The sequence below is a fragment of the Cyprinodon tularosa genome, unplaced genomic scaffold (genome assembly GCF_016077235.1).
Source record: "Cyprinodon tularosa strain WSP-4 unplaced genomic scaffold, ASM1607723v1 ctg730, whole genome shotgun sequence".
Lineage (NCBI taxonomy): Eukaryota > Metazoa > Chordata > Actinopteri > Cyprinodontiformes > Cyprinodontidae > Cyprinodon > Cyprinodon tularosa.
The window spans coordinates 182,354-326,532 of record NW_024039486.1 but is presented as its reverse complement, the minus strand read 5'-3'; the positions used below and the strand labels follow the sequence as shown (position 1 = coordinate 326,532).

Genomic DNA, 144,179 nt, shown 5'->3' with positions numbered 1-144,179 from the left:
TTCTGAGCCAAAAGCGTCTTCAGCCTCTGACTGGACATCCCACCAAGCAAACAGACATTGAAAAGGCATAGAAAAGATTACATGGTAAACATCCGAACAACGGCTACATTTGGTTGAAAAGTGAAAATGGGAAAAGTCATAATTTTCAGATTGTTAAAAGGTTCAAGGTTTTTTCATTGTCTATTATTGGACTAAAGTGGGACAAAAGCAGACGGAACAACCGCAGCCCAATTTTCAACAACTAGCCTAAAAACCGTCTAAATGATGTCTGATGTCCTGCAGTAGAATTATTGCTTGTATATTTCTTATTGCCTTCAATAATTTCAGATTCCAAAGAAACATATTATACAATGTGTGATTGTAAGAATCAATCGGTCAAACAAAGTATTGTTTAAATTGAACTTGGACTTCTCACTTGTTGCTTCATCTAATGAGTGCTGAATAAAATGATGTTGGGTTTTTTTTTCTCAGTTTGAGATCCTGATTCAGTTTTCACCACTTATCACTAAAACTGAAACCCAAAATAGTGGTAGAATAATCTAAATTGGAAGTGGCCATTGAAAACCCCTTTAAGCTTTATGCTTTTATGTGTACTACAGCAGAATTGTCACCTTCCATAAAATGATGAACAGCTGATCAATTATTGGGGATATCAGGGATAAATTAAGCTTTGAGAAATATGAGATAACATATTAACTGACATATAATACTCATTACTTTATAAAAACCTGGTCTTTGTGTGTGTTCAGGGTAAATCCAAATACTCCTCCCTCAGTCATCTGTAAACACTGCAAAAAAGATCTATAAAAAATTTAAATAAGGGCAATTCTCTGGATAAATTAGATGAAATGCCAATACAATAATTATTCTTGCTTTAAAACAATGCTGTTTAGATATTCCATCTATCCATCCATTTTCTTACACCGGGCATCCCCAAATTCGGTCCTCAAGGCCCCCTGTCCTGCAGGTTTTAGAGGTTTCTCTGCTTCAGCACAGCTGGTTATAATGATTGCAGTGGACCAAAAGCCTGTTAATCAGCTTTCAATTAAAATCAGCTGTGATGGAGCAAGGAAACCTCTAAAACCTGCAGGACAGGGGGCCTTGAGGACCGAGTTTGGGGATGCCTGTACACGCTTAATCCCAAGCGGGGAAGCGAGGGGTGCTGGTGCCTATCTCCAGATGTCTACGGGCAAGAGGCAGGGTCCACCCTGGACAGTTCGCCAGTCCATCGCAGGGCAACACAGAGACACACAGGACAAACCATTCACACACACACTCACACCTAAGGAGAATCTAGAGAAGCCAATTAACCTAACAGTCATGTTTTTGGACTGTGGGAGGAAGCCGGTATACCCGGAGAGAAAAACATGCTAACTCTGTGCAGACCCTGGGCCAGGAATCGAACCCAGAACCTTGATGGACAGCATCAACAGCAGTTGCTACCCACTGATGGACTGCATCAACAGCAGTGCTACCCACTGGTCCACTGAGCAACCTTGTTCAGATATTATTTACTTGAAATAAGTTAAAGTCGTAGGGAAAACGGCTGTTCCAACCGTTCCATTTCCGAATTCTCCCGAGTGGTGCACGACTTTACCTGAGTGAAGAAAGTGAATGTGATTGGTCGATTATCAAGAGGGTGGGATTGTTGTGCCGAAAGATTTGCAAGCAAGTTTCGTTGTGACCGGTTTGTCGGAAGCATCTTGCTAACCAGTTAGCAACTTAATGCTAGTAGGTACCCAATGGGAAATAACATTGGGAACAAGTAGCACTAAATATAAATGGATGTTTCTGAGCTTCAGCACACCTGATTCAGAAGATTGCAGTTCAGCAAAGCCTGATAATCTGCTATCAATTGATAACAGGTGTGTGAAAGCTGGGAAACATCTAAAACATGCAGGGCAGTGTGCCTTGATCACCAGGGTTGAAAAACACTGGTGTAGAAGGCTTACAGCCGTACATGTTTGAGCCATTGCCTCGCAACGCTACCAATTCTGTTAGCTCTATGCCTGCTGAAGACACAGATGTCCATCCCCGTGAACACTGGGACGGAACTCAATAGTACAGTAAATTATTCTTATTTCAACCTTTGCGTATATTAGCTGTGACATATGAATCAAGATGCTATGACCGAAAAAATTGGATTGACAGATGACCGTTGATATATGATTGGTCGAATTTAGGTGTTCAGGTTGACGTATAACAAACTGGCCTGCATTAGATAAGAAAAAAAAAAGACAGGATTTTTTTTAAGAATAGAAATTTTCTACATTTTGGGACAATATCGTCTGATAAAGAGTACATTTATATACATGTTTAAGCCAGAATGATTTGACATTTAAATATGATCTCCCTACGACTTTAATGGAGTTTCTATATCATTAGCAGATTGTCTTATACATCAAAGCAAGAAAATATACCCTTATTTCATGAATAATTTACATAAGATTTCTCTTTCTTTTGCAGTGGTCCCTTAGTTGATTTAAAAAAATAACACTAAACTCAGTGTTGAAATAGATAAGGCCAGCTTTCTTGTTCTTGCAGTCACATGGCTACAGATGGACCTGGATCTATCCTCATTTCTACTAATGATGACCACCTATATGAAGTTTGTGTTGCTTTAACACTCAAACACTCCCCACCTCCCAGACAGCAGAAAGGAAAGCTGGTCGATGTACGTCTTCCCCTCCACAGCATACATCTCTCCAGCCTTCAGCTCCACAGCCTTGTTTTCAAAAGCCTTGGCGATGTCCTTGAACACCTGGACAGGCACACCCAGCGGCAGGTAGACGGCCCGGTAGAGGGAGGTCAGCTCCTCGCTGCGGATGCCCTCCTGCTGAAGCCGGTAGAGGAGGTGGCAGATCTGCAGCAGGGAGACCACCAGCAGCAGGAGGTTCCAGGAGAAGACGTCCATGCCGCACACGGTCAACCAGCCCCACAGGGTGAGGCACAGGAAAGCGGGAGACAGGAAGCCGAAGATGAAGAGGGCGCCGAAGGCCCCGCTGCCTCCCATGTAGCCCAGGAACATGAAGGTGTTTCCCAGATGGTAGATGGCCCCCTCTGTGTTGTTGCTCCAGCCATCGCACACAGGTGGAGAAAACAAGCTTTCCCACAGGGTGGAGTTTTCTGCGCTCATGTTTTCGGTTTGTAAAAATCTTACACAGCTCTTGATGCACAGAAAAAATTAAGGAACAGGATTTCAAATATCTAGAGTAACTCCTCTCCTGTCAAAAGCTACAAGCTGCAGTGTTTTGCTTACAGCTGGATAAAAATAAACAGTAAAAATGTTTGTTCCCTCGCAGTCTAGTGGAAAATTCTTCAATGTGAAGAAGTTCTCACGCCTCCGTTTGCTCCAGAAACACAGCTGGAATGGGTCTGCCCTTCTTCTCCTCCTCCTCTCATCCTCAGTCCCTTCCTCTGTCCTCTGGCTCCTCGCCTCGTCTTTGCTCTCCTGCCTGTTCCTCTCAGCCACCAGCCAACACTGAAGAGCCAACAGCTGGAGAAGAAGGGATAAGGGAGGGGACACTGATAGGGCCCTAAAAGGATAACCATGTTTGGAATTAAAACCCAAGGAGGAGAGAGCGACAGACAGAGAGCAGGCCTGCTACTTAACATAACAGAGAGACAGGGACAGGAAACATGGAGTAAAAGATAGGCGGCATGATAAGAAACACACCTAGAGAACAGAAAAAGTGCCACACACCTAAAGTTCAGAGTTTCATCCAAACTCCTTGAGTCCAGTCCTTCCCTACCCCAGGACCGTGTCTTCACGGGTGTGTTTGGAGGCACAGAAATAAACAGAGCAGGAGTGGAGGTCAGGTTTCAGTAAACACATACTAACACCACCAGCGAGCACACAGGGGAAGCTCTCCACTCGCAACTCTAACAGCATCTCAGAAATATGTGGATTCCAGTCATTATAACAAAGATCAGGCTGCATGTATTTAGGGTATTTAAGACGTTACCACAATCACCAACTCATCTGAGGCGGGTTAGTGTGGGTTTTAATAGGACACTTTGAGTGACTTATTTCGTATTCAAAGGAAAATAGAAAAGCGAGTGAATTGGCATGTATTACCAGCTGGCTAAAGCTGGTAATAGAACATCTTCATAACCAAAAATATTCCCCATCCGCTGATCTGATCTTTCTTGTCAGAAAAAATTTAAGGGGGCTTTTTTTCCTGACAGCTGACCAGCAGTGCACAGCCTCAGGTGTGGGAAGTTATAGGGAGGTTTAGATCTGTGCAGCTTCCTCTAGCATCTCATTTAGAGGATTTAAATTTCATGTTAAGATTGATGGAATATTTTCAGTGTTTTTGATACATCTTGTTTCTAGCCTGGATATAAGTTATTGCTTCATAAATATCGACTGAACTGCATAAATAAAAATGAATCTACAAGTGAAATTTGGAGGTTTTCAACAATAAATGCATCTTTTCCTTTTAAAGATAGGCCGATAACTTTTGACCCATGTTAGCATTTCTTCCTTGTATCTGTATCATCTGATACTTGGATGAATTTACTGATTCATTGATGCATTCGGCAGCAATTTCTTGAGATCCTATGCTTTGCTCCTCCATCCATTTGCTAACAATTGTTGATTGTTTAGATTATTGTAACTTTTTTAATTTCTGTGAAGTAAAAGATAAAGCAACATCAGCTCCCAAGAATCAATTCCAAAACATTGAGGATGTTATTCTGATGTCATATTACCCTGTATCAGTCATCTCTACTTCCAGTAACTGAGGTATAAACTACACTAATCACAGTGTTAATTGTAATATTTCTTCTCACATTAAACTAATCAAATTTCCTCATAACTCAGTTTCTTTCAAAGGTTTTCTGACTCTTTACTTCACTAAACACTTGCTTAGAAAAAAAAAACTAACCACTTGAAGCAATTTTTAAACTTAATACCATTTAGATCAATTCCATTTCTTTCTTAATGAGCTGATTTATTAAAATAAAGGGTTAATATATAAAAAAAAAATAAACTGGTTATCACTGCAACCAGTTTTCTAGCAGCGTTAGGATGCATGTCTACAATCAGAACACTTCAGTGACACCATGGAGAATGCAGATATGCCAAGTATTGACTCTACAGGGTCAGGAGTTATTTTTAAGCACAAGTGCATACCAGGAGCACCAACTGTGGGCCAGGCAAACCTTATTACAGAGAGGGACATCGGCAACCTTTCTAAATGAATGTACAAACACTTTTATTGCATAGGACTTTTATTCATGATCACACAGCCTTAAAGATATTCAAACTGCACATTTTACAGAGTTAGAAAAAAAAAATAAAGCCATCCTTTCAAGTGCTTAATATCACATTTCTCTTCCAGTGGAGTTATAAATAAGAGTGTGAAAAAAAGAAAAGGATCTCCTGGGTCATCTTCCACTCACGCCATCACACTGCAGAGGAGACAAGAAATCATTCAGCTTTGTGTTGAAGTTATTTCACAAACTGCAGATTAAATTATAGAGCACAGATGGATGTAAAAGTTACAGCATGTCAAATATATTTAGCAAAAGATTAAATTTAAATGCCAGTGATGTTGAATCGTAAGAAAATGTTAAAACATGAACTAAACTCTGCATAGAGCTTCAGGGTGGCTTCATTTAGCCACAGCAGAGTGCAGGAAGCCTTGCATGGCGGACAGTTTGTTACCGTGCAGAAAATCAGTGAAAACTAACAACTTTAAGTGACAGTTTCCTAACTGTATCAGCATATAGCATCTGAATGGTTCAGAGAAAGGGCAGCCGGCCATTTGCACAAAGCACCAACTCAGTTCAGTTGGGATTTAGTCTGTCAGAACACATCTGGCTGCAAGTTAAAACAGGAGGCTTCAAGCTCTGACAGATAAAATACTACATGTCAAATGATGAGAACAATAATGCATAATAAGGGGTTTTTAAGTCGTAGGGAAGCAGCTGTTCCAACCGTTGCATTTCCAAATTCTCCTGACTTTACCCGAGTGAATAAAGTGAATGTGATTGGTCGTTTATCAAGGGGGTCGGATTGTTGTGGCGGAAGGTTCGCAAGCAAGATAGGTTGTGGCCGGTGTCTAGGAAGCATCTTTCTAACCAGTTAGCAACTTAGTGCTAGTAGGTTCCCAATGGGAAATTCCATTGGGACCAAGTAGCACTAAAAAGACTAAACTACACTGTCAAGGAACGCTATGGACAGAGGAAACATGCAAGAGGAGGAGAGTTTTGTGTCAGAGGTCGTGGATGAGCCTCCTCCGTCATAAATTTTTTATTTAGAGGAGGAAGGCGGGACGAAGATGCTGTGGAAGAGGACGCCAGGGTGGCAGAAGCTTGGTTTGGTGTAGAACGTTTACAGCCGTACATGTTTGAGCCCTTGCCTCGCAACGCTGCCAGTTCTGTTAGCTCTACGCCTGCTGAAGACACAGACGTCCATCCCCATGAACACTGGGACGGAACTCAATGGTAAAGTAAATGATTCTTATTTCTTATTTCAGTCGTTGCGTATATTAGCTGCGACATATGAATCAAGATGCTATGACCGAAAAAAAAAATGTGATTGACAGATGACCGTTGATATATGATTGGCCGAATTTAGGTGTTCAGGCTGACGTATAACTAACTGGCCTGCATGACAGGGTTTTTTTTTTATATATATATAGAAATATTCTCAATTTTGGGACAATTTTGTCTGATAAAGAGGACAGTTATACACGTTATGCCAGAATGATTTGACAATTAAATATGACTTCCCTACGACTTTAAGTGAGATTCTATGGCATTATATCTAAACATCCCTTACTGTTTGAAGAAGAAATGCAATACCAAAAGTCTGCAGAAAAGTGAAGAAATCCACTGAACAGGAAAATCTGTTTTAGCCGATTCTACCCATTTGTTAGGATGTTCCATTATTAGTCACCTATGTGTTTGTTATATTACCTCCCTGTTAAGCAGAGTAGATAGAGTACATAGTCTTCCTTCACATAGTGTAACACTGTGTGTTTACAGAGGCTATTTTAAGAGGACAGGCCTTCTGTCTGAATAATTAGCACAAATAACGGTACATCCCGGAGGCCAGATTGATAAAGAAGAACACATCTGTAATCCTGAGGCTTAGATGCAGAAGGGAACAAGGTCAGGGTTTTGATGGCGTGTCAGGAACTGACACGCACAGCTAAGCATCCACCTGATGCAACACATAGGCCGATGAGGTATAAGAAGCAGGGGATGACCTTGTTTGTTTTTGGATGCAATCACGTGCTAAGGACTTCAGTCCACAGCTGTGCTGAAACGCTGCACTCTCTCTTTTCTGACCTGAACTGATCTGGAATAAATTCTGTTTTACTCCTAGTTATAGTCCTTTTTATAGATTTTCCAAACCTTAAGTGAAAAGTGGTTAAACTTAGTAGATTGCTTCCAGAAAAAGAACTGGAAGGGTAAACACGTTGAGGGACCTTTAGAGGTACCCTGATGATGCGTTCTTACCAAACATATTCAGAGCGCCTGGTTTACATCCAAACAATAAGCAAGACGGCAATGAGGGGCGCCCAGAGGTGCAATATGGCATTAATACATTGTTTCATTGAACCATCAATGCAAATTCAACAGGTCTAAAAGCTTTTGAAAGCCAACTACAAACTTCCTGTTGGAAAGCTGTTTAAAAATATGTGTGGCTGGAAACAAAACACTTACCACAGTCACACAAGAACAAAACACGGAGTTAAACCTTGAATCCAAGTGACCTCATGCATTCTTTATGCGCCTCAATAAGGTCCCTGCAGTTCTCCTCTCCCTTCTCAATGATGCTAGAAGAGACAAATGACAAAAATGTTTTCCACGAGCAAAAGAGGGAAAATACCCCAGTCTAACCGGCTCTCTACTTACCAAGCATCTCTGACTTTTTTCGTTTCTGGACAAGCACAGCATGGTTTCAGAGGCTTCTTCTGCTCTGCACCAGCAGTCACAGCAGGGGTCTCTACACTGGCAGCAGACAGGGACGACATCTTGGGAGCTGAAATACAGCAGATCCTTCAGACATGTTTCCATCAACACCAAACTTTTCCAGAAACTTTCTTACATTTCTCATGTTGATGTTATGACACCAAAGCATTTAATGACTAAATATTTACCAGGCTGGTGTTTAATACAGCTATGAAAGAAAAAACACCACCATGGATTTAGACAAGCTGTAACGGTTCATTAAAGATTGTAATAATATGCATTTATCTCAGGTCAACAGTTTAAGAAATACTTTATTTGTAAATATCAAAGAAGAATGAAAACATTTTAGCTTAAAAACAATGATTGAACTTGGAGACCAAGACTCCATTAACCATTTCGCCTTTTCTCTGCAGGCAGGTTACATTCATAAAGATGTGAACATGTGATAAAACAACTGATCCCACACGCTGTCAATACTGAAAACTTTACAACATGATCAGGACTCCGTTAACACACAAAAAAAAACAAAAAAAAATTTGGTGAGAGTATCCACATTAAATCATCCACTGGTGAAGAAAAGACATTTTACTTCAACTCAAACCAAGACAGGTCACATAAAGCAGGTAAACACTTTGGTTCAAGTCTTTTAAAATATTTCAATTTTTAATACCTTTTCAAGTTTCAACCTTAGTCAGTGAAATAACATGCTGCGGTCATTTTGCACATCTCTGATGTTGCTGCTATTTTTCAAATATCCATTACAGTAGCTATATACTGGTTAATTATTCTCCGGATGTAGAGTTTTATATTGTTAAAGCACTTTACAGTACAGTATTTTATTGTTTATCTTTTAACTCTTCAATATTATTTTATTCTTATAAATTTTTTCTAATGTCTACATTTGTGTGACAATTTTTTTCTATAATCTTTTTGCTGCTGTAAACACCAGAATTCCCCCACTGAGGGACATTAAAGGGATTTTCTATTCCATTCTTAAACATACAGACTCAAATGACAGCACTTTCTAGGGAAGAAAAAATGTAGAATGTAGCAAAATACACAAAAAAGTTAAGTTTGCTTTATAATTACCTCCTCTTTACATTTACATTACTCAATACATTAACTGTTTTATCAACGTCCATTTATCCAATATTACTCTGTTTATTATAGGGCTATATTCAGACTTTTATAAGCAATCTCTGAGCACCTGCTTATTCTTTATCAGAAATGGATGTAATAAAAAAAAAAAATTAAAGATAAACCTGAAATTAATTGATTAACTTCAGAGGTTTCAAATAACGAAGTACAAATACTTTGTTACTGTACTTAAGTACACTTTTTAGGTATCTATACTTTACACCATTACTTATTTTTCTTCCTACTTCTGACTTCTACTCATTACATTTTCACACAAGTATCTGTACTTTCTATTTCTTACATTTTTAAAACAAACGTTACTCGTTGCTCTTGGCTTCAGTTTAATGTTTGTAAATATTTATTTCACATCATCTGTGCCATCCAATGCAGATCATTGGCGCCATCCACATCTAGTGAAAACTAGTGTAATTAGATAAGTCATATAACACAAACACTCATTGGTTAGCTAAAGGAAATCATCAGAAGCAAGCAGGTGTTCTTCAAACTCCAAACGTGAATTGTCTATGCCATGCTACAATGTAAGATTCAGAAAAAGATGTTGAAATGTCTGAAAGGTCGGACACAGGCGAGAGCGTATCAGGGGATGGAGACCAACAGGACCTCCCTCATCCTTGGCCCTATCTCCAAGAATTTTTCAAAATAGTCGAAAAATTTAGCTTTCAGTTCACATAGTGGCATCTGGCTGGGTTTTTTTTTAAAGGTTACTTTATACTTTCATACTTTAAGTAGTTTTTTGAGCACATACTTTTTCACTTTTAATTCATTAAAGAGGTCAAGCTGATAATTCAACTTTTACTAAAGTGTTTTTAAACTGCATTATTTATACTTCTACTTAAGTAACAAATGTGTGTAGTTTTGACACCGATGATTAATTATCATAATTTACTTTTTATATTGAAGAAAAAAAAATGAAAGCAGAACAGAGTTGTGGCAAGCCAGAATTCTTTTTTATTTTATATATTTAATTAATTAATCTAATTTCTTTTCAATAATAAGAGCAACTGTTTGGAATAAGAATATGACTATAATAAGTCATAATTTAACAGTAACAACATTCAAATATATTGAATATGTTTTGAAACGCTGTGCTTAACCTTATCTACAGGATTTTAAAGTTGTTTATTTGAGCTCTTTAAGACATCTTTATTGTTTAACCTACCAAAAGAGATTCATTTATTAAATTTCTAAACCTTTGCTGGATACAAATCCAAGCGGATTATTGATTATTTCAAACATTTCTGTTTCTTTCACACATGCTAACAGATATGACGGTGAGACTGGGAAATGTGAACAAAAACAGTTATTATACAATTTTAAGTTGTTGGTTTTTATTATTATTATTATTATTACAAAACTATGCATAAAATCAACAGAGTTTTGTTTAAATAATTAGAAAACGAGGCTATTTTCAATACTTCCCCTGCTTGCCAGCTTTTCTATCGTTTGATAACCGTTTGGTAACGTTACAAAACGCTTACATAAAGTTAGCTAACACCAGCTAGCATAACACAACTGACAAACTGTAGGACTCGTGCCAAGAAACGCGACATTTTAAAGAAAAACTGATTAAACTGGGATTTTTTTTTACAGGCTTCCTATCAGAAACGAGCCTGAGTTGTATTAAATAAAGCAGACTTACTTGATACAAAGCCCGGCTCTCACACCAGCCGACACTTCACCTTCAAACTGAAGCTACCATGCGGGGAGATAGGTCACGTGTTCCATGTCAGTATCCCGCATGATCACAACCGACAACCAAGCATTCTGGGAAATGTAGTAAATTAAAACGAGGAGCTGGAAAGTCACAAACAAAAATGAAACCTATTTTTAGTTAGCATTACATATTTACTTATCAGACCCCTACACCTTAAACTAAACTAGCTTTATTAACTAGTGCTTGATGCACCACATAATGTGGTTTATAAATATTTAATGCTCTGAACTTTCATATTAAAGCAGGTTTTTGCACCATGTTTTTTTTTTCGACCACACTGTTTACATTTAATCACTGCTGCACTTTAAAGGAATAGTACACCCAAAACATGAAGCGCGTTCACGAGTCTACGGAAACCGCGGCAGACCAAACCAGATGAAAGTGAGTAGAAAATGAAGGCTAATTATGTTTTGGGTGTACTATTCCTTTAAGGAATGGTAATGTTAGGAAAGCTGTACAAAATGAAATGTCGTTTTGTATACAAAATGACAATACGTTGGTGAAGGTTCTCAGTCTTCAGGGTCACTCCAAAAAAAACAAAAAAAAAAACAATTAAAAACAATCCACTGGACTTTGTTTCCAACTTTGAAGACGTCCCATCCAGGAAGCTTTTCCTATTAAAAATGTCTGGAATAGCGTTGAGTTTGAGGTTTTATACAGTAGCCCAACAAAGCCTTTTTTTTGTTTTGAAAACTTGCAAATTGGAACAGAGGAAGGGGTCCACCCCTTTAGAATGGGGCTCATTTGGCTTCTTTTGTTAGACTGCAATACCCCAGACAAAAAGACAATTAGGCTACGCTCACACTGCAGGCCTTGATGTTCAATTCTGATTTTATTGTGAAATCCGTTTTTTTTTTTTTTTTTTTTTTTGCGTTGTCTTTGACATTTCCAAATATATGCCACTTGTATGTGAATGCCTGTGTGAACTGCAGTCATACAACGCAAGTGTCCCACATGCGCAGTAGAGGACGCAATGACATCACAGGCCAGCTGCTCTGTGTTTAGGGAAGTAAACATGGATGGTAGTGCCGGAGCACATCTAGCGATCTTTCCCAACCATAAAAACACAAGATGGTTAAACATAAATACTGCTCTCCGCATTATCGTCAGCCATGGTTGTTGTTTTCCTTGCCGTTTCTTTATAGCAAGACCCAGAATGGTGACCTTTGTCGGGTATTAATGGCATTCAGGTCGGATGAATGCGACCTGGCCGTTCAGACACAGGTTGCATTTGAAAAGATCATATTCGTATCGGATTCAGGACCACATTGCCAAGTGGCCTAGGTCGCATTGGAAAAAAATGGATCTGTGTTGTTCAGACTGTCATGAGAAGAACAGATCCAGGTCGCATATGGGCTAAAAAAACATATTTGGGTCACTTCAGGCTGCAGTGTGAACGTAGCTTTAGATGGGTATGGGGTATTGCAGTCTAAAAAAAGAACCCAAATGACCCCCCATTCCAACTGGGGGGACCCCTTCGTCTGTTATAAAATGCATGCTTTCAAAACAAAAACAAAGCTTTGTTGGGCTCTTGTGTAAAACCTCAAACTTAACGCTATTCCTGTCCTTTTAAATACAAAAAAAGGCTTCCCGGACAGGAAGCGAAACGTCTTCAAACTTCAAAAAGTCCAGTGGATTGTTTTTAATTTTCTTTTTTTTTTTTTACAAAATGACAATAGGAGTTGTCAAAGTCTAATATGCATGTGATTTGAAATTTAATTAAAATTTAAAATTAACCTCACTGTAAATTTTTCTTTAGATGACCTCTCTGGCTTGTTGGCTGTTATGTTAGATATATAATGCTGCTGCTAGGTGCAAAGTAGAGAATATAATGAAAAAATGTTTTGTCCTACAGACAGGTTTATGTAGGTTGTCACGTTTGCCCTGTGTACCGTGCATAAGCAAATCATTGCGTAAGCAGAATAACTGAATCACCTACTCTAGCCCGATGGCCAGCTGTGTGCTAGATAAACAAGCAAGTAAGCATTTTGTTCGTAGCAGTTTGCTCATTTCTCTATGATAGATATACACCTTTAGTTAAAACAAGCATCCCTGCACACTTTGCTCTTTTCATTTGCAGCATGTCTTTGAATTGTACATTAATCTCATAGCATTTAATACCCATTAATTCAGGTTTAATTTTATTTAAAATGTGTTTTTATTCTGGTTGTGTTAACAAAATTTGCCTCCAGGAAGGAACATGTGTTTTAAGCCACATTACAAGTCCCGACCATCTGCCACCTTTTTATACCATCTGCAAAAAGCTTCCAGCATCTTTTGGAAAGACAGACGTGTAAGCACTTTTTGTCCAAGGTCAGTATTTGGAATAAGGCAAAAAATACTGGATTATACTGAAGTATACATTGTATTTAGCTGAATACGTGAGCCATGATTACACCAAGAACTAATAGAAAGAAGATAACATCAACATCAGCCAATATCAGCAGGAAATATAACTCCATTTGAGAAACTTTTGCCCTTTAAAGATGAACTCTAAATTCTTTTTTTTTATTTCTTTCTGTGTTGAAAGGTTGTTGTAGGTTTTTCTTTACTTTTTTTTTTCTTTGAATATTTGTTTTCTTTTTGCATAACCTTTCCAAAACGTTTGAATTAAGTCAGAATGGATTGAAAACATCTCGAAACAGGATTTTTCTACTGTTACAAACGTTTTTTTTTAACTGTGCACAGGTGAGAAGCTGCACTGCACTGACAATAAAAAAAGCTCTTCTTCCAAATCCCAGCAGTTATGATGCTGCAAAAATGTCCATGTTAAAAATGTAATCTTTATTTATTACTCACAGACTGTGCTTCCTACCAAACACATTCTGATTTAAAATAGAATTTTCTCTTTCAGTGTCTAGTCAGGAGAAATTAAGGGTTTACGAAGGGTCATTATATATAGCAGTCAATGTATTTTTTAGACTAGGTAGGAATCTTGTGTGCATGTAGAGCGGTATTTTCTCAATGCAAAGAAAATGTTTCAAGTGTCACAGTGAGTATAAATAATAGAAAGATAGAGCAAAGTGGCATGGCAGGTTTGCTTTGCAACAACCAAGCAGGTACTGGGTGTGATTGTCACGTGTGGTTCAGCAAGCCAAAGGTTTATTCCTGTCAAAAAACTTAACAGAGCCAATAATCCGCCCCCCCGCGCTGGCAGAGATTCATTGTCCTCAACAGACGGAAACTGTTAGCCAATCTGGTGGACCCAGAGATGCTGGGTCGTTTGGCTTTCCGTATCAGATACAGCTCCTTGACTCGCTCTCAGCCAAGGTGAGTTGAACAGATAACAGGAACCAGTATTTCTTGTCCCATCAGATATTGTGACTCATGAAATCTTGTTGCTCAGATTCAGAAAAGAAGAAAAAAAGGGGTTAGGTTGACACCTCTGCCGTATAACTTCCCCTGCATGGATAAATCAGATATTGAAATTTATACATCGTATAATTATATCATCAATCAATTATTTTATCGTGTTCCATAAATATACTTTGATTTAAATAATTTAATGTAATATTTGGATATATGTTTAGGGTCTATGTTTTAGTTTGTGGATTAAATTCTGCAAAGTGAGAAAATGTTCTAGAAGTATGGATATTGCATTGATTTGCATACGCTTCACGCATGTGCAAACAACACTGGTGACCTAGTCTTTTCCTTACATATATGGGATTTAATGATAAAAGACTCCAAAAACCTATTGAAACTACATAAGATCCCTTGTAAAAAAACAAAAAAACAGTCTGAGACAAGTGTGTCTTGGCTACAATCCTAGTAAGAGGGATTTTCTCTTGAGCCTAGTGAGTCTCATTTGAATCCAGCCTTAAAGCTTCTTGAGCAGATAAAAAAAACCAAGATAGATGTTCAAGTGCAACGTTGAAAATTACTCTTCAGCCGTCTGGGAGACGAGGTCTATCACACCATTTCTTAGTTGTTGTTTTAAATTGTCATTTTATACTAAGCTTTATTGGCTGCAATTAAATGTTTTGCCTTTTTATACTCAATAAGACGAGAAAATACTTGGATTTAAGTCAGAAATAGGGATGTCCTGGTCTGTTTTCATATGCTTTGGAATGTTTACATTTTATTTATCATGTTTTGTCATTGTAAATAAAGCTACCTTGCATAAACATCTGTCCATCAGTTACATTTGCAAGCAAAAGCAAGATCATGGTTTGCTTCCATTTGTTGGTTTATTTTGTGAGAACAAATTATATAATTTTAAACAAGCTTTATATGCTATGTGAATAAAATATTTCATTCAGTTATAAGTCACAAGAGGCTACCATAGATTTAGAACAAACACTCAGATGGAGACAAAAAGCAGATAGAAATATTGGTGGTGATATAGATATGAGATATTTGCTCTTTTTGAGAGATTTTTCACTTATACCAATGAGAATATGAGATTTTTTATTAGAGTATCTAATTTGACAAATTTTTAAGAGAAAATGTGGGATTTAAAGGTCCCATATTATTCTACATTTAAAAATTAAAAATATTAACAATTAGGCCCCCAGAGCCTGTTTTTGCTGCTTGAGCAGGAACATTCCTCTCAGATTAGGCAGCATGTACCAGAAACCTACTTATTCAGCCCTCTTCTAAAAAAGCTATTTTGGCTTTCCACGCCCTCACCTTCCGCGCCCCATGACAACCTTCAACCATGACAACAAGTCCGACTTAATAAAGATGGGGGCTAGGGGAGCAGAATAATACAGAAGGCAAAGGCTGGAGTTGGCCGATGGGCTGCTGCAGACCACTCTGAGCAGTTATATGTTGTCAAGATAACCACTCCTTGCCAATAATTTATGTTGTTACAACAATAATACACATTCTCTTATTCCACCAAAAATGCAAAAATATATAACTTTAATAAATTTAACAGAACATTTCTTCTAAATATGAAACCATCCAGTTTTTCTGTGAAAACTTTAAACAAATTTGAATTAACAAACAAATAGCCCAGTAGCCAGTTAGCCTGAGCTCCTGCTGACTCCACCTGCTGGGATGAACTAACTGAGCGGCTACTAAGAAAAGTTACACAAACAGACAATCAGAATTACTGCAGATGTAATGTTAGAAAAAGACTGTTTGTGAAGCACAGGGAAGATTATCCATCTAAAAACCACCTGCTTATCAAACCAGCTGAGGACACAATGTTTAGCTGCAGTGCTGATGAGTTTACATGCTTAAAGTCGTAGGAAAGTCATATTTCAAATCATTCTGGCCTAAACATTTACTGTATATAAATGTAGTCTTTATCAGACTATACTGTCCCAAAATTTAGAAAATTTCTATAAAAAAAGAAAATCTGTGGGTTGTTTTTTTTTATCCAGTTAGTTATACGTCAGCCTGAACACCTAAATTCGGCCAATCATATATCAACGGTCATCTGTCAATCAAATTTTTTTCGGTCATAGCATCTTGATTCATATGTCACAGCTAATATACGCAACGGTTGAAATAAGAATCATTTCCTTTCCCATTGAGTTCTGTCCCAGTGTTCACGGGGATGGACGTCTGTGTTTTCGGCAGGCGTAGAGCTAACAGAACTGGCAGCGTTGCGAGGCAAGGGCTCAAACATGTACGGCTGTAAGCCTTCTACACCAAACCAAACTTCTGCTGCCCTGGCGTCCTCTTCCACAACATCATCGTCCCCACTTTCCTCCTCTGAATGAAAAATGTATGATGGAGGAGACTCATCCACGACCTCTGAGACAAAACTCGTTTCTAAGTCATCACTCGGGAGAATTCGGAAATGCAACGGTTGGAACGCCCACTTCTCTTCAACTTTAAGCAGTTTAAGCAGTCCGACACAGTAAAGCTATTTACAGCTCTTACTTTATAAGGTTTGTAACAGATAGTTGGTATCAATCCAAGCTTCAAATTAAGATGTAAGTGAATCAAAATTATAGGAGATGAGAAAGTATCATGAACTTACCACTGTTTTAGCTTTTTTATTTAAAATGGAAGATAGAGAAACTAATCTTGACAAAGGATGAAGTGGGAATGCTCCAAGAGGTTTGTAGGTGGCTTTTACAAAAGTTGTTTTAACTTAGCCGTAGAAGGACTTTTTCATGGTCCTAACAGCACAGAAACCAGACAGCAGTCACCTTGACCAGTGCAAGTCTACTGCTTTGTTAGCACCAGTTGTGAAAACAATGTTCTTTTAAAAGCTCAGCACAAAGAAACAACTTCTGGAAGTTTTGCAAGTAGATTTCCGACTAAAATATAATCCATTCACCCAGTCTTCAAAGGCTGAGATGAGGGCAGTAAAAAGATTTTTGTGTCATTCATGCAGACATTAACTTAGCAGCTTCTATGCTCATTCCTCAGCTTAGCTTTTAGTTCAGTCTGGTTTGTTTAGATGCTCAGTGTCAGTAACAGAAAGATGGCACCTGCTAGAGGGCAGGTTCAGATGGGGAGAAGCATTTTTTCCCCCAATGACATTAAGAAGGGCATGATTTTGAAACAGGGCATTTTGAGCACACATTAGCTTAAAGATGGAGCGAGGCAGTGAGGGAGGTGAAAGGTTTTTTTTTTTCATTTGGGAACCTCATGCAAAGGCTTCAGGACACATATGACTCTTACAACATGTTTATAAAGTTAATTATGCATAATATGGTACCTTGAAATAATAAATAATCAATTATCTTTAATACCTTCTTAAAATTGTTATTTTGAATTAAATTCAATTGCGTTTATTTATATGGCGCCAATTCACAACACAAGTAATCTAAAGGCACTTTACAGAGACAAGACTGTCAGATCGGCAGTGATGTCAAAAGTACACACATTTGTTACTTAAGTAGAAGTATGGATACTGCAGTGTAAAAACACTCTGGACCTCTTTACTCAAGTAAATGTGAAAAAGTATCTGCTCTAAAAACTACTTAAAGTATAAAAGTATAAAGTAACCTTTAAAAAAAACAGCCAGATGCCACTATATGAATTGAAAGCTCAACTTTTCAACTATTTTGAAAAATTATTTGAGATAGGGCCAAGGATTAGGGAGGTCTTGTTGGTCTCCATCTCCCGATATGCTCTTGCCTGTGTTCGACCTTTCAGACAGTTCAACATCTTTTTCTGAATCCAACATTGTAGCATGGCATAGACAATTCAGGTTTGCAGTTTGAAGAACACCTGCTTGCTTCTAATGATTTCCTTTAGCTAACCAATGAGTGTTTGCGTTATATGACTCATCCAATCACACTAGTTTTCACTAGATGTGGATGGCAGCAATGATCTGCATTGAAATAAATATTTATTAGAATTAAACCAAAACCAAGAGTAACGAGTAACGTTTTCTAAAAAGTTTAAGGAATAGAAAGTACAGATACTTGTGTGAAAATGTAATGATTAGAAGTCAGAAGTAGGAAGAAAAATAAGTAATGGAATAAAGTATAGATACCTAAAAAGTGTACTTAAGTACAGTAACAAAGTGTTTGTACTTCGTTACTTGACACCTCTGCAGACTGGTTAGGAAAACCAGTTGATTGCATCCAGTCATTGATTTGCAAGACATGCTCCTCCTGAAGGAGATTGCGGCAATGATTTTCCCTTGCACATTGTCGTTAACTCTTCGGCAATCCCTCACACTGAGCATGGATGTTGCAACATTGGAGAGAAAAACTTTTCTTTTAATAGGAAGAAACCTCCAGCAGAACCAGGCTCAGTTTACCCTCTGCTGAGGGTTCAAGGAGATAAAAGCAGACATACATAAAGAAGCAGAGATGCAAAAGGTACCTGTTAACTATCCCCAGAGGAAGCTCTGTCCAGAAAATACACAGCCAGGCAGATGAGCTCAAAGCAAATTATTCTAGTCACAGTAAGAGAAACAGGACTACACTGGAAAAAGGCCAATCTCCAACATCTATAAACAACGGCCTATGGTAGCAGCACCGCTGATATTTCAGTAACAGACTGAACAAGAACAGACCAGATGAAGCTGCTATGATGAGGAAAAAGCAGAGAGAGCATTAGATTAGATTAGATTAGATTAGATGAGCTTTATTGATCTCACAGCGGAGAAGTTCACTGGTCACATATTGGCATAGTAATTAAAGAAGGTGCAAACAAGCATGAAAAAGGTGCATTAAGAATAAACAATATATATATACAGTATATCAAGGTATATACAGTATATCAAGATACTGTTATGGGTGGAAGCATAATGTTATGGGTGGAACTTGATTGATACTTCAAAATGGGAGAATATAGACGGAATGAAGCCAAATAAGGCAAAATAGTTCCTATGTGGTCCTGCATGTAAAGAGAGATTTGTGATCAAATTCTACTGCCATCCTCTAGGACAGGGGTGTCAAACTGGTTCCAGAAAGGCCATGTGGCTGCGGGTTTTCTTTCCAACCAAGCAATAGCACACCAGACTCCAGTCATTTTATCAAGTGAGTCCAATCTGAGCATGATGACTTGATGAGATGCCTGGAGTCTGGTGTGCTATTGTTTGGTTGGAAAGAAAACCCGCAGCCACACGGCCCTTTCTTGAACCGGTTTGACACCCCTGCTCTAGGATAATGAAGATAAAATGTGGGTGGACATTTCAGCAAGACAACAAACCCAAACACACAGCCAAGGAAATTCTCAATTGCTTTCAGAGAAAGAAAATAAAGCTGATAGAATTGCCCAGCCAATCACTTGACTTGAATCCAATAGAAAATCTCTGAGAGAGAACTAAATATCTAAAGTTCATAGAAGGCCCCCAAGAAACCTTCAAGATTTTTAAGCGCGTTTGTGTGGAAGAATGGGCCAAAATCACACCTGAGCAATGCATGCAACTAATTTCTCCATACAGGAGACGTCTTGAAGCTATCATAGGCAACAAAGGCTTTTGTAGTATTATTATTAAATAATACAATAGTACTTTGTACTACGTAGTACTTTGTAGTACAAAGAATTAAATACATTTCAGTCAGTGTGTTGAAGAATTTTTCCCTTTATTACACATGACAGTTTAATTTATTTGTATATGTCGATTAAATTAATCTATCTGCTGAAAATGTCATGTCAATAGCACCTCTAGAAATATATTTACTCTTACTGTGGCGTGTTCATTACTTAGTTCACCCAGTGTAATTGTGAAAATTATCTCTTTTCCCCAGAGATAAGGGGATTTTGGTGCAAAATATGCTTATAAGGGCAATATTTTTTATAAAGACAGTGGCTGAAGACAGTCAGAGAGTCATATCCACAACTGATTTTACCACTAACCTAAAGTTAACTGAAAAGAGAGACTGCATTTCACAAATAAAACCATGGACAGATAACCACCTTCTATGGTCTAATGAACCAATACTTTTCAATATAAAAAAAAAAAAAAAATATATATATATATATATATATATATATATATATATATATATATATATATATATATATATATATATATATATATATATATATATATATATATATATATATATATATATATATATATATATATGATTTCAGGATTACTGCTCAGTAAAGCAATTTATGCCTGGATCTGTTTTGAGGAAACAATGCAAACATACGTCTAGCATATCCCTTCAGAGCCCTATACCATTTTCCTGGGATAAAGTGTACATAAGACTGACATAGGTAACGTGGTCCAAACTGATTGAGTTCTGCCTTCTACTGCAGCCAGTGAGGGTAACAGGGAGGAAGTTGAGCTCCTACAATCTTCTAAGAACAGATGTACTGTATGTATGGATGCCCTGTATTCCACTTCTGTTGAACTTTTTTAAACAGATCTAAGGATAGGACAGCATGTTTCACTTTCATTAGAAAGAACAGTCTGGTGGGATTAGAAAGGTGAGAGTGTTAATAGTCCCACTGAAGTCCTTTGTTATGTAGGTTCTTCTGAATATAATATATATGCTTTCTTCCCCTCTACCCATTAATGAAGTGTTGGACCGTGCACCGTGCAACCAAAGCCATCCTTGTTTCTGAGCTGTTTAAGAGCAGACATTTTTATAGGGCACAATTGCAATAAATAGGCTACTCATGACAGCAGTTTTGTTTATTACACACACATGTAAATTACTCTCCACAGACCTCTGGTGTGTTTTATATGTGCAGATTCAATATCAGGAGATCCCAATATGTGACACACATAAGGAAATGCTTCTTATTATCTACAGTTGTGGCTTGTTTTCCATTTCCCTGCTACTCATCAAGGATCTGTTAATGGGCATGCCATCTTTGTCACTTTGAGAGTGGTAACCAATGCAGAAAGCAATCTACCCTTTATTGTTTGTTTTTTTTGTTTTGTTTTTTAGAAGATCTGGCCTCTTCACACTTTACTGTTTTCTTCTTGGGTGTGTCCAGTAATGTTAGCAAAGCATCTTCAGACTTATTGTCATGATCTGGCCTGATAGCTCACCTTAATTGTTCATCTCACTCACTTGCCTAACTAACTCTGCCTGGTTTTCTAATTATTACTCTCATTCACCTGCATCTGCTGCTTTTTATCGGGTTCAGCCTGAGCGATCGGAGCCAGATCATTATTTGTTTTCTGTTTGTCTGTTTGGTTATTAGTCTATCCCTGGTTCATGTCCTGGTTCCGGGCGGCCATTTGGTAGAGAGGTTTCGTGTCTGTCTCGTCTTCTTATCCACTTTTATTCTTGTAAGCCTGGCTCCTAGATGGAGACCAGTTTAAAGTCCTGCATAAATTCTGGAACAACATCTCATCTCTGCTTCCTTCTACCACTTAGCCTGCCAGTCTGCATCTGAGCCTGCCTGTCTGCTTCTCTGCCTGCCTGTGAGGGCACACTTCTGCACCTGACTCTGAACCTGCCTGAAGGCTCTGTGGATTCCTGGAAGTCTGATCCTGCTGTTCCTGTTTGGGTGGAAACCTCTAATGGAGTGGAGGTTCTCTGGATTTCTGAACTGTTCCTGCCTGCTCTGCCTTCCCCTGACCTGGATCAGCCTCCTGCTACTTCCCTAGGGCTGCAGCATCTGAGACACTCTGGGCGACGCATGATGTGTCTGGTTGTCAGCCCGTCAGCTGGATCGCACCCCTCTCTAGGGAGATGGACTGAACTTTGAAACCTGTGTTTCTTTCCACCAGAGTGTCAGTGATTGGGCGGTGCCCCGTCCACCTCCTACAGCCGCGGATCCACAGCACCGCACTTCGTTTCTGTCTTGTTTTGTGTTAATAAACATTTTGAACTTTCCTACTGGCTGTCTCATCTTGAATAGTGGGTCCATCTTAGGGTGGCCATTTCTATAGCACCAAAAAGGAGGACATTGTGCGGCATATCAATAAATTACTAAGGTGTACATAAGAATCGGGTAAAGTCACATTTATAGCACAATTCTTAGTAGTTTAAAGAGGATGCTTGTGTAGCTGAATAGAACAAAATATTAAAGAAATGTAAAAAAGAATTGGTTCCCAGCATTTGTATTTATTTAATACATTGTGGTGTTTAAAAAGTGACAATTTTTTTAACACAATTAATTTGCGCAGAACTGCTGCAATTGATCATAAAGCAGTTGTTTGGAAAAGAAGCTCGAGAAAGAGCTAGAGAATAGGACGATGCAAACTGCAAAAAGTGGCTGGAAAAGAGGAATTCATGACATGGCTGCAGCCTGTCGAGAGTAAAGATGATTTCACCATGTTCTCTATCTATCCATATCTATCTATATATCTATCTATCCATATCTATCTATCTATCTATCTATCTATCTATATATATATATATATATATATATATATATATATATATATATATATATATATATATATAAACTTGAGTCATGGAACTGTGCTTACAGCTCCTTATTTCATGTAAACTAATAACTTGTGTACATGATACTTGTTGATGGCATTAAAATTATTTCTAATAGCATTAAAAGAGCATTAAATTAGAGCTCCTCATTCCTGTATAAAACCTGTGAACGCTTAATTGAATCTGACATATTAAAAAAATCCCCATCATCATCCAGCAGATGTTCAGTTTCTGCCCAAATATTTTCTTTCTGTTGCCGATTTTTGTAACAGGGATAACTAGGATCATACATAGTTTGTATGAACTCTGTTTATTCTCTGCTTCCAAACTCATCATCTCTTCATCCATTCCTGCAATAAGAATTTTCTTTTAAAGTTGTGAGATTCACTCTAGAATCTCACAACTTCTTCCTGGTCTGTTGAAGCACCAATAGTCTGCATCCAATTATTTAATTAATTGCTCTTAGTTTTTGGGAATATATACAAACTATGCTCTAATTTCTAGATACCGATCTGTTTTTACTATAATTTAATTTGACAAACCGGGTCTTCTCTACATTCTTTTTTCTGTTTGGTGCGATTGCAATAGCGGGTCTTGATCTGGACGGACCGGAGGGGAGCAAAAAATAGCTCAGCTCCGTATTTTGACGGTGAAGGACGGAGAAGACGTACGTGGGCGGTGACGAGCGGAGGATGTGGAACAGCTCTCATTGATTTACATGACAGACAAGTACTCCGTACGTGAGCGGGGCGGAGCGCTGACGGAGTATGTGGAATCTGGGGGTAAAGGAGGACAAATACACGTCCGGCTGGGTGCAGCGCCGGACGCCGGACAGTGCAATGAAAATCCGGACTGTCCGCCCTAAAGCCGGACATCTGGCCACCCTAGTCCATCTGTCTTGTTTTATGACACTAATTGCTCTTGTCTTAGAGTTAAAAATCATTAAATAACTTATTTTAACATAGTTGTATTTTTTCACAGCAGGACTATATGATTAATCTTAATTTTGTATCTTTATATGAGCTAAGCTAACGTTAGCTCACTGTTTATTTGAGGAAAGTGAGACTTGTTTATAGCTAAACATTACATTTGCAATCAGTCTGCAGCTGCTGTTAAGCATTTTTCCTTTTGTGTCTAGTATTGTGTTTATAATAGTGTCAGCTGATGAGAGGGATAGCTGTTGCAAATGAGGCCATATTTAGCCAGCATATGCCTGACGTCTCAGAATCTCTTAAAACACTGCCATACGCTGAACTTTCTATATATTTTTTTAATGTTGGGTGTATACATAGAGTATTCATAACAAGTCCAGAGAGTATGTCCAACAACAACCTAACTTATGCATAACGCACAACAGCGTAATGACCATGAAATGTCACAATCCTGTGTCCTGAGGGGGGCAGCAATGCGCCTGAAGGCATCCAGTCTGCATAAAAAGATTTATTTGATTGCGGTATTAACCTAGCAGCTGTTTACCACCTGCCAAAAATAAGAATAAAGAACAAAAGAAAAGGAGAAAAAAAAGAAAGAAAGAGGTTTGCAGTCACAGCAAATTCAGCGCCATGTCTCCTAGGAAGTTCGTCGTGGTTCGTGTCTTGGCCGAGGGCGGGAATGCTGAGAGGATCCATCACACTCACCTTCTCGTTCATCCTATGATGGGGATGAAGTCTGGAGGAGTACTAATGGTTTCCCCTTCTATATCAAAACACTGCCAATATGGCATTATACAGTAGCTGTAAGTTAGGAACACGTTCCTCGGTCGTCTGTAACACGTCAAATACACTGATATGCGTTTGAGATAAGTTGTTGATAAGTTACGCATTAGTTATGCACAAGTTACTCAGAGGTTTTCTGGATGAGTTAGACACAACGACTTATGAGTAACTTACACTGTCAACGATCAGATAACTTACCTGTGACTTATGTCCCACGTTTCGCATATCACGTTCTCGCCATATGTCGACATATGCCAGCGTGCTTCAGCGTATTTCACCATGCTCATAACTTATACAAAGCTTACTAATAACTTATCCAAAGTATCCCAGCATTTTTGCCAGATTTTTCATACATCAGGCATGCGCTGGCTAAATTGTCAAGGTGTGACAAGGGCTTAAGGAAGGGTTTTCTCCAGTGGTTATCACCCTCATGGTAACAAAACCTGACCCGGTCTCATAAAAACGGATCCACAGACATATAGGAGGGAGGCTACGGGCATTTTTAAAGCAAGCCATGAGCATGCTGTAAAAGGAGCATGCACTCATGCATGTGATGTTAGGGATCTAGTGGTACTGAATCTGAAAAATGTAGAATGCATTTGTATTAAATCCAACTGCTAGAATAAGTATTTATTGTGTTTGTGCCTTTTAGGCATAATTTTGACTTCATACATCTGTCCAAATCTTATTCAGTCTCCTGCCTTCAGTAGATTTCATTGTTATTAGTGTTGCACTGATGCAATTTGTTTGGCCCCGATACCTGGCTGTGCAGTATCAGCCGATACCTTACCGATACATCTGTTTGAAATTTATGTGTGTGTGTATATGAAGAACTGCATACTACTTGGATGTAAAATAATTGCCATCCTGGCTTTGTCAAGCTCCTGCCTTCCTTTGTGAAGCAGGAAAGAGACTAATACAAAGTGAATCCAGTAGAACTTTTTATTGGCTTCCTGGAATGGGTGACCATAGTTGAATAAACTTTTCGCTCTCAAAATGGTATCGGTACTCTATATGATACCACCATTTCAGTGCCGGATTGGGGCCCTGCCCAATACTGGTATCGGTATCAGGGCAACACTAATTGTTATGATTGACATCTGCCACTTCAAGGGTGTCATCGGGAACTTTAAGTATTGCAGAAGTATAGGTGGTTCTATGTGCAGTTTTGTGTAAAGTGGAGAAATCTGAAAAGGAATCAACTTTCACTTTCAGGTTTCCATTTAGCTATGTGAGGTTTTATTATCCTAATATGCTGCAGAAAGTTGGTTTTGTTAATTCCTGATCCTTAAACAAGGGATCAAGGGAGAGGGGAAAGTTAAACATTAAAAACTTTTCTGCGGTGTTGTAGAAGATTTGCAAAAATATCAGTAAAGATAAACCCTTTAAAAAGCATCCTAATACGCGTGATAACGTGTATTTAACGTGTTTGTTGGATTTAACCAAGAAAGGGCCACACTAAGGAATAATATATGCTTTCTTTCCAACTTTTTTGGGTGTGTTTTTATTATAATAATAATTTTTTTTTTTTTATTTCACAGTGGAGAAATGTACCTCTCCATTTAACCCATCACCTTGGGGAGCAGTGGCGGTTAAGGGTCTGTGCTCATGAACCCCGAGTGCAGCTGTGGGGATCGAACCGAGTACTTGCAACCTTCTCAGAGCACAAGCTCACTGCTCTAACCACTAGGCAAATACTCCCCTCAATTATGCAAGAAAAGAAGTAGCAGGAATGGTGAAAACTGATGCACTAGCCAAGATGCTGGGTGTTCATCATGCCCAGTGTAAGATCTCTGGATTAATTCTGCTGTCAAGTTATGTAATATATTTTTTCTCTTTTATCTAAGTTGCCTGGCTCATATAACTTTTCTCACTTTATCTAGAAGTATAGAAAAAGATGCATTTTTATGCAGGAATTTCAGTTTATTATATATATCCGTTGTTTCTGCTTTTCTAACTGATGATCTGTATGCAAACAATCCCCAAGAAGTTGGCCAAAAGATCCATGTGTGCTGTATGTACAGCATCAGGTATCCCGGCATAGTGTTTAATTACATGCTCTGTGGCCCAGGCCGAAATCGTCCCTGCACAAGCTGCCAGATGTCTAGTTCCCATGACAGTATATGCAGCGTTCTCATCCAACATTGTCCTTAGTATTAATGTGAGCTGGACATGTCCCCATGACATGGCTTGATTCATTTGAGGATGAGACACGGATACTGAATAGTTGATGAGCTGGGAGGAATAGAAATACAGGGGTGGAGTGAGGTTAAAAATGAAGAGAGGCAGGAATAGAGAGAGAGGAGGGACTGAGCAGAGAGGCGGGGATCCACTCGCCTCACTCCATGCAGCCTCAGTATGTACTTAGGTTGGGAGGCTGGATGTAAAAATACCTTGTGACTGAGGAGGGAGGTTGGAACTGCTGCTGGAGTCAGACTTACTTACCCTGAGAAGAAGAGGAAGGAGCAGCTGTGGTGGTGGGATGGCCTGTGCTTTCAGCTGATCGGAGGGAACTGAGGTTTGTCCATGGAGAAATCCAAGGGTCCCACCACTGGATTTACAAAAGCCACCTGTGGATGGAGAGCCCTGCTTCTCCCGCAGCTGAACAGACAGTCCCTGTACGTGTACGGCAGCGAGGTGGCCGTGGAGAAGGAGTGCAAGCGTCAGCTGGAGAGCGGAGTCTTTGTCATTCACCCCTTCAGCCCCATGAGGTATTTCATACATCAGTCCTCCACTTTGCATCACCTTCTTTCTTCAGTTTTTTCATGTATGCATTTGAAGCTTTTTTCCAGGACTTCAATTACAACAATAGGAAGAAGAGGAGAATGTTAAACTGACACATTTTGATGCAATAGTATTTTTGCATTTTAGTCAATGAGGTAAAAAATATTAATGTGCAAATTAGGAAAAAACTTGAAATAGGCATGAGGATATGACGCAGTTCGCAAGCTGAATTTAAAATTTAAAGTTCTTTTAATACCATACTGGAGAAATGGCTGGAACCACAACTGAATGTGATTCAGAGATGCCCCTCCCCTACCTGTTGCTGAGCACAGCTGGCTGAAAGAGAGCCTGAAAGAGAACACTTTCCTCACTTAAAAGAGAGAAACACATCTGTGTAGGAAGGTTTTCTGATATCAAAAACAAGAACATGGCTTGATGCATTTTGCAAGTGATGACGTTATTTAAAAAAAAAAAAAAAGAAACTTAGTTAATCTCATGCAAAAATGTCAAAATCCAAACATAATGGGTTCAGTTGCTTCAGCTTCTCAAAAAAAAAAAGGATTTAAATTTTTTCTCCACAGAAATCCATGGTTACTTTCAAGAAAAAACTAACAGAACTTAATTTTGTTAAAGCATATTTATCATTTAATAAATGGTTGAAGCATATGATCGTTATATCAAATAACAATTAAAAGATTTTCCCAAGTACTTCTACTGTATGTAAATTTCTAGATAATTTGCTGCTGTAACAATAACCATTACCACACGACCTACATTTATATATGTAGAAAATATAAAATACTTTACAACTGCCAAACACAAAAACCATACACAAAAGACTCCAACAACCCAAGAGAATGACGGATGGATATTTGATTAGCATCTGGCTTTAAATACATTTAGAAGGAAGAACCTCCATGCTAAACATTGGCGCTTCAAGTACAGATGCAACAGAACTGACAGGGCCTCCTGAATTGCCTCTGGTTTAATCCTGCCTTGTGGTTACTTTACAACAAACAAGCAGAGAAATAAAAACACACAATGGTACTTTTATTTTTGGAACATTTATATTCAATGTCATGAAGGTGTTTTTCTCATCTCCAAATCTTTGCTGATAAACCTTTCTGCAAGAAGTAAAACAAAACCTTTAATTAAAGTTAATTTGGTCACTAATAGATATATATATTTTTTTATCATTGCTGCAACATTAGTTTCAAATGTTACAATCCCTGTTCTTTTTTTTTATTATGTTGGAGCAAACATGACCAAATCCAAACACTATGGGTTCAGCTGCTTCAGTTTCTCAAAACCAGATAGTATTTCTATCCTTCTGCACAGAAACCATGGTAACCTAAAAATATTAACTTAATTTTGCTACAGCACTTTAGATCATGTTAAATAAATTTAAAGTAAATGTATGCCTGGACAAACAATCAATTAGTAAACCATGCCCCTGCCTCAATTGTATCCGACTATGATCCTTAATTTCTCACAGCTCGTTTTAAAATGGAAAGACAACAGAACATGGTATTCAATTGGTTTATACATGTACGCTTCTTATATTTTAATACAAGTTAGGAAATTTCCACAGGAAAACGATACTCAAATCAACTAGAGCATATCTTTAATGATATGTAAAGCAGGTGCTAAAAAAATTGGTATAAGAGAAAAAAAACAATCGCCAATGTTGACTGTAAGTGAAATGCAGCTAATTTTCAAGTGTAATGGCCAATGGATCTCTACATTTCTGCATTGCATTTATGATATAAGAGTAATATAAGGGTATCATTTTTTGTAGGTTGGTGTGGGAAAATGAAAAAAACAGAAAAAGTATCTTGTTATTTTCTTAGATATGAAGGTTTTTATTTGTCTGGAAAAAGAGCAAAAACACAGAAAGACCAACAAAACTTTAGAGATCAGAGAGCAGAGTAATTGGAGCCAGGCAATTTAAGCCTAGCTGAAGGGATGTGCAGTTACAGTATCAGGGTGTTTAGTGTGCATAATGCGGCTTGTCTTACCAACTGCAGTAGGAATGTCCAAACTGAGTTTACCCATAGTTTTAAGGCTAAAAACTATTTATGAACAAGATCTGAAACTCAAATATCAAAAATGTTTTTGTTATATTTATTATTATCTGTTCCCCCTATAGGAGTTACTACATCATGGTGATGATGGCCATCACCTTTCTGAACCTGATTGGGATTCCCATGGAGATAGCGTTCCTGGATGGTGACAGTGGCCTGGCCTGGGAGAGTTTCAACGTGTTCTCAGACACGTTGTTCCTGCTGGACGTGGTTCTGAACTTTCGGATGGGCATCATAACGGAGGACGCTGAGGTGAGAGTGGCCAGGCTGCTTTTTCAGACACAATCTGGCAGAAGATAATCCCCTCACCGACGAGCTCATGCAATCCATTCCCGTCCTATCCGTAATCCACACAATACACGAAAGGGTAGATTAACCTCCCGCTGAGCTCCATCCACGATACGGGCAACATTTGCACCTGCTGTGTGGTTTTATAACGAGAATTATGATGTCGCTGTAAATGAAAATATGATGTTTCCAATTAGGTATCATTCAATCGATATCCTGTTTGCTTTTCTATTGAATTAAAGAGTTCCTGCTAATTAAAGATTATCCAGCTGTGATGTTTTCAATACAAACATCTGGCTTTGCCAGATTATACTTTAAGCCCATTTCTGTGAAATTCAGATATTTGTGTCCTGTAATGTAATGTATATGAGTTAAATCCAGCATTACACATATTTTTAAAGTCCTTACTAAATATTAGAGCAGATGGTGTGTCTGTCAGCATGTAGTCTGGATACTCAATCTGTTCTGTCTTTCAGGAAGCTATTCTGGATATCAAAAGAATCCGGGTTAGTTACCTGAGGACATGGTTCATACCTGATGTCATAGCGGCCTTCCCGATCGGATACATTCTGCTGTTTGCGGTAAAAAGAGGCACTTTTTTTCTTATCTGAGCAGGGATGTATATAAGAGCAGTAGTCACTCATTACAGATGCTTTTTTAGGACTTACATTACCACAATGACGACAACCCATCCAAGGCCAACAAGATGATGAGGATACTGATGTTTGTGCGAATCCTGAGCTTGATCCGGCTGGCTCGAGTGTCCAGATTGGTCAGGTTCTTCAACGAAGTTGAGAAAGTGAGTTCCAAGATGTTTCTTCTTTTTCCCATTCAGATTATCTGAATTTCATCACCAGTAGTGGGTTAGCCTCTACGCAACCATCGGTTATTAACGCTTATGTTTTCATGAGACAAGAACTGCTTGTAATTATAGTTTAAGAAATGTTTTAATGTTTAAATTTAAATGTCAGGAAAATAATACAATATATATATACACACACACACATATATATGTATATATATTGAAGAACTGTGTTGATTATAGAGAGATTCAGTCCAGGGTTTGCTGGTCTACCTATTACCGTACTACCTATTTTAAACTAAAAAAAAATCAAAGGCCCAATATTTTTAAATAATTGTTAAAAAGCTTTTTAAGTCATTTCCAATTTCAAGATCTGAGAATTTTTGCATCATTAGCGAGGGTTTCCAATCATGTGTTGCTGTTTTTTTTTACGGTCTACATTGTGTTTACACAGCATGAGTGATTGTAACCTCCTTCAGGAACAACATTTCCGATGGATTTGCTTTCTATGACAATGCACATGCCGCCCCTTGTGACATGGCACCCTGGGTGGTGTGCTTTGTTGGGAATATGAGCAGAAGCTGCTGTTTTGCCTGAAAGAGGACACATTCAAGTCTGACTAGACTTCTGCTCTTTGTTTTTGGAGCAAAGTTATCTACACACTGAGCTCATTTCTTTTGTTTGTCAGTTTCTCCTGTCATTATTGCAGTGTTTTCTCAGGACACCTACATTCCCCGCATCCTGGAGCATTTCTCCTGCCTTTTGCTTTAGTCTTTTCATTTTGCTGAGCATCTTATTTGTGAGGCGGCTTTTTGCGGATCACACATAAATTTAGAGAAATAACAGACGGATACAAGCCGGAGTACCCAGAGTTAACACACAGATGTACAAGGAGAATATGACAATTCCACACAGAGATTGGTAGTAACTAGCTAGCTTTACTCAGTTACAGTTACCTAAATTACTTTTGACAAAAATATACTTTTAGGGTTATATTTAAATACATATAGTTACATACTTTTTTTTTGCATAATACCTTTAAAAATACCACATTACCACATGCCATCATTAGTAACTTCCCTAAATCCCAAACAAGCTTGTTGTTTGTTTTGTTTGTGCTGCAGTTAAAGATACTCTAAAATATTTATTTCAGAATGTGTGTATTTTTTATAGACAAGCGTACTTTGATATCTGACAAACCCACCATGACATTTGGAGGCCAAGCTCATAGAAAGTAAATAATGTCATTGGAGGAGCTTGTGTGGAAAAGGAAATTGGTTTGAAAAAGTCTAAATGAGAGGGTAAAGCACAAAGAAAAAGCTATTTCAAAAAGGATTTGAAAATACAAATGGTAATGGAATAAGTTAAACCTTTTTTATGTGTGATTAGCAAAGGTATGATCTTAAGTCTTTACCTCTCCATTTAAAGAAACAATTTGAAAGTACACTTTCAATTTGCAGTTTCTAACAGTGGATTATTTAAAAAATGTACAGTTCATCTGTAATAATTCTTTTCTAAATATACAATTAGCAAGTGCTTTTCAAATAGGATTTCAAATTGCATGATTTAATCTTAAATTTGAAATGGCTGTTTTTCTTTTTCAGTGACTCTCTGGGTCCTCCATAGTCAATAAACTAAATATTGAACAGGTTTTATATTTTAGAGTAAACTACTGTAAAGGTAGATTATGGACATGGAAACCTTTTAGTGCAGATATCTGCCTCAGTTATCAGGGTGATGTCTAGGGGCCACTTTTTTTTATGTGTGTTTGTGTTACAAGTTTTTCAACATGATGAGGGATCATCATTTATTTATGTGTAAATCAAGTTTTTTGGATAATCCGACTAAAGTATTGGTCTGTTTGCAGCGTAGGTGATCATTTGACTGCTCCTGTTTCTAAGGCTGTCTGTTTTTTTTTTATGTTACTGTTATTTGATCTAACTGGTGGTCACAGAAATGGAGCCAAAAGTCAGAAAAACCCAAAATAATGTAAAATTCTGTAAAATGGAGTTCAAGTTTAAGCCTTTTTCTTTCTTTCTTTGAAATTCTTTTTAATGTTAAATAGGTTTGAATTTATGTTTCACATTTTATTTGTACATTTATTTCAGATGTTTTATGTTTTTTTTTTTTCAAATTTCTCTTTTTCAGATTAAGTCTTAAAACTTTCATTTAAACTTACCTTTGACCTTGAAGTATAGAGAATGTAATCTATGAAAGGGAATTTGAAAAGTATATAAATGCAATAAAGAGAAATATGAAATCTGTTTTAAAAAATTGCGAAATTAAAAAAAGAAATCAAATACAATCGGATAAAACATCCACTCTCAAAACATTTTCAAAGTTTCTTTTCTGGATACAAATATTTCCTTTCCTTAGAGCAGGGGAAACCAATTAAAAATCAGCGGGGTCCGAATAAAGAAAATCATCAATCAGTAAAGGTCCGGAGACATTTTTAATTATAATCTGTTACTTTAACACTGAAATAAAAAGCAGGTTTAATTTTTAAATAAAAAAATAGAACATTTTTCCATTTTAAAATCTAAATTGTTTTTGAAGGACCGTGGTCTGCTAATATATGACCTCTGCCTTAGAGCAATAATGGAACAAAATTCACTCACTGTATGCTTGTTGTTGCCATGTTGATTCTTGGCTAAAAATGCACAAAAAAACAAAATTTACATAGCCAATAAGATCCTTTTAGCCTGACGCTTTAACGAAAAAGGCTAACCTTAACATACATGATGTTATAATTCCAGAATCTGTCTGTTTCATTTATGCCTTTGCTCTGTGTCATGTCACTCTTTCAGGTGTCAAATGCAAACCTGGAGGTGGTTCGCCTTTTCTTCCGCATCCTGTCCCTCTTCATGATGATTTTTTTGCTGTGTCATTGGAACGGCTGCATCCAGTACTTCGTCCCCATGTTGGAGGAGTTTCCCACCGACTGCTGGGTTCGCAAGGAAAACCTGATGGTAAAGGTTGCATAGCAGTGGAGAGTATAATGATAATAATACATTTTATTTAACAGCGCCTTTCTAGAAATACAGAAACATAAAAACAATTATGGGGAGGGACAAGAGCAATGTATTAACAAACAAATGAGCTGGAACAGATGGGTTTTGAGTCTGGTTTTGAATAAGGAGAGAGAGTCAATACTGCAGAGGTCAAGAGGGAGAGAGTTTCAGAGCTGGGGGGCAGAGCGGCTGAAGGCTCTGCTCCCCATGGTGACAAGTCGAGCTGGGGGTACAGTGAGGTGGATGGAGGATCTAAGGGAGCAGGAGGAGGTGGTGATGTGAAGGAGGTCTCACAGATATGGGGGAGCAAGGTTATGGATGGCTTTGAAAGTATAAAGAAGGATTTTAAATTGTATTCTAAATTGAACTGGGAACCAACTATATTAAAAAAAAAATAGAAGCACAGTCAAACTTGTATGTCTCAGATGTGAAACACAATGCAAATACTTATTGTGGATTAACAGATCTATCTTCAAGCATCACACGACAACCATCAGACTTCTATAATGCGGTTTTTGGCTTTGGTTATTAACACGGACGCGACAGTGACTGCTGCTACGTAACGTCCAGCAGGGTTGCCAGGTGTCACTGACTCATGTTTTCCAGCCCAAAAAATTTTCATAAACGCCTGGATATACGAAATCTCACCCAATCTGAACCGAAGTCTATTGATCTCCTAGGCCATAAATCTAAAGAAAAACATTTTTTACCCATAGACGGCCATCCTAAACTGCCAGATTGGGAAACATCCGAACCTGGCAACAAAGCACGTAAGATTGGAAACGTTAGCCTTTAGATGCAAAACCCTATCATGCACCGCAACATATTTTTGCGAAATATTCGAACATAGATTTGGCAAATATAAGAGGAACATCATAGTTTGGTTTAAAGAAAGCATTTTGGTTTTATTATAATTTAGTTTGCTGCAAGGACCATATGTCAACCGTCACAAGGATGTGCATGACAAGGAAGGGTTATAGATACTGCATGCATCATCTAGGTAGTTAACCTTTTATTACTTCTTGAGCTCCTTGAGTAATTTACTGTTACAGGTAGTAGGAGCTTCGGCCACAGATTAAGTGTTGGGGCCGGTATCACAATGAAATTAGGACTGGCCCACCAGGCAAATGCCCGATATCACAGATTACCAGTCCGAGCCTGATTACAATAATCAAGACGGGAGGTGATGAGGCTGTAGATAAGGACAGAGGCAGTGCGCGTTTTAAGGGAGGAACGGAGGTGGTTAATGTTGGGAAGGTGGAGGTATGCAGACAGGGTGATGTCATTTATGTGTGACTGAAAGGAGAGGGAGGAGTCGAGGATGACACCCAGACTCTTGATCTGAGGGGAGGTGGAGACCAAGGAGTTGTTAATGGGTAGTGAAAACTTACTGATTTTGAATAGGGTGGATTTGGTGGTGACAAGGAGGATTTCGGTTTTATCACTGTTTAGTTTAAGGAAGTTTGAGGTGAACCGTTCTTTAATCTCAAGTAAGCAATTAGTAAGGGACAATGGGGGAGTGAGGAAGTGGGTATACTGTATAAGTAAAGCTGGGTGTCATCCTCGTAATAGTGAAAATTAATGTTGAATTTGTGAAAAATACTGTCAAGGGGAAGGAGGTAGTTGATGAAGAGGAGGGGGCCAGACTGTAGAGGAGGACTGATACGTTCAACTAAAGAGATAAACTTTTGGATTCTATATCCTTAGTGGCTTAAGTTACACTTCACCTCAATTACTTTTTGGTTACAGATTTCTTTTTTTGAGGCTCAAAAAATGCTTAAAGAAGCTAAAAGATAAATAATTGATATAAAAAACCTTGAAAAGTCATTACTGATTAATAATTAAAAAGTTTGTCTTGCGCCACTGTGGAGTAAACAATGTGATCGGATTTCTTCCAGAATGCCACGGTCATCGTTAAATACTCTTGGGGAGTTTTCCGAGCTCTTTCCCAGATGATTGCTCTCTCTTATGGATCCATGGATGCTCCAACAAGTGAGGATTAACCTTCTCCTCTTTTTTACATGTTTTTTCCCTTTGAATGCAGAAGAATACAGAAGATTTTTCCCTTGTTGTTTTACTCTGCAGATTACATAGAGATGTGGATTGTGATGGTCAGCATGGTGTCCGGTTGTATGATGTATACCATCCTTGTAGCCAACGCTACCACCATGATCGCAAACCTCGACCCAGCAGCCAAGGAATACAAAAGCAAGGTGTTGAAAACATGTCCTATATCTTTAGTGCGTTCGTTTGATGTGTACAAGGTTCATTTCTTTTAAAGGTTTAATTTCTATTTGAGGTTACTGATCATTGTATTTCTGTGCACATCCTGGGAGACATGGGGGTTGGTGTGTGCTACTGCTGCAGACAGAGTTTGCCACATCCTTAAAGGTGTAACTATAGGAGAAATAGAGGAGAAAACTTAAACTCAGGGCCACTGTTTTCTCAGTAGCAGTCATGCAGGCCTTAGGTAATTGATTATCTGTAATTTTTGCTTAATATCAATTATTTTGTTTTAAACAAATGGAATAGATTCACTTAATACTTTCAGATGGTTTTCCCTTTTTGTATTATTCTGAGAAAATTCCCTTAAAAAATTAAAGATCCGGGTTCAGAACAGAAATGAAACAGAAGATCCTGGTCAACCTCTTAAAAACAGAAATATTAATAACTAAGGGTGACCCAAATATGCAGAACACCACTAGACGGACACAGGAATAAAAGTTTAACAAGTTTATTTTGTAACAAGCACACTGATTGACTGGTTCTGGCTCGGGCCTGGAGACTGGTTCACCGGAGTCTGCGTGAGAGACAGTTCAGTTAGCGTAGCACTCTGAAGCTTGCTTTCTTGATTGTTACTGATTGTACCTTGAGGGTTCTTGTAGGAAACTTTGAGAGGGTCACTGTAGGATCTGGAGAGGAGTTAATCAGCAGAGTCCGCTAGCTGCTTCAGCGTCTTACTTCTAGTTCTGAGCAGACCTTGGCCTTGGGTTTTCCAGCTCTTAGCTCTGAGCTGCATGGGAGTTCACTGAGGTTCTTCAGGTTTGGCTCTGAGGGTCGGCTCGGCAGGTTAGCTCTTCCTGAGCTCCACAGAGGAGAAACTGGTTTCCTGGAAGACAGAGACAAGGGTTAGAATCCAGGCTGGATTCAAAGTCACAGAGATTTCACTGAGAGTCAAGGCTTAGGCGCTGACCAACTGGATTGACACTGCGGCGTTGAGGCAAGGTCTGAAGACAGCTTATATAGTGGATCCTCTGATGATCTGATGGGCTGCAGCTGTGCAGGAGGCTCACTCAGAAGGATCCACGGCGGACTCTGCTGGAGAAAGGGTGGAACTTCTCCAGCTCCCAACAGTACCCCCCCCTCAACGACCGCCCCTTGGCGGTCCGGAAGAGGTCGAAGGGCAGGAACTCTCGTACTCCTCGATAAGGGCAGGATCGAGGATGTACGAGCCCGGAACCCACTGGCGATCCTCCGGTCCGTAGCCCTCCCAGTCGACGAGGTACTGCCAGCCGCGACCTCGTCGACGGGAGTCCACGATGCGTCGAACGGTGAAGGCGGGATGACCATTGACCTCCAGGGCGGGTGGTGGGGAGTCGGAAGGTGGGTACAGAGAACTCGAGATGACAGGCTTAACTTGAGAAACATGGAAGGTTGGGTGAATCTGGAGAGACTGAGGCAGTTGGAGACGGACGGCAGAAGGACTGATGACTCGAGAGATCTTGTAGGGACCTATAAACCTAGGCAAAAGTTTTCGAGACATCCCCTTGAGGGGAATGTCTCGAGTGGACAGCCATACCTCCTGGCCTTCAGAGTACTCGGGGGCGGGACGTCTCCTGGAGTCTGCGAAGCGTTTGTTGGACTCAGAAGATCGGTTGAGGATTGTGATGGTCTCTCTCCAGATCCTCTGACAGCGTCTGATGTGATGATTAACTGACTGGACCGAGATCTCACTTTCGTCTGCAGGAAAAAGTGGAGGTTATAACCCAGACTGACCTGAAATGGAGATTGTCCTGTAGAAGCTGATTTGAGGGAGTTGTGTGCGTATTCAATCAATTCAATTCAATTCAATTCAGTTTATTTATATAGCGCCAAATTCACAACACATGTCATCTCAAGGCACTTTACAGTTCAACCAGATCATACAGTCAAATTGATACAAAGTTTTCTATCTAAGGAAAACCAGTTGATTGCATCGACTCATTGACTCAAATACAATCCCCCACACTAAGCATGCTTGTAGCGACAGTGGAGAGGAAAAACTCCCTTTTAACAGGAAGAAACCTCCAGCAGAACCAGGCTCAGTGTGAGCGGCCATCTGCCGAGGCCGACTGGGGTTCAAGGAGACAGAAGCAGAGATACAAAAAGCAGCTGTAAAAGGCGGCCCCGTCCAGGAAACACGCAGCCAGGCAGACGAGCTCCAAGGCAGCTCCCATGCCAGAGGACGAAGAGAGCACATCCACTCAGTCACGGTCAGAGAAACAGGACCACACTGGAAAACAGGCCGATCTCCAACATCTATAAACAAGGGTGTTGATAGAAGCAGCACAGCTGATGTTTCTTTCCAGGATGACGTCACAGCCAAACAGGAACAGACGAGGCAAAGCTACTCTGAGGAAAAGCAGAGAGAGCAGAAGGTTAGAGATTGAACTAACAGATTCTGCAGAATAGGAGAACAGAGAGAGAATGAAGCAGAATGATGAAATGGGGGTCCCTATGTCCTCCAAAAGTCTAAGCCTATAGCAGCATAACTATAGAGATAGCTCAGGATAACCTGAGCCACCCTAACTATAAGCTTTATCAAAAAGGAAAGTTTTAAGCCTAGCCTTAAAAGTAGACAGGGTGTCTGCCTCACGGACTAAAACTGGTAGTTGGTTCCACAGGAGAGGAGCCTGATAACTAAAAGATCTGCCTCCCATTCTACTTTTAGAAATTCTAGGAACCATTAGTAAACCTGCAGATTGAGAGCGAAGTGCTCTGTTAGGAACATAAGGAACAATCAGATCTCTGATATAAGATGGAGCTTGGCCATTTAAGGCTTTATATGTGAGAAGGAGGATTTTAAATTCTATTCTTGATTTAACAGGAAGCCAATGAAGAGAAGCCAGGATAGGCGAGATATGATCTCTCTTTTTAATTTTCATTAGAACTCTGGCTGCAGCATTTTGGATCAGCTGAAGGCTTTTAACTACAGTTTGTGGACTTCCTGATAGTAAAGAATTACAATAGTCCAGCCTTGAAGTAACAAATGCATGGACTAGTTTCTCAGCATCACCTCTGGACAGGATATTTCTAATTTTTGTAATGTTCCTCAGATGAAAGAAGGAAATTCTAGAAACCTCTTTGATGTGGGATTTAAATGACAGGTCCTGATCAAAAATAACACCAAGATTTTTTACTTTATTATCTGAAATCAGTTTAATCCCATCCAAATGAAGTGACTGGCTAATCAGTTTCTTTTTCAGAGACTCTGGTCCAAAGACTATAACTTCTGTTTTGTCTGCATTCAGGAGCAGAAAGTTAAGAGTCATCCAGGTTTTTATGTCTTCAAGACATGCCTGTAATCTATGTAATGGGTTAGCTTCATCTGGATTTATAGACAGATATAGCTGGGTATCATCAGCATAACAGTGGAAATTAATCCCATGCTGTCTAATAATTCTACCAATTGGGAGCATGTATAAAGTAAAGAGAATTGGTCCTAGCACTAGCGATCCACGTAAGATACTGGCTCCAGTCGACTGGGTTGTTGGATGTGAGGCAACGAAGGGTTGATTCTAGCTGCTGGTTCATCCTCTCTGTTTGTCCATTGGATTGAGGATGGTAACCAGATGTCAGAGAGGGTTTACAGCCAAGTGCAGAGCAAAATGCCTTCCAAACCTGAGATATGAACTGGGGGATGCCATGTAAGCGGAAGACGTGTTTAACAAGGAGCTGGGCTGTTTGGAAGGCCGAGGGAAGTTTCCTAAGGGGAATGAGATGGCAGGCCTTCGAAAAACGGTCAACAATAGTGAGGATAGTTGACATACCTCGAGAAACGGGGAGGCCGGTGACGAAGTCAATCGCTATATGAGACCATGGGCGCGAGGGAACCGGAAGTGGCTGTAGCAGGCCTGAAGGAGGTTGATGTGAGGCTTTATTTCGGGCACATGTAGAGCAAGCCAACACATACTCTTTGACATCTCTATGGAGGGTTGGCCACCAGAAGCGTCTTGAGATCAGGGCGACGGTTCTACTGACTCCCGGATGGGCAGAAAACTTGGAAGCATGCATCCATTGGATGAGACGGGACCTGACAGAAGATGGCACATAGGTTCGGTTAGCTGGACCGTTACCTGGATCGGGCTCTGTAGCCAGGGCGGAGTTGATTAAATCAGTGATCTCCCAGTTAACCACTCCTACAGTGCAGGAAGCCGGAAGGACTGGTTCAGGTGTCTCAGGATGATCGACGGAGTAAAGACGAGAGAGAGAATCTGGTTTGACATTCTTGGATCCGGGTCTGTAGAATATAATGAGGTTAAACCGTGAGAAAAAGATGGACCACCTGGATTGACGGGGATTGGCTTGCTTGGTTGACTGGATGTAAGCCAGGTTCTTATGATCTGTCCATACAAGAACCGGGTTCTCAGCTCCCTCCAGCCAATGTCTTCATTCCTCCAGCGCCAATTTGATGGCCAACAGCTCACGGTCTCCCTATTCGTAGTTCTACTCTGCGGAAGAAAGTCTGCGGGAGAAAAAAGCGCATGGATGGATCTTTTGATCCGTGTCAAGTCTCTGGGAAAGGACCGCTCCAACTCCAGAATCTGAAGCGTCCACCTCGAGGATAAACTGTTTAGCAGGGTCAGGCTGTATTAACACTGGAGCTCTGGAAAATAAAGATTTCAATTTTTCAAATGCAGATTGTGCCTCGGGAGTCCACTGAAAAGTGCGTTTGACAGAAGTCAGAGAAGTTAAGGGAAGGGCAGTCTGGCTGTAGTTCCTGATGAACCGACGATAAAAGTTTGCAAAACCCAGGAATCTCTGTAGCTGTTTTCGGTTTTCAGGAACTGGCCATTCTAACACCGCCTTTATCTTGTCCTCAGATGGTTTTACCTGGCCGCCCTCGAGCACAAACCCCAAAAAGGTGACTGAAGACTGATGAAATTCGCACTTCTCTGCTTTAACGAACAGCTTGTTCTCCAGTAGTCTCTGTAACACAAGGCGGACATGTCTTTTATGTTCAGAAAGGTTCCTTGAGTAAATGAGTATGTCGTCAATATAAACGAACACAAACACATTTAAAAAGTCTCTGAGGACATCGTTCACGAGGGCTTGGAAACAGGCTGGGGCGTTAGTTAAACCAAAAGGCATAACTAAATATTCAAATTGACCCAAGGGAGTTTTAAAGGCAGTTTTCCATTCATCACCATCTCGAATCCTAAGAAGATGATAAGCATTCCTTAAGTCCAGTTTTGTGAAAACTGTAGCCCCTTGGACAGGTTCGAATGCTGAGGCGAGAAGAGGAAGTGGGTACTTATTCTTTATTGTGATTTGGTTCAAACCTCGGTAATCAATCAAGGTCTCAGGGAACCGTCTTTCTTACCCACAAAGAAGAACCCGGCGCCCAATGGAGAGGAAGATGGGCGGATTATTCCAGCAGCTAAGGATTCATTTATGTACTTCTCCATGGTCTCTCGTTCGGGTTTGGAGATGTTGTACAACCTGCTGCTAGGTAGTGGAGCTCCAGGTAGTAGCTCAATGGCGCAGTCATATGGTCTATGAGGAGGTAGGGACGTAGCACTGACCTTACTGAAGACAGGAGCCAGGTCATGGTACTCGGGAGGAACGGAAGAAAGGTCAGGAGAGTCCATCTCCCCCCCACCACTAGGAGACCCCACCGAGGGGGCAGCCGAATGGAGGCATGTCTCATGGCATGTAGTAGACCATGATTCCAGGTGACGATCAGTCCAATTTATGTGTGGGTTATGCTTCTCCAACCATTCGAAGCCAAGCACCAAGGGAGAGCATGCGGAAGGAAAAACAAAAAATGTTATTGTCTCTCGGTGGTTACCTGAAAGAAGTAGCTCGAGGGGTTGAGTTTGATGGGTAACTTGGTGGAGCCTTTTCCCGTCAATGGCAGAAACACTGAGAGATTGAGTCAAAGGAATTGTTTCAATCTGAAGCTGTTGAACGAGGTTCGAATCAATTAAATTTCGTTCACAGCCTGAATCGATGAATGCAGAAAAGGAGAGACTTTGGTTAGCACAAAACAATGTGGCTGGAAGCAACAGTCGAGGAGATTTCTTAGTGTTAATTTGGCCCGCCAGACTCCTCAGATCCTCTGGCGGGCCCTGGCTTTTGATTTAGCCGGGCAGGAAGCGATGAAGTGTCCACTCTCACCACAGTAGAGGCATAATTTACTCAGAAAACGTCTTTGTCTTTCCTCAGGAGTGAGCCTGGTGTGTCCCACCTGCATGGGTTCGACATCCCTTTCACCAGAATGAGAGGCCTGAATCGGCAGAGGGAGAGACTGGGCCTTAGGTCTTTGTATGGGCAACTGCTCTGTGGGGGAAGAACAAACAGTTACGTTATGAGAGGCAGAGGAAAGTGTCCCCTGATTTCTTGGTTTAGAACTGTTTCTGGCACGGATTCTATTATCCAGTCTGATTGTCAGACGAATTAGTTCCTCGAGGGTGGCAGGTTCGTCGAGAGTTGCGAGCTCATCCTTAATGTGCTCATTTAATGCCATGAAATAGGCTCCTTTCAAAGCGTTTTGGTTCCATCCGGAAGCTGCCGCTTTAACCCGAAAGTTGATTGAAAATTCTGTCACAGAAGAATTACCCTGCTTTAAATTAAAAAGGGCTCGAGAGTCAATAGTTTGATCAGTTTCTTGATTGAAAACTTGGGTAAATTCGGAGATGAAATCAGGGTAATAGCAATTAAGGCTATCGTCGGTGGCAAATCTTGCCTGAGCCCACTCCAAGGCTCTTCCTGTTAACTGAGAAAGGATGAAGGTTATCTTTTTATAATCCGTAGAAAAGCTGCCAGGAGAGTTCTGAAATATCAAACGACACTGAAATAAAAATCCTTTGCAATCTTTCATGTTACCCGAAAATCTCTCTGGAAGACTTGGGCGGAACTCGGATGATGTCACTACCGGTGACCTCGGAGGAGGAACTGGACCCGGAAATGGTTGCGGTGCCGCATTAGCGCCGTTCATGTAGTTAGCACAGCTCTGAAGCATATGATTATGAGTTTCAACCAAGCGATATAACTCACGGAGCGTTTGGGTTTGTCCTTGAATTTGGGCATCCTGCTCCTCCAGGCGTCGAGTGAGGTGATCTGCTGGGCCTTGAAGACAGCTTATATAGTGGATCCTCTGATGATCTGATGGGCTGCAGCTGTGCAGGAGGCTCACTCAGAGGGATCCACGGCGGACTCTGCTGGAGAAAGGGTGGAACTTCTCCAGCTCCCAACAAATTTATTTTATTTATCTAGAGTGGTAAGAATTTACAGGCGCGCTGGAAGCTGTTTCAAGTGAGGGGGGCTGATGGCTGGGTTGGAAAACACGTGACGTCATTATGTTGAGGGCTGTGGCTGACGTTTTTAACATAATATTGTAGGCCTACATTTGTCGCCAAAAACTGCCATTTAAAATGCATCGGAACAAAGCATGAACATTTTAAACTTTATATCTTCTCTTTTAATCATTCAAAATTGATCGTCTGCCTGGCTGTGTGTTTCCTTGACGAGGCCGCCTTTTACAGCTGCTTTTTGTGTCTCTGCTTCCGTCTCCTTGAACCCCAGTCGGTCTCGGCAGATGGCCGCTCACACTGAACCTGGTTCTGCTGGAGGTTTCTTCCTGTTAAAAGGGAGTTTTTCCTCTCCACTGTCGCTACAAGCATGCTTAGTGTGAGGGATTGTATTTGAGTCAATGAGTCAATGCAATCAACTGGTTTTCCTTAGATAGAAAACTTTGTATCAATTTGACTGTATGATCTGGTTGAACTGTAAAGTGCCTTGAGATGACATGTGTTGTGAATTTGGCGCTATATTAATAAACTGAATTGAATTGAATTGAAAACAAACAACAGCTCGCAATCAACAGGAACAGGAATAATTGAATGAAACATGGCCTAAACATAGCCTAAACTGACCATTGAACGTCTTGAAAGTCCATTTGACTATGGATATGGGGAATGATTTCACATCTGAAACAAAAAACACACACACAAAAAAAATAATAATTTCATATTTTATCACTTAATAGCTTAATACAGACATAATATTTACTGATATGCAGCCTTATTCTAGCGTATAGGGGAATTAAAACCATTTCTCACCTCGAAATAGTCAGAAATACGTTTCTGCTGCCTATTGCTAGCCATGCCTAAACGAATGTGAGGTGGCGGAAGCTTCGGGGGGAGTAGCCTATTTTTTTTATAAAATATTAAAATAATGAATCATTAGTTTATATCTTATACACAGCCCATCATTTTAATCCCATATCAAACACAGTCTTTTAAAAAATAAATACATAAATAATTTCATGTTTTTAAGTACAATATTATGTTACTCCACAGCCCCCCGCCATGGGGGGGCTGATGCTATGACGAGGGAGGCTGCAGCCCCCGCAGCACCCCCCTTCCCGTGCCACTGAGAATTTATACAGCTAAATTTCATTGGAACCATGGTCTAAAATGGAGAAACCATTCTGGATTAAATATTTATTCTACTTGCTTTTAATTGATTTTGAAATGAAAATGAGTTTATTTTTCTTAAGACCCAGTGAAAACACTGAAAAAATGTCTTAATTTAAGTTTATTTATTTAAACTGTTTGAATCTCCTCTGAAGATTCAGCGTGGGCAACTCAAAGCAAAGCTTGTTCAACATAGTCATTCAGGGGAAGGATACAAAAAGTTGTCTCAAAGATTTAAGCTGTCAGTTTCCACTGTGAAGAACATCATAAGGAAATGGAAGACCACAGGGACAGTTTTTGTTAAGTCCAGAAGTGGGAGGCCAAGAAAAATATCAGAGAGGCAGAGAAGAAGAATGGTGAGAATGGTCATGGACAACCCACAGACCACACACTACCCGGTATAATGATCCCACTATAAAAAAATAAATAAAAAAGCTGTCATATGTGGACGTACTTTATATACTGTATATATCCCATGCACCTTTATCAACCTTCTTCTTCTCTTTTTGACTATTTGAGCTGATTTAACGAGTACATTTTCCACTGTGAGACCAATAAAGTCAATCAATCAATCAATCAATAATGCTGGGACTTTCCACAGATGAGTCGCTTGGAGCATTACATGGCCTTCATGAAGCTGCCGCCAGAGCTGCATCTTCGTATCACCAACTACTACCAGGCACGCTATGGAGGGAAGTGGTTCGATGAGAAATACATCATGGACACAATATCCTCATCACTTAAAGAGGTGAACCTTATTAATCTGTTCCAATCTCTGAGCTGCAGATACTTTTACTAAGCTGTTATAACTAAAACTCTTTTTCAAACTGGGAAGACATTTGGAGAAGAATAAGAAAATAAATATGCAAAAAAAATGTGAAAAAAAAAAATAATTATGGAAGATAATAGTAAGAGATAATCAGCAATTATAAATCATGGCTTGTAAAAATCCATCCATCTTTTTTCCGTCACGCTTATCCCTGCTGGGGTCGCGAGGGGTGCTGGTGACTATCTCCAGCTGTCTAAGGTCCAGAGGCGGGGTACACCCTAGGTCACCAGTCCATTGCAGGGCAACACAGAGACAAACAGGAAAAACAACCATTCACGCACACACTCACACCTAAACCAACTAACCTAACAGTCATGTGACTGTGGGAGGAAGGCGGAGTACCTGGAGAGAACGCACACATGCACAGGGAGAACATGCAAACTCCATGCAGAAAGACCCCGGGCCGGGAATCCAACCTGGAACCTTCTTGCTGCAAAAATATTTATTTTATCTAAGAACTATTTCGGTGTCTAGACAATTTTTCTCATGTATCCTTAAATTCGTAATTGAAAATAAATCCCAACATGAGGCATATCTTGATTTTCCAGCAAATCCTGATGGTGATGTGCAGCCAGCTGCTGAAGAAAGTGCCAATGTTTCAGAACAGAGACGAAAACTTCATCAACGATGTCCTCCTAAAACTACATTATGAGGTTTTCCAGGAGGGAGACGTCATCGTTCGACAGCACGTCCCCGGCGATCGCATGTTCTTCATCGATCACGGAGAGCTCCTGATGGAGACTGAGTCCTATGAGAGGGAGCTCTGTGATGGAGACTTTTTTGGAGGTGGGTTTAATATTTTTTACATCTGAGGTTAAATTGTGAGAAATGTTATGGTCCTAAAATCGTTAATTACTTCTTCTGGTAAACAATATTATAGTTTTGTTTTGTCGCCGTCACGATTCATTAATTTGTTTCTAAAGCCTTTTTTGGAACATTGCTGATGATCATGTTCTGAGCTCAATTCCTTTGTTTTCAACTGCATGATAGGCGGCAGATTTTTGGGAAACTTAAAGTTAAGTAACTAAAAGTTATAGTTTGTTTCTCCAAATTTCCACTGTTTTAAAGAGATACTGAAGTCTTAAACCTGCTTTACAATCAGTCATGAAACAACAGTTTTTAATTATTATTAATCTGACATTTTTGTCCTTCATGCAGTTGGTTGGTGTTGACTAACTTTTAATCAAAAGCACTCATGATGCTAATATAATTTTTTCACTGTTTCATTTGCATAAAGTGTGATTTCACCTAATTGACTTGCAGACAACTAGTCAAATCCAATAGAATAAGATAACTGGCAATTAAAATACATGCGTTGATAAATGTATGTCTTAAATGATAAGTGACATGTTTCATCTGTGAGAATACAGGTTTAAAAGTTAAGAATACAGGTTGCAAAGCTACAACTAGCAATGACAAGTAGAAATTTGAGAACCCAGATAAATCTGTTACACTCCTTACAGTCTGGTGGCAGTAGAACGTCTGAAAGGCAGAAGAAGAGGAAGATGAAGACAAAAACGAATAAATCAATAAAAAATGATGGGTAAAGGCTGCATCCTCAAAGGACCCGGTCTACCTTCACTGGATCTTTTCAGGTCCGTGAAAATAAGGAGACCGGAGGAGTTTTGGCTGTGAATTCGAACAGGTCTAGACTTCCCTGGCTTTTACCGCCATATGCTGTGTTGCCTAGCAACCGGGAGAGTTGACGCAAAAAGCAGGAAAAGAATGAATACTAACTTTTCACTGCTCTGTTTATTTATTTTTTCTTTTTTTATTGTAAAGTGAACAAAGAATTCACTTATGAGAAAACAGAGTGGGATAAAGGTGACAATCACTGGGAACATGCACCAATAAAAGACAATGTAATGATATAAAAGGGGTAGGCTAGAAAGATATAAGTATATCCAAACAATGTATAGAAAATATATAAAATCTCTTATATTGTCATGTCTGGGCTCAGGTGTCTAACCCACATGCAGAACACCACAAGGAAACAGGGAAAGTTTTAACAGTTTATTTTGGATGCTGTACAAAGATATTTGGTTCAGAGTTATAGTCAGTAAACACAGGAGAAACTGGAATGAGGCTACAGGCCCGAGGACTGGTCACACACGGAGATCTGCAGAGTCGGATAGTTATGTTAGCCAGATGGACAGGGATTTGGAGTTTGACGGAGAGGCTGGATTCTGTACCTGGTTCTGAGTTTTCGGACTGACTTGGTTGAGAGGGGGAACCGAGTTGGTCTGGAGTCTGATCTGTGGTCAGATGGCTTGGCAGCGTCAGTTCTCTACTTCAGACTCGAGGGGCACAGAGCTTCTTCCTAGAAGCCTCTGGATCGCAGGTTCAGTTGAAGGTTCTTCAGGTCTGATACTGAGAGCAGGCAGGCAGGCTGGTTTCAGAGGGACTCTTCCAGAGATCCAGGTCTGGGTCTGAATGTTTCTAGAAGAAGGAGAAGACAGAAAACTGATTAGAGTCACATCAGGTTTTCTGGGGGACAGAGAATCAGGCAGGCTGGTTGGCTCAGGTTTGCTAACCATAACTACGCAACACTCTGGCACTGAAGAGAGGTTCTGACGCTGCTTAAATGCTGCTCCTCCTGATGAGCTGATCAGCCGCAGGTGTGGCGGTGGCTTCAGCTCCGGGAGATCCAGGGCGCCATCTGCTGGAGGAAGGTGGGCAAAACTCCAGATCCCAACATATATTCAATAAGAAAAAGCATATTGTGCAAAATAGCAATAAAAACTAAAAATCATATCAGATTTATAATCCCCACACTGCAGATGTATTAGAATCTGCCCTTAAATTACAGCCAAACCCATTTAGACAGTAACAGATAAAAACATTTCGATAAATCAAACATTACCACCACATTCCTTACTCAATAACCATTTAAAAAACAAATTTCATTAGTTTCAGACAAACTATTCACATACTTGTATTAGAAGTAACTGCACTTCCAATATTCACCACTGTTTGAAGCCAAGTACCTTTTTCCTCTGAGCACGGAGCAGCCGGCTGGCTTGGTATCGCAATGAATCACGGGATTTCCAAGGCTACGTAGGATACACCGGACCTGTCCATCGAAACGGGCATAAAGAAGGATGCATTTGTCTTGTTATCTGAACAGACCTTGGTGCCCCGTTATGATGTAATCGGCCTACAAATCTGGCCCCTTAATTTGAACTCATTATATTGCAAAGATATAACATTTGATCTTTTATTTTTTTTTTCTCTTCCACTTGTTCTGTTTAAAATCAGCTGGTAATCAACTATCTGGTGCATTATCGCCACCTAGTGCTAAGGAGTTTAACAGCTTCACCTGGGTTTGTAGATCTGTACTTTGAAATTTGCGATCAATAGTTAAATGTAAATTTGTGATTTTAGAAAGTTGTAACTTTTTATTTATTTATTTATTTGTTTGTATTTACGACACTAGTGGCTCGTTTTTTTGACAGTAGGCTGAGAAGAAAGGGGGTATGAGAGGGGGGAGAGACATGCGGCAAAAGACCACAGGTCGGATTCAAACCCGGGTCGCCTACGTCGAGGACTAAGGCCTCTATACATGGGTTGTGCGCTCTAACCACTGCACCACCTGCACGCCCTAAAGTTGTAACTTTTATTTGTATACTTTTAAACTTATATTCTTGCATATGAAACATGATATCACATTATTTGGTGTCATTTTTTCCATAATTATTAACGTACATTTGCAAACTTATAAACTTACACATACGTCATTATTGAGGGTTATATCTTACCCCATAAAACCTTACATTATATTTAACGAGCCACAGTGACTTATGTTTCTACGATTCTCTGCTGTACACCAATAAAAACATTCAATTACAATAAAAATATACTAAATTAATGATATACGCATCATAGCAGGGTGGTTTTCAATTGGATGTAAATTAAATTTCTGTCTCCTCTTAACCTTTAAATTTTGTTATTTCCTATACGGCTACTGTTTGCTCAGTTAAGGGGGTCGAAGCTTTGACAAACTGATGACTTATAGAGACTTCCCTTCACTTTAAATCATTTGCTCAATCCAGTGGCTTTTGGCTTGGCTCTGTCTCAGTTCGTTGGGCATCAGAACATTTAGATCTAACATTGCAGCAACGTCTGTTCATTTAATTTCAGATTAACTGTCAGAGCTCATCCCCGTCATTAAGGTCTGCTCCCTGATTAACCGCTTCCTTCTGTGTCTGCAGAGACATGCGTGCTGACCAAAGGCAAGCATCTGGCCACAGTCAAGGCGCTGACTGACTGCCAGTGCTTCTCTTTGTCCTGTGACGACTTTCAGGAGACGCTCGGGGGCTTCCCAGACATCAAGAAGGACTTAGAAAAAATTATCCTCCTCAACTCTGAGGGTGGAGTTGTGTAAGACCAAAGAGCAGAACTATTTCTGTAAAGGACCGAATCTAATCCTATGCACTTCCAGGGCATTTGGTTGGCTATGGGGCGGCCATTTAAGAGTTTTGCACAGTGATAAAGTTGAGCACCTTTAAAATGGTGAGACGGATTTTTCAGCTCTAAAACCTACTGATCTGCAGACTGAAGAAAACAAAGACCTCAACATTTCAGGGGAATTTGGGTTTTCTGCCTTTTATTTGTTGAATTATTACAGTTAGTCGCAAAAATAACAACACAAAATGGAAACCTCTTCGCTCTGGTTACTGTCTGATTGGAGCTCAATCTGCTTAAACGTAGTTTAATCATTATTTATTCACCTAAATAAGTATTTATTTCATGCTTCTAGGAACCATAGACGTGTCACTTGGGTGTTTCACAGAAGATACCGTATAGTTCAGAGGGTTATATACATTCACCGTGGGTTTGATTTTAATATTAAAATTGGGCTTTTAATCATATGATCAAGACTTTATCTTAGTATTGAATTTTACTGCCTCTAATACCCAATTTAAATGTAGTTAAGATCACAAAGAGCAGCAGCATTGTTATGAAGAGAGAATGAGAAAAAGAGTCTGAAATAGGTTTTAACCGTAATCAGTATCGTCATAGGAATTTGGACCACATCCACATTTTTAATAATCTACTTCTGATCAACATTTAGATAAAAATTTAGGCAAAAATAGGGGTTTTATCAAGACAATGATCCCAAACAGTCATTCAAATTTGTTCTGAAGGCGAAAATAAAGTGAAAATCTGTTTTTTTAAATAGCCTATAGCTAAGATATTTTTAGAGTTGTGTTTAAAAGTCAGGTTACCAACCATTTTAAATAAAACGCATTAATCTAAGCTCGTAATATTAAATCTGCGTGGCTCAGTAAGACATAGCTTCAAATCTAAAGAGGTTCACCTATTTCCAGGGGCGGATATAGAAAATTTTCAGGGGGGCACAAAATGTCTAAGCAGAGCAGCAATACTGGAACTCTCCATCGAAATATTTCAGAAATCTCTTCCATGTAAAAAGAAGAGAATCAAAAATTCATTTAAAAAAAACACTTGAAAAAGTTAATTTGGTAATTTTCTCTTCTAAGAAACATACACAATCTTTTGATAAAGACTAACCGAGAAAAACACATTTTCCACTAAATAAATAATTACAGAAGTCAGAAAATGAATTAAATTACCAAATAGGACTGATTTTAGCCATCGAGTTCAGGAGATTTTAAGGCAATGATTGTTGTGCTGAGGAGTAAAATGTCTCATTAAGGAAAAAATATATATCTCTTTACTGGAATTTATACAGAAAATAAATTCAAAGCAGGTGATCCGTTTAGATAGACTGGATTCCATGATTCGGTGCCTTTCTGTTCTCCTTCATCTGTGTCCTATATATTTTCATCTTTCTCTCTCTTTGTCTCCAACATCTTCTCATCTTCACCTTTATGCTAACATTTATTTTCCTAATTTCCACTCTCCATCTGTCCCACAATGAGTGACCTCTCCTGTGACCCTCCTGGTCTTTTTATCATCCTTCTTTCCTGTAATCTCACAGACATTTCTCACTTCTCATCCCTCCCTACTTTTTACCAAAGAAACTAGAAAAGTTCCGCGTTTAAATCTGCAGAAAAATTATCACAGCAAGAAGCCTAAAGCAATATGAAGCCAGAAATTATTTATCAATGGTGTTAAAAACCATACTATTTAAAAATCCTGTCATCATGGCAGCTGATTTATTTTATTTATATATGAAATAGATATAATAGTATATGATATATATATATGAAATATTATGGTAAAAGAATGTTTGATTTAAGGGCAGCTTTTGGACAAAACAAACCATTTCAAATATTTTTAAACATAATTAATAAAAAGCCAACACATGTTGGCTCTGATATAAAAATAGGAAGGCAGTGGCACCCTTTAGCCCCCTGTAGATTTGCTCCTGCCTAATTTTAGTTTTTTAAATCCATTGAAACTATATGTTGCATTATCATTCCACCCTGAAAAAGAGAAGTCCAGATAGTTCATCAAATGCCCAACATTAATATGACTTTCCTGCAGGGTTTTGATGTATAATAATGCCTGTCGCTGCGCACACAAATTCACTCTTTGGGTTTTGTTTGTTTTTTGATTGTGTGAGGCTGGGTTATTTGGGGTTTCTTTTGTGCTGCATTATTTATTTATTTTTCTAAATACGTTTAAGCTGTTGTAAAACATAAACCCTGTAAAGTCAATTCTCTAGCTTATTATAGGCACCAAACGGTAAGTGAGAACAAAAATATGGAGGAATCAATGGTCTCCCCACATGAGACTGGAACTGACATGTTCAAGGTGAAGCAAAAGCAGCAAACAATAACTGCTTTGTATATTTGCCTCCCCCACCTACTGTAGAAGCAGTGCTGCAGAGACCTTCACACCAAAGGCCAGTTTATAGTCCACAATTAATCTAAAAAGCTTGGTTACTTTTTGGCCTGAGGGAAAAACCAACATAGGAGTTGGAAGAACTTTCTCTTATCTCTTTTTAGGACACTTTAGAGCTCAGAGTGGAAGCTCTGTGTATTCAAATTAAATAAATTCAGGTTATTTATATAACACAATTTTATTGAATGAATTCCATCTAATCATACAGACAGATGTACTACATCCATTGTTTCCATGAATACTGAATGAACACCATCTTTAAAGAAAAAAAAAAGGTGTGGATCGTATTTAAACGAAGCTCATATAATATTAATGTTATATGTCCATTTATTCTCTTTCAATATAGTCTATAAATCTGCTTTTGATTCATTTTTCTCCTTTTTTGACAATAGTGGCCTTAACATTACAGACAAAAAGTAATACAATAGAACTGCACTTGAAAAACAATCTAGAAATAAGTACAATTTTCTTATATTCAGTGTATTTACCCTTAATTTAAGTAGGTAAATGACATGATTTGCCAACTTAATGAGTATTTTTACTCTTAAAATAAGAGAATTAGGTAAAATGCACTTGAAATAAGACAATGGAATTGTGTTTTCTTATTTTAAATGTAAATTGCCTTGTCACATTGGCAAATTGTCTCTTTTACCTCTTCAATTCAAGAACAAATACACTTATTTTAAGAAACAAAAGTACTTATCTAGATTTTTTTTTCAGTGTTGGCTTATTTATGTGATATTTTGGCTGATTCTTGTAGTTTTAGATCTGCTTTCCTCGCGAAATTATCTGTATTTACCTCAAATTTGTGTCAAAGACGGAGACCTATGTAAAGTTAATTACCATAAGTGCACAGAGTATAAGAGTCAGGACGCCCCTGAGGGATGTTTTACTTCAAAAGAATAGATTGCTTCAGATTTGTAAATATTCCTTTATTTTATGTAAACCATATTTTTTCTGAAATAAAGAGCAAAACAATAAAACTACCTGTGCTCTAAATGAAGTCGGAGTACGATCCTTTAACTCTGTATCTTCTCATGCTTATCCATGACACATGACTTTGCACAAGTTTTCATAACTTGCAGCTCCTCTCCACATTTTGCCTTGTTCCAGCAACAAAGTTTGCTTTTGGTTAGATTTTGAGAGAATAAATATGGTTCATAGCTTTCCATACTTTCTTATTCCATGTTTACAGGTTTTTCTTTCCAGCCTATATTTAGATCCATCTATCTTCTCATCAACTGACTGACTTCTCTGTCTCGTTTCACAATCGGAATGACAACCTCAGGCTGACTTTTCAGTTTTCCATCATGCAAAGCATTTTGGGGGCAGGTTTTAAAGTTCATTTTAGGTTCCCTTTACATCCCTGCTCGCTCTCAGGACCCAAAGTCCTTCATACCTCTGCTCTAGTACAGCTGATTCAAATCACTATATTATCTCCTCAGCATGCCATTAAAAAAAGCCTGATTATCCCTAACTCATTTACATCAGGACGGCACCAAAAGGGGAAAAGCAGGTAAAGCATTTAGGACAGAGGACAGTGATGATGGCTGCTTCTCTGAATAATAAACTCTTTGATTGTTCTCTCAGTTTATCTGGAGGGTCATGCATTTGTAACTTTGCAGTTAAGTTTTCAGCATTTTAAGCAGCACTCCTATTATTGCAACCTAATGCTTTTTTAACCCGCCTCATAACTTTCTCCAGCCCAAAGGGGAGTAAAACCTTTTGCAAGAGGTTGAAAAGTGGATGTGCTGTATCTTCTTCCAAAATAAGCGTTTAAAGGTATAATGGAGGATGTTCTTTTTCCGGGTGGATCATCAAAATAAGTGGTTCTCCTAATTGTCCATCACTCTGGTGATACATTTCGGTAAGGCCGTCCTACTTGATTGTCCCTATTTTCACTTACCCGTGGTGAGTCTGACATAGTGGAAAAAATTGCAAATCTTCTTTTGGAAAGAAGATTGTATGAGAGATGCAAACAGCAACTTAACAGAGCGTGCACGAGGAGAAATGGGCTCCTGCATGCTTTCGCACGCGTCCCTGTCAGGAGCAGGTACAGGGTGATGCATGTGCATTTTTTTTTTTATTGGAGAGGGCAGGTTTTTCAAAAATTTGCGAACATCTTCCACTATATCTTTAACTTTGAACAGGTTTTAATGTCTTTTTTATTTATATGAATCAAAATTGTAATGTTTCCTTATGTAAATCAGAACTAGTCCTTTTAAAAGAGCAGTGTACAACTAAATCCCTCCTTCAGCCCTAATTTCATCAGATTTTGCATTGGCATTAACTTTAATCCATCAACTTTGGCCCCCTCTCAGGCATAAGCCCCTTATTAAGTGTTCACTGGACTGATTTCAGCTTCTGGGTTTTGTAATGTGTTTTTAGGAGCAGTGAAAGAAACATAATGAAAGTGATGTCCCTGATATTGTTTGTCCTCTATTGCTCCGGTTGTAAAATCTTTCGACTTATGGACATGGTGAAAACCATTTCATCTGCCGTTCTCTGGTTTCCTTTTAGTAAAACAGGATGCTATGGGCAGCCACTTTAGGGGAAAGTGAATTTAACAGTAATAGCCTCATTTATTTCACAATATCACCTCCATAATTATATTTATGTCACTACTTGATGTGAGAGCATTCAATATATTTTTAAGTATTGGTATCTTTCAGAGATCAGATCACTGTTTTTGTTCTTTCCAGAGAGGGAAAACTTTATTTTCCTGTATTAATAAAAACATATTTGCTGACTCAGCTTACTACAAGGTTGAAGCTCCAATAAATTAAGAACTGCTTTTATTTTCATGCAGAGGAGATGAATACAGCCACCTTCTTTCCCCAAAGGACCGACATGTTTTCTTTGACATTTATCTTTTTGGTCTGGAAATTGAGGGTTTAATTTTGAACAGCTGCATTCTTTATTGTCCCTAGGAACATACACCTGCAGCACTTTGTCACTTTAAACTGTAAAACAAAGCATCAGCTTAACAATGGGCTGGATCAGACTTTAAATCGGTCATTTTGAAGGACATGAATGTCTTCCTGCTCTTTTCACTCCTGATTTCAATACTTTCAATGCAAAACTTAAAACCAATGGACACTATTACCAATAAAACCAAGGACTGGTGATGATGGTTGAACATCCATCCCTTAATCTTTAGCTTTGTTGACAAGTCTATCAGATTCAAGCCTATCTAGAATGGCCAAATTTCTATATTTGTTTGAGTCATAAGAAAACATATTTGTAAGAAAGTGTTTCTTCAAATCTTCAAAGATCTTTCTGTTCAACCTAAGATTGGATTTTATGTAACAAGGAGGAGTTTGGAGAGTATTGCAATATTTTGAAAATGAATTAACTTTATTGATCTCACATTGGAGATATTTACCTCTGCATTTAACCCATTCTTTTGGGGAGCAATGGGCTGCTATCGTGTGGGAGCAGTGTGGAGTTAAGGGTCTTGCTCAGAGACCCTGAGTCCAGGTTGTGGGGATCGAATCGGTAACTTCCAGCCTTCTCAGGACAAAAGCGCACTGCTCTAAACACTGGGCCCTCCTCTACGAGATATATAATGTGGAATAGCACAATATAAGATATGGACAATGGTAGTCAAAATGAAAGCAAATACACTAACATGCAAGGGTTATTATGTTTATAGCAAAGATCCACTCTAACTTATGTAGCCTCTTCAAAGTTGGATGTTAACTAACATGGGCTACTGACCCATTATTGGGCATTATTTTATACAATTCAAGCTCGTTTTTGTCCTAATTTAAACCCCATATATTCTGAACAAGTTTTATTTGTGAGGTCTTTATTTCCAGATATATAAGTACCTATGCTGCATATCAGTGGAGGCTGCTGCTCTCTGAAACAGGAGAGGCTCAATGGTGTTAACTAAATCCAAATGTAATGTATTGCATTAACAAACGTTGAAACAAACATTAAACATGTTACTATAGCACAACATGACGGGTTTTTACTGAATGATCACTTTTTCCTCTCAACTCATGAGGAAAACCTCCTTGCTGTATGGCCACTGTCAGTCAAAATCGTTTAGTGTGTTCAGCCAATCAGTATCGAGCAGCCAGCACAACCCACCCAGCTCCATAGACCACCTTAAAGGTTTAGCCTCACTGGTGGTGACGTTTTTTGGCATGTTATCCAATCAAGGCTCCAATTTCTCCCTGCTTACCTCAATAGACCGAGCCCCAAACCTCATTGGGAATTTCTCATAGAGACTGACCAGTGGCGTCTGTCAGGTTGAGTGGAGGTTATTTGAGGACCCAAATGCAGAGATGAGTTAGTATATTTAATAAGTTTCCACAGTCAACTGAGGCAAAAACTCCAATATCAAAAATTCTGAAAACCAAAATCTAGGAGAACTTCAAGGAAAACTCACGTAGGGAGCCAGAGACGAGGAAGCAACAGAACGATAACAAGGAACCAGCAAACAGACTGAAGATGAGGTGCATAAATGGAAGACTAAACAAAGACCAGGCTAATTGGCATATTGGGAGCAGGAATGGACAGAGAAGTCTAGAAGGGAGTTAGGGGAAAAAAAAGACTGACATAAGAAGGCAGCAGAGGTCAAACAATACCTAATAACTCAAATACAATCAAAAAATAACTACAAAAACACAAAATGGAAATGAAACCAATAAACTGGAAAACACAGAAAGACATGACTTAAAGTATAACTGAAAACTCAAAAAAAAAAAAAATACGTGCTAAGTCATGACAGTGTCCTGCTGCTCCAGAGCAGAGGGAAGGTCACGTCTGAAAGTGGCTCAACAGCTGTATAATGTGCAACATATTCATGAAGACAAACGCATTTTAATCCATATTTAATGCAGTTTAATGATTTAATTTATGAAGTTTGACTATGCATATTTTACCAATAATTTTACAAAATTTACAGGGGAGTTTTAGCCTCCTTATTATTCAATGAGAAATCGCCACTGCAGCATGTGTAATCAATAAAAAATGCACTGCTAGAGATAAAGCTTTTGATTATCTGTGTCACCCTAAGCCTGAGTCCAACAACGTAATGACTTGTAAAATCTGAGACAATTAAATTTTAATGATGCCTTCAGGGGAATCAGGACACCTAATGTTACTGACTGTCCAGGCAGTGTTTGGCCTTCCAGCTTTGTCCAACCTTGTTCTGTCACCACAAGCACTGCAGTCAGAGGACTATAACGGGCATTCAGCTGCCGCTCAGGCCAGAGGTCCTTTACATATAGCAGAAATACCACTGCCTCCTTTTGGTACAAAACCTGAAACTAAGGAAGCAAAGATTTCCATTAAGCTGAAAGAATAAAATGCCTTGTTTTATTTTATTTTATTTGAGTCAATAAAAGGAAACTGGATTCACAAAGTTTGATTTCCATTAAAGGATTTAGAAAAAGCATTAAGGAAAAGAAAAAGGATTAATCACAATGATTAGAGTGGTTATGCAGATCAGTCATGATGGACACAAAGAATGAAGGAAGTAAAGCAATCCATCACATAGATAATTACCATCGTAAAAACTTTAACAGGTATAAGTATGCATCCTACCCAGATGCACCACAAAGCACCACAGGAAATCATTCCTACCTGTGGTCAAGGTCTGACTAAAGTTTTTTTTAAGAAATAAGAGGTTTTCATTCAATCAATATGATAATTCACATCACATTTTTCACCCACCATCTAAAAATCATTTTCAGATACTGCCATAATGACTCCTAAGCTGCGGTAAAATAAAACATTTTTTATAGTGACTTTGTAATTATTAAAACTAATATTTACCTGAAGCCAGGTTTCTTGGTTGTTTGGAGTCTGAGAATCAAAATGATCCTAAATGTTTATTTACTATATTTAGTCAGACTGCTGAAGTCAGTGGGTAAATATTTGTAGTTTGTATTCATTCCTGTTTCGATAGATAAACAACCTATAAGATAGATAGAAATTCTCATAGGGACAGTTCTGATCTGCTTAACAGATAATAAAACTTAGACCTAAATGTTACAGTACTGAAAAACATACATGTATACTCATAATGAAAATGACAAATGTAAAAACACTTATTTAAAATATAAAAAACATACAAGAGTTGAATGATATTCAAAAAAAAAAACTCATACTGAACAATGTCTACTGATAGTGTGATTATTTAATATTGAATATAGTGATGAACTTGAATCAGAACATATTATACTTCTTACAGGACGAATTTGCTCAATCCATCCAAAAGCCAAAATGATTTCCATCATCTCTCCTGCATAAACTGATACTCCATCAGTAATTATTTTACATTTTTCAATATTGAATTCTGGAACAATGAATATGGAAGCCCGTTTCCGCCACTCTGTAAAAAAAAAAAAAAAAAAACTATCTCAATATAATGAGATAGAAACTCAATATAATGAGATAGTATCTCATTATAATGAGATGGTATCTCAATATAATGAGATAGTTTCTCATTATAATGAGATAGTAACTCAATATAATGAGATAGTATCTCATTATATTGAGTTACTATCTCATTATAATGAGATAGTATCTCATTATAATGAGATAGTTTTTTTTTATTTTTTAGCAATTTTTTAAGTTAAAATTGAGTATTTTTCGTCAATAGCTCCCAGGTCATGTGACCTATTGACCCAAAATCAGTGTGAAATTGTTCTACTAGTCTCTGTAGATGAGGCACACTCATTTGTTTTTCATTATAACTCTTTTTTTATTTTTTTAGCAATTTTTTAAGTTAAAATTGAGTATTTTTCGTCAATAGCTCCCAGGTCATGTGACCTATTGACCCAAAATCACTTTGAAATTGTTCTACTAGTCTCTGTAGATGAGGCACACTCATTTGTTTTTCATTCTAACTCCTTTTTTTTTTTTTTATCAATTTTTTTAGTTAAAATTGAGTATTTTTCGTCAATAGCTCCCAGGTCATGTGACCTATTGACCCAAAATCACTTTGAAATTGTTCTACTAGTCTCTGTAGATGGGGCACACTCATTTGTTTTTCATTTTAACTCTTTTTTTATTTTTTAGCAATTTTTTTAGTTAAAATTGAGTATTTTTCGTCAATAGCTCCCAGGTCATGTGACCTATTGACCCAAAATCAGTTTGAAATTGTTCTACTAGTCTCTGTAGATGGGGCACACTCATTTGTTTTTCATTTTAACTCTTTTTTTATTTTTTAGCAATTTTTTAAGTTAAAATTGAGTATTTTTCTTCAATAGCTCCCAGGTCATGTGACCTATTGACCCAAAATCAGTGTGAAATTGTTCTACTAGTCTCTGTAGATGGGGCACACTCATTTGTTTTTCATTTTAACTCTTTTTTTTATTTTTTAGCAATTTTTTTAGTTAAAATTGAGTATTTTTGGTCAATAGCTCCCAGGTCATGTGACCTATTGACCCAAAATCAGTGTGAAATTGTTCTACTAGTCTCTGTAGATGGGGCACACTCATTTGTTTTTCATTTTAACTCCTTTTTTTTTTTTTTTTTTAGCAATTTTTTTAGTTAAAATTGAGTATTTTTCGTCAATAGCTCCCAGGTCATGTGACCTATTGACCCAAAATCAGTGTAAAATTGTTCTACTAGTCTCTGTAGATGAGGCACACTCATTTGTTTTTCATTTTAACTCCTTTTTTTTTTATTTTTTAGCAATTTTTTAAGTTAAAATTGAGTATTTTTCGTCAATAGCTCCCAGGTCATGTGACCTATTGACCCAAAATCAGTGTGAAATTGTTCTACTAGTCTCTGTAGATGGGGCACACTCATTTGTTTTTCATTCTAACTCTTTTTTTTATTTTTTAGCAATTTTTTAAGTTAAAATTGAGTATTTTTCGTCAATAGCTCCCAGGTCATGTGACCTATTGACCCAAAATCAGTGTGAAATTGTTCTACTAGTCTCTGTAGATGGGGCACACTCATTTGTTTTTCATTTTAACTCCTTTTTTTTTTTTTTTACCAATTTTTTTAGTTAAAATTGAGTATTTTTCGTCAATAGCTCCCAGGTCATGTGACCTATTGACCCAAAATCAGTGTGAAATTGTTCTACTAGTCTCTGTAGATGGGGCACACTCATTTGTTTTTCATTTTAACTCTTTTTTTATTTTTTAGCAATTTTTTAAGTTAAAATTGAGTATTTTTCGTCAATAGCTCCCAGGTCATGTGACCTATTGACCCAAAATCAGTGTGAAATTGTTCTACTAGTCTCTGTAGATGGGGCACACTCATTTGTTTTTCATTTTAACTCTTTTTTTATTTTTTACCAATTTTTTTAGTTAAAATTGAGTATTTTTCGTCAATAGCTCCCAGGTCATGTGACCTATTGACCCAAAATCAGTGTGAAATTGTTCTACTAGTCTCTGTAGATGGGGCACACTCATTTGTTTTTCATTTTAACTCCTTTTTTTTTTTTTTTTAGCAATTTTTTAAGTTAAAATTGAGTATTTTTCGTCAATAGCTCCCAGGTCATGTGACCTATTGACCCAAAATCAGTGTGAAATTGTTCTACTAGTCTCTGTAGATGGGGCACACTCATTTGTTTTTCATTTTAACTCTTTTTTTTATTTTTTAGCAATTTTTTAAGTTAAAATTGAGTATTTTTTGTCAATAGCTCCCAGGTCATGTGACCTATTGACCCAAAATCAGTGTGAAATTGTTCTACTAGTCTCTGTAGATGGGGCACACTCATTTGTTTTTCATTTTAACTCCTTTTTTTATTTTTTACCAATTTTTTTAGTTAAAATTGAGTATTTTTCGTCAATAGCTCCCAGGTCATGTGACCTATTGACCCAAAATCAGTGTGAAATTGTTCTACTAGTCTCTGTAGATGGGGCACACTCATTTGTTTTTCATTTTAACTCCTTTTTTTTTTATTTTTTAGCAATTTTTTAAGTTAAAATTGAGTATTTTTCGTCAATAGCTCCCAGGTCATGTGACCTATTGACCCAAAATCAGTGTGAAATTGTTCTACTAGTCTCTGTAGATGGGGCACACTCATTTGTTTTTCATTTTAACTCTTTTTTTTATTTTTTAGCAATTTTTTAAGTTAAAATTGAGTATTTTTCGTCAATAGCTCCCAGGTCATGTGACCTATTGACCCAAAATCAGTGTAAAATTGTTCTACTAGTCTCTGTAGATGGGGCACACTCATTTGTTTTTCATTTTAACTCCTTTTTTTATTTTTTACCAATTTTTTTAGTTAAAATTGAGTATTTTTCGTCAATAGCTCCCAGGTCATGTGACCTATTGACCCAAAATCAGTGTGAAATTGTTCTACTAGTCTCTGTAGATGGGGCACACTCATTTGTCTTTCATTTTAACTCTTTTTTTATTTTTTAGCAATTTTTTAAGTTAAAATTGAGTATTTTTCGTCAATAGCTCCCAGGTCATGTGACCTATTGACCCAAAATCAGTGTGAAATTGTTCTACTAGTCTCTGTAGATGGGGCACACTCATTTGTTTTTCATTTTAACTCCTTTTTTTTTTTTTTTTTACCAATTTTTTTAGTTAAAATTGAGTATTTTTCGTCAATAGCTCCCAGGTCATGTGACCTATTGACCCAAAATCAGTGTGAAATTGTTCTACTAGTCTCTGTAGATGGGGCACACTCATTTGTTTTTCATTTTAACTCCTTTTTTTTTTTTTTTTAGCAATTTTTTTAGTTAAAATTGAGTATTTTTCGTCAATAGCTCCCAGGTCATGTGACCTATTGACCCAAAATCAGTGTGAAATTGTTCTACTAGTCTCTGTAGATGGGGCACACTCATTTGTTTTTCATTTTAACTCTTTTTTTTATTTTTTAGCAATTTTTTAAGTTAAAATTGAGTATTTTTGGTCAATAGCTCCCAGGTCATGTGACCTATTGACCCAAAATCAGTGTGAAATTGTTCTACTAGTCTCTGTAGATGGGGCACACTCATTTGTTTTTCATTTTAACTCCTTTTTTTTTATTTTTTACCAATTTTTTTAGTTAAAATTGAGTATTTTTCGTCAATAGCTCCCAGGTCATGTGACCTATTGACCCAAAATCAGTGTGAAATTGTTCTACTAGTCTCTGTAGATGGGGCACACTCATTTGTTTTTCATTTTAACTCTTTTTTTTTATTTTTTAGCAATTTTTTAAGTTAAAATTGAGTATTTTTCTTCAATAGCTCCCAGGTCATGTGACCTATTGACCCAAAATCAGTGTGAAATTGTTCTACTAGTCTCTGTAGATGGGGCACACTCATTTGTTTTTCATTTTAACTCTTTTTTTTTATTTTTTAGCAATTTTTTAAGTTAAAATTGAGTATTTTTCGTCAATAGCTCCCAGGTCATGTGACCTATTGACCCAAAATCAGTGTGAAATTGTTCTACTAGTCTCTGTAGATGGGGCACACTCATTTGTTTTTCATTTTAACTCTTTTTTTATTTTTTACCAATTTTTTAAGTTAAAATTGAGTATTTTTCGTCAATAGCTCCCAGGTCATGTGACCTATTGACCCAAAATCAGTGTGAATTGTTGGGTCCCCCGTTACATGGGCCCACCACCCGTGACAGGGGCCATAAGGGTCGTATGCAATGTGTGCTGGCCGGGGGAGGGGACCCTGGTGGTCCGATCTTCGGCTGCAGAAGCTGGCTCTTGGGATGTGGAATGTCACCTCGCTGGTGGGAAGGGACCGGAGCTAGTGTGTGAGGCTGAGAGGTTCCGGCTAGAAATAGTCTGTCTCACCTCGACGTATGGTTCTGGTTCTGGAACCAGTCTCCTTGAGAGGGGCTGGACATACTTCCACTCTGGAGTTGCCCACAGTGAGAGGCGCTGGGCAGGAGTCGGCATACTTGTTGCCCCCCATCTCGGGCCTGTACGTTGGGGTTCATCCCGGTGAACGAGAGGGCTCCGTCTAAGGGTGGGGGGACAGGTTCTGACTGTTGTCTGTGCTAACGGGCCAAACAACAGTTCAGATTACCCACCCTTCTTGGAGTCCTTAGAGGGAGAACTGGAGGGTGCCCCTCCTGGGGACTCCCTTGTTCTGCTGGGAGACTTCAACGCTCACGTGGGCAATGACAGTGAGACCTGGAGGGGCATGGTTGGGAGGAATGGTCGCCCCGATCTGAACTCGAGTGGTGTTCTGTTGTTGGACCTCTGTGCTCGTCATGGATTGTCCATAACGAACACCATGTTCAAGCATAAGGGTGTCCATATGTGGTAAAAAATAAAAAAAGAGTTAAAATGCAAAACAAATGAGTGTGCCCCATCTACAGAGACTAGTAGAACAATATCCAAGTGATTTTGGGTCAATAGGTCACATGACCTGGGAGCTAATGAAGAAAAATACTCAATTTTAACTTAAAAATTGGTAAAAAATAAAAAAAGAGTTAAAATGAAAATCAAGTGAGTGTGCCCCATCTACAGAGACTAGTAGAACAATTTCCAAGTGATTTTGTGTCAATAGGTCACATGACCTGGGAGCTATTGACCAAAAATACTAAATTTTAACTTAAAAAATTGCTAAAAAAAAAAAAAAGAGTTAAAATGAAAAACAAATGAGTGTGCCCCATCTACAGAGACTAGTAGAACGATTTCACACTGATTTTGGGTCAATAGGTCACATGACCTGGGAGCTAATGAAGAAAAATACTCAATTTTAACTTAAAAATTGGTAAAAAATAAAAAAAGAGTTAAAATGAAAATCAAGTGAGTGTGCCCCATCTACAGAGACTAGTAGAACAATTTCCAAGTGATTTTGCGTCAATAGGTCACATGACCTGGGAGCTATTGACCAAAAATACTCAATTTTAACTTAAAAAATTGCTAAAAAATAAAAAAAGAGTTAAAATGAAAAACAAATAAGTGTGCCCCATCTACAGAGACTAGTAGAACAATTCCACACTGATTTTGGGTCAATAGGTCACATGACCTGGGAGCTATTGACGAAAAATACTCAATTTTAACTTAAAAAATTGGTAAAAAATAAAAAAAAAAGAGTTAAAATGAAAAATAAATAAGTGTGCCCCATCTACAGAGACTAGTAGAACAATTTCACACTGATTTTGGGTCAATAGGTCACATGACCTGGGAGCTATTGACGAAAAATACTCAATTTTAACTTAAAAAATTGGTAAAAAATAAAAAAAAACTATCTCAATATAATGAGATACTATCTCATTATATTGAGTTACTATCTCATTATAATGAGATAGTATCTCATTATATTGAGTTACTATCTCATTATATTGAGTTACTATCTCATTATATTGAGTTACTATCTCATTATAATGAGATACTATCTCATTATAATGAGATACTATCTCATTATATTGAGATACTATCTCATTATATTGAGATACTATCTCATTATAATGAGATACTATCTCATTATATTGAGATAGTTTTTTTTTTTTTTTTTTACAGAGTGGCGGAAACGGGCTTCCATAAATGAACGACACTCAACTATTGCTATATGAATGTTTTGAAGCATCTGTATAAATTTGGACATATTCATAGTTTGTCTAAATAAATTTGTACTGATATTCGATCTAACAGGTTTTCTTTTTTCCATTTCTCCAGGAAAGTAAAATCAGCCACACTCGTTTGTCTGTGGTACACTCTTCAGTTGTGTAATAAAGTTTTCCACAAAAAAAAAAAAAACACTTCCGTTTAAACCGGAAAAGGCGCCAAAATCAAAAAATTCCTCGCAGCGGTGAGAGAAGGTAAACAAACGAGCTGTGTCCAAGTGTCCGGACTTTTATTTGTTTATTGTTTTTTTTTTTTTATCGCTATCAAAGTTTTTATCACATTACCGAAAATGGATCCGACCAGAGGGTTTTTCTCCAAGCTAAGGAAGATGGCGGTTAATCTGGAGACAGAAACTGAGAGGCTAAAGCAAGTTTATGAGAACCGAAGCACTGAGGATGGAGACAGCGACCTGGGAGGTACCAACAGACACTTCTGCTCCTTTCTCACTCACAAACATGTTCTGATATGTAATATTGTCTACTTTTGTCAATGGCGGCTTATTCTGTTTCAGAAACAAACGTCCAAGCGATGCGAACATTCCATGAAGTGAACGGAGAGGTTACAGATCTTAAGGTACAACTTAGATATTATACACCTGCTTTAACCAGCTGACCCAGCAACACAGCTATGAGGCTTTGCTGTAGCTAACCACATAACGTAAAGACCCCGCATTGACTGTCGCTGCGCAGAAATTACGGGCGCCATCTTGGGGAGGTCACGCTGCTCCCAGGACCTGTTGGTTTAAGAACTTTGTGAAGGAATTGCTGAATAAACAGCATATATACACACACACACACATATATATATATATATATAATATTATTAACTTATTTTTTTCTTTATTGATCTCACAGTGGATAAATTTACTCAAATAGTCAATGAAGAAGAATGTGCCAAAGTTGCATGAAGTATACACAATACGTCCACATATGAAAACTGTTTTCTTTTTTTATAATAGGATTATTATACTATTATATAGGGTTATTGCACAGGGTGTTTACATGGGTATTTATATAGATGGGTATTTATGTATACACATATTTATATATATATATATATATATATATACATATATATATATACATATATACATATATATATATACATATATATATATATATATATATATATATATATATATATATATATACATATATATATATATATATACATATATATATATATATATATATACATATATATATGAATACATATATATATATATATATATATATATATATATAGTTATTGCACTGGGTGTAAATATAGAGAAACAGGCTATTGCACACGGTATCAAATAGTAATTGCATTTTATACATTACACAAGTTATTGCTGTTGTAGTGTCACATTATAGACTCTGCAGGGAATAATGACCTGCGGTAGCTACAAAGGGGGTGTAAAGGTCTCCCACTAAAGGAGCTGCTCAGCTCCTCTACAGTCTGGTGAAGAGGGTGGAACGTGTTGTCCAAGCTTGGACAGCACCCTCTTCTCAGCCACTTCCACCACTGAGTCCACAGCGTAGGACAGAAACGGCCTTTTTCACCAATTATTATAAGAGAGAGAGAGAATAGTAAATTGTTGTTACACCTGCAAAATATTACAGCAAAAGTGGTCACACACATGCGGACCTTAAAAAGTGTATAAAAATAGAATAAGTGACAGTTAAAAAAATAAACAAAATACTGTTCTAAACAGTGTTTTAACAAACATAAATATCGTGCATTTGAAGAACGTATAACCAATATACGTGGACATTTTCACGTCATATCAGAATACTCTACAACTGTTAACCCCACTAAGACTATTTAAATACAATGTCCCATTTGTTTGTTTTCAGCAAAAAAACAACCGTGAAAATTTGTTCAATATTCAGTGAGTTAAAAAAGATTAAAAGTGATGCACAATGGCGCCATAAAATCATGCCTAGGCTCATAGGCGAAAGCGGTCGAAGCGGGGTCTACTCTTATATTATGTCTATGATGGTAACTTAAAGGAGCACTGTAGCTTCGACTTCTCTTAATGAGCAGAAATAAAATACAGAGGAGATCTAGATGTGTCTAAGGCAAAGTTCACAAGAATTGGAAGCATAGTGTTACAGACAGGACGAAAAGGAGCCTGAATAAATTAATTAAAACATGTGAACAGACAAAAATACTCATCTCATAATAAAACACTTTGGCATACAGCTGAGATAACAAGAAAAACAGCAGCATATATCTAAAAACAAGGGGCTATTGTAATTAAAGACCTAGGTGTTAAACAACCCAAAAACATTAGATTAGATAGAAAAACAGGGCTTATAATGGTAGGGGAGTAAAATATTGCTGGAGCGTTAAATACTTTTTTTTTATAAACAGAAAACTGAATGGTTTTTAAGTGGCAGAAAAGGACAAAAGCAGAAGAAATCTGAAAAGGGTGGATCTATTTTCTCACCCTTATTGGAAGTAAAATATTTCTCATTTGACAAAGATCGCAGTATTAAAATGCTATCAAACATGATTCATTACAGGACATTTACCCTTTTTTTTTCTTTTACTGAGTGATGCTAAATCACTAGAATCTTAGCATTTTCCTTTATCCCTATATTCACCCATATTTAAAGTAAAGCTAAGCTACTTTATGTTCTAGACAAATGGGACAGAGTGATTTGATGCTCATAAATAAAATAATATTTCCTAATGAACACATACTTTCTGTTAGGGCTGAAAGGATTAATCATGATTGATCATTTATTGAAATAATCATAAACTAATCTGGGAATCGAATCGTTACTTAAAGTAACAGCACTCAGACTCTAAAACACAATTAAGTGGAAGAATAACCTACCTAAAGCAGTAATTTAGATACAACTGTACAGAGGTAAACAAAAGACATTTATTAAATATCTATGAGCATATATTTTTGTACATATTCTGCCATTTGCAATTCATTTAAAATTGTGGTTTTATTTAGAGACTTTAAGTTTTAGAGAAATTCAAAAAAAAATTCTATAGATTAATCCGTTGATAAAACAATCAGTCCTTTAATTTCATATTATACATCAATATCAATCTAAAATCTTTTCGAATATTCTAGTGAATAGTGAAAAACATTTTTGACTCATTTTCTGGTGAAAATCCTTGTTTAAACAGATCATTGTGACTACTGGCAGCATAAGATGATACCTGGACCCTACAGAGGTTACACAGGCGCTCCAGCAGTAGGTTTTTCCCAGAGTGCGGCGTCATGAGCATGTAAGGCGTGCTAAGAGACGCAAAGTTTCTCTAACAGAGCTGGACATGGCTTAACCTATCAGCAGGATTAATGTCTGTTCCTCAGAGGAGTTAGAAACGGGATGAAAACTGTAAAGCTCTGTTCCCACTACAGACAAATGTGGCCCAGGTCTGAATGTTTTGGCCTGAAGTGACTCAGGTTAAATTCTTTCATGACTGTATGAACAGGCCAAGTCACAAATAACCTGATCCGGGCCACATTTCTATGTGATTTTAAATCTGATGCAGGTCGGATCTTTTAGAATGTCACTGCAGTCTGAACAGCAAAGTGAGCGGAATCAAAGTATTACGATGATGTCACTCTGTATTGACAGACAAGGACAAAAACAATTACAACAGATGCGTAGATGGAGGGGCAATAAAACTGTGGAGTTAATACGTTTTTTGGGCTGATATAGGGGGAGTGTTGGTCTAGTGGGTCAGAGCAGTGTGCTTGTGCTCTGAGAAGGATGCAAGTACTGGCTGCAAGTGGCTGGTGAATTTAACTCCGCCCAACTGTAGTAATGTCACGAACAGTACAATACCACCAACTGGTGGTATGTGGGTGTAGGTGCAGCAAGTTGTGCTGAACTCCTGCAGCAGGAAGAGGCAGCCTGTGAGCCTGCGCTCAGGGCAGCAAATCCAGATGTTACACATACAAATCCTGAATTTGTGGATCTCACACAGCAGAATATCACGTGTGTAATGAGAGCCAACCGAGAAACGGCTCGACTTGTCACCAATGATTTGTCTGTATTTCTGGGTCTTGAACCGAAAATACTTCAGACATAAGTGTCTCTGTATATGTTTACATATTGATCTACACATTTGCAAATCTTACTTCAGATTTGTAAATCTCAGTACACATTTGTAGATCTGAATCCAGCTTTGTGGATTTTTTTTACACATTTGCAAACTGGGTTACACGCACAGTAGTTTTACACAATTACAGATTGTTTTACAGACACACAAATGTCACACATTTACAGTTTCATTTACACATTTTCAAATCCCAATACATGCACACAAATCGAGATACAGATACACAACTCTCCAGACACATTTTCAAATAATAAAGCAACAATTTTGGCCGCATAACTGAGCATTAAGACATGCATTGTGAACGTAGCCTAAGAGCTCTACGCGCCGCTAGTCTCCAATTTGACTTTCAGCAGATCTGCCTTCTCCGTTTTTCAGTTTAGCGTGACTTTTTATTAAATTATATCAAATATTCTTCCATGGTTATCCAGAAGAGATCAACCAATACGGGTATTTTTTAAGGCTAATATCGATACCAATTGTTTTGACATCAGTCTAACCAATTCCTGATATAATGCTGGGCTGAATCTTGATATTATGTTGTTTCTACCCCAGTTTACATTAAATAAAAATTAAACAATAAGAGATGTTACAGTTGATTCAATAAAAAAAGAAATATTTATTAACCGTTCAAACAAAACATTTGGAATTTATAGCAAATGGAGGAGAGTGATGATGCATCTGCTCCTCATGATCTCAAGACCTGGCTGCGTAGTGCATGTGAATCGGCTAATGTATCCGTATATTGGCGCATGCATTAGCCATATATCTCTGATATCCAGGATTAAAGTGAGTTGTATCTAAAGCAATGCGCTGGGAATCCACACGTCCGTTTCTGCTCTGTGTCGCCATAGAGCCAGCTACAGGAAGAGCTAGCTCAACAAAAACAACGAGAGAACGAGGTCAGCAGCTTCATTAAGGCCTGCAGAGTGATGCAACAGAGAGTCTCTAAAGATATCCACACCATTAGAACCCACTTCGAAAAATATGGTTACCAAGCTCCTTGTGATGCAGAAAACCCAGACGGTAAGAACTGCTTAACTGCATCTAGTTTGTGAAATGTTTAACGTCTGTCTGGTGTCAACTTGAGGAAACAGCAGTGAGATTCTCTTGAATATAAACAGCAACCTTTGCTCCAGCAGGCGCCAACGATCAAGAAGCAGAGGATGAAGGTAACTCAGAGGGGGAAGAAGACGGAAGCCAGGAGGAGGATGAGGGGGGAGAGTCTTCATCGTCTCCAAAAACGAAGCGGCCCTTCACCGACGAGATGAGAACCCCTCAGCTCTCAGATGTTGGTCTGTCTGCGTTGCAGTTAAAGAGGGCTCTGGGTGGGGCTGAGTGGTGCTCTGAAGGTCCTCCCGTTCCGGAGATGAATCTCCCCCGGTCTTCACCCAAAACACCCGCTCCGCCAGCCGTTTACATGAATCCCAAACGCGCCCTGCAGATGGACGACGAAGAGCCGCAGATTCCCCAGATGCATGAGTTTGGCATCTCAGAGCAAACGATGTGTCTGAATAGTGACTTCACTATGGATTTGTTCAAGAAGAAGGACCTAAAGCCTGAGAAGTAAAGTCCACTCAGTAATGTTAGAAAACTCTACTGGTTACAGACCAGCTTTGTTTCCTCTTAGACTGCCTTTTAATAATGCATTAACTTTTGCACGTTTTACCTTATTATAAGCTTAAGACTTTAATGAATTTTATTTAAATATGGCGTGATAGGCTGACACAACATAGTGTATATATGTGAAGTTGAAAAATACAGGATTTTTTCTCACAAAGATTGGAACGATGTGGGATTCCTTTGCATCCAATCACCCCTCAGGAATTTATAGAATTACACTGCTAAGATGGAAATCTAAATAAGTCATTTTTTTTCTTAAAATAAGTGCATTGTTTCTAGATTTGAGGGAGTAAGTGAGACACTTTGCCAATGAAACAAAACAACATTTAAAATAAGAAAAACAATTGCATTGTCTTATTTTGACCGCATATTATCTAATTTTTGTTATTTAAAGAGTAAAAATACTAATTCCATTGGCAAATCTTCTTATTTAACTGCTCAAATTAAGGATAAATAAACTTAATTTAAGAAATGCTTTACTTATTTCTAGCTAGTTTTGGCAGTGTACCTCCCCTTGGATATTAAGCTGTCAGTCTGAAATGGATTGTGTGAATGAGAATATCATTCACACAATCCACACATCTGTCCTGTTGTGATGAAATATAGTCCAATACGCTCATTGTTTTTCCAGCGTAGTAGCTGTTTTACTATTCTACTGTTCTATGCGAAAAATTTTAGCACAAGCAGTTGTTACGCCCAAAGTTTAACAGACTGAAATTAGGCCGATACACTGACCAAGGTTATTATCTCTAAAAGTAATGAAATAAGGAAAACTAGAATATAAATAAAAAAACATTTCAGTTAGTGGAGATAAAAAGATAAAAACTAGACCTTCCATGAAAAAGGAAAACTAATTAAACCATAACAAAATTTTACAAAATTAATTGAAACTAACTTGATTTTAAGGGAGTGTTTCGTTTTCATGATGCAACAATATGAGGTCTACACTGCAAAAAATCTAAATCTAGATAAGTTGTTTTTTTTCTTATAATAAGTGCATTTGTTCTTGAATTGAGGAGGTAAAAGAGACATTTTGCCAATGGAACAAGACAATTTACACTTAAAATAAGAAAACACAATTGCATTGTCTTATTTCAAGTGCATTTTATCCAATTATCTTATTTTAAGAGTAAAAATACTCCTTCCATTGGCAAACTATCTCATTTACCTGCTCAAATTAAGGGTGAATACACTTTATTTAAGAAATTTTGACTTATTTTTATATCGTTTTTGCAGTGTAGCTACCAGAGTCCTGGAAAAAATCGAAATCTAGATCAGTAATTTTTTCTTAGAATAAGTGCATTTGTTCTTAGATTGAGGAGGTAAAAGAGACATCTTGTCAATGGAACAAGACAATTTACACTTAAAATAAGAAACACAATTGCATTGTCTTATTTCAAGTGCATATTAGCTAATTATCTTATATTATAATTATCTTATAAAATACTAATTCCATTGGCAAACTATCTCATTTACCTACTCAAATTAAGGGTAAATACTCTTAATTTAAGAAATTCTTACTTATTTCTAGATCATTTTTCCAATGAGGCTGTTTTCACTGTACCGCATTACGCCAGCAGATGGCAGTATTGAAGGCAGTTCAGTTATTTACTACAGCAGTCTGTCCTTATAGGAGTTTTTTTTTCCTTCTCTGAGTATTTAATTCATATCACATAAAAGACTATAACTGAAACTCATAAAAACTAATCTGAACTAATCGTGTTTCCAAAATTAAAAACTAAACTACCTTATAAATACTAATAATGAATCAAATCTAAAGTAGCATTCAAGTTATTAAATCAATACTAAATAAGAATTAAAACCAATGAAAATGTTCACACTATTTAAATCTTGATAAAGGTTAAGTTTTGGATAGAAGTCCTGATTAAGTCAAAAATGTTTCATGTAAACATCAGACTGAAGATTCTAATCTGATTTCGTCTGAATAGAAAAAAAAATTTACATTTTTATTGATTAAGGTTTTTTTTCCCCCGATTGCCATTCAGATTGTTGTCCATTTACACACCCCTTCGGATCTTTGGAGTAAAATCATCTCCATTTTTCATGTGTGCAACATCAGCATGGCGTTTTTCTCTGTACTAACCTTCATCTTCTGGCTTCTGGTCCTCCTCGCTGGAGGAGGTGGCTCTAAATGTAATGTGCGGATGATGAACGCCCCATCCTGCCCTCTACTCCTGTAACAAAGGAGCGTCAGCATAAGGTACCAAAATAATCTGGAATAAAAACCGCATCAACAGCAAATGAAGAACTGCAGAAAAAGAAATGTGCCGGGCAGGAAGAAAGAGTAGCTAAAGTTGATCAGTGGACAAGTATGGGTTTGTTTACAAAACAGGCAGCTTCTTCAAGGCCTATTACTAAATTGTTCCAGAAAACTAGGGAGTTATGCGCATGTTCCAATGATTTAGTCTGATTTAAAGCTTAGTACATACATATAGACATATACTCGTAATGATCATCAAAGATTTAGATTGGATCAGAGAAATTTTGCTCATGCAAACGTAGCTACTGATATTTAATTAGTGTAACAGCCAGTGGAAAAAATGTTTTCAAACGCATAAATCTCCATATTTGTGAGAAAAGAGCTGTCAAAACAAGAACCCCATACCCTTCAGACTCTTAACTGGGGTGTCCCCATACACCTTTTTTCATTTCCAATACAGGGAAGGTGGCGGCCTAGTGTTTAATGCATAGAGCTTTGAATCCTGAGGCCCCATTGTTTGGCGCAGTACATTAGCTGGCAGCCTTAAAAGAAAAAAAAAAAGTGGGAGAGTGGTTAGAGAGTTGGAAATCCCTCTAGCTCACTGAATACGACTCTTAACCCCCAATTGCTCCCTGGGCGCCCCATGATGGCAGCCCATTGCTTCCCAAGGAGATGGGTTAAATGCAGAGGTAAATTTCTCCAATGTTAGATAAATTATTTAAAAGCAGGGATGAGGTTCCAGGTTCAGAGGGATTTCCAAACAGCCGGTCTGTCGAGCTAAACCAACCAATGGTGAGAGTTTTTTTTTTTTCCACTTAATAAAATGCAGCATTACCGCGCTGCTGCGTAGCCGCCTTACTAAGCAACAACTCTGGGTCAGTCTGATCATTCTTGTATTTAGGGAAAATATGAACACCGCCTCCAACATGTAGAAAAGATGAAGGGAGGAAGCTTAATTAGCAAAGAGACAAAAAGAGGAGAAAGAAGTTATGCGGTTGTAATAGCAGCATTAGAAAAATCCCTACCCTCACCGACTGCGCTCCAGAAATCCTGATGAGAACCCTGCACATGCACTGGAAAAAATCAAAAACTAGAGAAGTCATTTTTTTTTTTTTTTTAAACAAGTGCATTGGTTCTTGAATTGAGAAGGTAAAATGGACATTTTGTGATTGGAACAAGACAATTTACATTTAAAATAAGAAAAAACTATTGTATTGTCTTATTTCAAGTGCATTTTATCTAAATATCTTATTTTAAGAGTAAAAATACTCATTCCATTGGCAAACCTCATTTACCTTCTCAAAATAAGGGTAAATACACTTAATTTAAGACATTTTTACTTATTTCTAGATCGTTTTTTAGGACCGTCCCACCAGGGGGAGGGCTCAGGGGGAGACCCAGGGCACGCTGGATGGACTATGTTTTTCGGCTGGCCTGGGAACGCCTTGGGTTTCCTCCGGAGGAGTTGGCCTAAGTGGCTGGGGAGAGGGACGTCTGAGCGTCCCTTCTCAAGCTGCTACCCCTGCGAGCTGACCCTGGATAAACGGAAGAAGATGGATGGATTTTTGCCTCTTTCATCCGCTGAGCTTTAGTAATCCACTTCGACCCACAATGAATCATGGGAAATGGTGGGCTAAGATGAATACATCAAACCCCTCCTGTGAATTCTCAAAAAGAGAGATTTATCTGCATGGAGCAAGATTTTTTTAGGCTTTTCTAAGCTCAAACATCGGTTTGGTTTGTCTTGATTTCCCTCAACTTAAAAAGGGATCGTCATTTTCCTGAAACCTAAATTCCTTAGTACTGAGAACTGACAACGGTTTTTCCTGAAACCCAAGGATGTCCTAAAACCACACCGGACTCCAGAGTTACTATGAGCCTTTCATCATTTTAGCTGGATGGTGGTGCTCTGATTCTCATCCGCTTAATCTGTTTTGAGATTTTCATGATAGGATATCGTCTAGAATCTAACCCAGCTGTAACCTTTATCCCTCATCTGTGTGCTGCATTCCTGATCTTCAAGAACCTAATTTTTATTTCAATTACTAATTAAGGATGATTGTTTGCTCTATTTTTTGTTTGAGGGTGTCAGGATGAATACTAAATAATGTCACTTGGATCTCTGCCTGTAAAGCATTTTGCACTGTGTTGTGTTGGTCTGCCACCAAAAAACAAAACAAAAAATCGCAATAAGTTGCTTGACATGTTGTAATATTTTAAATGCTCCATGATTGTTTCCTCCACAGACCTCAGGATATCCCAGTCCCGACAGTCAGCCCTGTGACGGAGAGGTTACACACTCGAGGTATTTAAGTTTGTTCTCTCTGGAGTCACTGAAGGTTTTATAAGGTTTTTCCTGGGAGCTCTGGATTCTTTACACTGTTGCTTATTCAGATGCACTCCCCTGATATCATCCATCATGACCCATTCATCATTATTTTTAGCATCTAAAGCAGAGGTCTTCAACAGGGGGTCCGCGACCTCTAGGGGCTCCACAGGGGTACTGCATGGGGGTGGCGAAGGTTTTGGTTGTTTTAAAAGTTTTTTTTAATATTGCCTCCTGCAATTTTTTCCACTAATTGAAATGTCTCTAAATCCACATTAACATAATTTCAACACACTGTAGTAAACAGATAAATCGAGGCAGATGTCTTTCAGTCATCAATGCACACATTCAGCGACACACAGGAGCTCTTTCAAGCTGGGCACCGTTTCATTCACAACACCTGTCCCATCAACCAGGAATCAGAATCAGAAATACTTTAATAATCCCAGGGAGAAATTACTTTCATTACATTCCTCCATCTGTAATAGAGTGACTAGAGGACCAGTTTGATATTACACAATTTCATACAATATATATTATAATTTGGGGGTCCTTGGCATGGAAAACGTTGAAGACCCCTGATCTAAAGTGATTCTGCTAAACAAGCTTTTTTATTTATACTTCTTATTAATATGGTGACTGCATTAGAAATAATTTACTGAGCCGGATTCTAGCAGCTAACTTTCTACAAATCCTATATCTGATTCAGTACAGCAGTTTTATTAAAAGGTCCATAGTCAGGTTATTGGACATTTTTAAAATGATATTCCAGTTATACTCTCAGGTTGTATAAAATGTTTTTGTCAAAGATTATTACATCCTGCAGATGTTTTAATTATTTTTATATGGTATAGTTTGTTTTTGATCATTTTGCTTGAAAATAAAGCCCTTCGTTTGTGTTTACAAGAGGTACACCACTTTCTGGAGGTGTGATACTCTGCATGTGTGCAAGGGGTGAATAAGGAGGTAATGCTGCCAGTTAGCACCTCCCAGTGAAGTAGACATAATGAAACAAACTCAAAGATCCATTGTGACATAAATGCAAAAACAAAAAAAAGAAATTGATTCCAAGATGGAAAAGTCTCCAATAGTGCTCTGAATACATTCAGGATGCTGTTCACTGAAGCTAAAGCTGCTGATGGGTTCAGATTGGCTGCTAAGTTGATGGATATGATTAAACCTCCCTATTAATACTGGTACCAGTGATAGCAAAGCTCTACAGTTTGAGTACAAGCAATATCAGGAATAGGTAGATTAAATGATTTATTTATTAATTGATTATTTCTTACAGTGATGTTGTGTCCATGTTCCACTAGAATTCAGTTACTTTAGATCATTTTTTGTTTTCATTTTATTACTGTAATATGAGTTGGTCTTTAACCATGGCAAGCTGTTGCTTAAATGTGAGACATTGCAGGGCGATCAATATTCTATTCAATTCAGTTTATTTACATAGCGCTAATTCCAAACATGTCACCTTGAGGCACTTTACAGAGACGATTCAGTTTGATCATCCAGTCTGATTAAAGGCTCTAAGGAAAACCACATGGTTGACTATAAAGGATTCTCTCCTTCTGGGTGAGCAAATGGTGACAGCAGACAGTCCCTCACTCTGAGCATGCATGCCACAACGGAGGAGAGGACTTTTTTTTTAACAGGAAGAAACCTCCATCAGAACCAGGCTCGTTGTGAGGGCCTTCTGCCAAGGTCTGCTGGAATTCAATGAGACAGAATCAGACATACAAAAGGAATTTGGAGAAACTGATCTTTAAATCCTTTCTAGGTTAGAAAGCTAACGGTTAAACTAGCTACATAGGTGGCTCTGACTAGGAAAGAAAAAGTTAAGCAGTTGAGCTCTGAGACAGTTTTCATGTCAAAGGGCTGAATTAGAGGCCATACAGTGAGTCACAGTAAAAGCTGAGTCTAGGCGAAAAACGGGACTAAACACTGGAAATTAGGCTTAACACTTATCATTTATAATTAGAGGTGTTAATGGCAGCCTCCCAATGATTAGTCATCACCATCTATTTTTCTGATAGTTCTATTTCTAATTCTATTTAGGCTCAAAAAGAACCCAAACACCATCAGGATGGACGTTTGGTGTATGCAGCCTTATTTTTATCCTGATCAAGTGTCTTTTTGGTCTTTATTGTAAAGGCATAAAACCTTTTAAATCGGGTCAGATCATCTCTCTGCATCCTGCTGCAGATAAATATGGCCCAAAAAACCCACTCCTCTAAGAGAACACAGAAATTAATCTTCCTGATCTTGTTCTCTTCTCCATGTCTTTCATTTCTTTTCTCAGTTGAGGATTTGAAGTCCCCAGAGCCACCTCTACTTTATACCCCAGGGTTCAAGATAAAAAAAGCAGGGGAGCCTGAATCCCTCTCTCACCATGGAAACGTGCTGTTGACCCCTGAGCTGCCTGCTTTTCAAACCCAATGTGTGAACCAGCTGTTCAGCAAAAACAAGGTAAGTTGAACACTCTAGCCAAGTCTTCAGAGGGAGGATGGGCTCTCCTCGGCTCAGCGTTTTGTTGCCTTTTCAGATTACAGAGGCTGAGCCCATCAACCTGCAAAGCAACGGCGCTTGTGATGCTGCTGGTGATGGCGATGGCCACATTTTCCGACTTCAAACAACTCCTTGCAATGGACCAAATGGCCACATGTCTTCCTGGGAGTACAATGTGGCAGAAGGGTCCTTCTGCGATGTGGAGGCCATGAAGATGCCAGAGAAGCCCAACTTGGAGTCTGTTCTGGGATATTCCTCACAAACTGTAAGACCTGGAAAACTGATATGCTGGTAGAGCTCTGGGGTCGCTAAGAAATATCATCATAAAAGTTTCATACCATTTCTAAGAGTAATATTAAATATAAAGTAAAATAAATAAATAAAATGTTAGAATTTATTATAATCACCTTAAAATGAGCTGTAATCTGGTGTGGTGATGATTTGGATATATTACAGCTCAACTGGCCAATAAACGACAACATTATTGTTATTCTCTTTCTCCCTCGCGACATCTGCGGTCATTGAAAACAGCAGTTCAAGTATCTGTTTCTGAAACTTTAAAAACATAGATACCAATGCTAATTTAACTCAAATTAATTTATTAGTTTGGTGCATATAACCTGCTGGCCTTATATATCAGGTAATTATTTTGGTGGAATGGCTGGTATTTAGTTTTATATTAGTTTTAGTAGTTATATTAGTTTTATTAAAGCCAGTATATTCATTCCAAAAAAGTAAAAAAAAAAAGGAACCATGGGACTTTGTTTTCCAAGTTTTCAGGAAGCTTTCTCAATTCAAAATGTCTGGAGTAGCGTTGAGTTCCAGGCTTTATAGAGTAGCCCAACAAAGCCGTTATGGCTTAGAAAACATGCAAATTGAACCAAAAAACAGGTCCACCCCTTAGTAACGGGGAGTCGGTAGGATTGTTGTTGGCCTGGCTGGCCAGGAGAGATAGTTTGATCCCTGCATGGCGATGAGAATTGAGACGATAGCGGGAAGGAATCAACTCTATCGCTGTGTTGTAGGTTTTTGAGAGGTGAAACTTGAGTCCTCCCTCTCTGTTTAAGGCTTCTTTTAACGTAAAAGGCTTCCTTCACACCCCTTTCCAACCACCTGCCTTCTTTGTCCAAAATGAGAACGTGATGGTCCTCAAATAAATGTCCCTTGTCCTTAAGGTGAGGTGGGCAGCAGAGTCTTGTCTGGAAGAGGTTGCTCTCCTTTGTTGAGCCATGCTGTGCTGAGGTTTGGTTTCTCTAATATAAAAACCAGAGCATTCCTCACTGCACTGAACTGCATACACACCTTGCATATGACCTGGATGACTCTTCACCAGCATAAAGCCAGTATAGTGCCAATAATATCCTTCATCTGTGATTTGGTGGTGCCCAAAGCGGGGCAGCAGTAATGTCAAGGTGAAATGAACGAGTTGTTTCCAGGTCTGATGTAGATGTTCTATGACTGTAAAGATCAACTTTGTGTTTATTTTATAACACAATATTTCTGAGGAAAATAAAAAGAGGAATAATTAACATCTGAGGAAATGGTGAGTGATGCTAAAAGTAATAAAACACAAACAGCCCTGAAGTTCTTCCTGCTAAGTTAATTATCGGCTTTCTTTTTTTTAAACTTTGCTTTGAGCCTGAACCAAGTTCTAACCACGTTTAAGCAGAAAATAAATTAAAAAATGATGTGAGACACAAGTCTGGGATGTTCTGTAACAGATCAGCAGAAAACGGAGGAAGATCAGGAAGTGGGAGGAAAAGCACTTTGGATGGGTTTTCATTTTTGTGAACCGCTTTTCATCTCAGTTAAATGAGCAAATCACTGAGTCCAAGTCTCTACCAGCCTCATTAGAGCAAAGGACAGGATTTTATTTCTGAAAGGCTGATTTCCAATGACTGCTGGTTAGCTTCTGGTCTGAGCAGCAAACACACTTGGACAAAATGGTTGGTACCCCTCGCTGAATGAAAGACAGACACACAATTGGAATAATAAATATAATATCTATGAAAATGAACAAATGAAAGTCAGACATTAATTTTCAACCAAGCTTCAAAATATTTTTTTTTTTTTACTTTATTGCCTTAAACGCAGATTAACAAGCAAATACTATTAAAGAGGAACAGGGAAAAAACAAACAAAGGGAAAAAAATTGTAATAATTAGGTCTAATCTGTCAGACAAGAGCAGTTCTGGAAAGGGTATAGCACATATCGTATCTGGGTCTGTACTCTAGAAAAAGATTTCAATAGAAAATGTAACCAATTAATATTATTAATTGTCAAATATCAACTTTTTTATGCAAAGAAGCTATTTTGATTAATTATCTTGAAAGATTTATTTCTATTAAAATCATGTCATGTTGTTTTCACTCTATTATGGAGTTACCATTATTTTTTTCCAGGCCTCTTTCATGCGTAAAAGGTAATGTCTGACACCCATTCATTAATTTTCAGAGCTGTTTTATTTATTATTACTTTTGTCAAATTTAAATACTATCTGTGACCATTGTGGGTTTTTCTTTCATCAAAAAAGGGGCTCCAACGGTTTTGTTCAAGTGTGCATAGCAGGTCATATTTTCCGCATTTAAATAAAGCACCTTCTTTTTTTATCTTCTAATCTCCATTAGGGCTGCAACTAACGATTTTTTTATAAATCGATTCATCTGTCAATCATTTTTTCGTTTAATCGATTAATAATCGGAAAGCCAAAGGTTCCTTAAAGAAGAGTTTTTATGAAATTAAACGAGGTGAAAATAAACTTGTGGAGTTCTGGATAGAGCATATTGACAGGTGAAAACTTTATCTTCAACACAAAATTATTATAAATTTTGTTTTTACTATTTTGGTATAATTGCTGCTGAAGGTGGGTCACTCTGTCAGCTAAAGACCCATTTTAGAGTCTCTTTTACTCCAGTTAATGTTTGATTAATTACTAAATTAGTTTACGATTATTTTAACGATTAATTTTTTCAGCTCTAATCTCTATGCAAATAAAAGCATCAGCAAAAATGTTTTATATCAGGGATCTTCAACGTTTTCCAGGCCAAGGACCCCCAAACTGATGGCGAGATGGAGCGGGGACCCCTAATTATATATATTGTATGAAATAGTGTTATATCAAACTGATCCTATAGTCACTCTATTACAGATGGAGGAATGTAAGGAAAGTAATTTCTCCCTGGGATTATTAAAGTATTTCTGATTCTGATTCCTGGTTGATGGGACAGCTGTTGTGAATGAAACGGTGCCCAGTTTGAAAGAGCTCCTGTGTGTCACTGAATGTGTGCATTGATCATGGGCAGATCTAGACAAGGGCCAATGGGGGCCAGTGCCCCTGTAGATCATGTCCTGGTCCCTGTTATGGCCCCGGTGGCGAAGACATTATACTCAAAGAAGTTCTAATGATGATTTGCGCTGGTTACTGATAGGTCCTCTGGATCTTGGGTCTTTTTTTTTCTCTACAAATTCTGTTTTACTAATTTAAAAAAGATAAGGTGATATCTTCAGTGCTATTGAGATAGGATCCCAGTTTTCATCTGTTAAATGTTTTTTCAAAACAAGTTGCTCTAATTTATATGGCTCAATTTATCTGTTCTTCTTGAGTTATAATTCAGATTTTATAGAAAACAGTAATTTAAACTTAAATTAGCTCCAAAATATGTAAAATTCCATAATTATGAATTTTAATTGACCCAATAAGATATGTAAGTTTAATCAAAACCTTATTGAAAAGAAATTTCACTTCATGCAGCTACCTTAATATATTTGAATCCCTTGTTCTATTTTTTATTTCATGCTTTTCTGGGCATGAAATAAAAACACGCTGGCCCCCTCCTGGCCCCTTGGTACGTTTGGTCTAGACCCGCCACTGGCATAGATGACTGAAAGTTTCTTCTGCCTCCATTTATCTGTTTACTACAGTGTGTTGGATTCATGTTAATGTGGATTTAAAGACATTTCAATTAGTGGAAAAAATTTCAGGGGAAAATAAAAAAAGAAAGTCTAATCAACCAAAAATTTGTCGACCCCCTGGCTATACATCTTTGGACCCCCTGTTGAAGACCCTCTTTTTACATTGTTTAATTTGCTATGGTTGACCTGCAGGCAAACTATCAAACGCTGAAGGTTGGGGAGAAGGAGTTGGTGAAAAAGGACAGAACCATCAGCAGACTGGATCTGGATGGACCCACCCAGGAGTTCAGCTTAGGGACTCCACGCGTCAGGATCAACTTCCAGGAACCCGGCACCCCCCAAATGCCCGATATCAGCTCCTATACACAGGATATATTTAAAGTAAGTATTTGATTTAGAAATGCACCGATCCGATAACTGGGACTGATATCTCCTTTGATATTTAGTGTTAGTTGGATCGAGATCCAATCCAGTAGACTTTAAATGTCATTTATTTCCTTTGGCTTCTCATTTGTTCATAAAGTACATTTATGTTACTTTTTATTTAGCCTTTTTTAAACAATGATTACATCATAGCTAAAGCCTTCACAAACATGGCGTTCAACGGTTGAATCATATTGGATATTGGCCGTACGCTCTGTACAGGTATCGGATTGGATCAGGAAAACTTAGATTAACATCCTGGTTAATCTTGTAAATCTACATATGTCATTTTTTCTTTAAATAAGTGCATTATTTTCTTGAATAGAGGAGGTAAGCGAGACATTTTGCCAATGGAATGAGACAATTAACATTTGAAATAAGAAAAAACAATTGCATTGTCCTATTTCAAGTGCATATTATCTAATTATCTTATTTTAAGAGTAAAAATACTCATGTCATTGGCAAACTATCTCATTTACCTGCTCAAATTAAGGGTAAATACACTTAATTTAAGAACATTTTAATTATTTCTAGATAATTTTTCCAGTGTGTGACATTGTTAAGGTGAACCTTTATAATCTACCTGTTTGGTTTTATAGCTTTTGTCAGATAGTGAGATGAACAAAATCAGCACAACGCCTATGACCTCGTCTGTCAACTCAGAGAAACAAACACACAGGTACTCCTTTTAAGAGGTTTTGTTTTTGTTTTTTTTGCTTACTTCGTGTTGTCATACAGCTTCTCTCTTTTTTTTTTTTTTTATAATTATTACTTCTTTTATCATATGCGGCATATATCAATTGTGGATGAAAAGAAATCAAGCTAATGAGTTAAATTATGGTTTAGCAAGAACATCTCTTTCTTCGAGGAGTCATACCTTAGTATTTTGCATAAGCAATGCTTCTTGAATTGACTTTAAAATTCATGTTTAATCATTTTCATTAAGGTTATCGTTAAACAAAACAAACAAAAGTAGAATTAAAAATCAATTCCAGCAACCGAAATAAAAATGAAAACTAGACTTTCCAAAAAATAAAAAATAAATCACCATCTTACTAAAACTGTGATATGAGCTTACAAAACTTATTAAAACTAACTGAATCTTAAGAGAGAACGGGTTTAGTGTTTGTTTGCGTCTTTATCGTGTTTAGTTTTGAGTTGCTGTTTTCGCTTTTTTTTTTTTTTTACACCAGCAGAGGGCAGTATGGTGCTGCTGTTGCTGCAGTCTGTCCTTATTGTGGACTTTTTTTTTTTAACTTTTAAGTCCTATTATATAAAAGAATACAAAAGTATCTAAAACTAATAAAAGCGAAACTGAAACTAAGAATTTTCCAAAAAAAATAAAAACTAAACTATCTAAGAAATCAGAAAAAAATAATTAAGGTAAAATACAATAGGGCTTGGTCGTCATGACGTAAGCAGTTTAGGTTGCCGCCATATTGACGGCCTCTTTTACCGCGGCTCAGACTACTGCCTATGACTACCACATACTGTACTCCTTCTCAGCCTGATTAATTTGACCTTAACTTGATTTCAACCATGGTAAACCGTTGCTGTATTGTGGGCTGTAACAGCTCAACACATGATCGCCATGGGAAAAACATAGAAAATGGGTTAACTTTCCACCGCTTTCCTGCCTGGAGGCGTAACCATGGAGACCAAGCGTCAGTGAAAAAGAGTCGTCGGCTAGCTTGGATCGCGGCTGTAAGACGACCGAACATAACTTTCCACAGTATTCCAATGTCAATGAGAGTGTGTTCCCTGCATTTTCATTCTGGTAAGGTAAAGATGCACGGTTTTATTTTATAGCCTACTTTGTTTCTTTCCTTCAAAGTTGGGATCTTTTACTGGAAAACAATAAAAACGGCAGCGGGAAAAGGCTCAAATACGTGAGAAACCCGGAGGGTTGGCAGTTAACGTTACTAACTACACCTTTGGAACACATAGCAGCTAGTTAAAAGTACATTACATGCGTGAGTGGTTGTTAGGATTAGCAGTTAGCGGTTGCTAAACTAGCAGGTTCCAGAGCCCGTCTGATCACAGCTTACCTTCGTACGGATTACTGTGTTCCCACTGTTTGCTGGCTTTATGATCTGCAGCTCCTGAACCCATCCATTCATGAACTGCATATGAGACTCCAAGGACTTGTAGCTTCGGAACTGTTTTGAAGTTTAGGCGCTCACTCATCGGTGCTCCACTCATTGTTTGGAACTTCATATGGATCCAAATTATTAATAATGCTGATTTTGTCAACATACCGGTCCGTGGCTTCTCTATTCAATGTGTCCTGGTAAATTCCAGATCTTTTTTGGGATTTTGACATCTTTTTTCTCTCTACTTCTACGTCTCTTCTTTCAACAACAACGTTGTATCAGAGCTATGTTTACGTTTGCGTAGCCGTCAATATGACCGCGACGTCCCACAATGCAACGTGGATCCCGAGCCCTATTGAAAATCAGAAGTCAAACTAAATAAGAATGAAAACCAATGAAAATTTAAAAAATGTTTAAGCGTTGTTTTTAGTAAAAAAGAAAAAATTGGAGTTCATTCTACCTTTTATACCCTTTTTCCTCACGAGAATGTTCACGAGAATTTGACTTGTGCGTATGTGCCTTTAGCGTTAGCAACTTTAGCAGTTAGCCGTGGGTGGTTTAACTTTATTTCCCCAAAAAGTTCCCCCATCTCTAAGCAGCTGCCTGCAGGTGAGTCCCTGATTGTTTTTCATCTTCCCTTTTTAGTGGAGTAGAGACAGGAGTGGTGATAGCAAAGCAGGCTACTATTAGCATCCTTCAGAGACTGACGTCAATACAAGAGGAGGAACCAAAACTGAGCTTTTTGGAGAAAACAATCTTGTTTAAACAAAAAGAGCCTGAATTTAGGATGATGAATCCTTTAAAAAATGAGATCATCAGTTGAGAAATGCCTTTTTCTTTACTTTGGTTATCTGTGTGAGAAACATTTAAAAGTATTGTGGATTATTTTGACCAATTTTTTAAAAGACCTGCCCTCTGTTTTGCATGCACAAGCCCATTTCTCCTCATGCATGCTCTGTTTAAAAGTTACTGTTCCCCTAGCGTTTACCCTAACACCTAAATCCCTCCATGGCTATATAGAGCGGGGACTATATAGTGGACTTTATAGTGAACTCTCTTACCTGACCGTTTGGACAGGTGATCAGTACCTTTTGCTCCACTGGTCAGGTGACTCCTCCTTCACTGCTGCGCCATCTTTTTATTAGTCGCATATGTCGGGTAACGACAGCCTATGGCGAAAGCAGGCCACTGTGACAGCAAATCCAATAATGCTTTCTGAGAAGAGTTCTCCACGCGAAGCATTCTGGGATAAACCTGCCTCTTCTGAGGCCTTTCTTTTCTTCTCATAAACTTCGTAGACACTTTTTCTCTCACAGGATTTCCGTGGGTCATTAAAAATCGTTAAAGGTCATTAAATTATCATTTTTTAAATTAAGGCCTTAATTGGCATTAAAATTCAGTAAATATGTTTATTGTGGCATTTAAAATGCTTTATTTAAAAAGAAAGTTTATAAAAACAATTTTGTCAGACATATCATATCACAACATATTTGCTTGGAACTGCTTCTGGTTGATTGCAAAGCTGTATGTTCAGAAAAGAAGCCTGAGTCAGAGAAAAAGCTAGAGAATGGGCGGGTGGGAAGCAAATAAAAAAAAAAAGTGGTTGGAAAACTAGGAATTTGGAACATGACTGCAGCATATTGACGGGGACCTGTTGGTGGCATTAAAATAATTTTTAAGAGCATTAAAAAGCATTAAGTTAGAGTTATTCATTCCTGTATAAACCCTGTCTCATGAGCTTAGGCCATTTTCAAAGAACCACGGTGAGAAAGTTGATCTTCAATGACTGTCTGAAACCGTAGCTGTGGAAGCAGCGTAGCTGCGCATGCGCAGAAAAAGTTAGCTAACGGGACTAGGCCGTAGGACGGCGTTACGTAAACGTCACAAGAATGATTGACAGTTAGGAGGACCACTTATTTAGATGATCCACCTGAAAAATAAAAGATTGTCCTCTATACCTTTAAATATGACGTAAAGGAAAGCAAGAAATCTATGAAGATATATATTTATTTATAGATTATATTTGAATTAATCTGGTTTACATTCACATGTTATAAAAGATGGTTACTAGAACTTATTTCCTTGAATGTTTAGGTTGCTCTCTTTTTACATGATTCAGCAAATTTGAATTCCTTTGTTTTACTCCTTTAAACCCTCAGTGTGGAGAAAACACAAATTTAAATCCATTATGTTTTTATTTTGGTGCTAAATATGTAAATATAGATTAAAATGTTATCTGAGAAGTGTTTCTTTTAGATTGCTTTGTGTGTTCAATGGTGTCAACATTAAACACACAAACATTGTTAAACATTTTTAAATGTTTAAAATGTTCTCTTTTTCGAAGAATGAGTTTCTTATTTTCTTGTTTTTGTCTAGTTCTCCGCCACCAAAGGGTTTGTCTTTGATTTCAAAGAGTGAGTTTCAGAAGTTGTCACCCTATCTGAGGCAGATGACTCTCAGCAGCCTGAACCAAGCCGTCAACAACATCAACAGATACACAGCAGAGCACCGTGGTGAGCCCTATGATACAGTCAGCAAAGAAAGCAAGTCCCATTAGAAATGAATGGAGAAATAAACACAGCTAGAAGTGCCTATATATATATATATATATATATATATATATATATATATATACACTTTTTTCTGTGCGGCCCGGTACCAAATGACCGACGGACCGGTACCGGTCTGCGGCCCGGTGGTTGGGGACCTCTGCTCTAAGACACAGACAGCCCCTCCTCATTTGCATAATGAAGCAGGAATGCAGACACAAATGTAAAAACCACAGGCAGAAATAAATAGCATTGAAGAAATAAATGGGGTAAAAAAAATACAAAAGAAGAATAAAACAGACAAAAATATTGCACATGAACATGCACATAAATAAGCACTGAAAGAATAAGTAATTAATAAAGTTGAAGATTATAACATTAATAAATAAGGTAATTATTACAAAGGGCGAATAAATAATGAAGCCAATTAAAAGAGATATATACATTTATGTCTCACTGTATAATTTAATTTCTACCTACGTTTATTTGTTTAAAGTATATTTTGGGGCAATTAATTATATGCTTATTTATTTATTGAGCATTTATTTATTTCTGTATTTTTTTTTTAAATATGGTAGAGCTGGTCCTCCATACTCGTCAAACGGACATGCGATGTTTGTTTTTAAAAGCTAATGTTTCTAACGGACCTTTTCATTTGTTTTTTTAATGCACAAAACTACGACAAAATCGGACTAAATCAGGAAATAAAAAAAAAAAATGTGATTGGCTGTAAGGAGAGCAGAGACGGAGGAAAACCTGCTCCTGACCAAGTTAGATCTGGGGAGGATGTTACTATGGTGACTGAAACAGGTTGAAGAAACGCTCTGAGAACCGGAAAAGTCAGTTTCTCTGTTTTCAGGTTTAGAAAACTGAGTTTTCAATGATCCTACTTCGTGAAATGGACCCCAACTTGTTAGTTTAGTTTGAAACCATAGTTTAAAAATTTAAAAGCAAGAGTTGTTGTAGGTAAGCCGCCCTTTCATCACTTCTTTGTCTCTGACTCCCCCTACAGGAATAAAAGAGGAATTTACATTGGAGGATTTGATTTCAATCATCAGTGTGGAAACCAAGGCCACCATATACATCCTGTGTCTACAAGAACTCAGGAGGCTACAGCGAGTGGACGCAGCTCTGGAGGCTAAAGTATACAAACTAATAACAGAAAAGTAAACGACGTCTAACCGGTCAGCTGAAGATGAAAACTGACCACTGCTAAATGGAAATTCTGACTTTAATGCTGAGAATATGAAATCATTTGGAGGAGTCCCACGCTGTCAGAGATGACAGCTGTTGTAGCTTTCTGTTCTGTTTGAGAGAAATGTATATCACCTTTATTTTTTAATGGTTAATAAAGTCCTAAATAATAAAATCATAACATCCTCCTGCATATAAATGAGTCATTCATGTGTTTTTGATGTGCAATTATTTATTTATTTATATAAATATACCTACAGCCATGAGCATCTACAACGATTAGTTTAATTTAATTTCCTTTAAAATCGATATTGAAAAAAAAATTTTTAACTGAAAGATAATATTGTGTTCAGTTCACATAGATATTGTACCTCTAAATAATCTGAGTGTTTGCTTTTGAAATCCCATAACCAGCAAATATTCGATTATTCTGTAATTTAATCTCAGTGCAATTTCAGCTGTGGTGTGAGACACATATTCATAGCTTTACTGAACATTGAAAATCAAACTGCAGCATGAGGACCAGAAATCATGGTGGGTTTCTGAGAAAGTTGTGTTTTAGAAAAGCAGGGTTTGGTGAAAAACAGATATTGATCTTTGTTGGATTAAGCCTCTTTCTTAGAACAAAATATAACTGAGAAGTTGGATTAATATTACCAGATTGGAATATTCTATATATGCGGTCGTTGAAGGAAAATAAAGGACAATATTGATGACAAAGTGACTTGGAAAATATTTTATATACAGTGAGTGCCATTCTTTCCTCTGGAAATGTACCTTTTTTATTAGCTTTGTAAAAAGTAAAGCTCTATTTTAACTAACTTTCTCCAGATACGCAGAAAAGAAAATTAAATTTTACAGTGGCCAAGTCCAGACCTACACCTAGTAAAGAGGTTAAGGCCTGGGTTTTGAACTGAAATTGATGTTGGCTGTTAGTTTCAACCCACTTTGACTAAATCTATACTTTTAAAAAGAGGATTTTTCATAAATGTCCATCTCTTGATTTCAAAGGCTAATTATACTACAGTCTACTACATCTTGGTGGATTACATAGCTAATTCAGTGCAGTTTTTAACCCTTTATAGGGCAAGTAAGCGTTTATGATCACTTGCATACCCCTTACAGATGGAGTCCCCCCGTCTCTCAGTGAGGTCCAGAAGCACAAGATACTGCTACATGGCTGTACATCTTATTTGGGCATTTGACCAATTAGATGAACCCTTGAATTATATATTACCTACTGTAAATGAAGTTGGGGGGAAAAAAGTTAACTAGTCAAGAAAAAAAGGTAAAAAGCTAATTAAAAAGTTAATAAGCCTAGTTAACAATTGTAAGTTTTCTAAACTAAAAATTTTAGTGCCAATTTTAGTATCAGCATTAATGCCTCTAAGGTTATGTTGTACCAAAAAATGTGTTTCTTTAACTCTCAGTGTTTTTATGAATTTCTTATAGAAGTACTTTTGTTATTTTTCTCAATATAATCAGGAAAGTTGGCCTTTCTTGTTATTACATTGACAATAATTTTTGCCATCAAAATATCCATATATCTTGAATGTTACAAAGTCTTGTCAGGGATTTCAATAACACTATTGGCATGAAATTTAGATTTTCAAACTATTTCACTGAGTGCCCTATAAAGGGTTAAGGCTTTTCCATTAGTCCAGCACTTCAAGAAAGATAAATATTAAGAGATTAGGGTTAAAAAAGACATTAAATATGAATTTTAATTTAGAAAATGCTCAGCTGTGAATGTGGAATCATTAGTTTATTAAAAAAGACATTCCTTTTGGCGGTGTCTAGAACAAAGAAGGATTATACAGTATATATATATATATATATATATATATATATATATATATATATATATATATATATATATATATATATATATATATATATATATATATATATATCAATCTGAGCATTTCCATAATGACAGTTTGTGTGCACGAGATCAAGTTGCTGTAACGTTGCCTCCAGATTATCCAATCAGATCGAGGCTTGCGTACGTCGATAACGGAACTGTAGTTTTCTGGGCTTTTTTATTTATTTCTTTTATTTTACTACGCATCCTCCGGTCGGTCACCATTTTGGGAGTCTAAACAACCAACAGGCAGCGGCAGGCGCCTCCACGCTCCTCCGTGGCCTTACTATGGTTCAAACATGTGGGGTGGCAGGCTGTAAGAACCGTCGGACCCCAGGAACCAATCTCTCTTTCTACTGTTTCCCACGGGACGCAGACAAGAAGCACCGCTGGATAGCAGCTGTGAACCGAGCGGGCTGGTTACCGAGGCACCGCAGCTGGTGGTGGACGTAGTTCCCACTTCATTTCAGGTATGAATACAGAGCAAAGGCTGAGGAAGGAACAGGAGTTTTAATGTTTAATGTGCTTTATAATAAAATGACAGCCGCTAGCAGCAGCAGTGTCAGAGTCAGCAGGTAGGAAAACGGTTTATAACACCTGTTTACTGACATTAAGCTGCGAAAAGTTTGACTTCAGCTCTTTTAAACACCCAACTAGTTGACGGGCTCTATAAGTTTTCTGAATATTTCACCAGATTTAATTTTAGGCTAATATTTTAGACTATTTTTAAATTCTTGTCGGGTTAGTTTCTGAATGCTCAGTATTAAACGAGTTAAAATGTATATCTAATAAATAAAAAAAATAGACGGATTTCATCAACAAAATAATATTTTGTTTAATTAAAATCAAATAAAATGTGCATTTTTTTAATTATAAGGGCGTTTATTTGTCTTAAAACGCAATTTTATGACTAAACATCTATAGTATCTTACAACATTATTTACACGTAAGGTTTCCAAGCACTATGAACAAAATTAAATTTTATCTGCTCAATTTAAGTCAGAAAACTGATAATTTTTTTTCTTGTCATTTTTTGTTAAAATCTGACTATTTTAATTCTTTTGAGCAGATGATGCCAATGGAATGAGATGAATTACATTCAGAACGGGAAATAAAGACTATTATCTTAAAGGCACACTATGCAACATTTTTCAGTTAATTAATGTGTTCCATAACGTTTTGGATGATTAAATGAGTCATTTCAGGTTGAACAAAGGTATTCTCGGCCGCCCTGGTGGTCTGTGGGGGAAAAACCGCACTTGCAATTGCAGGAGCACCGACCCGCACCCACAGGCTCAAAAGTCTCGCGCGAGTCGGTCTTGCTTTACGGCAAGAACTGCTACACGCCCCCAGTTAAAAGCATGCTCGTTGCTAGCACAGTGGCGATCTTTGTGCAGCGCTGCTTTCACACCGGACACAGCAAAAGCAGCAAAATCGCGTCTGCTGCTTCATTTTTACTGCTTGTACCAGTTCTGACGCGTGGCTGAAGCAGCTTTGCTGCTCTGGCTGCGTGGTGCAAAAGTGTGTCTGACGCACGTTGGGCGGAGCTTCACTATCCTTTCTCTGCCTTGCAGCTATATTTGCTGTGATCAGTGGGAATAAAGTAGTTTCAATATGTTTTTAAGTGAGAAAATACACCTGAAAACGTAATCAGTGCAGTCAGTTCCTCCAGATTACAATCCTGCCTTCCAATATTTTTTCTGTCGGAGCCGCTCAGACCCCCACATAGCAGCGGTGCGCCGACAGTTGGAATCCCTTCATCAGCAGCCTCTGGCTGGGTCGCCTCCTCGCGGTTCACGGCGGCAGCTGGTAGGTGTTTTTCATGTACATAATCCAAACTGCAGGCAGCAGGATAAGAAAAGAGAACATATTCTGCCGGCAGATTTCTGCATTTTAAGTTAATTTAGGCGTCAATAAACTGTTTAAGAGGAGTGATAATAGCGCTCTGATCATCAGCGCTGTGTCTCTCTCCCTGCCAGCTCCCAGATCAGCTTCTCTGATTGGTTGAGGCGGCGCGTCGAGCAGCAAAAATAAAATTTTTCCATCTCGAGCAGCAGCGCGTTTGCGGCGCGTCACACGCGTCAGATGCTTAAACGCCCCCGACGCGCTGCTTCAGCTGCTCAGACGCGCTGCGCCTGCTGCTCAAAACGCGCCGCGGGACCTTTTGCTGCGCCTTGACGCGCGTCAACCATTGACTTTGCATGTAAACTCGCTGCTTCTGTCGCGCCAGCTGCGTTTGCCTGTCTGCTAAGCTCAAAACAACCGCGCCTGGCTTGACGTAGAAACCAGGAGAACAGCTGAGCATATTTACGACAGTGCACTTTTACTTTCGCCCTCTGGGGGGAGCCTTGCTGGAAAATCAACACCGGTTGCATAGTGTACCTTTAAGTGCATAATATCTCATTAACTTAGTCCAAGGGTGTATATATTTAGTAACTCCTTTGGCAAATCCTCTTATTTACCTGCTCCAATTAAGGGCAAACACAAGCATTTTAAGATATATTTACTTATTTTAGATCAGCTTTGGCAGTGAAACTGCTGGTTATGATTTGGACTTATTCATCTTTTTAAGGGGACTGATGGCCTAGTGGTTAGAGCAGTGCACTTGTGCTCTGTGAGGGTTGCAAGTACCCGGTTCAATCCCCACAGCCTGGACTCTGAGCAAAACCCTTAACCCCACACTGCTCCCTGAGCGCCACACAATGGCATCCCACTGCTCCCCAAGGGGATGTGTTAAATGCAGATGGTGAATTTCCCCATTGTGTGATAATAAAGGGATTTACATTTTTATTTATCTTTTTCTGAGCATTGGCACATGTTATCAGGAAGAACAAGACAGTTTTAATCCAATGATAAATGAATGAAATACATTATCTTTACTGATGCTTCATTCTTGATTGTTGACACATTTGACTAAAACCGATCTTTGTTTTAATTATCGCAATATTTTGTGAAAATATCTCCCATGATCAATTCAATTCAGTTTATTTCTATAGCGCCAATTCACAACACGTCATCTCAAGGCACTTTACAGTTCACCAGATCATACAGACTGATTGATTTAAAGTTTTCTATCTAAGGAAAAGCTGTTGATTAAATGTACTCATCGACTCAAAGGCAATCCCTCACACTAAGCATGCTTGTAGCGACAGTGGAGAGGAAAACTTCCTTTTAACAGGAAGAAACCTCCAGCAGAACCAGGTTCAGTTTGAGCGGCCATCTGCCGAGGCCGACTGGGGTTCAAGGAGACAGAAGCAGAGATACAAAAAGCAGCTATAAAAGGCGGCCCCGTCCAGGAAACACACAGCCAGGTAGACGAGCTCCGAGCCAGCTCCCATGTCAGAGGATGTAGAAAGCACATCCAGCCAGTCACAGTCAGAGAAACAGGACTACACTTGAAAAACAGGCTGATCTCCAAAATCTATAAATAAAGGTGTTGATCGAAGCAGGACAGCTGATATTTCTCTCCAGGATGGTATCACAGCCAAACAGGAACAGACGAGGCAAAGCTACTATGAGAAAAAGCAGAGAGAGCATAACGTTAGAGATTGAACTAACAGATTCTGCAGAGTGGGAGAATAGAGATAGAATGAAGCAGAATGTTGAAAAAGAGTCCCAATGTCCTCCAGAAGTCTAAGCCTATAGCAGCATAACTATAAAGATAGCTCAGGATAACCTGAGCCACTCTAACTATAGGCTTTATCAAAAGGAGAGTTTTATTATAAAAAACATAGCTGATTATCATTCATTTAATTTAACCATTACTATAGTTGATATAAATCTATATGAAAGGCAAGCACCAAATTTTTAAATATAATGAATATTTCCTAAATTCTTGATTTACAATTGAAGAAACTTTAATCCCTAGGTGTAGTATTGCATGTTTAACTAAAGTGGTCATTTTGTAAGTATTGTTTAAAGTGAGACTGACTGAAGTTGTTGGAGCTGAAGATGTTTGCTGGTGTCCTTAAAGGGCCTCGAGTCGCCTTCCAAGTGTCTGTAGAGGGAGAGAGGAAGTGATGAGGAGGCTGTGTTTCATACATCAGGGTGTTTTTTTTGCAGAGTCTTTAAAAGATTCTTTCCAGCATGAGACGATTGAGTCCAGTGAAATTCTGGGATGTTTTGAATCCTCCAGGGAAGTGTTTAGTCTCTGGCCTCTTTGTAATGTGCGCACAACGCAGTTTTAGAAGCCCTCTCAGCAGAGCGGAGATTTTTTTTTTTTTTTTTTTTCTTAAATGGCTTTTCAGCTTTTTATGTTAGGATGATATTTAGCATTTAAATTGTAAAAACTTTTAATCTTAGCAGACAAATAGTATACAAATAATTTGTTTTTCTCACAACCCAACTTTAAACCAAACTAAAAGTTTGGTTTAAAGTTTAAATAAACACTTCCCCCCCATACTATATCACAATTTGTATCCTTCAATACACTTCCTAGATGTCAAAAGGGAAAAGTTTTATCTGTTCAGACAATTAAACGTGAAAAAAGGGACATTATTTAAAGACCTCAGAGCTGTGAAGAGGCCATTTCTTCAAAAAGGAATGTAAAAAGACGAATTTGAGTTTGCAAAAGAAACACACAGAGATGATGTTTCACGCTAAAGGTTGCTTGTTTATTTCAAGACGGCATAAACGTGCCGTGTTGCTTCCTCTGACTGTCACTGTCTGAATGCATGTAGGGTGACCCTGATCTCCGTATTCTTCAGACAGCTGAAGTATTTCTATGAAGCTGAAGTGTCTGACACTTCAGCTTCATAGAAATACAGAGCTCACATTGCTGTCTGTCTGAAAAAGAAAGATTGTTTCTATAGTATATGCAAAAAAGGAGTTTAACTTTTTTATTTTCTCTTTACTTGGAGAGCAAATTGTAAAATATTATAAAAAGAGGGAGGAAAAATCTGAAAAATGGGAAAAAGTGGGAAAATGATTTAGAAAAAAGGAGAATAGAATAGAAAATCCCTTTATCGTCCCACAATGGGAACATTTTGGTGAAAAAGATTAGAGAGAAAAAAAGGTCACACAAATCCTGACCTTAGAAAAATGTGTAGTTAAGAGTTAAAAGGTAAACAATAAATTACTGTACTGTAAAGTGTCACAACACTATAAAACTGTACACCTGGAGAGTAAATAACCAAAATACAGCTATGGACATTTTTATTGGATATTTTAAAGCAGCAGCAACATCAGAGATGTGCAAAATGACAGCAGCGTGTTATTTAACTGACTAAGCTAAAAACTGAGCAAAATCAGCATCAATGTAACAACTTTGGTGCTGTAAAATAACAGGACGTTAACCATTACACATACATGGTGAGCTGTGAACTCACACTGTAGGAGCAAACCACAGGGTTTGCTCCTACAGTGTGAGCTATAGCTGCATACAAAGATCGAAAAAATCGCACAGTGTATGACCGGCTTTAGGATCCTTTTGTTTCCCACCTCCTGCACTGAGTCCAGAGGGAATCCAATCACAGAGCTGGCCTTCCTGATCAGCTTATCCAGCTGCTTTCTCTCAGCTACAGATAAACTACTGCTCCAACAGACTGCTCCATAGAAGATGGCTGATGCAACAACAGAGTCATAGAGGGTCTTTAGAAGCGCCCCCTGCACCCCAAAAGACCTCAGTCTCCTCAGCAGGAAGAGTCTGCTCTGATCTTTCTTATACAGAGCCTCAGAGTTGTGAGTCCAGTCCAGTTTGTTATTCAGGTGAACAGCTAGGTACTTATAAGAGTCTACTATCTCAATCTCCCTTCCCTGGGTGAAATATTAGGCGTCTAACCTGACCCATGTGTGTTTCCCTCTTCTAACACATAACTTGAATTCTACCCTTCTGCACTGTTCATCCATAAATGAGTCTTATTGTTCTCCTATTTGTCCACATCTAGGTAAACAAAGAATCCACGTTCCCCCGATTATGTTCCCTCTGTGTTCACCCCAGTTCCCTTCTTCTCAGAAATGAAGGAGCCGGGTGCCGTGGAGATCCTGGAGAAGCAGGAGGCGCGGGTCGAAGCCGCCAACGCCCTGTTGTTCCTTCAGGGCCAGGGCAGTTCTGGCCTGGATGGGCAGAGCCAAGAGGAGCGTCCTGAGAAAGCGGAGCCAGAGGCCGTCGCTGAAAAGAGCGAGTGCTCCACCTTTAGCTCTGATGAAGATGATGAACACGACGAAGCCTCTGCGAGAGGCAGAAAGAAGGGAAAATTTACCCAGATGTCTGAACTGTCCGTCAACTTTGACGATATCCTGAAAGCCTTAAAGAAGGAGAACCGGGCTCTTAGGGAGTCGGTGGAAAAGATGTCTCTGTCTGAGAGCGCATTCCGGAACGACGCTGAGAAGGTGAAGTTCTACACCGGTTTACCCAACTACTTTGTCCTGGAGACCGTTATGTGGCTACTGGCGCCACACATGGATGCCATGAAAACCATCAGGCTCTCCAAGTTCCAGCAGCTGCTGCTGACGCTCATGCGCCTCCGGCTGGACCTCCGCAATCAAGACCTGGCCTACCGCTTCGGGGTGAAGGTCGGCACCGTGGCCAGAACCGTCCACCGTATGGTCAACATCATGGCCTCCACTCTGGTTCCCACTGCGGTTTTTTGGCCTTCTAGAGCCGAGCTCCGCAAAAACCTGCCTACAGCTCTGCGAGCGTCCCACCCAGACTGCGCCGTCATCGTCGACTGCTTCACAGTCGCCCTTGAGGAGCCGCTCTCAGCCGAAGCAGAGATGACGCCCTCACACTCCGACCGATCGAGGCCAACTTTCAGCTCATTAAAGTACCTAATCGGCGTAGCTCCCCAGGGGGTCGTCACTTTCGTCTCTCGGGGTGCGCCCGGGAACGTCAGCGACAAGAGCCTGGCAGAGAGCTGTGGGTTCCTGTGCAAGCTTCTCCCAGGCGACGTGGTTCTGTCCTGTCGCGACCTGGACATCGCAGACTCTGTGGCGGCCCGCGGAGCTTCATTTAAAATCGCAGCTTGCATTAGGTCAGAGGGGGCGGACGTCGCGTCTGAGACGGCGATGGTGCAAAGGCACGTGGAAACGGTGATCTCTATAGTGAAGCAGAGGTACGCCATGCTCACAGGCCCCGTCGAGAACGCCTTCAACGCCGGCGGCGAGTGCACGTCCAACCTCTCAACCTTTGATAAGATCGTCCAAGTCGCCTGTGCCTTAAACAACCTGTGTATCTCTGCTGCTCCACTAGAGTGATACGGACAGAAGACCATGCACTACTTAACGCTGCTCTCCTTCCTTTTTACTCACTTGGACTTCCTGTCATGTCTGTCTGAGGGTTCAAAACTAGAAAAATTACATTTCTTCTCTCTAAATCCCATTTCAGCCTCTCTTAGCTATAGAGAGCTTTCTGTTCTTGGCTGTTAGGTCGTAGGACCAAAGTCCCTTTAATGAAAAGCCAAACAGAGAAAGTGGAGGAGGGGGCGGAGTCTGAACGCATCACTTTTCCTCACTGTTCTTGTTTTAGAGGCAAAGAGTGATTCCTTGGAAGGTTATGGGATAAACTAGCAAAGTATATGATAAGCAGAACACAGATTAGTTAACCCAGCGTGGCTGTTAGCCCGTCTTATTTTATAGTGTTTCTCATTGAAGAGCAGAACTGCAATAAGCAACAATGTTCTGCACATAAATACTTCTAAATCCGGCAGGTATTTAGATTTATTCTAACACTGTAATGTCCATCCATCTCTGTCAGGAGTGTCTGAATCGGTTCCCATTTTAGCTGTATTCTTGATCACAACAACATTAAGAAACGTCCTAGATGTAGTTTTTCTATCCGTTATAACATATTTACTGCATCAATGTATTGTTTACTTTTTCATTTGATTAAAAACTTGGATTGTGTCGTACGGTTTGTCTTCAATTGTTTACGCTATTGCAGTTAGGAAGTAATAGTTTCCATCAAAGTTATTGATCCTGTTTGTAGTCACTGGGTGATGCAGGTTAGATTTTATTTAGACTGACAGTTCATTGCCTTATTGTTTGGAACATTGGGAAAATATATGGAGTGAATTTTGTTCCATTATTGTTGCAGAAAAAGAACATGCTTTCTAGTTTTGGGGGGGGAAAAATGCAATCCAGAAATAAAACTTTGAAAGACTTCTTAATCAAAGAGTATTTTTTCATATTAGATTTTTTCAAATTACTTTTTTTTTTTTTTCAAATTCTTTTTAAATTTTATTTTCTATAAAAAATACATGTTATTTTTTTCTGATTTCCCTTTTTTACATATAGTTTTAGAGTTGTACAAATATTCTTTTCACTTCTGGGCATGGGCTTTGAGGGCCGAACAGGTATACCTATTGGTCTGCATCTATTTTCGCAACATTTTCATTGGTCAATCTACACATAAGCGAGTGTTTCTACTGGGCTTCAAGTGAAGAGAAGGTCATCTGTGAAACAAAAACAAAAAGATTTGAAACCAGAATTTTCTATTTGTACTGCAAAAATAAAAAAATCATGAAAAAAATTTAATATTTCTGGGTAGCATTTTTTTTTATACAAAACGTGTTCTTTGTCACCATAATAAAAATAAATCACTCTATAAAAAAAAATGCTCTCTTCAGTTTTACAGAAGTGTTGATGGTTCCAGGTCTACATGCATTTTCTAGATGGGTTTTCATTTATAATGTAGAGCATCTCTCTGGGGAAGGCAAATATACCATCACCTTACCCGCAGTGCTTTGCAAAACTGTCTATTTGAACTTTTTCATGTTTTACAATATTGTAGCCTGAAACCGTATTAGTTATTCAATCATCAGGTCCTCTCACAGCCAAAGTCTGGTGTCTGACCGTCTGGAACAGATCTAAGTTGTCCAACAACACCTTATAACGTCACTTATCGTTAAACATGATTTGCACACTAATTTTTCAGTCCACTTTCTTAAAATATTGAAGATAAGACGGGAAAATGTATAGATTATTTTCTCTAATTATGGAGCAGGGCAAAGCACCTTTTTCCTTGCAGTCAAAATTCATTCATTATTAACTAAATGTTTTTTTAACTGTTTCACAAAGATTAAGATTTTATTGTCTTGTTTTAATTCAACCTAATATACACTGCTCAAAAATATTAAAGCGAATGCGTAAACAACACGATATAACTTCAATCAAATCAAACTTCTATGAAATCAAACTCTACTGGCACCACTGACATCAATTTGACATTCTATTGAGCAAATGGAATAGACAACAGGTGGAAATTATTGACAATTAGCAGGATACACTCAATAAAGGAGTGGTTCCTCAGGTGAGAACCACAGACCACTTCTCAGTATCTATACCTTCTGGCTGATGGTTTGATCACTTTAATGATGGTGTTTTCAGACTCGCGGTTGCCCGAAATGGACTCTACAGCTCACATAACTGGCTCAGGTAGTGCAGCTCATCCAGGATGGCACATCAATGAGAGCTGTGCTGAGTCTCAGCGTAGCATCCGTAGGCTGGAGGCGCTACCAGGAGAGAGGAAAGTACAGCAGGGGAACTGTAGGAGGGCAAATACCCAGCAGCAGGACCGCTACCTGTACCTTTGTGCAAGGAGGAAAAGGAGGAGCACTGCCAGAGCCCTGCAAAATGATCTCCAGCAGCCTGAAAACGTGCATGTGTCTGAACAAACAAACCTTCTCCATGAGGATGGTATGAGGGCCTGATATCCATAGATGTGGGTTGTGCTCACAGTCTAATACAGTGGCGGATGTTTGGCATTTGCCAGAGAACGCCAGGATTGGCAAATTTGCCACTGCGCTCCCTGTACTCCACACAGATGAAAGCAGGTTTATACAACAAATGTGACAGAAGTGACAGAGTCTTGAGACACTGTGGAGAGCAATCTGCTGGCTGTACCATACTTCAGCATGACCGTAATGGTAGTGGGTCACTAATAGTGTGGGGAGGGATTTCTCTGGAGGGCTGCACATTAGGTACCAAGATGAGATCATCAGACCCCTTGTGAGACCATATGCTGGTGCGATTGGCCCTGGGTTCCTCCTAATGCAGGAAAATGCTAGACTTCATGTGGCTGACTTCATGTGGTTCCCCAGACCTGAACCTGAACAAGCACATCTGGGACATGATGTTTCAATCCATCCACCAACTTCATGCTTCACCACAGACTGTCCTGAAGTTGGCAGATGCTTTGGTGCGGGTCTGAGAGGAGATCCCTCAGGAGACACCTGATCAGGAGCATGTCATTAGGAGGCCACACACAATACTGAACCTCATTTTGAGCTGTTTTAAGGACATTACATTAAAGTTGGATCAGCCTGTTGGGTTTTTCCACTAAAATTTTGTGCGTGACTCCAAATCCAGGCCTTCATTGGTTAATAAGTTTGATTTCCATTGATTATTTTTTGTTGTTACCACATCCAACCTTGTGCAGAACAAAGTATTCAATGAGAATGTTTCAATCAGTCAGATCTAGGATGTGGTATTGGAAGCCTTTGCTTTATTAATTTGAGCGGTGTATTTTCACGGTATACAGGTGCTGGTCATAAAATTAGAATATCATGAAAAAGTAGATTGATTTCAGTAATTCCATTTAAAAAGTGAAACTTGTATATTATATTCATACATTACATACAAACTCATATATTTCAGATGTTTATTTTGTTTAATTTTGATGATTACAAATGACAACAAATGAAAATCTCAAATTCATCATATCAGAAAATTAGAATATTGTGAAAAGGTTCAAAATTGATGGCCCCTGGTGCCACACTCTAATCAGCTAATTAACTCAAACCACCTGCAAAAGCCTTTAAATGGTCTTTCAGTCTAGTTCTATAGGCTACACAATCATGGGGAAGACTGCTGACTTGACAGTTGTCCAAAAGACGACCATCGACACCTTGCACAAGGAGGGCAAGACACAAAAGGTCATTGCTAAAGAGGCTGGCTGTTCACAGAGCTCAGTGTCCAAGCACATTAATAGAGAGGCGAAGGGAAGGAAAAGATGTGGTCGAAAAAAGTGTACAAGCAAGAGAGATAACCGCACCCTGGAGAGGATTGTGAAACAAAACCCATTCAAAAATGTGGGGGAGATTCACAAAGAGTGGACTGCAGCTGGAGTGAGTGCTTCAAGAACCACCACACACAGACGTATGAAAGACATGGGTTTCTGCTGTCGCATTCCTTGTGTCAAGCCACTCTTGAACCACAGACAGCGTCAGAAGCGTCTTGCCTGGGCTAAAGAGAAACAGGACTGGACTGCTGGTGAGTGGTCCAAAGTCATGTTCTCTGATGAAAGTAAATTTTGCATTTCCTTTGGAAATCAAGGTCCCAGAGTCTGGAGGAAAAGAAGAGAGGCACTTCATCCACGTTGCTTGAAGTCCAGTGTAAAGTTTCCACAGTCAGTGATGGTTTGGGGTGCCATGTCATCTGCTGGTGTTGGTCCATTGTGTTTTCTGAGGTCCAGGGTCAACGCAGCCACATACCAGGAAGTTTTAGAGCACTTCATGCTTCCTGCAGCTGACCAACTTTTTGGAGATGCAGATTTCATTTTCCAACAGGACTTGGCACCTGCACACAGTGCCAAAGCTACCAGTACCTGGTTGCAGGACCATGGTATCCCTGTTCTTAATTGGCCAGCAAACTCTCCTGACCTTAACCCCATAGAAAATCTATGGGGTATTGTGAAGAAGAAGATGCAATACACCAGACCCAACAATTCAGAAGAGCTAAAAGCCACTATTAGAGCAACCTGGGCTATCATAACACCTGAGCAGTGCCACAGACTGATCGACTCCATGCCACGCCGCATTGCTGCAGTAATACAGGCCAAAGGAGGCCCAACTAAATACTGAGTGCTGTACATGCTCATACTTTTCATGTTCATACTTTTCAGTTGGCCAACATTTCTATAAATCCTTTGTTTTTATTGGTCTTCAGTAATATTCTAATTTTCTGATATGATGAATTTGAGATTTTCATTTGTTGTCATTTGTAATCATCAAATTTAAACAAAATAAACATCTGAAATATATGAGTTTGTATGTAATGTATGAATATAATATACAAGTTTCACTTTTTAAATGGAATTACTGAAATCAATCTACTTTTTCATGATATTCTAATTTTATGACCAGCACCTGTATTTTGAAAGATGAGTTTTAACTACAGCTTATCTTGTTAAGCTGAGCACATGAGCCGCTGCAGGAAAAGGCATGTGAAATGAATATTTAAAGGTTATGGCCACAGCGTTGACTAATAATTAGCTGTAGCTAACAGATAGGAGCCAAGAGAGCATACCACAGTTAGTCACCATGTAAGGCTGGAAGCATCTTGCTACCTAATCCCAGCTGTTGATTGCAGTCAGATCCAGTTCAGTCATTGATTTGAGACCTGGGATATAAAAGCAAAGTGTTCAAAATCATGCTGTTGCATTGAAGATTTGTTCATCTATCGATGGTTAGTTTGCTCATCCTTGTATCCAGGCTCATGCCCCTGGTTATTTCCAGAGGTGTCAAGTCATAAAGTATTTACACTGTACATTATGTACATTTAGTTTTTTTTTAAAGTTACTCGTTACTCTTGGCTTCGGTTTAATGTTTATAAATATTTATCTAACATCATGTGCACCATCCAATGCAGATCATTGGCTTCATCCACATCTAGTGAAAACTAGTGTAATTAGATGAGTCATATAAGGCAAACACTCATTGGTTAGTTAAAGGAAATCATCAGAAGCAGGCAGGTGTTTTTTAAACTGCCAATGTGAATTGTCTATGCTATGCTACAATGTTGGATTCAGAAAAAGATGTTGAAATGTCTGAAAGGTCGAACACAGGCGAGAGCGTATCAGGAGATGGAGACCAACAGGACCTCCCTCATCCTTGGTCCTATCTCAAAGAATTTTTCAAAATAGTCGAAAAATTGAGCTTTCAATTCATATGGTAGCATCTGGCTGTTTTTTTTTTTAAATGTTACTTTATACTTCTATACTTTAAGTAGTTTTTGGAGCACATACTTTTTCACTTTTACTTTAGTAAAGAGGTCAAGTTGATATTTCAACTTTTACCAGAGTGTTTTTAAACTGCGGTATCTATACTTATACTTAAGTAACAAATGTGTGTACTTTTGGCACCACTGGTTATTTCTTTTATTTCTTATGAGCCCTCATAAAAAAAAAGTTGCATTTTGCTTTTTCTTTCAGGGTTTTTCTTTTCAGCTTAAATGAAAGCTTGAAACCATCTCTCAAACGGTGTGGACTACTGTGACTGAGTGGGTTACTTTGGTGAGCTCCAGCAGGGGTTGGTTTCCAGGCAGAATGTGCATCTGTTCATCACACTACGCAGGGCAAGTTGTTCCTTCTAACAGCTGCCAATTCATGCACTGGAAACGTGAATCATTTGAGGCCCTTTAAGTTTTCTCCTCCTAATGTTGGTCAGTTGGATTCCTGGCTGCCCTCTGGTCTCAACTGAAAGGAAACAAAAAGCACATGCATCACATGCCGTGTTTGGAAGCTAATATAGGGAAAGTGATGTAAAAAATAACATCAGTTATGATTCCCCAAAAACACCATAAATTTAAGGATTTCTTTAAAAAAAAAAAAAATTCAATGTTTTCTGATATGAAGTGATTTATAACACACTTGACCCTATATTTATGTGTGCTTCCTCCTAAACCAAACTTTATAAAGTTTAATTTTCAAAGTTGGGAACAATTCTGCATCCGTCTTGTAATACATTTTTTTTCCCTCCATGCTGTCTTTGATGAACCAAGAATGGATTTCACAAGTTCTCGTTGACAAATTGGTCAACATTCCCTCTGTGGTCAAAGTGGAGTGACTGAGTAATGTAAAGCTTTATTTTAATTTATGAAGGAGGAAAAACTGCTTGCAGAGGCTCCACCTTAAGTATGTTCATTCAGAGAGGAGAAAAAATGAAGATGGCTCACACTAAGCGCCTGGAACTAACTGGATTTAAACAGAGGTTTTCAATAAATGCAATGTTCACGGCTATGTTATGTCATGTTGATATGTTCATTAATCTTCTTTTATGGTATTTTTTACTGATTTGAGGACTCAACAAACGCCTTGAAAAAAGACAAATATGATTTTAGATGCTGAATTGTTAAAGCAGATGTAAGAGCAATTCAGACATGGGCGGTTCTAGACGGGGGCCAACAGGGGCTGGCCCCTGGTGAACTATTTTTGTCTTCTATTTTGGCCCCTGTACTAAAACAACAAAAACTGAAACATTTAAATCTAAGTATTTTTGTTATATTTTGTTAAGATAGGTGTATGTTAATTTGATTTGAGCAGATATGTAAGATAATTTGCAGATGGGATAAAATAATTAATGCTTTATCAAAAAGCAAAATAACTGTCTTAGGGGATTGACGGCCTAGTGGTTATGTGTAGAGCTTGGAATCCTGAGGTTATGAGTTTGAAACTGTCATGAGGGTTAAATGCAGAGGTAAATTTCTCCAATGTGAGATCAAAAAAGTTCAATTATTATTTCAAGTGCACATCTAATTATCTTGTTTTAAGAACCAAAATCACCATTCCTTTGGCAGATCATCTCAGTTACCTGCCTAAATTAAGGACAAATACACAGATTGTAAGAAAAGTTTATATTTCTGGATCATTTTTTTCGGTGAAATACAGAATAATCTTTTCATGATAATATTTGACAAAAGAGACTGCTACTGATTTGTCCCTTAGACCAATTTAATCGTTCGTATTTACAATATACTTGAATGATTGTTAAGAAATCACGGGTTTGTGGCTTACTTAGTAAAATAAAAAAAAAGCTCTTTTGCTTTGTTCTTTTTTGTTGTTTTGTGTTATTCTTTAGTTCTTTGTCCACATGAAGAACCACTGGCCCCACTGCTTCATTTCCTTTTGGGGGAGGGTGGAGCTAGTGGTCAGGGCATTGCACTTGGAATCCAGAGGTCCTAAGTTTGAGCCCCACTCCCACAGACTACCACTGGGTCCCTGAGCAAGACCCTTAACCCCACACTGCTCCCTGCAGCACAATGGAAGCCCACTGCTCCCCAAGGGGATGAGTTAAATACAGGGGTAAATTTCTCCTATGTGAGATTAATACAGTTTAATTACCATTATCTTTCTTACATAGGCGATATTTGAAGAGGGGAGCCCAGCTCATAGCATTGATTATGCCAAGTGCTGTATATATTGGCCTGAGGAATTTTTAAAAATAACTTGAATGCGTTAATTTTTTTGGTATAATTAACATTTTACAATGTTAATATAATATAATTAGTTCAAGTTCAATTCAATTTTGTCTAGAACCCCACTCCTTTATGGGTTTCTGGTTTTATCCACAGAAAAACTTGGCCAATCTTTAAGTCCGATTTATATAACTAAATGTATTTCTTAATATTTTTTCTTTCAGTTTATTTTAAGTGCATGTGTTGCTGTGAAAAGTTATAAAAATGTAGAAAATCAAGCAAGTAAAGAACAAGAATAAATTTCTAACTAAATTTTTTACATATGCTATATTTAAATCCCAGCTGCCTAATTTATGGCTGATAAAACTCTGATTTAATTACAATTTTGAGTGAGTGAGTGAGTGAGCGTTTGTTCTAATACACGATCTTTGGCTCCTGTGCTGACGTGCGTCAGTTCGTCACGTGACCCGTGGAATGTTAACAATGCAACGAGTGTCCAACTTTGTGCTGCATTTCTGATCCTGCCTGGAGTCTGAGCAGAAAATGGAGGCTCATTTCAGCACGTTTGCTCCGCCGCTGTGTCTTCGCTGACTCCATCCGCTCTTTACGGGCTCTAGCGGCGCAGACGCAACCGTTTAAACTCGCCTTCGGACGGGATTTGCACCCCAGTCCTAAACTTTTTTTTTTCTTTCTCCTTACTCCTTCTATCACATGGTGAGTTGAGAGCTACTTTTTTGGGGAAGGGGAGTGGTGCTGTGACACATTTCGCGAATTGTAGCTACAGGGAATCGTTTATGGTTAAAATTTGACGTTTTCGGTGAGTTTTCAGCCTGTTTGGGGGTTAACATCGCCGCCTCCATTTTTTTTCCCAGTACAGGAATGTGTGGCTTCCCTCAGCCCCCCTCCTCCTCCTGCCTGGGGTACAGTGGAGGAGGCCACAGGGCTTTCTATGCGTTTTAAATCTAGGAAACCACCAGTAATGTTAAACCTTTTTAAATAAGTACCGAGATTAAACTCTGTTATAAACAATTTATAACGCTTTATGTGTTAATGAGCTACTTCTACAGCTTCTTAATGTTCAATGTGTTGAACAGCCATGCTTCCATCAATCATTACATTAAATGTAATATCAAAATATGCTTTGTTTTTGTTTATTAGAGCTGTTTTTCTTCACATGTGGACTTGTGTTTGAGCAGCAGCTGTTTGTGAAGTTAGTGTATCCTGTCAGGAGCATCTTCAGGAAGGACTAAGCTCTAATGATGGAGCTCTAATGATGGCTGAGGGTGTTTAAATAATAAAAAAAACATAAAAAATAGGGCTGGTGGTTGATTGAGGTTGGGAATTGTCATCTTTATTCACTGCATGTTAAAAGTTTTCTTGGTGGTTCTCAACCTTTTTCTTGACAGTTGACATCTCAGTAAAAGATTATTAATAGAGATTTTTATATTTAATTTCATTACAGTTTATTTCTATAGCGCCAACTCACAACACATGTCATCTCAAGGCACTTTACAGTTCAACCAGATATTACAGTAAAATTGATTAAAAGTTTTCTATCTAAGGAAAACCTCACACCAAGCATGCTTGTAGCGACAGTGGAGAGGAAAAACTCCCTTTTAACAGGAAGAAACCTCCAGCAGAACCAGGCTCAGTGTGAGCGGCCATCTGCTGAGGCCGACTGGGGTTCAAGGAGACGGAAGCAGAGACACAATAAGCTACACAGTTTGTTTTTTTAAAGATGTACAGATAATTATTATTATTTTTTTTCTGGCACACACTGATTTTAAGTTAAATGTAATCTGGTTTTTGTTTCTAAAATATAGAAATAAAATATCCAATACATGCATCACAGTATCATATTTAAGCATTATATACATTAAAATGAACAAAAGAATATATTTTTCTTTTGTTTGTTTTTTTCAAGTTTTAACAATCATATGTTGAATTAACCTTTTTATTTTGTTCACTTTCAAATCCAACATGTCTGCCTTAAAGTAAAAATTAAAAACAGATATTTAGCTTATTTATTTTTTCTGTTTATCATTAATACACTAAGTGTACCCCTTTAGTTAGCATGAGCTGCTGCAGCGTTTGAAAGTGTAAAGCATTATTAACGAACCCAAAACCATTGATCCACTGTTTTGCTTTTTTTTAGCTGTTCATTTATGTTTTTTTTTTTTAGGTTGATTAGAGAATTTTTTATAATACAAGAAGATATAAGTACAATTTCCAATAAACAATCGCCAGGGGTTCAAACAAAAATAGTAATAATAAATAAAAAAACAACTGAATCAATGTAGAAATAGTAATAGTGCCTAAGTAAAGCTACACATGGAAGCATTTAAAGGGATTATATAAATATTTTAGGAATTATAGCCTAGAGATAAAGTTTTAACAGCCGTTTTGTTATTGGAAGAGGATAATGTAGGAAACAAAGTGTTTAAAAAGGGATACTTGAGGGTTTAGTCATAATAATTTTTCATTTATGGATATAAAAATTGACCAACAGAAGCAAAAGATGACATAAAAATAAATGTTCAGAAAGTTCTTTTCTTTATTCTCTTTTATTTTTATTTTTTAGTGATAAAACGGAGATGAGAAGGAGATTCAGCCAGGGAGTGAGGGCTCTTAGTTTAACATCAGCACCTAGTGGCCATTTTATAAACTGCAACAAAAGTGGATTCATTGTGCTCCAGCTTTTTTAAATCTGGCAGCGGATCTCATGTCTCTGAAGTTATTTCTAACAGTGATAACTTTAGAAGTCCTGACCTGGTATTTTAATGACTCGATCATTAAAACGTGCCTGTCATAGTCGGCCTTTTCCTCTGCCTGTCTTTCTTTGCCTTTTCACCTGTATCCAGACTGTAATCCCCCGTTTAGTTTTGCTCTGTAGCTGCGAGGGCTTTGTCTTTTGGTCAGCACAGCAGGCCGCTCTGTAATCTAGCCATGGTATTTTACTTGTAGTTACTTGTGGAATGGAATGCTCATTCCTCGGACACGGCACTTCAGAGCATCGCAGGAATGGAGACGAGAGATCCTGGAGATTGGGAGGGGTGGAGTGGGGGGCATTTCTGCAGTTTAACCCCAGATTACCCCGCCACCCAGCAATGTTTGAGGCGAAGGCAAAAAGAAAGGAAACATGTTGTTTTTTTTCTGTGTGCGAGGAGTTTATCTGTACAAACAGTGAGGGCTGTGTCCTTCTCAGAAATGGCCCAAAGGGATGGAGACAGCCGGGGAGGAGGAGTACAGTGGGTGTGTACGCGTACGCTGGAGCTTTTTTATGTTTGGCTGCTGCATCTGTTGGCGCTATGGCTGGTATATTTATAAAAAGAATAATATGTTCCATGTGTACATGCATTCTCTCCCAGCGTGGAGTTTCTGTAGGGTGAAGCTGTTTTCCCTCAGATTTTGGGTTCCTCTTTAAAAGGTTCTGAAGGGACCTTTAGCAACAATCTCATATTTGCTGCAAAGAATTAAAAACACACACTTTATTCCTGGAAAGGAAATAATTTTTGCACAACAGCAAGAAAAAAAGCATTTTAAAAGTCAATATGCTATTTAAAAAAAAAGAAGCTTAAATTAGTACATGTTTATGTAAAATAAAAAGTTATTAGAATGGTATAATTAATCAGTGGTTGTTAGGGTGCTATAAAGGTTTTTTCTTCCCTCCTGTGATTCTGAATAAGATCAAACCAAATGAAAATGAATGTTTCTTGATTAAGGATAATAAAAACATATGCGTTTCTTGATTTGTTAAGGTAAGTCAATAAATGTGAATACATTAAATATTTGTATTTGTTCCTTGTTGTTATCTGTGAGAATAGAAGTTACAACTTTGGAAAAAAAATTGAAGTACAAATCACAAAATTATGGGTAGAAATCTAAAAACCCCAATGAAGGTGTTAGACTCCTCACCAGTTGGTTTCACTAAAGCAGCTGAAGATGGTTTACCCTCTATGGAGTCAGTTTTGTTCCATTATTGTTACAAGCAAAGAGCATGTTTTGTAAATGGAAATTTATAAAAGAAAAGCAAACCACAATTTGTACATTTAAATTTTAACTTTTCTTGGGATGCGCTTTTGGATTGAGGACACAGATGCATTTCTGTTGGTCTGCATTACGTTAGAAATAAAACGCAAGTTTTAGTATTTTTGTCTAAGGTGAGGAGAAAGTGATCTGTGACTCGCAAGTTGAGTAGAATGCAATTTGTAAAACTCAATCTAAAGAAATAATTCCATACAAAATCTGTGAAAAATAAAATATGACATTTAAGTTGAAATGAAATCAGAGAAAACGGCAAAAATACTTTTAAAACACTTTTTTTTTTTTTTTTTTTTTTGAGACGCTTTTGTTTTTTTCAAGGTCATATTTCTGGATGATTTTTTATTATTTCAAAAAAAGTGTTCTTTGCTTGCAATAACAATAAAACAAAATTCACTCCTTAGAGCGCTGGCTTAAAAAAAATAAGAGGAAGAAAGCAAATGCATAACTTAGGTTCTTTTGTTTACCAATACATGCACAGTATCATGTTTGAATGAATGATGGCTCAGTGTTCATATTCTCATTTAAAGGCGTTTGGTGAACAACTTCCAGATACAATACCGCCACCTGCTGGTGAGAAGTTTAACAGGTTCATCAGGGGTTGTAGGTTCTTCGGATTTGAACTTGCATTTTTGCCAATTTGTAACTTCTAAATTTGAATTCTCACCGATCAATCTGATATTGAATGTATGTATGAGTTGACAGCAAGGAACAAACGTAAATCTTAAATGTATTCCCGGTATTGATGTTTTTGTTGACGCTTATCTTAGCCCATATCCCGGTTTGTAAATGAGGCCACCTAAAATCAACCGTTTCATGATTTGAGGCAAATATTCCAGGTGTTTTTATAGCTTGATGCAGAGAAATGACTGTTCTATAACAGAGTAGCATGATTTCCTCCAACAGGATTGTCATTTAATGACTTGTAGCTCTTTTTAAAACATGTCTGCTTTGCTTCACTTGGCAGCCTGAGCTGCACAGTGAGGAATTCAGTTTATTTTAAGGCCTCTCTCTCTTTGATTCACTTTCAACACGTTGAAGCTGGATTTATGCACTTATTAAAACTAAAAAACCTTTTTTTTTTAAGTTATAATGCTTTCCCTTTAAAAGCACTTGGTTAAAGAAAGTAATAATACTGTTATATTAAGACAGACTGGTAATTTTCTAAAGGGAAAGTAAATGTTTTCCCAAACATTAGACAATATGACATGACATCACATGTTTTTAATGTTTAAGGCATCAGTATTTTAAGTCGCTAAGAACATGAATACCATCGTTCCTAAATATCTATTTGAATGGTCGTTTTAAGCCATGTTAAATCAGGGATTTTACCTGGGAATAAGAGGGATTCCTAAACTGGGTCTGGTTAAACTGGTATATAAAGTTATAAGCAGCAAATATTTGATCTTTTTCAAAAATAATAATGGCATCAAAGTTCACAGGCTATGATTCAAAGAATCTGTATTAATGGTTTTTAATCCTAATTGGCTCAGAAGGTTTAGATATTTGATTAGAGCTGATCTGAGTGAGGTCACATGTAGCACAGCTAAGCTGAGAATCTCTTTGATTCCTAGTTAAAACATACCAGGAGACCTGACTGATGCACAATTGAAATCAAATTGATAAATTGACATTGAACTATAAACTTTTCACTCCATGGTTCTAAAACTATGGAGTGAATTTTGTCCCATTATTGCTGCAAACAAAAAGCGTGTTTTCAAATGAAATTAAAAAAGAAGCACAGAAATTAAGCTTTAAAATGCTTCTTAACCAAGAAACATTGATTTCTTTTAAATTATACTTTATAAAACTCCTTTTTAAACATATTTCATAATTTAAATTTTCATCTTTTCAAATTTCTTGTTTCAGATGGAGTTTTACAAATTATCCTCTTTTCAAACTGTGATTCACAGATCACTTTCTTTTCACTTTCTTCATTTAGATGTTTTCCAAAGTTTTATTTTCTGGATTGAATTATTTTCACATTTAAATTTAAAAAGGCGTTCCTTGCTTGCAGCAGTAATGGAACAGAATTCACTCCATACTAAACCTGCAAGGAAATGTAAAAATGTGTCCGTCTTTTATAACCTGTAGAGAATTTGCAGTACGACTGCTAATAAACTAGTAGTTTATCATCCAGTTTTGTACAACATTTCTTCTGGTATAAGTTGCAGTTTTGCAGCCATAAAAAAAAAACAAAAAAAAAAACCCTAAAAACATATTTTAATGCTAGTTGCACATTTAAGGAGGATTTCCACTATCTTGATCTCATTGTGGAGAAACAAGAATGTCTTGAAGCAGGAAGTCTTCGGGGGAAATATCTCTGGCTCATCGTTTATCCCCACATGTCAGCAAAACGGTCAGATAAAACTTCTCCAACTGCCAGTCAGCGAAAACCATTATAACTAAGAGGAGGGATTTATTTATTTATCCAGCTCTTCTTCTTGTTGGGTAGTAGCCATTTTGGAAACCAATCTGTCACCTTGTGTTTTTTTTTTTTTTTTTTTTTTTTTTTTTTTTGTTCTCATCAATCTGTCACTTTTTATCATCGCCACCAGGATGAGAAAAGCGAGACTCGGACTACGAAGAGAGACGTTCAATTTAGGAAATAACCAAAACTAGGAATCCTTTTGATGGTTAAATCCCTTTTTTAATGGAAGCTCATCAGCTTTTCATTCTTTCATTAGATGCTGATGCTTGGCTGGAACATATTTTAAAAAACAACAAAAAAACTTAAGTAACCAAAGTTCTGCCTTTCAATGATTCCCTTAAAAGATAAAGCTTCTTTAACTAGCCTCCCAGTTTGAAAATAATAACCCCTTAACCTGGTAACTGGTAATGCTCCTCTTGGTGGAAATAACATCAGAGCATTTTAAAAAATAGATTTTATAGAGAGAGAGAGAAACTTTGTCATTTTGTGTACACAGAGTGCATGCAAAACAAAATTAAATTAAATCCGAACGATGTCAGAGCTGCGGATTTTTTTTTATTTTAGTAATTATCTAAATACTTAAAGTAATCTGAAAATAATATCAAATTGCCTTTCCTCATTAAAAACTGGTTTAACTTGAACTGCTTTTTTTCATATTTCAAAGTTGTTAATGGTTTAAACTTAAATAAAACAAAAAGTTCAATGCTTAGAGATGCAATCTGAGGAGTTCTGGACCGAGCTTATTTACAGACAAACAGGTTGGGGTTTTTGCCTTTAATGCTTCATGTTTGTATTAAGTGTTGATGACGCAATATTGATTTCATTTAATTTTGCATGAAATTATTATGCAGCTCTACATACCAGCTTGTTCTGAGTTATCATCAACCAAACAGGCTTAATTTTAACATAAATATATCCACATTTAGTAACTCCACCTCAGCACCCTGATTTATAGTTAGAACAAAACCTCCAGCCTTATAGAATAAGACATTGAGGATGACGGTTAATCTGGCTGCAGCAGCCCTGGTATTAAACACAGGCTAGGGAAACCTGGCTGCTACACCTCTGGTACAGATAGTATAACCAGTTATTAGTTTATAACATATAAATTAGGATATACTTACAATGAACATGCTTTTCAAATAAATTATCTGGTATATTCTTAAAGGTACAGTTAACAACTGCACCTGCTCTTCATTGGTTGTCCAATCTGTTTTTAGCCCAAACAAAAAGTAAAATCCACCATCTCAATAAAATAACAGCATATATTCCTCTAAACGTTCTGTTTAAATCACAAACCTATAAAACACCAAACGCAGAACCATGTTATTTCCACAAAGTTAGTTAGCATCTGACTGCAGTACAACTAAAGCTAACAACAATTAGCTTTAGATCATCTAGAACAGCAGCAATCTATGTTTTAAGCCCCACATCAGCCTCCTCTTCTTTTCTGAATATTTTATAATATTTCTCTCAACAACATCTCAGGTCGGATGTGGAGCTGGGTTTGGAAGTGCTGGAAGTGACACCGGCAGGTTCCTGATAACAATCCGTCCATGCCTGGCCCGCACACCGTCCCTGTGTGAGGGGACGCCGTAGGTACAGCTGTTAGCAGCTGCTCAAAGTAGTTTTTTACTGAAGCAACTCTTTCAATTGGGGGTAAAAAATAAAAAAACACATCCTTCTCAGGATGTTCCAACCACAGTAGAGACACCATGAAGTGCTCCAACCTTACCCCATCTCGTCTGACCTGCTTCATCCACTATGAAAGCAGCTTATGATCATTAGGAAACTTAAAAAGTTAACTCCATCCTTATGGGGGCGTAGCCAAAAAGCTGTGACCCATCGCAAAGGAATAGTTGTGTCTTAATCTATGACAATTTCAGCGACTGGCAATAACAAAACCAATGTCCTAATTCTGTCGTTCTTCTTCATATATCACTTCAGTTATCGCGCACAGTTGGCAGCGACAAAGTCCTCTGAACAGCAGCGTGTTTTTTTGTTTTTTTTTTAAATTAAAAATATTTTATGCAGGTTCCCTTGAAATTATGATTGATCATCTGTACTAACATTTTGGGTTACAAAAAATACTAGAAAAGCAAAAGTGTCATCGACACTTTAATGTTCAGTTTTGCTCCCGTTTCACCAAATGTCATGTTCACCCTGGTTATTAGTGTTTAATTAGTGAGAACTTTAAGGTCCCAACATCTCTATTGGATCCAAATCTGGACTTTGACAAGGCAGCTGATTGTTTTTCATTTTGAGAGCTGGACCTGCAGGCGAATAGTCCTGCTACAGTGGAACCAAAGTGAGCCTTAAGTGAAGGATTGATTGCTGGATGTTGTTCTTCAGGTGTTTTTGGTAGATTTCCTGGTTATCCTGCAACTCTCTGTCAGCCGTAGAGCATCACACACCCACCACCGTGTTGCACTGTAGGTTTGTTCCTCTGCCCGATGAGTTACATATGAGTCAACTGAATGATTCAAACTGGCTCTGGATTGAAACAAGTCAAGATGGCTGCCTCTGTTGTTTATTGCGTCATTGACAGTGGACTAACAGCTGAGAGTACCGTATTTTCACGACTATAAGGCGTACTTAAACGTCTTTTTTTCCCCTCAAAATGTGCGGTGCGCCCTATGGTGCGGTGCGCCCTATGTGTGTTGTAACTGCGACTTTTGAGACCACCTCATTGAGGAGATGATTAAAGAGTGGCTGAATGTAAAGAGACCAGGTGTTTATTTTCCACTCATCACCATCGCTGTTAATATGTGACTCCATGCGTGCCCATCTCACAGCTGATGTGAAAAACATGGGGAAACAAATTAACCCTGTGCTCGCTGTTCAACCGCTCGACATCGGTGTGAACCGGACCCAGCAGGTGCAGCAGAAGCAGCGAGTTTACATGCCAAGTCAATGGTTGACGCGCGTATAGGTGCAGCAAAAGGTCCCGCAGCGCGTTTTGAGCAGCAGGTGCAGCACGTTGGGAAGCGTTTAAGCATCTGACGCACCGCCAACGCGCTGCTGCTGCTCGAGATGGAAAAATTGAAGTTTTGCTGCTGGACGCGCCGCATCAACCAATCAGAGAAGCTGATCTGGGAGCTGACAGCGAGACAGACACAGCGCTCTGATGACACATGATATTAACGCAAATGAAAAAAGCTGGATGGATGAGGAGATGATGAAAGCGTAGCTGAGGGAGGTGTATGTGAGGAGACCAGGTGGTTTTTTCCACGCATCACCATCGCTGCGTGCCCATCTCACAGCCGATGTGAAAAAAAAAGGTGAATCAAATGAACACTGTGCTCGCCGTTATCCCGGGGGGTCTGACAAAGGAGCTTCAACCGCTCGACATCGGTGTGAAGCGGCCGTTCAAAGTAAGGCTGTGAGCGGCGTGGGAGCGATGGATGACAGACGGAGAGCACAGTTTCAGGATAAGTGGAAGGCAGCGCCGGGCAAGTTACGCCACCGTTTGCGGATGGATTGTAGATGCTTGGACTAACGTGTCTGCTGGCTCTGTTGTTCAAGCTTTTGCAAAAGCAGGCATTATTTCTGAGGAGCCGCACGGCACGGAAAGTGACTCTGACAGCGAAGAAGGGGAAACTGGCATGTCTGATTTAGCGCAGCTGTTTAATTCAGAAACAGAGGATGATGACTTTGATGGGTTTGATTAATACTTTGTAATAAATACATGAATAAAGCACAATCATACTCAGTTTTGCTCCCGCTCTATTTTTCTACCTGAAAACTTAATTCAACAGCAGCCTCTGGGCCGGGTCTCCTCCTCTTCACCGCGGTGGCTGGCAGGTGTTTTTCATCTAAATAATCTAAATCTTGCAGCTATATTTGCTGTGATCAGTGGGAATAAAATAGTTTTAATATGTTTTTAAGTGAGAAAGTCCACCTGAAAACTTAATAATTGCAGTCAGTTCATCCAGATTATCTATTTCTGTCGGAGACGCTCAGACCCCCACATACCAGCGATGCACCAACAGTAGAAATCCTTTCATCAGCAGCCTCTAGGCTGGGCAGCCTCCGGGTTCACGCGGTGGATGGCAGGTGTTTTTCATCTAAATAATTTAAACTGCAGGCACCAGGATACCGGTAATAAAAGCGAACATATTCCGTCGGCAGGTTTCAGGATTTTAAGTTAATTTAGGAGTGATCACAGCGCTGTGTCATCTGCGATGTGTCTGTCTCACGGCCAGCTGCCAGGTTTGATTAATACTTTGTAATAAATACATGAATAAAGCACAGTCATACTCAGTTTTGCCCCCGCTGTATTTTTAAATACGCAGTAGAGGTATTTAAAGGTAGTAGAGGACATGTACCTGTATATAAAAAACGCGCCCTATAGTCCGGTGCGCCTTATGTGTGTGTTAAATACAGAAATGGGACACATAACAGAGTGCGCCTTATGGTCGTGAAAATACGGTAATTTTCAATCTTCCTTTATCGGAGGCCTAATGTTGTATAAGCTCCAGTCTGATGCTCTTGTTTGCTGCAGAGTCTCTCTCAGCGCTTCGCGGTTTCTGGGAAAAGTTTTTAAATTTTTTTGGAGGTTGTGCAAAAAGTTTACTCAGCAGACCTCAGCAGACAGGTGAGATGATCAATTATGCATTTGCTGATTTTACAGCTGGAAATAAAACTCCTTCTGATCCCACCTGAACTTGATAAAGTCATTCAGATGAGTCTGTGGGGGAAAACAAAAATTTTTTTCAGTTTTTGTCCTGGACGTCACAAGCCGTGGTTCACGTCCACAGATCAGCAGCTCATGTTGGGATGCACTTTTAATGATATATTTTCCATTGACAAACTTTAATCAACTCAGCATATTTTTTGTTTTTAGTCAAGAATTAAATGCACAATTTTTCATTTTTTTCACCAAGTAGGCTCTACATTCACCAAACAGAATCAACTGTATAAAAACACCCCAACTTAGATTTGTTTAAATGTACTTTAGGAAGTTAGAGGATTAATACATGTCTTACAAATCTTAAAATAACTTGTGGCACATTTCTGGCCAATATCTGACTACTGACATGATGAGAAATCGTTCTAGTCTTAAAACCGGTGGGTTTCACAACCAGACTTCACTTTTTTTAACACAAGGGTTGCATTTATAACATGGTTAACATCCAGGCCCCTATGGATTTGTATCCAAATGTGCTCGACAGTTCCACTGGGAGAAGAACTGAACTTTATCATAATTCTTCCACCGATGTCTTACACAGTTTGAGTAATATTTCTAGTTTTAAACGTTGGCTATCCCGAGCAGATCCAGTTTTTATCCCTGAAGATATTTGATGCAATTAAGCAAATTTGGTTTAGAGAGTTTTTTCCCTCCTATTATTTACATAATAAATTGTTAAAACCTGAATGTTGATAGAATATTTTTTTATTTTATGCAGTAATAGTCTAACACCGTCTCAAACTCTATCCAAGTGTTCAACCGCTTTGCTCACCCGCAGCCCTGTACAGAAACACGTGCAGCCCTTCCTCATGTCAACCGAACTGCTCTGAAGGAGTAACACTGTCATGGCAGAATTTGGAGTATGTTTCCCCAGATTAGACTGTCAGGTGGTGTAAGATGTCTGTAAACGCTGCAGAGGAATGCAGTTACTGCGGCTGCAGTTGTGCAACTGCTGCTAAGGTTGAGATTTTATGACCGCGGACATTCCTGAATTATGCACAAGGTATGCACTTAAGCCCTGCTGATATAGAAAGGAACTTGCTGGTTTCCATGTAACGACACCCCCCAACCAGTCCCATGTGGGAGATGTGACATTCTCTGGCTGTCAGCGATGCTTTCGGCCCACATGACCTCATCTTCACGGCACTACATGATGTTCTTTCACTTCAGTCTGTTTTTGTTGTGTTTTTTGTCAGAGGCCATGAGGCCCAATACGTTCCCCTCTCAGTTGAAATTGCTGCATCCTTTTGTTTGGCTCTATTTTGCAGTTTGTTCTAGTCTGCACGTTCTCACCGCATCTTCTCCTCCACAGGCGCAGGTTGGCATCATGGTTTGGCTCCACATTGCTCGTTCCAGTGGCTGCATTTCCTGGAATAAGCTGCAACCTGAGCCTTGAGGCTCACACCATGGAAGGCCTGTAGTATCCAGGATCACCTCCCTCTGCCCCGCTAGGAATTAGAAACACAAAGTTGTACAGAAACGACAGAAGGACATCTAAATCTGATCCGAGCTCCTGGAGCTCTCTATCTATTTAGGTCAACTGGGTGGAGAGGCTGCAGTGGAGTGAGTGCCAGAAGTGTGTGGTAGTCTCCCCCACTCCCTTTTTTTAGAGTAGGTGCCTCCTCCGGGCGCTGAGGCCATGAGGCCCAAGACGTTCCCGGCTGCCCCGTATGTGGGCAACACGCGGCAGAGGCTTCAAGAGATCAAGGAGGGTCTGAAGCAGCCGGCCAAGCTGGTGAGCCAGGCCCTGCACGGCGGCAGCTCCAGGTCCGAGGGGAGCCGGGCCGCCGACTCCAAGAGCGGCAAGGACACCTCCAACCGACAGCAGCAGCTTCGGCCGCCGCAGAAGTTTAACAACTACCAGAACGCCCTGCGGGAGATCCGCCGGTCCCTCATGCCCTTCGCCAACGAGTCTGGGGAGGCTGGAGAGGTGAACAAGCAGATGCTGCAGGAGCTCGTCAACGCTGGCTGCGACCAGGTAAGCCTGACATGTTTATGTAACCACAGAGGAAAACTGCTCAACAATTTAACACAACAACATTCCTATAGTACTGCCCTTTGTTGAAGCTTTTCATCAGGTATATAGCATATACCCGCTACCATTCAGACTGACTTTAGCTTGGTTGACTTCAACCATTAAAACCATCCAGTCTCCTCCCATATGTGAGCAATGCTAGGTTGCTATGACAACAAACTTTAGACAGCTTGCTCTTAGAGAGGAGACTGAAAGCCGACCTTTATCATCAAAAGGGTAGATAATCTCAAGGTGATATCTCCCTCCCATGATATTAAAACACATACAGTTCTTTAATTTATGTAAAAATAATGTAAATCCCTTTATTGTCCCACTACGGGGAAATTCACTCTCTGCATTTGGCCCATTCCCTGCGCACTGCTTTAACCCACAAGGCCAACCCTCCGCTTTGGCTGTCAAAGAGAGTGAGAAACTCAAAGGATAACAGGAAGGCTGAATGTTTGGCGGCAGACTGACTTTGGTATTATCAAGATTTTAAACATACTGGGTGAAAAAGTGTTTGAAACACTTCAAAGTGAGAAAAAGGAAAAAGAGAAGAAATCAGCAGAGCATCAAACGGATTTAAATATTAGTCAGACAACACAAATTAAAACAGAATTCAGGGAAAGTTGTTTTTTTGTGGCTTGAGGTTCATTTGGCTGAAGTGATAGGACCCTATAGGAGGTTATAACTGCAAATAAACATCCTCCCAGACAGTAAGTGGTGCATTCTCACACTCCTACTCTCGTTCGGTAGCGTTTGCCAGCTGGTTCAAGGGGTGCTGATGCTAACGGTTAGCATTAGCACACCTGAGCCCCCTTCCTTCCTACTTTTGGTTTGAAACTGAGAAATATAGAGTAGAGAAGATGCCAGTTTTCACCTCTAGGATCTGGCAACGCCTGAGATTCGACCTACTTTTCCCTCTGCAGTAGACTTTATTGACGTTTGCAGCGTAACCTGAGATAAATATTTATGTTTTGGAAACATCACAGTTTATTAAACAGTTATTAATGGGCGTGCTCGGTATCTGTGTAGCAGAGGTTAGCGCACACGACCCATATACAGAGGTCCTTGACCGACCTGGGTTTGATACCAACCTGTGGTTCTTTGCTGCATGTCTCTCCCTCACTTTATATCTTTTAGTCAAATGAACACAACTTTGTCTAGATGTATTTTTTTTTTTAGTTGATAATTTAAAATAAAACATTGCAGATATGATCTTTAAATTATAGAATGGTTTAAAAAGAAGTCTTCAAAGAATGTCACAATTCTTTTTTCTTTAATCTTTCATTAAAAGAATGCGCTTTTATTAGCTCCATTTGTTTAAAATTCTAACTTCTTAAAAATAAAGCTTGTTAAAATGATTCAGATCTAAACTCAAGACCAAAATATCCAAGCCAGTAAATGATAATTCCTTATGAACTTTCTGTGTGGTTAGCAGAACTGAAGCAACTTCTTGCTATTTAGATAACATCTAAGGGGGCCTGCAGCAGCCAAAATACCTCAGACACGCTATATCTCTTATATTTCAGTGAATATTTTTGGAGCTTCTTTGTGGATTCCATGGTTATGTCTAAACATAGAAAAATCATTGGACCTTTTTCTCAAACTAGAGGCTGTGTTTCGATGACTTGGATCATATCCTCTCAGATGTTTCTTCAAAGTACAATAAAAGCGCACCCCATTAGCACTCATGTTACGTAACCAGTGTTTAAATGGTCACATATCAGGTGAGATTTTGTTAAAGGGGATGTTTGGCATGCACAAACTAGGCAACATTCTAGTTTCTGTTACTCTATGCATACTGTATTTATTCATTTTTTTTGTTTATTTTTGTAGCATTTTCTCCTTTGGAAATGTAGAAATTTAAACTTGATTGAGGGGGAACTGAGCTGAGACTGTCCCATGAAAATGCTGTTAGTCCTGTTGAGATCTGGGGCATGTGTAGGGTTGGGAATTGAAAAGATTTTCACGATTCCGATTCCCTTTTCGATTCTATGAAATGATTCGATTCTTTATCGATTCTTTTTTCGATTCCAATTTGGGGGAAAAAGGAGAACAAACAGTTTGATTATCAGCATCAACTTTGTTTACTTAACTATTGCACAATCTTACAAACTCAACAAGATCAAGATGTCCAGAGGAAATGTGAAACTGGAGTACCATCTGTGTTTAAATGAAAAATAAATATACAAGAACAAACTTAATAACCAACAATGTCTAATAACAAATGATGGGATAATAACCTATTTTAAATAACAAAAAATACTAATTATAAAAGAGTAGTAGGGAAAATTAACAGTTATTTTGCAGAAAGATGAGCATATCTGCTTTTTCTGGAAGGATACAGGATCTTTCAGGGCTTATGGTGTCTCCAGCCGTGGAGAACACCCTCTCAGATGGGGTGGAGGAAGCCTGCACACAGAGGTAGTTTTCAGCCAGTCCAGATAGCAAGGGCAGCGTATCTTGCTTGTTCCACCACCACAGTGTGGCGCTATCCCTGCAGGGGATGGAGGGCAAGCTTTTATAGAGCTGGATTTCCTGATCTACCCTCTGGGCTAAGGAAAGACGGGGCTTTGATTCACAAAGTGACCGCAGCTCGTTGTCTTCCTCCTCGAATTGTTCTTCCAACTTGCGTAACTTGCGTAACTTACGTAAAAAACGTGACGTAAGTCGTGCTCCCCAGAGCCGGCGCTCTAGGCTCTGGTGCTGCGGGAATCGAAAAAAGAATCGTTCAGTGAGCTGCCAAACGATGCCATGGAATCGGAAAATACGGAACCGGTTCTTAACAGGAACCGGTTTTCGATTCCCATCCCTAGGCATGTGTGGCTAAAAATCCTTGTGATTGAGCGTTGGTATGTGAAAAATACCCCCACTCAAGCCCGTCACAGAAAGGCAGCACAGAAGAAGAGGAGCGGGCTAAATATCTGCAGATTATCACGCACAGAGACATTCTGTTTGTTTTCTGATTGTGGGACCTTTGCTCTGAGTCTTTATGTCCACATCTGTGGATCTGTTGTTTTTAAATCCAGTACTTTCATGTAGGAAATTTTATTTTTTCTTTTGTACTAAATGATGTAAAGACGCTCTGCACCAGCTCACAGTGCATTGAAATCTACATGTTTCCTATTAATTGTCACCTGGATGTCGTGCTTGATTAGCAGTAGATCTGAGGCAGTAGTACAATGATGAAGGATGGTTGTGTAGCTTCTGGCTTCATGGTCTGAAATCCACCCTTCTGAAGGCTGCAAAAAATCCTCAGAAGTTGATGCATATCTTTGCTGAATCACAGCCTAGAGCAGGATTTCGTTTTGACCATTCCTTTCGCTCCTATTTCGGCTTCTATAGTGGCCTAGTTTTTCTCTGGACATCCTGAAGGTTTTTCCTCTTCTGAGCTCTAAAGTATCAGACTTAGTTTTTTAAACTTAACTTCCACATTGATCTTTTTACAAACCTAAATTGTTCTCTGCCAAACTCAGAAAAATCAACTTGTGAGCTTTTATGACGTTTTTTAATTTTACTCATTATAATCTGCGATTGGACGGAAGCTTTAAAGGGGTCATAGAATGCAAAGCAGAGTTTACATTGTCAGATGAATAACGATAGTTCAATGGGTGAAATGGACGTACAGAGAAGTTCAAATTCTCCTTTCCACCTCCTTTCTCTGCAAATCTCACAATTCCAAACTTCCACCATAAAACGGGCGGATTCAGACGAAGCACTGAGTTGACGTAAACTCGGGGATGTTGCCTTATTTGGTTCTGGCCTGTACTTTTGTCACGCTCCGAAAAATTGACATACAGACCGGCCCACTGGTTCACTGGCCAAAGGGAGAGAGGGAGGGGGGTCGCAGGTCCCAGGTCAATGATAAAGAAAAAATTTTTTCCAAATAGCTTTTTTTTTTTCTCCTTTTTTATTTTATTTGTTTTTGCAGATCACATTATTTTCAGTTTTAGGGGTGGGCTTACCTTTGGATTGATGTGCGTAGATTCATTTCTATTTGTCTCCATGGATGTCAGCAAAAAGATTTTTATTGGTCAAAATGCGCCTAAAGAGCGAGCATTGGCATTGGTTTAAGTGAAGAGAATGCAATCACTGAAACACAGTTAGCAGAGAATTCAATTTGTAAACCTAGAAAAGTCTGGAAAAAAAGCCAAAAATTAAAATCTAAAATAAAAAAAAAGATAAAAATAAAAAAATATATCTAAAGTCAATAAAAAAAAAGAAAAATGAGAAGATTAAGATTTTTCAAATTTCCATTTATAAAACATGTAAATTCTGCCAGCTGACCAGCAGTGCTGGGTTATTTTATTTCATGAAGGATGATTGAAAAAGGTATCTCGGTAAAAAAGCAAGCCAAGCGAATAAATGAACAGCTTAGCAGTTCAGAAACGATACGTTTCCAAAATGTTTCAACACGTGGAACCAGCAGATGCCTGGTTAGGTTTAGCCTGGTTTCTTATTTTTTGGGTGCTGGTTTGTGGGTGCAGAAAAGAGGAACAAAAATCTCCACACAAAAAAACCAAATATTTAAGGAAATCAATTTAAAAAAGTCTATACATCATTTGAAAATAATTAATAGTTACAACCCCAGTTTATTGCTCTAAAAGAAACAGACATTTTGCAACAGCCTACTGCACATTTTGCAAAAAAAAAAAATATAAAAAAAAACAACAGTACCCAGGACTAGATTTTACAGGACTAGAATAATTTAATACATATTTTGCTATGGATAGGCCAGTGTTAGGGCCTGTGATACCCTGACTGCATTAATGCCATTTTCAAAATCCTTTCAGTACAAAGGATTTCAATCAAATGAAAGTTCTATTTATTCCTTTTTTTGAGCAACTGACAAAAAAACAATCTGAGAGACACAGGTCTACCGGAAAAAACAAAGTCAAACACCCATCGGTGGAGTCTGAGAGACGGTCTAGAGACAGAGGAAGAGGAGGAGAGGCGACACGTTGGGTGGTGACTGGACTGGAGCAGGAGGAACTGTTCCTCCCTGCTGCCATTGAATATCCCCTTCCTGTTTGGACCGACCGAGCCGGCCTTGATCTGCTTCATTCATATGGTGCCTCCATCGGGGGGTGGGGGTCAGTCAGCGACAGAGGAATTGCAACCTGTAAACTTTTTTACACACAACTGAAAATGATGGATAAGCAACAAAGTCCGTGATTATTTTAGAGCAAAATAAGTCTCTATTGTTTTAGATTAAATCTTTCATTTTAAACAAATGAGATGTAGAAAAAAACACTTTTATTACACATTTGAATGAGTTGCAGCTGGCAAAATTTCAAATATACGTACATATACATGTAATTATTTATATTTTATTATGAAAAAAAGTTGATCCTTTGGAAAAGATGTTTGTATATAATGTTTAAAACATTTTTAGTGTATATTTTGTTGAGTATTAGTTGATTATTTCTGTAATTGATTACTCTGATTAATGTTTTCAGCTTACATTTAACTTTTTCCCCTTAGTGTTCAGTTTTAGTCTTTTAGTTTACTGGTTTAGTTTGTTTTTAATCAGACTATAAATATTTCCAAACAGACAGATTTGTGTTTCTCTGAGGTAAATTGTTGACCGCTTTTCATTGGTACCGGATCTCCAGCGTGATTTGATGGTTTATAACAGAGTCGCAAATGTTTTTGACACATCCTCTTAAGATGGTTCCTCATTTTTCAGCCCAGTTCCAATCAGCTGCTATCAGCTTTCCTGCAGATCCAGCTGCAGATTATATACCAGTGTGACATGTTGCATAATCCTCTTTTTTTTCTTTTTTTTTTAATGGAGGAAATGTTTTTGGGGGGTGTAGAGGGTAGGGTTGGGATCCCAAACGGCAAGATGACAAGGAAATACAGGAAGTGAGGGGAGAGGGGTGCTTTTGATCACTTTTTTTTAACACCTCCTGTCAACATTCAGAGCTGTAACCTTATGGACCTCTAGCTGCCTTTGCAGGATGAACTGTTGCCCCGGTAGGAATTTGGTTCCCACTCAGCATTTAAAGGCATTCAGCGAATGATTTAACAGAGATTGTGGAGCTTTTATGCAACAATGAGGCCAACAGGACATGGCTGGGGTGGGTGGCTCTCCCTATAATAACATGTAATACTTTAAACATCTCTCTGCACATGTTTGGGCTGCTGGCCACAATAACAAGGAAGAGAGGCAGAGAGACCGTACCTCCTAGTGCATCCCATCTGGACTCCTGATTGGCCTGCAAGTGGCTTTGATTTCCTGGGTCCAGAGCTGGAATGTGTGTCTGAACTGGGTCAGTACGAAGGCCAATATCCAGAACGCTGGGAACATGTTTTTCAAAGACTGCAGTCCGGGGATTGTGTAGAGGTTGCAGCCTGGTGTTTGGCGTTTGGGAGAACTTGGCGTTTCGTTGCTCTCAGACCGCCGTCACGAAGGTGTAAATGTGGCCCGGGTATTTTCAAATGTGAGAGAGAAAGAAGAGATCCAGATGGAGACGGCCTGAACTCTTGCTTCCTTCTCCAAGGAATTCAAGCAGACACATCTGTCGCCATGACGATCTCCACAATGAGCTGGGAGGTGGAGCCGGCTGGGGAGGGGGCTGGACCTGATTAAACACAGATTATGGAGATAAAGCGTCTAAAGATTGTGAAACTTTTATTTCACTTCTGCCGCGTCCAAACCCTGAGAGAACACGGCCATGTTGATTAGTTTATAACCCAGAAGTATTTGGGCCACAAGGTATCATCCATTCTAGAAAATGTTAAAGAAAGTCAGTCAAACATCAATTTAAACAAACAAAAATACTAGCAAATTAAACTAAACATTAACAATGGATAGCAAATGGATTAATGCGCTCAAGCGCACTGATGCATTGGTTCCCAAACTTCCACTTTTGTTTACAAGTTTTTGCTCCCCCTCAGTCTCTAACCTCGCTCCAACCTTTTAAACCCTTTTAGGTTTAACTGTTTATTCTATTGTGTAACAGAATCTGACATTGCTATCAATAACTAAAAGCCCCTAAAACTCAGTCACTACTCCATTTCTACAACACCCCCTTCATTTAAACCCAGGAACAATCGGCTTTTAGTGGCATTGGGAACAACTCACTGAAAGACATGTCTTGGATTTATCCAATTCTACCAACAACTGTGTCTTTCGAGATGAGAACTGGGGTTTGAAGTACGTACTCCCGAAATACTTAACTTTACCGTTGCAGTCTCTGCAAATCGCATGAGTCATGTCAAGCCCTTTCTTACCCGGGCCGGGTTGAAGGTATAATCCAAAGTGTTTCCAAATGGTTGCTTTTAAAGAATGTTGAGGCGGTTGAATTTCTTTTTCTTCATCCTCCATACTTTAGCAGCAACAAACACAGTAGCTCACACAACACTACACACCACTCTGTAGCCTGCTAGTCTAACGCTTGCATGCCTGTGCATAGCTCACGCTGCTCATTGGTTTCGCCAAACACCACGGTGCCTGATAAGGCACATCCACAAAAAAAAAATTGTTTTTAAAGAAAATGAGAATCGATTCTGAATCTTTAAATGTTAGAAACGCGATTTGAGCTCAAATCGATTTTTTTCTTCACCCCTACTAAAGACCAGACTAAAGAAATGAAATGACCCCTTTGATGAAGTCAGGATTCAGCCAAAAGTTCACATGTATAATAAATGCTCATACCAGCAGTTCTTATTAAAAATACACAAACTCCTCTCTGTATGAATTTTGAAGTTTCTGTGGGTGCTGATTTAAAGCCAGAAGGCCCCAATATGTCACAACCATGAGCTTATGCTGTGTCTCTGCTCTCCAACTTTTCATGGCCCTGTAGATTCTCTCCTCCTCACGTGTGCACTGCAAAATATTGAAATCTAAGTCAATCTTTCTTTAAAAAAAATAAAGAAAAAAAACAGTTTTATTTAAAGTGCATGATATCTAATTTTAACAGTAAAAATACTCCTTCCATTGCCAGATCATCTTAATACCCTACTCAAATTAGGGTAAATACACTTATCTGAGGAGATTTTTACTCATTTATCGATGGTTTTTGCAGTGTGGATGTTTCTGTGAACCCATTTCGAGGGAGGAACCAACCTGAGTAACTGTTTTTCAGGAAATCCTGCCGCTTGAGACAGTACTGTTATCTTCCTAGTTACGGCTAGTATCGTTAGGTTAACATTCTTTTCTTAAAGAGTTTAGTTAGGTGAGGTCCTTATCCTCATCCTTATATAACTTGGTTTAACACAGTTATTAATGTTCTGACAGCTGCAGCAATATGCCCTAAAATAGTTCATGTTAAATTTAGATTTTCATACTGTTGATTGTAGTTGTTGTATCCTGCTTTTGCAGAATGAAAAAGTATATTAATCATGCCAAAAAAAGTTAAAAAACGATCGTCTGGACTTTGTTTTCTAGTTTGAAGATGTTTCGCTTCCCCTCCAGGAAGCTTTTTCCAATTAAAAATATCAGAAATAGTGTTGAGTTTGTGGCTTTATAGAGTGGACCAAAAACAAAGCCTATTTTTGGCTTAAAAACACTCCAAAACAAGACTCAATGCTATTTCTGACATTTTGAATTGAAAAAGCTTCCTGGATGGGAAGAGAAACCTCTTCAGACTTGGAAGCAAAGTCCGGGGGATTGTTCTTTTTTTTACTTTTTTGGAATGACTCTGACCTGGATAATTGGTCATGTTTTATTAGTACGACATCCCCCCCATCTACGCGGTGTTTCTCAGATCCCTTCTCAGTTTCTTATTGTAGATTAAAGCCCATATCGAAGTAAGCATTTCCTGCAATCACTGCCTTTTCAGAAAATATAAAAAAAAGTCCAGAGACTCTTGTTTGGTCTCTTTAACCTTTGAAACAGATCGCCACAGAGAGAAGAGGAACGTGGCTAAAAACACGGAGGGAAAGGACAAAATGTGACTGTAGGGCGGCTCTGGCAACCAGCGCTCTCCTCGGTCCACGCAGGAATGCAGCTCACACACACACATGCATGAACACACAGGAAGCCGAGTATAAACACTGCTGTGTGGGTACATGGCCAGAGCTGGGCTTTGAGATTTAAAGGTGTGGGGAGGGGTCATGCAGCATAATGATGGACCCTGTCCTGCTAACACTTTATAGGAAGCCTAGAGAAAGCTCGGCCTTGGCATTTCCTGGCTTCCTGAGCTGACTATCCGTACATTTGCTGCTTTAAAATGGTTTATATTTGCTTTAGTTTCCTGCTGACCATCACAGGCTGGCACTCGGCCTCAGGAATAGTAGAAAGTCTGGGGCGGGGATAGTCTCATTTCTTCATTGTGCCAGTTATTTTCCTCGACATTCTCCTTGCAATTCTACTACAGAAAATGTATTTTAAGGCATATGTTTATTTATCAATCATGTTTAAAGAAGCTGCTGTTCTGACCGCGGCCAGCAGGGGAACCAGAGCCATTTTTTTGTTGTTTTTTTTTTGTTGTTTCACAGCAGCTGGGCAGGAGTCTTCGTTGAAATGTGCCTGCTGTGAGATCATATGCCATTTGAGGGGATTTCCTCACCTGGGTGTGGTCAAACATTTCCTGCCGTCTCACACTCTGCCTCTCTGTTTGTTTACTGTTGTTAAAGAGACATGAAAGCATCACTATGTAGATAATCCTCGTCATTTCAAACATTTAAAGATTCTTTTTATGTAGAAATTCCAGTCATTGAAACTCAAAACACTCAAAAAGGGTTTAAAAGGTGAAGAAACAAATGGAGGGGGCTTTAAGATGTATATTTTTTTATTTTGATTTCAAGCTGAATAGCGCTGCTGTTTACTTGGAAAAATGTGTTTTTATGTAATATTGAAATGAAAAATACTTTATGCTGATGAAGGTTCTCAGTCATCCAGGTCATAGTCATTCCGTAAAAATTCAAAAAATATCCACTGGACTTGGTTTTCAAGATTTGAAGACGTTTCGCCACCTCTCCAGGAAGCTTTCTCAATTCAAATGTCTGGATCTGCAGTGAGTTTGAGTCTTATATAGACAACGCCTTGTATCGCTTGGAAACATGCAATAGAAACCGATGAATGGGTCGTTAGTTCCATCGTTAGCCTGTAATATCTGAAACTGTCTATGATTCTAGGGGTCGGTCGTTAAAGGGGGGATTGTCATTAAGGGGGGGATTGTCTCCTGTAATACCTGAAACCTGTCTATGATTGTTAAGGGTTGGTCGTTAAGGAGGTGTTGTTCACCGGCTGGAGCGGGTAAGTCCCTCGTTCCTCTGTGATGGGGTGGGGGGTTTGGTGATATCTGGAAGGGATCATGTCTATGATTGAATTGTATGTTTTTGGAAGCTGGAATCTCAGACCACCACCTCTGTTTAAAGTTGGTTTTTCTCTCTTAACATAGATGGCTTCCTTCACGCCCCTCTCAAACCACCTATTTTCTTTATCCAGAATATGGACATTCTGGTCCTCAAAAGAATGTCCTTTGTCCACAAGGTGTAGGTGTACTGCGGAGTCTTGTCCAGAGGTGGCCGCTCTTCTGTGTTGGGCCATGCGTCTGTGGAGAGGTTGTTTGGTTTCTCCAATATAAAGATCAGAGCATTCCTCGCTGCACTGAACAGCATATACCACTCCGCTCATATTCGGTCTGGGGGTTTTATCTTTCGGATGCACTAGCCTCTGTTTAAGGGTTTGGTTTGGCTTGAAATGTACTGGGATCTTGTGTTTGGAGAAAATCCTCTTGAGCTTTTCAGACACTCCAGCAACATAAGGGATTGTGATGTTTTTGCGTTTAATTTTCCCATCGCTGTCTTCTGTTGCGTGTCTTTTGGATTTCCTTGCTGATTTGATAAAAGCCCAGTTTGGATATCCACAGTTTCGGAGAGCATCTTTGATGTGTTTCTGTTCTTTTTGCTTCCCATCTGTTTTAGTGGGGACATGTTCTGCCCGGTGTTGTAAGGTTCTGATGACTGAGAGTTTGTGTTCCAGTGGGTGGTGTGAGTCAAAAAGAAGATACTGGTCTGTGTGAGTAGGTTTCCTATAAACTTCAATGTTTAGGCTTCCATCTCCTTCCATGCTCACCAGGCAGTCCAGAAAGGGTAGTTTGTTGTCCTTGGCATCCTCTGGTGAATTTGATGTTGCGGTCAACAGCGTTGATGTGTTTGGTGAAAGCTTCCACTTCCTCTAGCTGGATTTTGACGAAAGTGTCATCCACGTATCTAAACCAGTGGCTTGGTGGTATTCCATTGAAAGTGTCTAAAGCTCTCTTTTCCATTTCTTCCATGTAAAGATTTGCTACAATTGGTGATACTGGAGATCCCATTGCGCAGCCATGTTTCTGTCTGTAAAAATTACCTCTGAATTTGAAATAGGTTGTGGAAAGGACATTCTTTTGAGGACCAGAATGTCCATATTCTGGATAAAGAAAATAGGTGGTTTGAGAGGGGCGTGAAGGAAGCCATCTATGTTAAGAGAGAAAAACCAACTTTAAACAGAGGTGGTGGTCTGAGATTCCAGCTTCCAAAAACATACAATTCAATCATAGACATGATCCCTTCCAGATATCACCAAACCCCCCACCCCATCACAGAGGAACAAGGGACTTACCCGCTCCAGCCGGTGAACAACACCTCCTTAACGACCAACCCTTAACAATCATAGACAGGTTTCAGGTATTACAGGAGACAATCCCCCCCTTAATGACAATCCCCCCTTTAACGACCGACCCCTAGAATCATAGACAGTTTCAGATATTACAGGCTAACGATGGAACTAACGACCCATTCATCGGTTTCTATTGCATGTTTCCAAGCGATACAAGGCGTTGTCTATATAAGACTCAAACTCACAGCAGATCCAGACATTTGAATTGAGAAAGCTTCCTGGAGAGGTGGCGAAACGTCTTCAAATCTTGAAAACCAAGTCCAGTGGATATTTTTTGAATTTTTACTGAAAGAAAAATACTTTAGTACACAGAAAAAAGAACTTTGGAAGATCAACTTCCACAAGTTTAATACAATCAGAAACTTATTGTTGAGGCTTATAAATAACACCAACTTATTTTCTGCATTTCAAAGCAGCTACTGAAGGATCCAAGATTTCTTCTTTTTTTTTAAAGTTGTAGTGCTGCTGACTAATATTTCAGGGTTTCCACGGGTCATTAAAAGTTATTAAATTATTGGCATTAAAATTCATTAAATATGGTTATTGTGGCATTAAAAATGCTTTCTTTCCAAAAACAACAACAAATGTTTATAAAAACAATTTTCTCAGACATATGATATCATTATATATTTGCACAGATCTTCTCCAGGTTGTACATAGAAAGCTGTATGTTTGCAAAAGAAGCTTGAGTTGGAGAAAAAGCTAGAGAATGGGGAAAATGCTAATTTCAACAAAAATGGCTGGAAAAGGAGGAATTCGGGACATGGCTGCAGCCTGTCGACGGGTGCTTTTTTGTGGCATTAAAATTATTTCTAAGAGCTTTAAAAGAGCATTAAAAAGCATGATGTTTGTGTTTGTCATCATGAAACTGATGAACTTGATAAGGAAAAGAATGACAGTGAATGACACTGCATAGAAATCAGTTTGCTTCCACAAATTTTTTTTCTGGCGTCTCAGGGATATTTTAAATGTCTGATCTGCATGTTTTCAGCTTTTACGCTCATCCAGAAGTTGAAGCTTCAGCAAAAAGATGAGTTGTAGAACAGCCAAACTCGGTTTAGTGCCACATGTTAAAATGTTGCAGAATTAAATGCATCAAGTCATCAACAAAGAAAGCGGCGACCTTGGGGAAAAAATTACTCACTTCTAACAGTAAGAAATTTGAAGCAAAACTTGAACCATCTGAAGTATTGTATCTTTATGTCCAGAAAACCTGGAAACGTTTGAGTTTCAGTTTGTCACTTTGTTGTTTTTTTGTGTGTGTTTTTTGTTAAAATGTTTGACTTTTTGCTCCAAGACTGATTTTTGTGTGAACATTTCACAGGAAATGGCAGTGCGGGCGCTGAAGCAAACTGGAAGCAGAAATATTGAAGCAGCCTTGGAGTATATCAGTAAAATGGGTTACCTGGACCCGCGCACCGAGCTCATCGTCCGGGTCATTAAACAGACGTCACCCGGTACGGAAACGGCAACTCTGACCAGTCGTTTGTTTTCACTGTATCAGTTAATTTAAAAAAAAAAAAAAAAAAAACGGGATTGATTTGTGCAATTTATTGTCTGCTGCTACAGGAAAAGCTGGCGTGCCGAACACCATGGACCACCATCCCACATTAGAGGTTTCGGGCGAGGGAGGCGCCATGCCTCCATACCACCAGATGGGGGCTCCGATGTATGACGGGGCGGCAGGTTATGGCCCAGAGAGTGACATGACCAGAGCCTACATGGGGGCTTCTCCTGTTATGAACTACATGATTCCCCCATCGAGTGCAGCTCAGGGCGCTGCCATGGCCAACCCCATGGGGCGACCCCCCAGTATCGGCAGCTATCCGCCAGTGATGCCTACCCAAAGCAACCCAGGCAGCGCCATGTACCCACCGGGCGCCCCACAGAAGGCCTACCCCAGCAGCATGGAGCAGCATGGGCCCATGATGAGCTACAATGTCCCTGGGCAGCCGCTGCAGCTCCAACCGCAGGCACCAGGGGGACCTGTCCCAGGTCCACACTACGACTACAGTCACGCTAGGCAGCACATGATGGAACCCGCAGGCTATGGGGTCAAGAGGACCCCCTCTTTCCAGAACAAGATGCAACCACCCCCTATGGGGCCCCCTGACAATTATGTCAATATGCAGGGAAAGGGGGCCATGGCCCAGAACGGGTCAGGAGGCGGAGGATACCCGGCCAACCTGTACCTTACGTCTCACTCTCATCCCCGCCAGGCGAGCCCCACGTCCCACCAGGTCCACATGATGTCGCGTTCCCCGGGCGGGGTGCCACCCATGGCCCCCGAATACCCAGACCTGATGACGCCCTCCAGAGCCAGCCTCAACCTGGACCTGTACGAGCACCACTGGGCCGGCCCGCCGGGTGCCGAAGGGAGTCCAGCGGCCCGGCAGCCCCAGGGCCCGTTTAGGGGGGAGGTACGTGTGCCCAGCAGAACAAATTCCTTCAACAGTCGTTCTGCTCCAAACGGCGTTAGACCGCCGATGGCTGTGCCTCCTGCAGCCGGGAAGCAGGAGTCCTCGTTGGGCCCCCCTAACACCATCACAGCTGTAACGTCCCCCCCCATCCAACAGCCAGTCAAAAGTATCCGAGTGATGAGGCCTGAGCCCAAAACGGCGGTGGGCCCGTGCCATCCTGGCTGGATGACAGCTCAGGCTCAGGATGCAGCAGAACCCCTGCCCTACATGCCGGAGGAGACCTACCCATTGGAGCCTGCCCAGGAGCCCCGCTGCCCTCCCCCACCTTACCCAAAGAATCTGCTTATGCCCGGAGCAGCGGGGGATCCAGGGGTTCTGGAAGGAGCCGGAGCCAGCGGTCCAGATCTCAACAATCCCGCTGCCAGAGGCGCACGGGCCGGCAGTGGCGGTAGCGGGAGCAGCGGGAAGAATGAGGACGGCCAGCAGGTTAAAGAGAAGCCCAAGATGGGGAAGGGAGAAAAAGCAGTAAAAGACAAGAAGCAGATCCAGACGTCGCCCGTTCCCCTCAGGAAGAACGGGCGAGATGAGGAGAAGAGAGAGTCCCGCATCAAAACCTACTCTCCCTTCGCCTTCAAGTTCTACATGGAGCAGCATATCGAGAACGTGATGAAGACCTACCAGCAGAAACTGAACCGGAGGCTGCAGCTGGAGCAGGAGATGTCCAAGGTGAAGCGACGCTTTCTCTCTCTTTTTATTTTTACTAAATGTAAAATCCAAAACATCCAAAGAAATGAAGGTTTGGAAAACTGTTTTAATCTAATGGTTCTGTTTGTGGCTAGGCTGGGCTGTCGGAGGCAGAGCAGGAGCAGATGAGGAAGATGCTGAACCAAAAGGAGTCCAACTACAACAGGCTACGTCGGGCCAAAATGGACAAGTCTATGTTTATAAAGATCAAGACCCTGGGCATCGGCGCCTTCGGTGAAGTGTGCCTTACACGAAAAGTCGACACCGGTGCGCTTTACGCCATGAAAACGCTGCGCAAGAAAGATGTCCTCAACCGTAACCAGGTGATTTAAAGCATTTGCCGTTTTCCTCCTCCGTCCTACAGGTGAAGGATTTTGCTAACTGTCAGCGGCTGTCTGGTTTTCAGGTGGCCCATGTGAAGGCGGAGCGGGACATCCTAGCTGAGGCGGACAACGAGTGGGTGGTGCGTCTCTACTACTCCTTCCAGGACCGCGACAGCCTCTACTTCGTCATGGATTATATCCCCGGGGGAGACATGATGAGCCTTCTGATCCGGATGGGCGTCTTCCCAGAAACCCTGGCGCGCTTCTACGTGGCTGAGCTCACGCTGGCCATTGAGAGCGTCCACAAGATGGGTTTCATCCACCGCGACATCAAACCAGACAACATCCTCATCGACTTGGACGGTCACATCAAGCTGACGGACTTCGGCCTGTGCACAGGCTTCCGCTGGACGCACAACTCAAAGTACTACCAGAAAGGTAGAGAGCAGAACCTTCTTTATTGGGATTATTTTGATCATTAATCCACAGATTAACACTAGAACTCCCAAGGCCGTCATTTTGACGGTTCTGAGATTTTAAAGGGAAAGAACTTTAGTTACATTAATCATATGTTGCTCATGTTAACTGACTTTTCCGATTTCTATATTTCCTTCATTTTCACATTGTTTTTTTTTTTATAAAATAAAAATTTAAGAAATAAATAATGTTAATTCTACCTTGATCTCCCACAGCCATTGTTTTGACGGCTCTATTAGTTGCTTTTTAAATTCTTCCCACAGTTGATTGACATTCTGTACCGTTGCTGCCGTTGGCTAATAACGAAAAATGGCTTTCAGTAGAAATCTAACTGCAAAAACGGATTTAGAAATGCTTCAAAATATTGATGATGGCGGAGAGGGAGAGACTGATGAGGAGGACTGGTTAGGAAGCAGCTCAGATTCTGACAGCGATTCCCATCCCTGGGAAAACGCAAACGCATTAGTGACCCATCAGAAACACTGGAAAAAAATCTAAATTTGAAGTCATTTTTTCTTAAAATAAGTGCATTTGTTCTTGTATTGAGGAGGTAAAATACATTTTGCCAATGGAACAAGACAACTTACATTTAAAATAAGAAAACACAATTGTATTGTCTTATTTCAAGTGCATGTTATCTAATTATCTTATTTTAAGAATAAATATACTAATTCCATTGGCAAATTATCTCATTCAAACTACTCAAATTAAGGGTAAATACTCTTAATTTAAGAAATTTTTACTTATTTCTAGATCATTTTTCCAGTGCAACAGTGAAACTTTTGTTCAAGGTTTAGATAGCACTGCCCACACCTCAGCCGGTAGACTCAGCGTCCCAAAAGCCAAACCAGAGTCCGTGGTCTACCATAATCACACAAAGGTTGGCGTGCAAACCACATGCGCTCCGCAGGTTACCAGCCCCTCCGCCGCTGAAGAGACTCTTTGGCACGGCAAAGAAAACAGCGCCAGGTGCTTGATGTTTGTCACAAATGTGAAAAGCTGGTGTGCGGGAAATGTTCAGGGGTAATCAATCAATTTCTGTAAATAAAACTGTCCTTTTTAACCTGTGTGGTAAAATAGTCGTGTTTATTTTACTGATTTATGTCCACAAATAATGATATCATACGATACACCCTTTAAAAAATATACCTTAGACCTGATATAAGGTCTACATTTCAGTTGATGACATCATCACTGCTCATGCGTTCTGTTAGGAAAACTGTCACCCGTCAAATTGACGGCCAATGGGAGTTCTAGTAGGATCAGAATTCTGGGAGTCCTAGGGTTAATGAGCAACTCTGGTGTTTTCCTTAGCTTCCAAATCCACCGTCTTTTCTGTTCTTCTTTCAGGAAGCCACGTCAGACAGGACAGCATGGAGCCCAGCGACTTCTGGGACGACGTGTCAAACTGTCGCTGTGGTGACCGTCTGACGACGCTAGAACAACGCTCCAACCGGCAGCACCAGCGCTGCTTGGCTCACTCCTTGGTCGGGACGCCGAACTACATCGCGCCTGAAGTTCTGCTACGCAAAGGTAGAACTAAGAGGAATAGGCCAGCTGATGTTTCTGTTCATTACTGATGTTCCTCCCTGTTCACCATCCTGGTTTGGTTGTATTTCCTCGTAGGCTACACTCAGCTGTGCGACTGGTGGAGTGTGGGAGTGATTCTCTTTGAGATGTTGGTGGGACAGCCGCCCTTCCTCGCTCCGACGCCTACCGAGACTCAGATTAAGGTCTGTGAAGACGAAATATTTATATATTTAGCAATTCATGTAGATGGGAATGTAAACAAACTTTAAATTTAACAGTGACAGTGTTTCAGTGGGTCATTAAAAATAAGTTATTAAATTATTATTTTTTAAATTAAGGCCTTAATCGGCATTCAAATTCATTAAATGTGACTATCGTAGCATTTAAAATGCTTTTATTTAAAAAAAGAAAATATGTTTTTTTAAAGAAATTTCATCAGATATATTATATCGCAAATATATATTTGCGCAGAACTGCTTCCGGTTGATCTTAAAGCCGTATGTTCAGAAAAAGATAGAGGCAGAGAAAAAGCTAGAGAATGGGGGGGAAGTACAAATTTCAACAAAAGTGGATAGAAAAAGAGGTATTTAGGACATGGTAGCAGCCTGTCAACGGCAAAGATGACGAAGGATTATATATATATATATATATGAGCGTATTGGGTACTTGTTGGGGGCATTAAAAATACTTCTAAGAGCATTAAAAAGCATTAAATTAGAGTTACTCATTCCTGTATTAACCCTGCTTGAAAAAAATCAATAAAGTACTTTAAATTATTACTTAATAGCGCTCTGCTAGCAGCTTTAAGTGTCTCCCAGCACTAAATCTTGGATTGAAATACTAATATCAGTGAGTAACATCAGTTAACGTCCACTTAATGATAGTTTTACATCTTTATATATAGAAAAGCTAGTGTTTCAAATTTTTTATGCAGTAATCCGTTTCAATTTCCCCTTCTGTTATATTTTCTACCTATATCGAGGTTAATGATGTATTAGAAAACTTTTTTTTTATTTAGTCAGTGTTTATTACAGCTGACAAAATAAATTGTAACAATATATGTAAATTTTTCTGCGATGGACTGGCGACCTGTCCAGGATGTACCCCGCCTCTCCAGACAGCTGGAGATAGGCACCAGCAGCCCTCGCGACACCGCTTGGGATAAAGCGTGTCAGAAGATGGATGGATGGATGGATGGATGGATGGATGGATGGATGGATGGATGGATGGATGGATGGATGGATGTAATATAATATATAATAACTGTAATGCAATCAACTATAATTAATTCATCAGTTTATTTTATGTATTCATTTGACGAGGGACAAGGTACATTAATCAACGTTTTACAGTGCTAACACTCCATAGTTAACTCAGTTAAACTAGCTTTCATCAGTAGTCCTTTTGGCAGTTGTGAAAATCAGACTAAAAAACATTATATAACAATCTACCCATACAGTACGAATACAGACGGAAAACATAAAGCCGCTATTTAGATATCTGTTGAAAATTAATGTTCACAAGTCTGTCTCTAAACAATTTGCTTCCTATGCTTGCACAGTAACAAGTGATTGATTAAAAAATGTCAATCCCTTATTGTTAATAGAAAAATCTTCCTGATAAAGGACAAAACTTAGTTTTTTTAAATAAAATTGCTGCTTATAATTTAATCGTTATTCGATCAATTAGAGCTCATCCAGGTCATAGTTATTCCAAAAAAGTAAAAAAAAAAACAATCCACTGGACTTTGTTTCCAAGTTAAAAGACGTTTCGCTTCCCATCCAGGAAGCTTTTTTCAATTAAAAATGTCAGAAATAGCTTTGAGTTTGTAGAGTGTTTATAGAGTGGACACAAAAACAAAAAATGCTTTGGTTTAGAGAACCTGCAAATTGAACCGGACCCACGGGTCCGCTCCTTAGGAACGGGCAGCTGTTTGGATTCTTTATTAGCCTGCAAGACCCGATACCTGTCTAATGAATTGAAAAAGCTTCCCGGATGGGACGTAAAACGTCTTTAAACTTGGAAAAGTCCAACGGATTGTTTTTTTACTTTTTTGGAATGATTAGAGTGGTGATCTTTAACTTATTAATTGATAACTTGCCTCCCCAAGCTGAAACTGAAATTAAAGACTAAATAAAAGCTAAAGTTCACCCTCCTCACATTTTATGATTTCTACATTTAACAAGGAAAAACGCTTATTGTTAAAATTTTGAATTTGTGTCCAAACAAAGGACAAGAAACAAGCATCCAGATGTTTAATTTATTCTCTTCTTCTGGGATGATGTCAGCTGGACGGACCTGTTTTAAATCAGAAATTTTAACATGATAAAAAGAAAAAAAAAAATGACCGCTGTGTTGACTGAAACCAGCTCCATTAACTAAACCTGTGTTAGATGTGTGTTATGATCATTGTCCCACATAAGGACTTAATCTTATCTGACAATCATTGATTCAAACGCCTCGGATGAAGAGGAACCGGTTAGGATGTTTAAAATTTCCTCAGACCGAGAAGGAAACTGAGATTAATTTACGATCATATGATGATAAAAGTTTAATGTACAAACATTCAGGTTTTGGAGCTCAAATCAAAATAGAGCTTTTAAAATATGCAAATGCAAACCAGCTGTTAAGCATGGTGGTAGCAGTATCATGCTGTTTAGCAGCAATGCAAAAAATGGGTTTAATAGTTGAAAGTTAACTTTTCGGTATGCAGTAGAAAGCATCTTTCTTTAAGGGTACATGTAACAAACTTAAGTGCCTTTTTCTTCCTTTCAAGGCCAAATTATTTCTGCTGTTTTGTCTGGATGAGAGAAAATATCACAACCTCCAGATCCCCCGTGGTATCGATCATGAAATGCCCAAATTAAAAACCTATCATTTTTATGGTAGAGTAAATGTTTAGAGAGGAGGTCTTATTTTTGTCCCTTTCTCTGCACCGTACTTCATGACGGTAACTGTCCTGTCGTCTACCTTCACATTTGTAGGTCATTAACTGGGAGAGCACGCTACAGGTGCCGCCCCAGGTCAAACTGAGCCCAGAGGCGGTAGACATCATCGGCCGCCTCTGCTGCTCAGCCGAGGAGCGTCTGGGTGCAAACGGCGCCGGAGAGATCAAGGCTCACCCCTTCTTCTCCGAGGTCGACTTCTCCAGCAATCTGCGCCAGCAGCCGGCGCCCTACCGGCCAAAGATCGCTCACCCCATGGACACGTCAAACTTTGATCCTGTGGAGGAGGAGGGCGGCCCGGGGGCGTGGAGCGACAGCGGAGACAGCACCCGAGCCTTGGACGCGCTCTGCTCTCCGCACGGGAAGCACCCAGAGCACGCTTTCTACGAGTTCACATTCCGTCGGTTCTTTGACGACAACGGCTGCCCCTTCCGCTACCCGAAACCCCTGGAGGCCAGCGTGGGGCTGAGCGCCACTGCAGCTGCCGCCATGGGCCCAGAGGAGGGGGAGGATACGGATGAGGACGGAGAGGTGGAGGATGATGATGAAGAAGAGGGAGAGGCAGGGGTGGGATGTGAGCCGGTGTACGTCTAGAACCGATTTCCTTCTGCTACCTATCTCGACTCCTGGAGGTGTCTGTCAGCGTGGCGAGGCTGAGCATGTCTGAGAAGCAGCTGCAGGATGGAGGGGACATCGCCACCTAGTGGGCCGACTGCAAACCGACCTCCCATCTGGGACCAACAAGCACCAACTCTGACTGCTCAAAGAACGGAGAGGCAGCAGACTCAGGAGCCTCTGCTGCTTCCTGGAGTTTCTTGTCCCATTCCTTCTGCCTTTGGTCTTACAGACGATTCAAACACAGGAGCTGCTTCCTGTTCTATCCGAGCTGCTTTCCGTTCGTGTTTGGCCACGTGAAGACGGCATCCAGTCTACTGACTGATGGTGCCTGAATCACAGCTTCTGCAAAATAAGCTAAAAGACATTCACTCACAGGGATACCCATGCTCCCTCAGTATAACTCAAGTTTGTAAAAGTTGTTTCTGATGTACAGCAGCACCTTTACCACATATTCATTAACCTCAAACTTTTTCACGTCCACAAACCTCCATCTTATCTGGACCAACACACAGTAGCTCATGACTGGGAGTGGAAGGAAAGGAGTTTTCAGGGCACATCTACCAGCTTTGGTTACCCAGGGACGGATTCTGTTTTTCTCTGCTAAAAAGCTCAGTATATTTGAATGTCAATAATCCAGGTTGTTTGTTTAAATTCTCAATTTAGTTGCCGACTTAAGGGCTGGTTATACTCCCCACAGCAGTGTGTTACAGTGAGCTTGTCACGGATGTTTTTGATTTATGCACAATATTGAAGCAGGCGCTGCAAAAACAATCAAGAACTTAGTAAAAAAATATTGAATTGAGTGTATTTCCCCTTAATTTAAGTAGGTAAATAAGATGATCTGCCAATGGAATGAGTATCTTTACTCTTAAAATAACATAATTAGATAATATGCACTTGAAATAAGATAATGCAATTGTGTTTTCTTATTTTAAATGTGAATTGTCTTGTGCCATTAGCAAAATGTCTCTTTTACCTCCTCAATTCAAGAATAAATGCACTTATTTTAAGAGGAAATCTTGCGCACCTCGCTCTTCTAGCTGGTGCAACTTCACGAGTCTCATTTAGCGGCCATACTAACAAAACAAGCCGGTAATGTACCAAACAGGAAATACGCATAGTGTAGAGCGGATGTAGATTTGGCCAATCAGAGGCCTCCTATATAAACCAGTATAAACCAGCCTTTAGACTTGGCCATTTTAACACAGGTACTGCGCCTCCCTGCTGCCACACACCTGACCTAAATGGATGTCTGATTAAGAGGCTTCTTCAGCACTTGATGTTACGCTGAGGAGGTCATGCAATCATTTGTTTGAGGTGTGCTCAAGCAGAGAACCAGCAGGAAAACATCTAAACCATTCCATTGTAGCTCTTGGTAAATGAGATGAACCTCCATCTTTGGTCTCAGTTTTTTTATAACAGTTTTTTCCAGTGTAGAAATTTAATTTGTCTGTTTCCATCCTTTCAGGTCTGACCAGTTAACACAGGTAGTTTTTTTTTCTTAATGCAGACTAAAAAGTTTATTTTGTCAGCAGACTAGCTCACCTCCTTCCACGTGTTTGTTGGGTCCCTCTGAAGTCCTTCCACTTCACAGTTGTGCTCTATTTTGTGTCTCTATAATGCTTGGTATGTGGAGGTTTGTGCTTTTGAAAAGAAAAAATCAAAAAGGAATGAATACTTTTGCAAAACGCTGCAGTATGGACTGAATTTTGCTCCATTATAGTTGAAATAATACAATCCAGAATTTAAACTTTTTGAGAGTAACTTTCCTGTTTTCTTATATTTTATTTTCTCTAATTATTTTTTTAAATATTCAGGGTTTCCGCGGGTCATTAAAAATCATTAAGTCATTCAATTATTATTTTTTAAATTAAGGCCTTAATTGGCATTACAATTCATTAAATGTGATTTATAGTGGCATTTAAAATGCTTTATTTTTTTAAAAAGAAAAGTTTATAAAAAAAAATTCTTCAGATATATTATATACAACTGGTTCTGCGTCTTTGTGCAGAACTGCTTCCAGTTAATCGTAAAGCCGTATGTTCGGAATAGAAGCTCAGGGCACAGAAAAAGCTAGAGAATGTGGAAAATGCAAGTAAGTGGCTGGAAAACGAGGTGAGGAGCGATGTTAGCACTGACGTTAGAAACATGATTATTGGTCAATATGCGCGTCAAGATCGGGCATTTGTATTGGGCTAGAAGTGACGAGAAGCTGATTTGTGAAATGTGATTTCAGGAGAATGCGATGCATAAAATTAAATCTGAAAAAGTTCAGTTTAAAAAAAAAATTTGAAGAAAAAAGCAGCAAAGTTATTCTCAAAACCTTTTTTGGTAAAGATGTTTTTTACTTTCGTATCTGGGTTCCATTGTTTTATTTCAAATTTCTGTTTGCAGAACATGTTCTTTTCTTGCAAAAATAATGGAACTAAATTCACTTCATACCATCATTTGTCAGTCTCTGCAGTCGTTGATTTCTCTGATGCACAAAGTCGTGATGGAAACGCATTTTTAGCTGACTTAACTTGTTTTGTGCCAAATCTGATTCAGGGAGTCTCCTCCTTCAGACTTTACCGGTACCCATATTTCTGTCCTTTATTCTTATTTTTCAAGGTTAACCTCCGGTTGGTCTTGACTTCACATTAGGAGTTCATAAAAAAAAAGAAAAAAAGTTAAAATCTGGAATGGATCTGTTCAGACCTTTATATGTTACCAACTTGGAGCTCTGATATAGAACACAGGGCAGAGATGCACTGATCAGAGACTAGTCAACATTAACACAAGTTACATGTAGATTTAGGTGATCCCCTTTTTTATTCTAATATAGGACATTTTCTACATACTGTTTCTAGCCTTCCTAACATGTGACCTTTATTTAAACTGGGAAAAGAGAAGCAGCATCAATCGGTGTGAGAGCACTGTCAGAGAAAAGCAGGGCTTTACCTTTTTAAAATTCAGAATGAATGACTGCAGAAGCCACATTTTACAGTGTTTTACCATCTTCTTTTGGCTGAAATTAACAGGTTGAAAGTCCAATAGGACAAAACGGAGCTCAACATCGTTAAAAAACCTTCCTGTTGTCAGCTCAGATTATTACTCTCTTCTGCAGCCTGAACGAACCGCAGGCACGCCTCAGCGTCTCTGACCCGAAGCCCGCTCCATACACGACCTTTACCAGGATGCTGGGGCTTCAGTTCAGCGAGTTTGCAAAGACCAGCCCTGCGGTTGAGCTGCGTCTTAACCCGCCTCCCGTTATATTATCGGAGGTCGTTGTAAAAAAGCAAACAAAAAAAAAACAAGCAACATGTCTTTACAACAACCAAACATGTGACAGCGTGACTATGTGCAATACAAAATAACATGTATTTAGTTTTCTAAACACAAAACTATCATTTTAAAAGTTCAAAAGTGTACAAACATATTAATTTTATATATATATAAATATATATATTTCTCTTTTTACCAGTTAGAATATGCTGCTTATCTTTGTGGTTAATATTATTTACATTACGTGTTTTTATCTGTGCTGTTTTTGTTGTGGTGTACAAAGAACGAGTGTTTGTGCTCTGAAAGTGACGAGCTGCGTGCCTTCCTAACTGAATGTTGTAGAGCGTGTGGCCGCTGCATGACGAAGTAGGCGAATGTGGTGAGGATGATGATGATGATGGGTGTTTGCAGAACTTTGTTGAATCCGGTCTCCTTCAGCCGGGCTGGTCCCGACTGTTGCAGACCGGACGGATTCTGTTGGAAGAGGGAACAGAAATGTTAGATGAAGACGAGTAAAGCAGGTTGGATTCAGTTATTTTTCTCTCTGAAAGGTTTGAGACGCTCTAATTATCCAAAAAAGACCACGTTAGCGTTGTTTATCTTTGTATTTTTGCCGTTTGACAATCGCCAAATCATTTGATGCTCTCTTTGTGCTGAGCTGAATTTTTTTTTTCTTTTCTTAAAAGCGGTTAAAGCCAAACTGTTTCAGGCCATGTTTTGTTTTTTTCCCGGTTGTAATCAGAAGGTCTTTTCTGGTTGAGCGTCACAGAAGAGTGTTTGGGTTTGTTGTGCTTCGATTTTTATATCACTAATAGTATTATTTTTTTTTGTAAATGTTTCTTTTTTTCTAGCCAGATCAACACAATCTTAACTGATTTGGAAGCTGTTCTTTAAAGCAGAAGCTGTTTTTCCTGAGGAGGGGGGGGGGTCGTCTGACAGAGCATGCTCTGTTTACATACATCAAACATTCCTCTAATTTCAAACCACAAGTTACTCAGAGAAAAATCATATTTTGATACATTTTCTTACAACGTATTTACTTTATGGATAAAGCAAAGCAGTGTTGCTACTAAGCGTTGGTGGGTTACCTGTAATGGTGGAAGAAACAACTGATTCCATCAAATATCAAGATATTTTATTAGACGACGTGTGCGTCGATTCAAAATGCGCCTGAATGAATCTTAAATGTAAAATGTTTTTATAAGCAAACATTAATTTAATTGTCTTACTTTTACATCATTTTTAAACCTCCAGCCACTAGGTGGCAGCGCACCGTCGCAGGCCCTATTATTCAGCTGCTCTGCACTAATTAACAAAATCTTATGAGGTTTTCCGGAGCTATATTATGAACATTTTAACATATATCATATTTATTAACCCTTTAAAACCAATTGTATCATATTTGATACATGAGTTTTTTTAGACCTCTGCATCATTACTGTGATCTTACTGAAACCCTGATTTAGTGAACAGAAAACATATAATATTCTACAGAAATGCCTCATGTATCAAAATTGATGCAAATAAATGATCTAATTTAACTTATACTTAATATATATATTCTTTTCTGTTATTTTTCAGAGTACAATGACAACTTTGACAGAAAATTAAAATTTTTTATTTAATTGTTTTCGTCGTTCAGGCTTTAAAGGGTTCATATTTTGGGATAAATCGTATCACAAGACAAAATTGTAATGTCTAATTCACGCGCCTAGTTAAAATAAGGTTTCTTCTGCACTTGGTTGTACTCTGTAGATCATCTAATCACTATTATTATTAGTATATTTCTCTATTTTCTTTAAAGTAACACAGGGTGCTGCTCATTGCCAGTCAGGTGGCTGAAAAGATGCGTACGTCTTTCTTAATCTTACAAGAGAAATCGGGTTAGCATTTTAATTAAGTCACCAAGATGCTACAGATCAGTGGAGGTGACTGAGAACTACTTGGGTTGTTGCATCATTATTTCCTAATAGGGTTATATCCCGATACAACTTTTTTATTAACGATATTGACCCAATATGATTGTAGTGACTTGTTTTTACAAAGAAAACAATAAAACAAACCTAAGCTGCTCAGGGGCTGCTGAAGGGAGCTTAGTTGACTCGCTGCCTTCTTGGATCCAATGAAAGAAGCCTGAAGTTATTTCAGAGCATTTATTGATAATTTGCGCTCTCCAACAAAATGAATTTACTGTTTTACATTTACAGACCATCTACAGCAACAGCGTTCACTTTCTGGCTGCAACATGGCGATCAAACAAAACCATAATGACCACAGAGACGGTCACGAACTGTATGTTTTTTTTGGGTTTCTTTTCCCAATCAGCACACCTTCTGAGAAGTTACATGTTACTCCTTTTAAACATGACGCTTCCTACTGTGACTTTCAAAATAAGACGATAAACCCCAGAAGTATGGCTCTAATAACAATAAATCTGCACGAATTGCACCGGCTTTTATTACTTATTTTATTCTGTAGTGATTTTACTAAAACGGGGAACAAAAGGCAATAAAACAACTGACCTATGTAAAATTAAACAATGCGTTACAGAAAATTTTAACAGAAGTCGATTGCTTCTCTTAGCCATAAATTATCAAAGATTTTGGAGGCTAGCCGATAAAATCCGATACATGTTTTTTTGCTAATAACAGACGGATATCCGATACTGATATCTGATCGGGACATCCCTATCTCCTAATGATGTGTTCCCTGTAGTGAGGCACTAAAGGAGGTCAATTTCAGGCAAAGGTTATGTCAGATGCTGCCCCATGTTTAGTAACAGCTCTTTAAAGTTGCTTGTTTAATTATTGCTCTATTATAGATTTAATTTAACAGCCTAGCAGACTGGTCCCTTTGAAATAGCTCATTTACAGTAAAATAATGTTAATAAATACATATTTTCCATTCCTGTTATGATATCATAGCAGTTTGATCAGAAAACAATGTTTATCAGTGTTTCTATCAGCATGCAGATATATTCCAGTATTAGTGTTTTGGCTGATATGGGATTAAGGCTGCTCTATCATTACTAACGATCAAAGGCTGGTGCTGCTCTGTCGTTCTTCCCCCCTTTTAAAATTTGTCCAAAAACAGCTTTAGAAGAGTGAATGCCACAAGGTGTGTGAGGTGTTTCCTGGATGTGTGCTTTCTTTTTTTACGCTT

General features: G+C 38.9%; 6 protein-coding genes across 9 annotated transcripts in view; 4 read left to right on the top strand and 2 right to left on the bottom strand.

The window, feature by feature from the left end:
* The window catches only part of popdc2 (popeye domain containing 2), a 9,230-nt gene extending 5,432 nt beyond the window's left edge, over positions 1-3,798 (bottom strand). Inside the window, exons 1-3 of the mRNA XM_038269603.1 lie at positions 3,704-3,798; positions 3,260-3,536; positions 2,643-3,166 (exon numbers count right to left, since the gene is read on the bottom strand). Coding sequence (XP_038125531.1) covers positions 2,643-3,136 — 494 coding nt within the window. The 5' untranslated portion in view covers positions 3,137-3,166; positions 3,260-3,536; positions 3,704-3,798. The remainder of the gene's footprint in view (positions 1-2,642; positions 3,167-3,259; positions 3,537-3,703) is intronic.
* Positions 3,799-5,217: 1,419 nt separating this feature from the next.
* Positions 5,218-10,866, bottom strand: LOC119772897 (cytochrome c oxidase copper chaperone). The gene is made up of 4 exons (XM_038269593.1): positions 10,727-10,866; positions 7,873-7,999; positions 7,681-7,793; positions 5,218-5,415 (listed from the first exon to the last, which is right to left on the bottom strand). The coding sequence occupies exons 2-3, from the start codon at positions 7,989-7,991 to the stop codon at positions 7,709-7,711; spliced, it is 204 nt and encodes a 67-aa protein (XP_038125521.1). The 5' UTR covers positions 7,992-7,999; positions 10,727-10,866; the 3' UTR covers positions 5,218-5,415; positions 7,681-7,708.
* A 15,738-nt stretch (positions 10,867-26,604) lies between these two features.
* hcn5 (hyperpolarization activated cyclic nucleotide-gated potassium channel 5) lies at positions 26,605-51,952 on the top strand. Its single transcript, XM_038269594.1, has 10 exons — positions 26,605-26,953; positions 29,116-29,302; positions 29,815-29,919; positions 30,000-30,137; positions 32,948-33,109; positions 35,050-35,143; positions 35,237-35,364; positions 44,432-44,578; positions 45,208-45,445; positions 48,871-51,952. The coding sequence occupies exons 1-10, from the start codon at positions 26,769-26,771 to the stop codon at positions 49,041-49,043; spliced, it is 1,557 nt and encodes a 518-aa protein (XP_038125522.1). The 5' UTR covers positions 26,605-26,768; the 3' UTR covers positions 49,044-51,952.
* A 12,206-nt stretch (positions 51,953-64,158) lies between these two features.
* On the top strand, positions 64,159-87,103 carry ska3 (spindle and kinetochore associated complex subunit 3). Its single transcript, XM_038269588.1, has 11 exons — positions 64,159-64,405; positions 64,501-64,562; positions 68,915-69,086; positions 69,200-69,626; positions 74,151-74,209; positions 76,536-76,702; positions 76,779-77,006; positions 80,847-81,035; positions 81,677-81,756; positions 85,547-85,683; positions 86,732-87,103. Exons 1-11 carry the CDS (start codon positions 64,279-64,281, stop codon positions 86,887-86,889), a joined length of 1,806 nt encoding a protein of 601 aa, XP_038125516.1. The 5' UTR covers positions 64,159-64,278; the 3' UTR covers positions 86,890-87,103.
* A 1,880-nt stretch (positions 87,104-88,983) lies between these two features.
* Positions 88,984-96,619, top strand: LOC119772893. Of its 4 annotated transcripts, XM_038269585.1 has the most exons (3): positions 88,984-89,247; positions 94,294-94,456; positions 94,663-96,619. In XM_038269585.1, the coding sequence occupies exon 3, from the start codon at positions 94,733-94,735 to the stop codon at positions 95,969-95,971; it is 1,239 nt and encodes a 412-aa protein (XP_038125513.1). In that variant the 5' UTR covers positions 88,984-89,247; positions 94,294-94,456; positions 94,663-94,732; the 3' UTR covers positions 95,972-96,619. The 4 variants fall into 4 exon arrangements, with proteins under 4 accessions (XP_038125513.1, XP_038125515.1, XP_038125512.1 ...); XM_038269587.1 differs by lacking the exon at positions 94,294-94,456 and having other exon boundaries at positions 94,731-96,619; XM_038269584.1 differs by lacking the exon at positions 94,294-94,456.
* Positions 96,620-104,373: 7,754 nt separating this feature from the next.
* On the top strand, positions 104,374-138,492 carry lats2 (large tumor suppressor kinase 2). Its single transcript, XM_038269596.1, has 9 exons — positions 104,374-104,620; positions 116,381-117,046; positions 130,021-130,153; positions 130,266-131,842; positions 131,956-132,183; positions 132,267-132,621; positions 134,011-134,193; positions 134,287-134,393; positions 137,175-138,492. The coding sequence occupies exons 2-9, from the start codon at positions 116,708-116,710 to the stop codon at positions 137,727-137,729; spliced, it is 3,477 nt and encodes a 1,158-aa protein (XP_038125524.1). The 5' UTR covers positions 104,374-104,620; positions 116,381-116,707; the 3' UTR covers positions 137,730-138,492.
* Positions 138,493-144,179: the final 5,687 nt, after the last annotated feature.

What these genes read in the sequence shown, in the direction of transcription:
- lats2 (XM_038269596.1), top strand. Translation starts at nt 116,708, where the DNA reads ATGAGGCCCAAGACGTTCCCGGCTGCCCCGTATGTGGGCAACACGCGG. An exon ending in ATGTCCTCAACCGTAACCAG is followed by an intron (nt 132,184 to 132,266) that starts GTGATTTAAAGC and finishes TCTGGTTTTCAG; the next exon opens with GTGGCCCATGTGAAGGCGGA. An exon ending in CTCAAAGTACTACCAGAAAG is followed by an intron (nt 132,622 to 134,010) that starts GTAGAGAGCAGA and finishes TTCTTCTTTCAG; the next exon opens with GAAGCCACGTCAGACAGGAC.
- LOC119772893 (XM_038269587.1), top strand. Translation starts at nt 94,733, where the DNA reads ATGAAGGAGCCGGGTGCCGTGGAGATCCTGGAGAAGCAGGAGGCGCGG.
- LOC119772897 (XM_038269593.1), bottom strand. Translation starts at nt 7,991, where the DNA reads ATGTCGTCCCTGTCTGCTGCCAGTGTAGAGACCCCTGCTGTGACTGCT. An exon ending in AAAAAAGTCAGAGATGCTTG is followed by an intron (nt 7,794 to 7,872) that starts GTAAGTAGAGAG and finishes TGTCTCTTCTAG; the next exon opens with CATCATTGAGAAGGGAGAGG.
- ska3 (XM_038269588.1), top strand. Translation starts at nt 64,279, where the DNA reads ATGGATCCGACCAGAGGGTTTTTCTCCAAGCTAAGGAAGATGGCGGTT. An exon ending in TGATGCAGAAAACCCAGACG is followed by an intron (nt 69,087 to 69,199) that starts GTAAGAACTGCT and finishes CCTTTGCTCCAG; the next exon opens with CAGGCGCCAACGATCAAGAA. An exon ending in AGCTGTTCAGCAAAAACAAG is followed by an intron (nt 76,703 to 76,778) that starts GTAAGTTGAACA and finishes TTGCCTTTTCAG; the next exon opens with ATTACAGAGGCTGAGCCCAT.
- hcn5 (XM_038269594.1), top strand. Translation starts at nt 26,769, where the DNA reads ATGGAGAAATCCAAGGGTCCCACCACTGGATTTACAAAAGCCACCTGT. An exon ending in GATACATTCTGCTGTTTGCG is followed by an intron (nt 29,920 to 29,999) that starts GTAAAAAGAGGC and finishes ATGCTTTTTTAG; the next exon opens with GACTTACATTACCACAATGA. An exon ending in TCTTCAACGAAGTTGAGAAA is followed by an intron (nt 30,138 to 32,947) that starts GTGAGTTCCAAG and finishes TCACTCTTTCAG; the next exon opens with GTGTCAAATGCAAACCTGGA.